Below are 144,179 nucleotides of genomic sequence, written 5' to 3'. Positions count from 1 at the left end.
GGTCACACACACACACACACACACACACACACACACACACACACACACACACACACACACACACACACACACACACACACACACACACACACACACACACACACACACACACACACTTTCAGTATTCTCACTTCTCTGTGCTCTGTCTAGCTAATTCCGGCGTCAGTTTGCTGTTGTTTGTACAACATCTGTAGTCTTGGAAGAGCCCGACGTCACAATACAACGTTGAACCACGACATCAGGCCATGACGTCATGCTGTGACGTCACACCCAACGTCACCCCAAGACGTCACGCCCGATATCACCACGACGTCACGCCATAATGTCACGCTATAACGTCACACCATGTTGTAACACAGCATAATTATTTTGCTGTTTCCTAGTGAGTAATTAAAAGTGGTTTCAGGTAATCTCTGGAAAAGTAGAGAGAGAGAGAAAAAGTACTGTAGGTTATTTGTAACCTAACTAGACGTACTGTTTGTCTAGGGAACAAAAGAAAAACGTTCGAAGCTGTAGTGATTACCGTCCAGTGCGCATATTAGGACTACAGAAAACAGTAGCCGTTCTGAAAGTGCCAAGGTCAAGCTTGCCTGTCCTAACATACAGATGGACAGTGTCAATCCGATCGATTTATCGGGAGTGACTACATCTGTTTTGTACGAAACATTTGGAATAAACTTACTGACAACAGCTGGGGGCCATATGATTTGTGGTCCAATTCCTGACCTAGTCAGGGTGGGACAGAAGCTAATGTAAATACGGTGGAAAGTGCTCCAGGTACCAGAATCACCACTGATCGCGTCCCACAACAAAAATTATCATTACTGGAGGAAATAAATGAATCCGTTGATAAACTGTGGAACTTAGATAGCATAGTTACTGATGTGAATAAATCAGGCCCACACGAGTCATATATGAAAATGGTCAGTATTGGGTTAGGTTACCATGGAAATTAAACCCACTACATTCAAATTCAAATTCAAATTCAAATTCAATTTCAAAGTTTATTCTCTATAAGGATTACAATGCTGAGTTTACAGAATTTGGTTATTGTGTGGTTTACATGTAGTAACATACTAATTACATAGGGGGCCACTAGGACACCTAGCATGGCTAGGCATCTGGGCAGACTTAGATTAATTCTTAACTTTAAAATATTACAAATTATAAGGTAAGTTGTTATTATGGCTAAGTGACTAAATACTAGTTTGTGAGTTTAGCAATGTGAATGCTTTTGTTTTGGCACAGTACATAGTTTCAGTATTGGAGTATCACAGGCCATGCGATGACTGCTAGTCATAAGACTAGCAGTCATCGCATGGCTTTCGGACAAATGAATGTACAGGTATGTTCAGGAAGAATCCAGAGCTCCTGTGTATGATAAAATCATACAAGAACAGTTGGACAACAATTTCATTGAGGAAGTAGTCGAAGACAAGTCTGAAAAAGAAGTTTATTATCTCATAAGAACGAAGGAGTGACTTCAAGGTGAAGATGCTGTGGTCTGTAGGTCGTCAACCAAGTGATTTACATTCACCTAAATTCTAAATTGGCTTTTGGCCTTAAATAAGGTTTCCATAGTGGGCGTGGTACAGACCTGAGAGGGCGTAGTACCGGATGGGCGTGGTACAGACCTGGGTGGGGGTGCTACAGACTTGAGTGGGGGTGTTACAGACCTGAGAGGGCGTGGTACAGACCTGAGAGGATGTGATACAGACCTAGGAGGGTGTGGTACAGACCTGGATGGGTTTGGTACAGACCTGGAAGGGCGTGGTACAGATCTGAGAGGATGTGATGCAGTCCTAGGAGGGCCTGGTACAGACCTGGGTGGGAGGGGTACAGACCTGGGTGGGTGTGGCACAGACCTGGAAGGGCGTGGTGTCAATATTGATTTCCTTTAATTGGGAAGTATTGCCTTGTGTTAGTGGCAACTCCACGTCAGACGTGATGTGTGTACTCACTTATGTGTGGTTGCAGGGGTCAAGTCTCAGCTCCTGGCCCCATTTCTTCGCTGGTCCCTTCTGAGTTTACTCTAGTTTCCAGAGTCTTATCGCTCCTCCTACTGAAGCTATGTATGGATCCTGCCCCTACCACTCAACAGTCTATTTTGTTCCACTTTCTGGGTGATCTAAGACTGAAAAAATAGTTCCTAAAATCTCAGCGTTTTCAATTTCCCTCTGTGCCCTTACATTCTAGTTTCCCGTCTCTCAAACAATCTGTCCCTGTTCTCCTTATCAGTTTCTCAGTAGGACAGAATCACTCACAGTCAGGAATAAGCTTTTTCTCAAAGTGAGGAATTCTTAGGAAGGAAGAAAGAGCTGGACAGACGCCTGGAATCAGTACCTGACTAGCCAGGCTGTGGTTCGTACGTCGATTTACGTCCTGCCAGCAGTAATAGCCTGGCTGATAAGCCCCTGATCCACCGCGAGGCCTGGTCATGGACCGGGCCACGGGGACGTTGACCCCCGGAAGATCCTCCGGACAGCTGAGCGGCACCGGGCCACCTCCACCCCTAGACTCCATTCCAGGACTATCACCCACAGCTCTCCAAATCCTAGGATCAACGTACCTCTGCTCTCATTTCTTCTCCCTATCACCCAAGACCAACCCAGCTCCATTTTCCACCACCTTTGTAATTTATTTACTTCTCGCTTACATAGAATTATTTAGTGTTTCTCACTGGTATTTTTTTTTTTTTTTTTATTATCACACCGGCCGATTCCCACCAAGGCAGGGTGGCCCGAAAAAGAAAAACTTTCACCATCATTCACTCCATCACTGTCTTGCCAGAAGGGTGCTTTACACTACAGTTTTTAAACTGCAACATTAACACCCCTCCTTCAGAGTGCAGGCACTGTACTTCCCATCTCCAGGACTCAAGTCCGGCCTGCCGGTTTCCCTGAATCCCTTCATAAATGTTACTTTGCTCACACTCCAACAGCACGTCAAGTATTAAAAACCATTTGTCTCCATTCACTCCTATCAAACACGCTCACGCATGCCTGCTGGAAGTCCAAGCCCCTCGCACACAAAACCTCCTTTACCCCCTCCCTCCAACCCTTCCTAGGCCGACCCCTACCCCGCCTTCCTTCCACTACAGACTGATACACTCTTGAAGTCATTCTGTTTCGCTCCATTCTCTCTACATGTCCGAACCACCTCAACAACCCTTCCTCAGCCCTCTGGACAACAGTTTTGGTAATCCCGCACCTCCTCCTAACTTCCAAACTACGAATTCTCTGCATTATATTCACACCACACATTGCCCTCAGACATGACATCTCCACTGCCTCCAGCCTTCTCCTCGCTGCAACATTCATCACCCACGCTTCACACCCATATAAGAGCGTTGGTAAAACTATACTCTCATACATTCCCCTCTTTGCCTCCAAGGACAAAGTTCTTTGTCTCCACAGACTCCTAAGTGCACCACTCACTCTTTTTCCCTCATCAATTCTATGATTCACCTCATCTTTCATAGACCCATCCGCTGACACGTCCACTCCCAAATATCTGAATACGTTCACCTCCTCCATACTCTCTCCCTCCAATCTGATATTCAATCTTTCATCACCTAATCTTTTTGTTATCCTCATAACCTTACTCTTTCCTGTATTCACCTTTAATTTTCTTCTTTTGCACACCCTACCAAATTCATCCACCAATCTCTGCAACTTCTCTTCAGAATCTCCCAAGAGCACAGTGTCATCAGCAAAGAGCAGCTGTGACAACTCCCACTTTGTGTGTGATTCTTTATCTTTTAACTCCACGCCTCTTGCCAAGACCCTCGCATTTACTTCTCTTACAACCCCATCTATAAATATATTAAACAACCACGGTGACATCACACATCCTTGTCTAAGGCCTACTTTTACTGGGAAAAAATTTCCCTCTTTCCTACATACTCTAACTTGAGCCTCACTATCCTCGTAAAAACTCTTCACTGCTTTCAGTAACCTACCTCCTACACCATACACTTGCAACATCTGCCACATTGCCCCCCTATCCACCCTGTCATACGCCTTTTCCAAATCCATAAATGCCACAAAGACCTCTTTAGCCTTATCTAAATACTGTTCACTTATATGTTTCACTGTAAACACCTGGTCCACACACCCCCTACCTTTCCTAAAGCCTCCTTGTTCATCTGCTATCCTATTCTCCGTCTTACTCTTAATTCTTTCAATTATAACTCTACCATACACTTTACCAGGTACACTCAACAGACTTATCCCCCTATAATTTTTGCACTCTCTTTTATCCCCTTTGCCTTTATACAAAGGAACTATGCATGCTCTCTGCCAATCCCTAGGTACCTTACCCTCTTCCATACATTTATTAAATAATTGCACCAACCACTCCAAAACTATATCCCCACCTGCTTTTAACATTTCTATCTTTATCCCATCAATCCCGGCTGCCTTACCCCCTTTCATTTTACCTACTGCCTCACGAACTTCCCCCACACTCACAACTGGCTCTTCCTCACTCCTACAAGATGTTATTCCTCCTTGCCCTATACACGAAATCACAGCTTCCCTATCTTCATCAACATTTAACAATTCCTCAAAATATTCCTTCCATCTTCCCAATACCTCTAACTCTCCATTTAATAACTCTCCTCTCCTATTTTTAACTGACAAATCCATTTGTTCTCTAGGCTTTCTTAACTTGTTAATCTCACTCCAAAACTTTTTCTTATTTTCAACAAAATTTGTTGATAACATCTCACCCACTCTCTCATTTGCTCTCTTTTTACATTGCTTCACCACTCTCTTAACTTCTCTCTTTTTCTCCATATACTCTTCCCTCCTTGCATCACTTCTACTTTGTAAAAACTTCTCATATGCTAACTTTTTCTCCCTTACTACTCTCTTTACATCATCATTCCACCAATCGCTCCTCTTCCCTCCTGCACCCACTTTCCTGTAACCACAAACTTCTGCTGAACACTCTAACACTACATTTTTAAACCTACCCCATACTTCTTCGACCCCATTGCCTATGCTCTCATTAGCCCATCTATCCTCCAATAGCTGTTTATATCTTACCCTAACTGCCTCCTCTTTTAGTTTATAAACCTTCACCTCTCTCTTCCCTGATGTTTCTATTCTCCTTGTATCCCATCTACCTTTTACTCTCAGTGTAGCTACAACTAGAAAGTGATCTGATATATCTGTGGCCCCTCTATAAACATGTACATCCTGAAGTCTACTCAACAGTCTTTTATCTACCAATACATAATCCAACAAACTACTGTCATTTCGCCCTACATCATATCGTGTATACTTATTTATCCTCTTTTTCTTAAAATATGTATTACCTATAACTAAACCCCTTTCTATACAAAGTTCAATCAAAGGGCTCCCATTATCATTTACACCTGGCACCCCAAACTTACCTACCACACCCTCTCTAAAAGTTTCTCCTACTTTAGCATTCAAGTCCCCTACCACAATTACTCTCTCACTTGGTTCAAAGGCTCCTATACATTCACTTAACATCTCCCAAAATCTCTCTCTCTCCTCTGCATTCCTCTCTTCTCCAGGTGCATACACGCTTATTATGACCCACTTCTCGCATCCAACCTTTACTTTAATCCACATAATTCTTGAATTTACACATTCATATTCTCTTTTCTCCTTCCATAACTGATCATTTAACATTACTGCTACCCCTTCCTTTGCTCTAACTCTCTCAGATACTCCAGATTTAATCCCATTTATTTCCCCCCACTGAAACTCTCCTACCCCCTTCAGCTTTGTTTCGCTTAGGGCCAGGACATCCAACTTCTTTTCATTCATAACATCAGCAATCATCTGTTTCTTGTCATCCGCACTACATCCACGCACATTTAAGCAACCCAGTTTTATAAAGTTTTTCTTCTTCTCTTTTTTAGTAATTGTATACAGGAGAAGGGGTTACTAGCCCATTGCTCCCGGCATTTTAGTCGCCTCATACGACACGCATGGCTTACGGAGGAAAGATTCTTTTCCACTTCCCCATGGACAATAGAAGAAATAAAAAAGAACAAGAGCTATTTAGAAAAAGGAGAGAAACCTAGATGTATGTATATATATATATGCATGTGCGTGTCTGTGAAGTGTGACCAAAGTGTAAGTAGGAGTAGCAAGATATCCCTGTTATCTTAGCGTGTTTATGAGACAGAAAAAGAAACCAGCAATCCTACCATCATGCAAAACAGTTACAGGTTTTTGTTTCACAGTCATCTGGCAGGACGGTAGTACTTCCCTGGGTGGTTGCTGTCTACCAACCTACTACCTACGATAAATATTTTCCAGTGCATTATACAGTGTGTTTCAAAAGGATGGACCCAATTTGAAACTGCTTTTACGGGGTGTTCCAAAGAGATTGACCCAATTTAAAACTGCTTTTACGGGGTGTTCCAAAGAGATTGACCCAATTTAAAACTGCTTTTAAATTGGGTCATTCTCTTTGGAGCACCCCGTATTTATTTTTTGTCAGAAATTTGTTGTATAAAGTGTTTTTAACTCTCCTCTTTCGAGGTACAAAAAAATTCTCATACCAGCATATTAATGTCTATAGAGAAAATTTCCCGATGAGTTGACAATCTGAATAAAGATTTTATTAAACTGAAAAAGCAATTTACTCTCTAAGAGTCAGTTCCTCTCGCAAAACCACGAGTTTTAAGCACTCAGTACATTACCCTCAATACCACAGTACTCCTGTGGACGTTCCAGCTCTGCCTCAGAACTCTGTCTCCTCCTCCACCTGCGAATTACAGCAGGTGGTGGCAACAGATAATTAATTATTAAGGTAATTAGTGCAACTAACCCTTTTCTCAAATTTTCCTTTAGCACGGGTCAGCTTGTAGGTTTATTACTTCTTTTCCATTCCAGATCCTGACTGGATCCGCTTATTCTCCCAAACTGAGGAAGGTATACCGTATTTTCCGGCATATAAGGCGCACTTTTTTCCCCACAAAAGTCTTGGAAAATCAACCTGCGCCTTATATGCTCAAGGTCAGGGTTAAGGGTAGGGTTTGGGTTACGCTTTAGCAGTTGTTTACTAACGCTACGTTACAACTGCTCGGGAACATCATCGTGCTAGCAGGTACCCGACACTCGTGCGCCTTATATGCGGGAATTTGCGGTATGTGCCACTCATCTACTTGTCAACCCACTATCACTCACCTATCACCTAGAAACACCAAACCAGTACCTACCTAGATATAACAGGAAACCAAGAACCTTGTACTCACCTAATTGTGGTTGCAGGGGTTGAGTCACAGCTCGACAGTTTGGGGAACCCGATGACAGCCATAACCCAGCCATCATTCACCCCTCACCCACTTAAAGAAATCCACCCAGTGCCCAATGCAAGGCTTGACCATGCCTTACCTGGCCGCATAGAAACCTGTGCTAGTCAAGACTGTGAGAAGCATCCTTAGGCTTCATCCCCCGTTCCCTTACCTCTAGGCATAAGATTCCAGTTATTAATCCAGACATTTACCACTGCTGAGTGTTCACTTCTGGATCCAACTTAAAGAGAGACGTGTCACCTGGCCGTGCCTCACACGACTGTACTTTATTTGTCACCAGGCCGTGCCTCACCCGGCCGTGTTTCACTTGTCACCCGGCCGAGCTTCACGTGTCACCAGGCCGTGCTCCACCCGGCCGTGCTTCACTTGTCACCAGGCCGTGCCTCACCCGGCCGTGTTTCACTTGTCACCCGGCCGAGCTTCACGTGTCACCAGGCCGTGCTCCACCCGGCCGTGCTTCACTTGTCACCAGGCCGTGCCTCACCCGGCCGTGTTTCACTTGTCACCTGGCCGTGCTTCACTTGTCACCAGGCCGTGCCCCACCCGGCCGTGCTTCACTTGTCATCAGGCCGTGTCCCACCCGGCCGTGCTTCACTTGCCACCAGGCCGTGCCTCACCCGGTCGTACTTCAGGATCTAGGGGCTTCTCGGGAAAACGTACTTGTGTGATACTATAAAAAATATGTATCGTCCCAACAATTGTACCCCATCCAGGATTATGACCTAACATGATGCCTTCCCCATCCCGTGATCACCCCAATGACCACCTCGCTTAACCACCCTCCTGTTCCATTAACCCACCCATCCTCTAGCCGCCAATCACTACTCACTGATCTGCTGCAAAGTATTGGTTGGCTGTTGACCTCCTGGAAAAGAGGAATGGTTGCTATGGCCCCTGCCACTCTCTGTTCTTCCTCACAAGGGAGGGTAGGCTGGTAGAGTAAGATTTCCCAGGTATCATCGGCCTCCCATAGTGGATGTTGCCAACTTTTGTGGAATTAATGCACCAAGTGTTCAGGCTGCCTTAAGTCTGCAGGTCCAGGGATTCAGTATGTGATAGTGTGATGCGTAGTTCTTTTCATTCAACTGTGGGGAAAAGGTGGTTGATACGTGGATCAGGGGCGGAAAATGCAACTTGGTGACTGTTGAGCCATTCTCCAATACCAGTGTCATCCAATCCCAAGTGGTTTAGCTTAATTAGTTAATTAGCGAGGGTAGGCCAGTGAGAAGCTGGTGACCCATATCATGCAAGAGGAAAACAGCAGTCATCTAAAGAACACGGTATTTGTAGTTGCACTGTGCCCAGTGGCCTGGTGGCTAAAAGCTCTCGCTTCACACGGTGAGGTGTCCGGGTTCGATTTCCGGCGAGGGTAGAAACACTGGGCGTGTTTTCTTACACCGGTTGTCTATGTTCACCCATCAGTAAAAAGGGTACCTGGGTGTTAGTGGACTGGTGTGGATCGCATCCTGGGACAAAACTGACCTAATTTGTCCGAAATGCTCAGCAGGTGAAATTGCCGACCTAGAAAATGTACAGAGAACTTTCACGGCGCGCATAACGGAGATAAAACACCTCAATTACTGGGAGCGCTTGAGGTTTCTAAACCTGTATTCCCTGGAACGCAGGAGGGAGAGATACATGATTATATACACCTGGAAAATCCTAGAGGGACTAGTACCGAACTTGCACACGAAAATCACTCACTACGAAAGCAAAAGACTTGGCAGACGATGCACCATCCCCCCAATGAAAAGCAGGGGTGTCACTAGCACGTTAAGAGACCATACAATAAGTGTCAGGGGCCCGAGACTGTTCAACTGCCTCCCAGCACACATAAGGGGGATTACCAACAGACCCCTGGCAGTCTTCAAGCTGGCACTGGACAAGCACCTAAAGTCAGTTCCTGATCAGCCGGGCTGTGGCTCGTACGTTGGTTTGCGTGCAGCCAGCAGCAACAGCCTGGTTGATCAGGCGCTGATCCACCAGGAGGCCTGGTCACAGACCGGGCCGCGGGGGCGTTGACCCCCGGAACTCTTTCCAGGTAAACTCCAGGTAAATAACAAGGGACTTTCTACACAGCAGTATGTCACTGATATCAGCTATGGTCTGTATACCTTGTTGAAATAAAGATTTTATTTATTACTATTGAAATGAAACTGGTGGCAAGGAAGGGTTGTTCCATGAGGCTGTTGCTGTCTTATGCTGAAACTCACTCTGTACTGAGCTGAAAAAAAACTGTAAAGTCTTATGCCTTTATTTGTTAAATAAAGCAGTGAAAAGCCTGTTTAAGAGTTAGGCAAAGAAAAGTCTACTTGTTAAACATGTTATCGATTAACATCTCAAAGGAACTCTTCGTTTTTTCAAATAATGAAGGAAATATGATTGCGGCCAGCAGTAACAGCCTGGTTGATCTAACCCTGATCCACGAGGTTTGGTCTCAGACTAATCCGCGGGGGCGTTGACCCGCGAAACCCTCTCCAGGTAAGCTCCAGGTAAAGCATAATACGTATTTACATATATTGTTTCTAGACATATTTTTTTTTTTTTTTTGGTCAAGATTTTTATATAATTTTCCAAGTCATTTCCAGTGATTGGTACTCACTTTCCAGTGATTGGTACTCACTTTCCAGTGATTGGTACTCACTTTCCAGTGATTGGTACTCACTTTCCAGTGATTGGTACTCACTTTCCAGTGATTGGTACTCACTTTCCAGTGATTGGTACTCACATTCCAGTGATTGGTACTCACTTTCCAGTGATTGGTACTCACTTTCCAGTGATTGGTACTCACTTTCCAGTGATTGGTACTCACTTTCCAGTGATTGGTACTCACTTTCCAGTGATTGGTACTCACTTTCCAGTGATTGGTACTCACTTTCCAGTGATTGGTACTCACTTTCCAGTGATTGGTACTCACTTTCCAGTGATTGGTACTCACTTTCCAGTGATTGGTACTCACTTTCCAGTGATTGGTACTCACTTTCCAGTGATTGGTACTCACTTTCCAGTGATTGGTACTCACTTTCCAGTGATTGGTACTCACTTTCCAGTGATTGGTACTCACTTTCCAGTGATTGGTACTCACTTTCCAGTGATTGGTACTCACTTTCCAGTGATTGGTACTCACTTTCCAGTGATTGGTACTCACTTTCCAGTGATTGGTACTCACTTTCCAGTGATTGGTACTCACTTTCCAGTGATTGGTACTCATTTTCCAGTGATTGGTACTCACTTTCCAGTGATTGGTACTCACTTTCCAGTGATTGGTACTCACTTTCCAGTGATTGGTACTCACTTTCCAGTGATTGGTACTCACTTTCCAGTGATTGGTACTCACTTTCCAGTGATTGGTACTCACTTTCCAGTGATCGGTACTCACTTTCCAGTGATTGGTACTCACTTTCCAGTGATTGGTACTCACTTTCCAGTGATTGGTACTCACTTTCCAGTGATTGGTATTCACTTTCCAGTGATTGGTACTCACTTTCCAGTGATTGGTACTCACTTTCCAGTGATTCGTACTCACTTTCCAGTGATTGGTACTCACTTTCCAGTGATTGGTACTCACTTTCCAGTGATTGGTACTCACTTTCCAGTGATTGGTACTCACTTTCCAGTGATTGGTACTCACTTTCCAGTGATTGGTCCTCACTTTCCAGTGATTGGTACTCACTTTCCAGTGATTGGTACTCACTTTCCAGTGATTGGTACTCACTTTCCAGTGATCGGTACTCACTTTCCAGTGATTGGTACTAACTTTCCAGTGATTGGTACTCAATTTTCAGTGATTGGTACTCACTTTCCAGTGATTGGCACTCACTTTCCAGTGATTGGTACTCACTTTCCAGTGATTGGTACTCACTTTCCAGTGATTGGTACTCACTTTCCAGTGATTGGTACTCACTTTCCAGTGATTGGTACTCACTTTCCAGTGATTGGTACTCACTTTCCAGTGATTGGTACTCACTTTCCAGTGATTGGTACTCACTTTCCAGTGATTGGTACTCACTTTCCAGTGATTGGTACTCACTTTCCAGTGATTGGTACTCACTTTCCAGTGATTGGTACTCACTTTCCAGTGATTGGTACTCACTTTCCAGTGATTGGTACTCACTTTCCAGTGATTGGTACTCACTTTCCAGTGATTGGTACTCACTTTCCAGTGAGTGAAACTCACTTTCCAGTGATTAGTACTCACTTTCCAGTGAGTGAAACTCACTTTCCAGTGATTAGTACTCACTTTCCAGTGATTAGTACTCACTTTCCGGTGAGTGAAACTCACTTTCCAATGAGTGGTACACACTTTCCAGTGACTGGTACTCACTTTCCAGTGAGTGAAACTCACTTTCCAGTGAGTGATACTCACTTTTAAGATGGTAGATTCGTTCTCCCTTGCTCATATTGCGTGTTATAGCATTAATTTTTTCAACCGGGGAGAGTCATCCACTCCACCGAGTTTGTTCATTCCTCCAGTAAGAAAGAACCGATCCCTTGTGTTCTGGTGATTCGATTCCTGCTCCAGGAAGATCTTATTCTTACTGTGAAGCCACCAGCACCCATCAGTGACTCTGTAATGAGCCAAGAATTACTGTATTGAACAGCCGAGTTGGGTACTCCAAGCAGAAGAGTTTACCAGTTAGTAATTCCACAGTCACTAGTGAACGTAGCTCTACAGCATCGTGAACTATGCACCAGGTGTTGCACACCCTGGTATAGATCGTTCTGTGAAACAAGCCAGAATGAAATACTTTTGGCCACATATGGCAACTGACATTTCAGAGTATGTTAAGAAATGTAGTGTTTGTATGTAACATAAAGGAAATGTCAATGGTCCTAATCCAATCCAAGTGTACCCAACCACTAGCGAACCGTGGGAAAGAGTTGCCCTTGATTTATTAACCAATTTTAAATGTTCCCTCCAAGGCAACAAACATCTGTGTGTTGTGGTAGACCATTTCACCAGATATTGTGAGTTAGTTCCTATTGCAGATAAGACTGCCGAGACAGTAGCTAAAGCGTTTAAAGAACGCATTATCTGCAGGCATACCACCCCTAAGTCCTTAGTAACAGATAATGGAGGTGAATTCTGTAATGAGATTCTTGAAAATTTGTGTACTTTATACAAGATCTCTAAATCCACCATTGTTCCTCATCATCCTTGCCAGCAATGGGTTAGCTGAACGAACCAATAAGAAAGTACTTGATGTCTTGAGAGCCACTATCAACCCCAATAGTGAAACTTGGGATGAAGTTATACCAGATGTTCAATGTGCCATAAATTCTGCTTACAATGCTTCCATAGGTGATACTCCACATTATGCATTGTATGGTGTAGACAAGCGTTTACCCTATGAGTTGTTATATTCCACTCCGAAACCTAATTACAACACTGATGATTTCGTAGCAACTCGTACAAGCATGGCTCAGAGTGTTTTTAGAAGAATCCGTGAAACACTTCATAAATCAACAGCAGAATTTACTAGAGTAACTAATAGCCGTGCTAAGCCATCAAAAGAAAAGTAGGTTCAAGAGTAATGCTGACAAATTTCAACAAAACATCCGAAATGCCTAAGCTCTATCAAAAGTTTGTTGGCCCTTATCGAGTTGTAGAACATATCTCTGGCAATAAGTATAAGGTTAGAGAAATTAGTACTGGTAAGTACAAAGAATCGCATTTAGATCATATGAAATTAGTATGCGATGTTGATGATATTGCTACCCAGACTAATGTGACAGATGCTGAAAATCCTCTTGACTCTGTAACCTCTACCTCAAATACTCAGTCAGATATTCAACCTGAATGTCGTTACTCCTTGCGTAATCGACAAGTAATGAGAAATCCACAAGTATCTTTTATAGATACTCGTTCAGATCTCCCTCAGTCAAGGCATGTCTTAGCCATTACAGAGGAATTCGATCCTCCCAGAGATGATAACCATTCTGCATATGTAAACCTCATCCTCGCAGAATTGGGTTTAAATGTACATAGTCTGTATAACTAGATGTCCGAGATGAAGGAAATTGTCAACTGTTTGTTATTAACTGATTAGTTTTTCAGAATTTTTTTTTTTTCGTGTTCACGTTCCCTCCGTATTCTGAGAATTTGACAGTAATGAGCTGAGTGCGCACCAGATGCCTTTGCTGTTAATTTCACCTTGTATATATATATATTTATTCTTCCTCAGAATCAGTAGAGTGCATGAATACAGATCAATCGATCAATTCCATCCCATATTGTACAATGATTTGTTCTTATAAGTCGTAATGCATTACATTGAAACTCATTACTTTAAAAGTGATTACGTGAACACCCATTACGTAAAACTCATTATGTTAATATCCATTATGATACCATCCATTAGTTCTAAGTTATATATGAATTTGTTATTGTATAGAATCAGCCCAGAACCACCTGCCTGCTCAGCCTATAGGATAGTAGTGTATGTCGAGACGACATACATAACATGACCGAACTGTCAGCATAGTTGCTGATCCCCTTATATGTGTTGTATAGTGTATCATAGTACCATCCATGTGCTTTATATAGAAGATCCCTTTTAGTCCGAGTGACTGTTTGTGTGATGTCACGGGATGCGCATGTGTACATTCATACCTCTGCCTCCCCCTCAGTCGGCAGATAGACATCCAGGCATTGACATGGCAGGCTGGGCTCCATCTCTCATCACAGTCTGACAATATATATCGTTACCATCCAACTAGTGTGTCTACCTTCAACCCTCAAATCTCCTTTTAAGAACCCCTACGACAGTACTAACTTTCCAGTGAGTGAAACTCACTTTCCAGTGATTAGTACTCACTTTCTAGTGAGTGAAACTCACTTTCCAGTGATTAGTACTCACTTTCCAGTGATTAGTACTCACTTTCTAGTGAGTGAAACTCACTTTCCAGTGACTGGTACTCACTTTCCAGTGAGTTAAACTCGCTTTCCAGTGAGTGGTACTCACTTTCCAGTGAGTGAAACTCACTTTCCAGTGATTAGTACTCACTTTCCAGTGAGTGAAACTCACTTTCCAGTGATTAGTACTCACTTTCCCGTGACTGGTACTCACTTTCCAGTGAGTGAAACTCATTTTCCAGTGATTGGTACTAACTTTCCAGTGATTATTACTCACTTTCCAGTGAGTGAAACTCACTTTCCAGTGATTAGTACTCACTTTCCAGTGAGTGAAACTCATTTTTCAGTGAGTGGTACTCACTTTCCAGTGACTGGTACTCACTTTCCAGTGAGTGAAACTCACTTTCCAGTGAGTGGTACTCACTTTCCAATGATTGGTACTCACTTTCCAGTGATTGCTACTCACTTTCCAGTGATTGCTACTCACTTTCCAGTGATTGGTACTCACTTTCCAGTGAGTGGAACTCACTTTCCAGTGATTGCTATTCACTTTCCAGTGAGTGGAACTCACTTTCCAGTGATTGCTATTCACTTTCCAGTGATTGGTACTCACTTTCCAGTGAGTGGAACTCACTTTCCAGTGATTGGTACTCACTTTCCAGTGATTGGTACTCACTTACCAGTGAGTTACTACTCACTTTCCAGTGAGTGGTACTCACTTTCCAGTGACTGCTACTCACTTTCCAGTGACTGCTACTCACTTTCCAGTGAGTGGAACTCACTTTCCAGTGTTTGGTACTCACTTCCCAGTTAGTGGAACACACTTTCCAGTGAGTGGTACTCACTTTCCAGTGTTTGGTACTCACTTCCCAGTTAGTGGAACACACTTTCCAGTGAGTGGTACTCACTTTCCAGTGATTGGTACTCACTTTCCAGTGATTGGTACTCACTTTCCAGTGATTGGTACTCACTTTCCAGTGAGTGGTACTCACTTTCCAGTGAGTGGTACTCACTTTCTTCCATTTCTTATTTATCTTATATTTATCTTTCCTAGTTTTTAATGTGTGTAGATTTTAGATTTGTAATTTTTAATATGGGTACAACTAAAGGGTTCAAGATACTGAAATATATTGATATTTTATGTGTACTGATAATGCTTTAAGATACAATTTTGTTCGGATTTTTATAATAAACGGTTTAGAAAACCGACAAGTTGAAGAATGAGATACTTATGCAACATTTGGGAATTTTCCCAGATGTTGTACATGTGTCTCATTCTTCAATCTGTTTTTTTAACCCGGAGGGGTACCCACCTAGGGGTGTTAGGAAATACTTTTTTAGCCTTAGAGTGGTCAGGAAATGGAATGACCTACACAGAAAATAGAGGAAGAATCCCTACATAGCTTGGGTACGATAGGATTCTTGGAGCAGGGAGAGTGGATCTAGTAACGACCAACGAAGGGATGGGGCCAGAAGCTGTGACTCGACCCCAGCAACCACAAATAGGTGGGTTCTAGTTCTCTCTCTCTCTCTCTCTCCCTTCCACGACACTGGAAACGTGAACGTGGTAATGGCCAGTATTTTAGTTTTATCTTAAATGAGGTACTTAAACATGTTGGGGGCAGTATAGTAGCTGTGTCTTGGTGGTGAGGCTGGCTGGCTGGCAGAGTTTAAGAGGCACGTAAGTTACCTCGTCTTCTAGTAACATGTTCATTTTTTCCACTATAATCTACCTTGTTCATAATTACTATCACATTCACTTTGTTTCGTAAGGTGAAGTCTAAGATCTTTCCTTAATTTATGGTATAACTTAACAAATCTTTGATGACAATTGTGTTGTAGAGGTGTGAGTTGTGCTGAGTTGTGCTGAGTTGTGCTGAGTTGTGCTCACACCTCTACAACACAATTGTCCTCAAAGATTTGTTAAGTTACACCTTGAATTAAGGAAAGATCCTGGACTTCACCTTACGAAACAGACAAAACAAAAGCGATAGTAATTATGAATAAGGTAGATTATAGTGGGAAAATGAACATGTTATTCGATGACAGTGGGTATTTACGTGCCTCCTAATGGTGAGCAAAGTATGGAGTAGCAACCTTCACCACACATTTCATCCTACACCAGTACAGGAATACGTTGCATAGTGCGGTTAACTGGTTCCAAAAAAGTTCTGTGCTATGCAGAAAGTTCCGTGCTATGCAAAAAGTTCCGTGCTATGCAAAACCGCACTATTTAAACCATGCGTTCCAAACAGTCAATTACGTTACAGTATTTATGAAAAAATAATTATTCATCATTTGTTTACTACAAACACATCAGAAATAATAATTAATATGCACTAAAATAGTATTCTTTTATTGTTTATAAATGAACAAGAGTTGCTTTTGCTTGAATTATCATCTGACTTAATGGAATTTTGCTGTGATATCAATCTTCCGTCAACATTATCAAAAGACATTCCATATGCAGAGCTTGTGTGTCTAACGATCACTTTTGTCATATAGGATGCTGTACCTATGCCATGTTAGGTTAGGTAAGGTTAAGTTAGGTTAAGTTAGGTTAGGTTAGGTTAGGTTAGGTTAGGTTAGGTTAGGTTAGGTTAGGTTAGGTTAGGTTAAGTTAGGTTAGGTTAGGTAAGGTTAAATTAGGTTAGGTTAGGTTAGGTTAGGTTAGGTTAGGTTAGTCAGGAAACAGGACAAGTGCTTCCTAACGCTGGTCTTAATCATGGAAGACCCGCACCTGGGGCTTTTTGGTCATCTGACCGAGGCCTTCCGCTGGTTTACCTGTCCACCCCTACAAAAATTAATGTTATAATTATAACGACAATGATCCATGGTTTATCAATTCCTCTTTCCTCTTAATTATCATTCGTACTGACGACTCGTTCACGCCTTTCTCACTATTTTTACATACGATGCCCTTTCATGACTACAATTTCATTTTTTTTCTAATTTTAGTAAGTTAATTGTTCTTATTCTAGTGTTAGAAAGCATATGAAGCGAGAACTTTGCCAGCTATGCCACAGGGCCCGTCAGTAAGCTATCCAGATAGATTTAGATTTTCCCACCTTAGTGGCTAGTTTGTACACCCCATATCCATCCTGTGGACGGTAGCGCAAGAGCATATGGGTACACAAAAGGCCTAGGAACTAGGCCCCAAAAGGGTTAACAGGCGTACATATGGGCTATCCAGATAGCCTGACAGTAAACTGCAATTACAACTACACTACGTTAATTTATATACAAAAATACCCATATCCTGGACGCTGACCCTGGCGGCCCTAAAGTGGCACTTTCATCTAAGAGGACGCTGACCCTGGCGGCCCTAAAGTGGTACTTTCATCTAAGAGGACGCTGACCCTGGCGGCCCTAAAGTGGTACTTTCATCTAAGAGGACGCTGACCCTGGCGGCCCTAAAGTGGCACTTTCATCTAAGAGGACGCTGACCCTGGCGGCCCTAAAGTGGTACTTTCATCTAAGAGAACGCTGACCCTGGCGGCCCTAAAGTGGTACTTTCATCTAAGAGGACGCTGACCCTGGCGGCCCTAAAGTGGTACTTTCATCTAAGAGAACGCTGACCCTGGCGGCCCTAAAGTGGTACTTTCATCTAAGAGGACGCTGACCCTGGCGGCCCTAAAGTGGTACTTTCATCTAAGAGGACGCTGACCCTGGCGGCCCTAAAGTGGTACTTTCATCTAAGAGGACGCTGACCCTGGCGGCCCTAAAGTGGTACTTTCATCTAAGAGGACGCTGACCCTGGCGGCCCTAAAGTGGCACTTTCATCTAAGAGGACGCTGACCCTGGCGGCCCTAAAGTGGTACTTTCATCTAAGAGAACGCTGACCCTGGCGGCCCTAAAGTGGTACTTTCATCTAAGAGGACGCTGACCCTGGCGGCCCTAAAGTGGTACTTTCATCTAAGAGAACGCTGACCCTGGCGGCCCTAAAGTGGTACTTTCATCTAAGAGGACGCTGACCCTGGCGGCCCTAAAGTGGTACTTTCATCTAAGAGGACGCTGACCCTGGCGGCCCTAAAGTGGTACTTTCATCTAAGAGGACGCTGACCCTGGCGGCCCTAAAGTGGTACTTTCATCTAAGAGGACGCTGACCCTGGCGGCCCTAAAGTGGTACTTTCATCTAAGAGGACGCTGACCCTGGCGGCCCTAAAGTGGTACTTTCATCTAAGAGGACGCTGACCCTGGCGGCCCTAAAGTGGTACTTTCATCTAAGAGGACGCTGACCCTGGCGGCCCTAAAGTGGTACTTTCATCTAAGAGGACGCTGACCCTGGCGGCCCTAAAGTGGTACTTTCATCTAAGAGGACGCTGACCCTGGCGGCCCTAAAGTAGCACTTTCATCTAAGAGGACGCTGACCCTGGCGGCCCTAAAGTAGCACTTTCATCTAAGAGGACGCTGACCCTGGCGGCCCTAAAGTGGCACTTTCATCTAAGAGGACGCTGACCCTGGCGGCCCTAAAGTGGCACTTTCATCTAAGAGGACGCTGACCCTGGCGGCCCTAAAGTGGCACTTTCATCTAAGAGGACGCTGACCCTGGCGGCCCTAAAGTAGCACTTTCATCTAAGAGGACGCTGACCCTGGCGGCCCTAAAGTAGCACTTTCATCTAAGAGGACGCTGACCCTGGCGGCCCTAAAGTGGCACTTTCATCTAAGAGGACGCTGACCCTGGCGGCCCTAAAGTGGCACTTTCATCTAAGAGGACGCTGACCCTGGCGGCCCTAAAGTAGCACTTTCATCTAAGAGGACGCTGACCCTGGCGGCCCTAAAGTGGCACTTTCATCTAAGAGGACGCTGACCCTGGCGGCCCTAAAGTGGCACTTTCATCTAAGAGGACGCTGACCCTGGCGGCCCTAAAGTGGCACTTTCATCTAAGAGGACGCTGACCCTGGCGGCCCTAAAGTGGCACTTTCATCTAAGAGGACGCTGACCCTGGCGGCCCTAAAGTGGCACTTTCATCTAAGAGGACGCTGACCCTGGCGGCCCTAAAGTGGCACTTTCATCTAAGAGGACGCTGACCCTGGCGGCCCTAAAGTGGCACTTTCATCTAAGAGGACGCTGACCCTGGCGGCCCTAAAGTGGCACTTTCATCTAAGAGGACGCTGACCCTGGCGGCCCTAAAGTGACACTTTCATCTAAGAGGACGCTGACCCTGGCGGCCCTAAAGTGGCACTTTCATCTAAGAGGACGCTGACCCTGGCGGCCCTAAAGTGGCACTTTCATCTAAGAGGACGCTGACCCTGGCGGCCCTAAAGTGGCACTTTCATCTAAGAGGACGCTGACCCTGGCGGCCCTAAAGTGGCACTTTCATCTAAGAGGACGCTGACCCTGGCGGCCCTAAAGTGGCACTTTCATCTAAGAGGACGCTGACCCTGGCGGCCCTAAAGTGGTACTTTCATCTAAGAGGACGCTGACCCTGGCGGCCCTAAAGTGGCACTTTCATCTAAGAGGACGCTGACCCTGGCGGCCCTAAAGTGGTACTTTCATCTAAGAGGACGCTGACCCTGGCGGCCCTAAAGTGGCACTTTCATCTAAGAGGACGCTGACCCTGGCGGCCCTAAAGTGGCACTTTCATCTAAGAGGACGCTGACCCTGGCGGCCCTAAAGTGGTACTTTCATCTAAGAGGACGCTGACCCTGGCGGCCCTAAAGTGGTACTTTCATCTAAGAGGACGCTGACCCTGGCGGCCCTAAAGTGGCACTTTCATCTAAGAGGACGCTGACCCTGGCGGCCCTAAAGTGGTACTTTCATCTAAGAGGACGCTGACCCTGGCGGCCCTAAAGTGGTACTTTCATCTAAGAGGACGCTGACCCTGGCGGCCCTAAAGTGGTACTTTCATCTAAGAGGACGCTGACCCTGGCGGCCCTAAAGTGGTACTTTCATCTAAGAGGACGCTGACCCTGGCGGCCCTAAAGTGGCACTTTCATCTAAGAGGACGCTGACCCTGGCGGCCCTAAAGTGGCACTTTCATCTAAGAGGACGCTGACCCTGGCGGCCCTAAAGTGACACTTTCATCTAAGAGGACGCTGACCCTGGCGGCCCTAAAGTGGCACTTTCATCTAAGAGGACGCTGACCCTGGCGGCCCTAAAGTGGCACTTTCATCTAAGAGGACGCTGACCCTGGCGGCCCTAAAGTGGCACTTTCATCTAAGAGGACGCTGACCCTGGCGGCCCTAAAGTGGTACTTTCATCTAAGAGGACGCTGACCCTGGCGGCCCTAAAGTGGCACTTTCATCTAAGAGGACGCTGACCCTGGCGGCCCTAAAGTGGCACTTTCATCTAAGAGGACGCTGACCCTGGCGGCCCTAAAGTGGCACTTTCATCTAAGAGGACGCTGACCCTGGCGGCCCTAAAGTGGCACTTTCATCTAAGAGGACGCTGACCCTGGCGGCCCTAAAGTGGCACTTTCATCTAAGAGGACGCTGACCCTGGCGGCCCTAAAGTGGCACTTTCATCTAAGAGGACGCTGACCCTGGCGGCCCTAAAGTGGCACTTTCATCTAAGAGGACGCTGACCCTGGCGGCCCTAAAGTGGCACTTTCATCTAAGAGGACGCTGACCCTGGCGGCCCTAAAGTGGCACTTTGATCTAAGAGGACGCTGACCCTGGCGGCCCTAAAGTGGTACTTTCATCTAAGAGGACGCTGACCCTGGCGGCCCTAAAGTGGTACTTTCATCTAAGAGGACGCTGACCCTGGCGGCCCTGTGGTACTTTCATCTAAGGCGCTGCCCTGGCGGCCCTAAAGTGGTACTTTCATCTAAGAGGACGCTGACCCTGGCGGCCCTAAAGTGGCACTTTCATCTAAGAGGACGCTGACCCTGGCGGCCCTAAAGTGGTACTTTCATCTAAGAGGACGCTGACCCTGGCGGCCCTAAAGTGGCACTTTCATCTAAGAGGACGCTGACCCTGGCGGCCCTAAAGTGGTACTTTCATCTAAGAGGACGCTGACCCTGGCGGCCCTAAAGTGGTACTTTCATCTAAGAGGACGCTGACCCTGGCGGCCCTAAAGTGGTACTTTCATCTAAGAGGACGCTGACCCTGGCGGCCCTAAAGTGGTACTTTCATCTAAGAGGACGCTGACCCTGGCGGCCCTAAAGTGGCACTTTCATCTAAGAGGACGCTGACCCTGGCGGCCCTAAAGTGGTACTTTCATCTAAGAGGACGCTGACCCTGGCGGCCCTAAAGTGGCACTTTCATCTAAGAGGACGCTGACCCTGGCGGCCCTAAAGTGGTACTTTCATCTAAGAGGACGCTGACCCTGGCGGCCCTAAAGTGGCACTTTCATCTAAGAGGACGCTGACCCTGGCGGCCCTAAAGTGGCACTTTCATCTAAGAGGACGCTGACCCTGGCGGCCCTAAAGTGGCACTTTCATCTAAGAGGACGCTGACCCTGGCGGCCCTAAAGTGGCACTTTCATCTAAGAGGACGCTGACCCTGGCGGCCCTAAAGTGGTACTTTCATCTAAGAGGACGCTGACCCTGGCGGCCCTAAAGTGGTACTTTCATCTAAGAGGACGCTGACCCTGGCGGCCCTAAAGTGGCACTTTCATCTAAGAGGACGCTGACCCTGGCGGCCCTAAAGTGGCACTTTCATCTAAGAGGACGCTGACCCTGGCGGCCCTAAAGTGGTACTTTCATCTAAGAGGACGCTGACCCTGGCGGCCCTAAAGTGGCACTTTCATCTAAGAGGACGCTGACCCTGGCGGCCCTAAAGTGGCACTTTCATCTAAGAGGACGCTGACCCTGGCGGCCCTAAAGTGGCACTTTCATCTAAGAGGACGCTGACCCTGGCGGCCCTAAAGTGGCACTTTCATCTAAGAGGACGCTGACCCTGGCGGCCCTAAAGTGGTACTTTCATCTAAGAGGACGCTGACCCTGGCGGCCCTAAAGTGGCACTTTCATCTAAGAGGACGCTGACCCTGGCGGCCCTAAAGTGGTACTTTCATCTAAGAGGACGCTGACCCTGGCGGCCCTAAAGTGGTACTTTCATCTAAGAGGACGCTGACCCTGGCGGCCCTAAAGTGGCACTTTCATCTAAGAGGACGCTGACCCTGGCGGCCCTAAAGTGGCACTTTCATCTAAGAGGACGCTGACCCTGGCGGCCCTAAAGTGGTACTTTCATCTAAGAGGACGCTGACCCTGGCGGCCCTAAAGTGGCACTTTCATCTAAGAGGACGCTGACCCTGGCGGCCCTAAAGTGGTACTTTCATCTAAGAGGACGCTGACCCTGGCGGCCCTAAAGTGGCACTTTCATCTAAGAGGACGCTGACCCTGGCGGCCCTAAAGTGGCACTTTCATCTAAGAGGACGCTGACCCTGGCGGCCCTAAAGTGGCACTTTCATCTAAGAGGACGCTGACCCTGGCGGCCCTAAAGTGGCACTTTCATCTAAGAGGACGCTGACCCTGGCGGCCCTAAAGTGGCACTTTCATCTAAGAGGACGCTGACCCTGGCGGCCCTAAAGTGGCACTTTCATCTAAGAGGACGCTGACCCTGGCGGCCCTAAAGTAGCACTTTCATCTAAGAGGACGCTGACCCTGGCGGCCCTAAAGTGGCACTTTCATCTAAGAGGACGCTGACCCTGGCGGCCCTAAAGTAGCACTTTCATCTAAGGGGACGCTGACCCTGGCGGCCCTAAAGTGGAGGACACTTTCATCTAAGAGGACGCTGACCCTGGCGGCCCTAAAGTGGCACTTTCATCTAAGAGGACGCTGACCCTGGCGGCCCTAAAGTGACACTTTCATCTAAGAGGACGCTGACCCTGGCGGCCCTAAAGTGGCACTTTCATCTAAGAGGACGCTGACCCTGGCGGCCCTAAAGTGGTACTTTCATCTAAGAGGACGCTGACCCTGGCGGCCCTAAAGTGGAGGACGCTGACTTTCATCTAAGAGGACGCTGACCCTGGCGGCCCTAAAGTGGTACTTTCATCTAAGAGGACGCTGACCCTGGCGGCCATAAAGTGGTACTTTCATCTAAGAGGACGCTGACCCTGGCGGCCATAAAGTGGTACTTTCATCTAAGAGGACGCTGACCCTGGCGGCCCTAAAGTGGTACTTTCATCTAAGAGGACGCTGACCCTGGCGGCCATAAAGTGGTACTTTCATCTAAGAGGACGCTGACCCTGGCGGCCCTAAAGTGGCACTTTCATCTAAGAGGACGCTGACCCTGGCGGCCCTAAAGTGGCACTTTCATCTAAGAGGACGCTGACCCTGGCGGCCCTAAAGTGGCACTTTCATCTAAGAGGACGCTGACCCTGGCGGCCCTAAAGTGGCACTTTCATCTAAGAGGACGCTGACCCTGGCGGCCCTAAAGTGGCACTTTCATCTAAGAGGACGCTGACCCTGGCGGCCCTAAAGTGGTACTTTCATCTAAGAGGACGCTGACCCTGGCGGCCCTAAAGTGGCACTTTCATCTAAGAGGACGCTGACCCTGGCGGCCCTAAAGTGGCACTTTCATCTAAGAGGACGCTGACCCTGGCGGCCCTAAAGTGGCACTTTCATCTAAGAGGACGCTGACCCTGGCGGCCCTAAAGTGGTACTTTCATCTAAGAGGACGCTGACCCTGGCGGCCCTAAAGTGGCACTTTCATCTAAGAGGACGCTGACCCTGGCGGCCCTAAAGTGGCACTTTCATCTAAGAGGACGCTGACCCTGGCGGCCCTAAAGTGGCACTTTCATCTAAGAGGACGCTGACCCTGGCGGCCCTAAAGTGGCACTTTCATCTAAGAGGACGCTGACCCTGGCGGCCCTAAAGTGGCACTTTCATCTAAGAGGACGCTGACCCTGGCGGCCCTAAAGTGGCACTTTCATCTAAGAGGACGCTGACCCTGGCGGCCCTAAAGTGGCACTTTCATCTAAGAGGACGCTGACCCTGGCGGCCCTAAAGTGGTACTTTCATCTAAGAGGACGCTGACCCTGGCGGCCATAAAGTGGTACTTTCATCTAAGAGGACGCTGACCCTGGCGGCCATAAAGTGGCACTTTCATCTAAGAGGACGCTGACCCTGGCGGCCCTAAAGTGGCACTTTCATCTAAGAGGACGCTGACCCTGGCGGCCCTAAAGTGGTACTTTCATCTAAGAGGACGCTGACCCTGGCGGCCCTAAAGTGGTACTTTCATCTAAGAGGACGCTGACCCTGGCGGCCCTAAAGTGGTACTTTCATCTAAGAGGACGCTGACCCTGGCGGCCCTAAAGTGGTACTTTCATCTAAGAGGACGCTGACCCTGGCGGCCCTAAAGTGGTACTTTCATCTAAGAGGACGCTGACCCTGGCGGCCCTAAAGTGGTACTTTCATCTAAGAGGACGCTGACCCTGGCGGCCCTAAAGTGGTACTTTCATCTAAGAGGACGCTGACCCTGGCGGCCCTAAAGTGGTACTTTCATCTAAGAGGACGCTGACCCTGGCGGCCCTAAAGTGGCACTTTCATCTAAGAGGACGCTGACCCTGGCGGCCCTAAAGTGGCACTTTCATCTAAGAGGACGCTGACCCTGGCGGCCCTAAAGTGGCACTTTCATCTAAGAGGACGCTGACCCTGGCGGCCCTAAAGTGGCACTTTCATCTAAGAGGACGCTGACCCTGGCGGCCCTAAAGTGGCACTTTCATCTAAGAGGACGCTGACCCTGGCGGCCCTAAAGTGGCACTTTCATCTAAGAGGACGCTGACCCTGGCGGCCCTAAAGTGGTACTTTCATCTAAGAGGACGCTGACCCTGGCGGCCCTAAAGTGGCACTTTCATCTAAGAGGACGCTGACCCTGGCGGCCATAAAGTGGCACTTTCATCTAAGAGGACGCTGACCCTGGCGGCCCTAAAGTGGTACTTTCATCTAAGAGGACGCTGACCCTGGCGGCCCTAAAGTGGCACTTTCATCTAAGAGGACGCTGACCCTGGCGGCCCTAAAGTGGTACTTTCATCTAAGAGGACGCTGACCCTGGCGGCCCTAAAGTGGCATCTAAGAGGACGCTGACACTGGCGGCCATAAAGTGGCACTTTCATCTAAGAGGACGCTGACCCTGGCGGCCCTAAAGTGGTACTTTCATCTAAGAGGACGCTGACCCTGGCGGCCCTAAAGTGGTACTTTCATCTAAGAGGACGCTGACCCTGGCGGCCCTAAAGTGGCACTTTCATCTAAGAGGACGCTGACCCTGGCGGCCCTAAAGTAGCACTTTCATCTAAGAGGACGCTGACCCTGGCGGCCCTAAAGTGGCACTTTCATCTAAGAGGACGCTGACCCTGGCGGCCCTAAAGTGGCACTTTCATCTAAGAGGACGCTGACCCTGGCGGCCCTAAAGTGACACTTTCATCTAAGAGGACGCTGACCCTGGCGGCCCTAAAGTGGTACTTTCATCTAAGAGGACGCTGACCCTGGCGGCCCTAAAGTGGCACTTTCATCTAAGAGGACGCTGACCCTGGCGGCCCTAAAGTGGCACTTTCATCTAAGAGGACGCTGACCCTGGCGGCCCTAAAGTGGCACTTTCATCTAAGAGGACGCTGACCCTGGCGGCCCTAAAGTGGCACTTTCATCTAAGAGGACGCTGACCCTGGCGGCCCTAAAGTGGCACTTTCATCTAAGAGGACGCTGACCCTGGCGGCCCTAAAGTGGCACTTTCATCTAAGAGGACGCTGACCCTGGCGGCCCTAAAGTGGCACTTTCATCTAAGAGGACGCTGACCCTGGCGGCCCTAAAGTGGCACTTTCATCTAAGAGGACGCTGACCCTGGCGGCCCTAAAGTGGCACTTTCATCTAAGAGGACGCTGACCCTGGCGGCCCTAAAGTGGCACTTTCATCTAAGAGGACGCTGACCCTGGCGGCCCTAAAGTGGCACTTTCATCTAAGAGGACGCTGACCCTGGCGGCCCTAAAGTGGCACTTTCATCTAAGAGGACGCTGACCCTGGCGGCCATAAAGTGGCACTTTCATCTAAGAGGACGCTGACCCTGGCGGCCCTAAAGTGGCACTTTCATCTAAGAGGACGCTGACCCTGGCGGCCCTAAAGTGGCACTTTCATCTAAGAGGACGCTGACCCTGGCGGCCCTAAAGTGGCACTTTCATCTAAGAGGACGCTGACCCTGGCGGCCCTAAAGTGACACTTTCATCTAAGAGGACGCTGACCCTGGCGGCCCTAAAGTGACACTTTCATCTAAGAGGACGCTGACCCTGGCGGCCCTAAAGTGACACTTTCATCTAAGAGGACGCTGACCCTGGCGGCCCTAAAGTGGCACTTTCATCTAAGAGGACGCTGACCCTGGCGGCCATAAAGTGGCACTTTCATCTAAGAGGGCGCTGACCCTGGCGGCCCTAAAGTGACACTTTCATCTAAGAGGGCGCTGACCCTGGCGGCCCTAAAGTGACACTTTCATCTAAGAGGGCGCTGACCCTGGCGGCCCTAAAGTGACACTTTCATCTAAGAGGGCGCTGACCCTGGCGGCCCTAAAGTGACACTTTCATCAAAGAGGGCGCAGACCCTGGCGGCCCTAAAGTGACACTTTCATCTAAGAGGGCGCTGACCCTGGCGGCCCTAAAGTGACACTTTCATCTAAGAGGGCGCTGACCCTGGCGGCCCTAAAGTGACACTTTCATCTAAGAGGGCGCTGACCCTGGCGGCCCTAAAGTGACACTTTCATCTCAGAGGGCGCTGACCCTGGCGGCCCTAAAGTGACACTTTCATCTAAGAGGGCGCTGACCCTGGCGGCCCTAAAGTGACACTTTCATCTAAGAGGGCGCTGACCCTGGCGGCCCTAAAGTGACACTTTCATCTAAGAGGGCGCTGACCCTGGCGGCCCTAAAGTGACACTTTCATCTAAGAGGACGCTGACCCTGGCGGCCCTAAAGTGGCACTGAGTGGCACTAAGAGGTTGACTGAGAGACACTCGTCCAGCATTTGGGAATCTTTATTTATGGGTCCAAAATTAAGCGAATTATTATAATTATTATTATAATCATGGGGAACTCTAAACCCTTAGGATTATATAGCACACTTGGGGAGGGGGGGGGGATTGGAAGGTTTTCAGGCTCAGGTCAGGGAACTGGAGCACAGATCCAATTCCCTAGATCAAGAGCCCCTCACCAGCATCAAGGAACATTCCTTGAGGCGAAAATTTTATCATGTATTTATAGAAATAAAGATTATTATTATTATTATTATTATTATTATTATTATTATTATTATTATTATTATTATTATTATTATTATTATTATTATTATTATTATTATTATTATTATATTATTATTATTATTATTATTATTATTATTATTATTATTATTATTATTATTATTATTATTATTATTATTATTATTATTATTATTATTATTATTATTATTATTATTATTATTATTATTATTATTATTATTATTATTATTATTATTATTATTATTATTATTATTATTATTATTATTATTATTATTATTATTATTATTATTATTATTATCATTATTATTATTATTATTATTATTATTATTATTATTATTATTATTATTATTATTATTATTATTATTATTATTATTATTATTATTATTATTATTATTATTATCATTATTATTATTATTATTATTATTATTATTATTATTATTATTATTATTATTATTATTATTATTATTATTATTATTATGATTATTATTATTAAAATCATTATTATGTCCTAGAGTGTTTTAGGATATTGGTCTCTCTGGGATAATAAGAAAATGCGTCTTCAGCATGGCATCAAACCTGATATTTCTAAATGAAAATTTTGATTTAGTTTTAGAATGTACATGACCTAGTTTACCATTTTCATTAGAGAAATTAGAATAATGTTCATGAGACAACTTGTGAATACCGATTTGCTTCATATTTTCATTGATAATATTTAATTATATTAGAAACTTATGCCACACTCTACACTATTCCTTTCGTATGTACTGAGGTACAGAGAGCTGGGATATTTTTCTTGGATTTTTCAGGGACCGAAATACTGGGTTGTGATGGTGATGTTAGTGGTGACAGCAGTGGCCCTTGTAGTAGTGGTGGTGATAAGTGGTCGTACCAGTAGTGGTGGTGATAAGTGGTCGTACCAGTAGTGGTGGTGATAAGTGGTCGTACCAGTAGTGGTGGTGATAGCAGTGGTCGTAGCAGTAGTGATGGTGATAAGTGGTCGTACGTAGCAGTAGTGATGGTGATAAGTGGTCGTACCAGTAGTGGTGGTGATAGCAGTGGTCGTAGCAGTAGTGATTGTGATAAGTGGTCGTCGCAGTAGTGGTGGTGATAGCAGTGGTCGTAGCAGTAGTGGTGGCGATAAGTGGTCGTCGCAGTAGTGGTGGTGATAGCAGTGGTCGTAGCAGTAGTGATGGTGATAAGTGGTCGTACCAGTAGTGGTGGTGATAGCAGTGGTCGTAGCAGTAGTGGTGGTGACAGCAGTGGTTATTACATACCTAAGAACATAAGGACATAAGAAAGAAGGAACACAGCAACAGACCTACTGGCCCATGCGAGGCAGCTCCAATTCTCGTACCGGCTTAAGCCAATTCCTTGACCTAATGAGGTCAGACACGTCACTTAAGGGAGGAGCACTGAGTCCGACCTAGTAGCACAAGCTAGACAGATCCAACTCACACCCACCCACACCCACTCACGTATTTATCAACAATAAATTACCAACTCAATAACGTAAAGAAAAATATCTATAAAGATTTATTGAAATTCAGTATAATATAACACAATCTGTGGCAGCAATAATTAATAATATATGTTTACTTAATAACCCAAATTCCATTACTCTAATATTTATAGACTGTCAGGTCAGTCAATTTCACTGTTGGAAACTAAGTTTGAGTTCCTGGTAAAAGTAATGTGAAGGACCTGGGAGTGATAATGTCAGAGGATCTCACCTTCAAAGGCCACAACAATGTATCTACCGCATCTGCTAGAAAAATAATAGGATGGATAATGAGAACCTTCAAAACTAGGGACGCCAAGCCCATGATGATTCTTTTCAAATCGCTTGTTCTCTCTAGGCTGGAATACTGCTGTACACTAACGGCCCCCTTCATGGCAGGTGAAATTGCTAACCTGGAGAGTGTATGAAGAACTTTCACGGCACACTTAAGTACGATAAAGCACCTAAATTACTTGGAACAGTTGAAGTCCCTTGATTTGTATTCCCTGGAACGCAGGCGAGGGAGATACTTGACAATATACGCTTGGAAAGTCCTAAAGAGATTAGGTCCAAACTTGCACACGAAAATCACTCCCTACGAAAGCAAAAGGCTCGGCAGGAGATGCAACATTTCCTCAATGAAAAGCAGGGGCGCCACGAGTACACTGAGAGACAACACAATAAGTGTCAAGGGCCCAAGACTGTTTAACAGCCTCCCAGCATACATAAGAGGGATTACCAATAGACCCCTGGTTGTCTTCAAGAAGGCACTGGACAGGTACCTAGTTAGTGCCTGACCAGCCAGGCTGTAGTTCATACGTCAGTTTGTGTGCGGCCAGCAGTAAGAGCCTGGTTGATGAGACCCTGATCCACCACGACGCCTGGTCTCAGACCGGGCCGTGGGGGGCGCACACCCCCGAAACCCACTAGCACGATAAGAGACTTGCTAGTGCTGACACTGGCCTCCACAGCAGGAGAGACCAGGTGTATAATTAGCAAGACTTGTCTTATTCTCCATCCCAAACTCCAAGATCAGTTCGTTTTACAAATTCTGTGATATTTTCCTTGTTTTTGCGAAGAGTATTCTCCACGAATGCATCATAATGATTGTTTAACCAGACTCTTTGTGAAGAACTCATGTTCATTTTTCTGGGAAAAAATAACGAAGTGATGGTTACGATATTGCCAACGTTGTCGTTATTGATAAAACTAATTTAGTTATATATTAAGCAATTTATAAATAAGATTCAAATCTTTATTAAAACTCTGTATATGTAGATTGTCACTACATATATGTGCGTTATAAGGTCCCTGTTAACTGAGGGTAGGAATGCAATATCTCACAAACTAGAGCCAATTTGTAAAACCTTCAGCCATAGGATGGGTTTGGGGCGCATAATAATACTATTATTAACATTTTCCAAATTAGCAACACTAAAATAACCTTTAAACCTACAATTATCTTTGGCAACGATTTTTTTTCTTGTAAGCTAGTGAATTGTTATCCACATCCCTATTTAATTATTTTTCCCGTTATTAGTTTTTTCTGTTATTTTTTTTTCTTTTTATGAATTAAAAAGAGTATAAATGACCCACTTTCTCAAAAGTCTTCATTGTGGGTGTCCAAATTACCTCCGACGATGCTGCAGATTTTCTGGAGTTATACAGATTTCGGGCAAATCTGATCTCGAATGCCGTCTACGATAAATAGGATTTTGGTTCTTTGGCTTCAGCACAGGATGATCAACAATAACACCTGTTACGGTAGGTGCATTATCAAGAATGCACTGGACAGGCACCGGGCTGTGCTTCGTACGTCAGCTTGCGTGCGGCCAGCAGTAACAGCCTGGTTGATCAGACCCTGATCCACCATGAGGCCTGGTCTCAGACCGGGCCGCGGGGGGCGTTGACCTCCCAAAACCCTCTCCAGGTAAATTCCAGGTATCGTGGAGTCAGTGTTAGTACATCAAATGTAATAGTTGTTGGTACAACGGAAAAGTAGACAGGAACACAGAGATGAGGAAGAAAAAGGCACAGGTAAGAGACACCTGTCGACCTTCTAGCAACAGGTCAATGACCTGTTAAGCCGGTAGAGGCTACCGCAACACAACCCACGTGTGTAGATGTCAGGATCGTAAGTTGTTTCTGTTATGGTGAGAATTGTAAAAGATGTGCTGGGTATGTGAGAGGTGTGCTGGGTATGTGAGAGGTGTGCTGGGTATGTGAGAGGTGTGCTGGGTATGTGAGAGGTGTGCTGGGTATGTGAGAGGTGTGCTGGGTATGTGAGAGGTGTGCTGGGTATGTGAGAGATGTGCTGGGCATGTGAGAGGTGTGCTGGGGATGTGAGAGGTGTGCTGGGTATGTGAGAAGTGTGCTGGGGATGTGAGAGGTGTGCTGGGTATGGTGTGCTGGGTATGTGAGAGGTGTGCTGGGGATGTGAGAGGTGTGCTCTGTATGGTGTGCTGGGTATGTGAGAGGTGTGCTGGGGATGTGAGAGATGTGCTGGGTAAGTGAGAGGTGTGCTGGGGATGTGAGAGGTGTGCTGGGTATGGTGTGCTGGGTATGTGAGAGGTGTGCTGGGGATGTGAGAGGTGTGCTGGGTATGGTGTGCTGGGTATGTGAGAGGTGTGCTGGGGATGTAACAGACGTGCCAGGAACGTGACAGGTGTGACTGTTATGATGAGAATGCTACGTACTACTTGGGAAGAGATGGATATGCAGGTGCTGAGGGAGTGACGGGTAATGATGCCAGGGTAGATGTGTGTGGAGGGGGAGGGTGACGTGAGGTGTTGATCAGTGAGAGATGTGCAGCCCTTGCTGCTCGCTTTCCACCTCAATGGACCTTCTGCAGCCAATTCCCGTATGGTCACTGCCCCGTCCCAGACAACATAACGATCTAGCCCTTGTTTGTCGGTCCGTCACTCCCTTGCGACAACTTTCACTTTTCCACCTACCACCTCCTCCCCCACGCCCACGCCCACGCCTGCCTGCCTCACATAATAACCAAAACAAACTAGATCGTTCAAGTCCACTAACGGAAGGAAGAACAGGAGCTAGGTAACGGGCAGCCACCTGTTGAGTTGGAGGAAGGTTGGCGGAACCTGCCATTACAATTTCTTCTTCTGTTGATGGGAAAGATGAGCAAATATGTTCGCTACTGTCCCTGTAACATGGATATATGTATATATGTATATATATATATATATATATATATATATATATATATATATATATATATATATATATATATATATATATATATATATATATATATATATATATATATACATATATATAAATGACTGATGCTCCTGGTAGTTTGGATCTCACTGCATTTATCACTTGTTGACTAACTAGGACCTTGATCATTTCTAACATACAGAGGCTGAAAGACTATATATAGGAGGAGAGTGAGGTGTGAGTGATGCATGGTGACCTGAAGAATGACATGTTGGGATGAGGACGGGTAGACGATGTGATCATGTGACTCCTGTGTTGTTAGGTTGGTGGTGCTTTGCCTGCTTGAGTATCATGTATCCTAATGTTTTAGAAATTTTGTGGTTTCCAGTGTTACGTTCTATAGTGTCGGTGACGGCGATTAGCGAAGCTTCTAGACACCGTCGGGGTCTGAGGTCTGGTTCGGTGAGAACGAGTTGTGTCTCATCCCAGTTCATCAAATGCCCGGTGGAGTCTCTGTGGAGGACACAGGCGTACCTTAAGTCGTCTCTGTTACTTGCACTTCGATGCCCATTCAAGCGGACTCTGCCTGTTTCGCCTACATATTTCTTGGGACAGAATCCACAGGGGATAGTGTAGACGCCTGCTGTGGAAGTTAAAGGTGTGGGGCTGCGTTTCGTAGTGAGGTCTTTGATAGATGTGTTTATGGTGGAAACATTTATGTTACTCTTAGCAAGTACCCGGCGAGTATCCGTGGCAACATCACCACATGGATGCACTATGAACTGCTTAGAGGGCTGTTCCATGGGCAGTTTGTTGAGGATAGCTTGTGCCTTGAGTTTCCAGTGTCGGATGACGAAAGATAGAAACTGAAGACATGTAAAGGTTTGTGTTATGTAAATACATTCTTCTTCAAGAAAACAAGGGCTGGAGATGCAAAGAGCTCTCAAGAAGAAGCCATTGAGAACTCCTCTTTCAGTGCGGGTGTCTTGGTTTGAATAGAAGTGTATAAGATCATCCCTGTTGGTAGGTTTTCTATACACTTTGAAGAGAAGTTTGTCACTGTCGGGAGAGCTGCACAGGAGGACATCGAGGAAAGGAAGTTTGCCATCTTTTTCGAGTTCAAGTGTAAACTTTATTGATGGTTCGGCTGCACTGATCTTGTTGAGGAGAGCCTGGATATTGAGACGTCTCGGATAGAAAGCCAACATATCATCTAAGAACCAACCTATTGGGGACTCCGAGATTCAAGGAATTATCACTGCTGCAGCAAGACCGGTCATTCCCAAAGATACATCCAAGCACTCAGGGACTTGGCTTACAACGATGATATCATCATTACTGCAACATATGGGAATCTTTATTGAGGAAACGTTTCGCCACACAGTGGCTTCATCAGTCCAATACAAAGTAGAAAGGTGTAAGGAGAGGAGGAGTTTGAGGTAATCAGTCCCTCAGGCTGAGGGACTGATTACCTCAAACTCGTCCTCGCATGCTATTACATTACTTTTTAGCAAGTCACTAGAAACTAGCACTTTCCCGACACTACTCAAGACAGCAAGGGTTACACCAATATATAAAGGTGGTGACCCTACAGATTTAAACAACTATAGGCCAATATCAAACTTACCATTGCTATCCAAAATCTTCGAGAAACTCGTACACAAGAGACTATATTCATTTATAACGGCACAAAACATACTCAACCCCTGCCAATTTGGTTTCAGGAAAAATAAAAGCACTAATGATGCAATTGTAAAAATGCTAGATCTACTTTACACAGCATTGGAAAATAAGGAATATCCGCTAGGAATTTTTATTGACCTAAGAAAAGCGTTTGACACAGTTGACCACGGCATCCTACTCCACAAACTTGACCATTATGGTATAAGAGGCCATGCGCTTGCATATTTCAAATCCTACCTTACTAATAGGTATCATTATGTCACCATTAAAGACACAGCCTCATCAACACGGCCACATGATACTGGAGTTCCGCAGGGAAGAGTCCTTGGTCCCCTGCTCTTCCTCATTTACATCAATGATCTTCCAAACGTATCCCAACACCTGAAATCCATTCTCTTTGCTGACGACACGACTTATGTCATCTCCCACCCTATTCTTGCCACCCTCAACACCATTGTTAACGAGGAGCTGATCAAAATATCGACCTGGATGACAGCCAATAAACTTACACTTAACACTATCAAAACCTACTATATTATGTTTGGTAGCAGAGCAGGTGTTGCGCAACCTAATATTAAGATCGACAACACTCCAATTGCCAGACATAATGAGGGCAAATTCTTAGGCCTATGCCTCGACAACAACCTGAATTTCAGCACCCATATCCAACACATAACAAAAAAAGTATCCAAAATGGTTGGAATCCTCTCCAAGATACGATACTACGTGCCGCAAACTGCCCTTCTCACACTATATCATTCACTCATTTATCCATACCATACCTATGCTATTCGTGCTTGAGGATCAACTGCAGCAACACACCTAAAGCCAATAATAACTCAACAAAAAGCCTCAGTAAGAATAACCACTAAATCCCATCCCTGGCAACACCCCCCCCACTCTTCATACATCTAAACTTACTCCCTGTTCAGAACACCCACACTTACTACTGTGCAATCTACATCTACAGGACCTTAAATTCCAATATTAACCTTGACCTAAAGCGCTTTCTTGATAGTTGTGACAGGACCCACAGGCATAACACCAGACACAAACATCTCTATGACATTCCCCGTGTTCGACTAAACCTTTACAAAAACTCTTTGTATGTCAAAGGGCCTAAAATCTGGAACACCCTACCTGAAAGCTCTAGAACTGCAGACACATTCATCACTTTCAAAACTACAGTTAGACAACATCTTATCTCCCAGATACACCCCGACAACTAACTACATGTAAACCACCTGGTGGTTCACACATACACTCACTCACCCATTGACTATAATCACAGAAATACGAATCTTAATCATAAAATAATGAATCCTAACTAGTCATAAGTTTGCCTGTGATGCTCCAATATAGACACTATGTATTGTGCCAAAACAAAAGCATTCACATTGCTAAACTCACAAACTATAATGTAGTCACTTAGCCTTAACACCAACTTACTCCATAATCTGTATTAATTTAGAGTTAAGAATTAATCTAAGTCTGCCCGAAATACCTAGCCATGCTAGGTGTCCTAGTGGCCCCCTCTGTGATTAGTATTTTATAACATGTAAACCACACAATATCCAAATCCTGTAAACCCCACATTGTAACCTTTATAGAGCATAAACTTGATTGATTGATATATACCCTCTGTGTCCACGTACTGTTTGTAACGGCTTGGCAAAGCTCCTGGAGAGCGAAACGTTGCCACAGTAATATGTCACATTAGTTGCACTTGTGTCCTTTTACCTAACATATTGTCGGTAATTCTACCAACATTATTACAGTTTCAGTTTTTTCTATCCATCTGGAGGAGTAAACACCTGTGTTGAGGAAACTTTGTAGGGCTTCTGTGTGTGGGTCTGTATGAACTTACCTGAGTATATTGACCTTATAATATCTTTATTTTACTACAAGTACATGTACAGGGTACACAGTCCTAGCTGATAACAATGACATACTACTATATAGAAAGTCCCTTGTTATGCTCCGCATTTCGGGCAAATTAGGTCAGTGTCCCAGGATGCGACCCACACCAGTCGACTAACACCCAGGTACCCATTTTACTGATGGGGAACATAGACAACAGGTGGAAAGAAACACGTCCAATGTTTCTACTCTCGCTGGGAATCGAACCCAGGCCCTCGCCGTGTGAAGCGAGAGCGTTAACCACCAGGCCACCAGAGCCCCTTAATGAGAACATTTCTTTCAGTGACACGATCCCTGATGCTTGGGATATAATATCTTTATTTCTACATGTAAAAGGTATACAGACCATAGCTGACATCAGTGACATATTACTATATAGAAAGCCGCTTGTCATGCTGAGCATTTCCCGCAAATTAGGTCAGTTTTGTCCCAGGATGCGACCCACACCAGTGTGCTAATACCCAGATACACATTATTACTGACGGGGAACACAAACAACCGGTGTAAGGAAACACGCTCAATGTTTCTACCATCGCTGGGAATCGAACCCAGACCCTAACGGTGTGAAGCGAGAGTTTTAGCCATCAGGCCACGGGGCTTTCTGCACGTATGCCTAAATGTCATTCACCATTGTAAAAACATTGTATCATGATGAAATAAAAAATCTTTCAGTGTTTAATCTTCTTTAATATTCAGAATTTTGACAGTACGAGAGCACTCGAGGAAAAATTACACTGCTCAACCATTTTTGTTGTTAAATGAGATTAATTAATTCTTATGTATTTTCATGTCCTGAATCCAAATATCACCTTGAAAAATGCTTATTGGTTATTGATTTAAAAATATGAGACATGTAATATTTGATTATTTTATTAGTTTAATTAGTTTAATATGTTTATTATGCACCCCATACCCATCCTGTGGGCGGTAGTCAAAAGATTACAGAGGTACATAATGGGTCCAGGGACTGGACTCAAAAGTTTTGATAGCTGAACAAGGTTGAACATTAAAATGGTATAAAAAATCATCGACACCATGCCTAACCCTTCTAGGGTAGGGTAGGTGCCTGAGCCCGAGCCTTTAGCTCATAAGACTGTCATTCCCATTTGCCCCCTTGGGGCGGGGATGGCAGACCAGAGAGGCCTAGCTTGTGGCTAGGCCTGGGGACAGTTGGTCCCAAAGATGAGGAGGTACTTGTGCCTCCTCCCATGGGAGACTTAGGTCTCAGACACTCCCTAAAGTGGGAGCCAAGGCCGGGCCACCACTTGGACAAGGCCCGGGCCGGGAGAATACCGGCTAATCTTTAACTAACTAACTGGTATAAAATACCGACAGGTTGTTAGGTAAGACACATATGCAACAGTTAGGTATCTTTATACCTAACTGTTGCATATGTGTCTTACCTAACAGCTGAACAAGGTACAAAGGTAATGAACTCCAGGTAGATCTGGTCACAATCATTGCAAGTTACAAAGGTATTTACAGATTACAGAGGTACATAATGGGTCCAGGGACTGGACTCAAAAGTTTTGATAGCTGAGATACAAAGGTAATGAACTCACAAGTTTTAAAGGTAATGAATCATGTAAATAAATAAGTAAATTTACTTACGTTTATACATGGTTACAATCATGAACAAATTATAGAGTAATGAGCAATTCACACGTCCACACCCGGTCACAACTATAATGAGTTATTGGTGCAAATATTAATTTGTTGGGTCACAGACACACACATGAGCCCCAGTTTTATGTGTAGTGGTGACAGGAAAATTTTCTTTGGTTCAATGAGACGTGGATGTTGAACATTTTTCATCCCAGGCTCCAATGATTGACGAGGTGGCCAGTCTCTCCTAATGTAGTGGGAACCTCTTGCACGGCTGTCCCGTTCACAAAGAAAGCAGCAGTAAACAAACCATGCCACGGGCGGGGATAGAACCGGCGATTAGAGAGTCTCAAAACTCCAGATCGTCGCAATACTTGGTGTATCCGCCCTGCAAGACCATCACAAGAGCAACAACCTTCAGAGTCACCACAGAGTTATGTTTCTTTCATATGCGGTGCATAGCCCACAGGAACTGATGGTTTAATATTGTCATTATGCAGCAAGACAACTTTCAGAGTCGTTTTTGATGAATCTATGACCAGCTTCCAGTGACTGGGTTCGTAGTCGATGCCAAGTGCATCCATCAGACCATTAATATTGTTGCAGCCACTAACTCACCTTCCATTATGAAGAAATCCTTGTACTGCTGCTGACGGTCACGAAATTTTGAAATCTTCACATAAGTTTAAAAAGTATTTGGCAAAGAAAATCACCTACATTTTACCTCAAAATATAAACTTGCACAGCACAACCACCTTCTATGACTGCTGGAACAATAATGAAGGTCAGTGAAACTGAATGTGGTAAGAAACACTGCCGCAAACCTATTGTATATTGAAAAGTAGAGTTAACAAACAATTTTAACCATGATTTTCATTATCAGTGACCTAAAATTAGTTGGAAATTGTTCCTCTGGTCTCGGAAGGTTTTTGGTTGTTGACCAGTGTTATCACAGGATGATCCCCGTTGCATCGTGAACTGTTTTTGGTCCTAATGTGCCAAGGATTCCAGGGGATATAAGTCACTTTGGCTGACCATTTTTTTTTTTTTTTGGGGGGGGGGGTTACCATGGGGTAATTAACACTAAATATCCATATTTATATTCATATAGTTTATTTGGACATGATACATAGTTGTACAAGGAATTGTAGTAGTTGGGTGTACATGCCAAAAGCCCCTTGTATGCAGAGCATTATGGGGAGGCTTAAAATTAACTTAAAATTAACAAGCAATGAAAGGTTCAGTGGTAGAGATTACCGTAAACAATTTACAATATGAAGTACAATTGAGTATTTGAAACAATGAAATTTTAACATTTCGATATTTAAGCATTATAGTTGTACAAATTTGTCTCATTACAATGTATAACAAACAAGATGATCAATTTACTGTATGTTGTCTTGAAGTTTTAAGATTTAAGTAATTGGGAGAATTATTGGTAATGTTAAATATTGAGTGTTGATTATTTAGTCCTGGGCGAGTAAGTGGTTTTTTAGAAGAGTCTTAATTAAATTGATTCTCAGGCCTGGTTACTTTAGTATGTTCTGGTAATGAATTCCAGATTTTGGGGCCCTTTATGTACATATAGAGTTTTTACACAGTGTGATATGGACAGAGGGTACATCAAAAAGAGATCTGTGTCTTGTGTTATGGTCGTGTGTCCTGTTAAGGTTGGTGAGGAGAAGTTTGAGTGGAGGGTTTATGTTTGCGTGTATTGTTCTATGTATGTAAGAGTAAGACGGAGAATAGGATAGCAGATGAACAAGGAGGCTTTAGGAAAGGTAGGGGGTGTGTGGACCAGGTGTTTACAGTGAAACATATAAGTGAACAGTATTTAGATAAGGCTAAAGAGGTCTTTGTGGCATTTATGGATTTGGAAAAGGCATATGACAGGGTGGATAGGGGGGCAATGTGGCAGATGTTGCAAGTGTATGGTGTAGGAGGTAGGTTACTGAAAGCAGTGAAGAGTTTTTACGAGGATAGTGAGGCTCAAGTTAGAGTATGTAGGAAAGAGGGAAATTTTTTCCCAGTAAAAGTAGGCCTTAGACAAGGATGTGTGATGTCACCGTGGTTGTTTAATATATTTATAGATGGGGTTGTAAGAGAAGTAAATGCGAGGGTCTTGGCAAGAGGCGTGGAGTTAAAAGATAAAGAATCACACACAAAGTGGGAGTTGTCACAGCTGCTCTTTGCTGATGACACTGTGCTCTTGGGAGATTCTGAAGAGAAGTTGCAGAGATTGGTGGATGAATTTGGTAGGGTGTGCAAAAGAAGAAAATTAAAGGTGAATACAGGAAAGAGTAAGGTTATGAGGATAACAAAAAGATTAGGTGATGAAAGATTGAATATCAGATTGGAGGGAGAGAGTATGGAGGAGGTGAACGTATTCAGATATTTGGGAGTGGACGTGTCAGCGGATGGGTCTATGAAAGATGAGGTGAATCATAGAATTGATGAGGGAAAAAGAGTGAGTGGTGCACTTAGGAGTCTGTGGAGACAAAGAACTTTGTCCTTGGAGGCAAAGAGGGGAATGTATGAGAGTATAGTTTTACCAACGCTCTTATATGGGTGTGAAGCGTGGGTGATGAATGTTGCAGCGAGGAGAAGGCTGGAGGCAGTGGAGATGTCATGTCTGAGGGCAATGTGTGGTGTGAATATAATGCAGAGAATTCGTAGTTTGGAAGTTAGGAGGAGGTGCGGGATTACCAAAACTGTTGTCCAGAGGGCTGAGGAAGGGTTGTTGAGGTGGTTCGGACATGTAGAGAGAATGGAGCGAAACAGAATGACTTCAAGAGTGTATCAGTCTGTAGTGGAAGGAAGGCGGGGTAGGGGTCGGCCTAGGAAAGGTTGGAGGGAGGGGGTAAAGGAGGTTTTGTGTGCGAGGGCCTTGGACTTCCAGGAGGCATGCGTGAGCGTGTTTGATAGGAGTGAATGGAGACAAATGGTTTTTAATACTTGACGTGCTGTTGGAGTGTGAGCAAAGTAACATTTATGAAGGGATTCAGGGAAACCGGCAGGCCGGACTTGAGTCCTGGAGATGGGAAGTACAGTGCCTGCACTCTGAAGGAGGGGTGTTTATGTTGCAGTTTAAAAACTGTAGTGTAAAGCACCCTTCTGGCAAGACAGTGATGGAGTGAATGATGGTGAAAGTTTTTCTTTTTCGGGCCACCCTGCCTTGGTGGGAATCGGCCAGTGTGATAATAAAAAAAAAAAAATGTAGTAGGCACGTGAATAAGTGTGGATGTTCTTTATGGTGAGCAGATTTAGACTTTTGAATAGAGGTGGAGTATGCTGTCGGGAGTAGGAATTTGTTATCATTCTGATTGCAGCCTTTTGCTTTAGGTGATTTGATGTTGTTGATCCCCATGCACAAATTCCATATGTGAGATAAGTGTAGATGAGTGAATGATACAGTGCAAGGAGAGATGATTGTGGAACATAGTACCGTATCTTTGATAGTATGCCTACTGTCTTAGAGATTTTCTTGGAAATTTGTTGTATATGTGTCTGGAATTTGAGGCTACTGTCTAGGTGGATTCCTAGGAATTTTCCCTCTGTGAGTCTTGTGATGGGTGATCCATTTAGTGTTATGTTAAGTGGAACATTTGCAGCTCTGGTTCCAAACTGAATGAAATAGGTTTTGTCAGTATTTAGGGTAAGTTTATTCGTCATCATCCAGGTAGATATTTTCTGCAATTCAGCACTGACATTGTTGGCGAGTATGGCTGAGTTTGGGTGTGAGAAGACGAATGTAGTGTCATCTGCAAATAATATGGGTTTGAGTAGCTGTGATGCATTCGGTAGGTCATTGATGTAGATGAGAAGGAGGAGTGGTCCTAGGACACTTCCCTGTGGGACTCCTACTGTGATTGGTTGTGTGGAAGAGTTTGTACCATTTGTGTACACATATTGGCTTCTGTTACTAAGGTATGACTTTAGGTAGTTGAGGGAGCTTTACGTAAGCCAATGAAAATTCCCAGTGGGACTTCTTTCTTCTCGAGAGCGGTATATATTAGTTCTAGCATGTGTATAATAGCATCAATTGTGTTTTTATTATTCCTGAATCCAAACTGACAGGGGTTTAGTATGTTGTTTGAGATGAGGTAGGAATAGATCCGTCTATGAATTAATTTTTCAAAGATTTTGGAGAGTAGTGGTAAGTTAAAAATTGGTCTATAGTTATTTAAGTCGGCTTGATCATCTCCTTTGTGGATCGGGGTAACCCTCGGTATTTTGAGAACTGCTAGGAAGGTGGAGGATTCAATGGATTTGTTAAAGAATGTTTCAATAACTGGTGACAGTATTTGTGAAGCTTTTTTGTACATAAAAGTAGGCAAGTTGTTTATGTCTCCTGCCTTGTTTTTAAGGGTGTTGATGATGAGCGAGACCTTTGTTGGGTTGGTTGGAGCTAGGAATAGTGATTGTGGGTAGGTGCCTGTGAGGTAGTCTGATGGACGGGTGTTTGAGCTTGGGATTTTGCTTGCTAGATTCTTTCCCATGGTGGAGAAGATAACATTGAGTCTGTTTGCTGTTTCAGTTGGTGGGAGAAGGAGTTCGTCTGACTTTCTTAATTTGATTGCTTTGTTTTTGGATATCCTTTTAGTTCCTAGAATTTCAGATAGGGTTTTCCAGGTCTTTTTTTTTTTTCTTATAACATCTTTGATGTTTTGTAATCTGTTTTCATAATACAATTTTTTTAGACCTTCTTATCAGGCTGGTAAGGGCTGACGAGTAACATTTAGACTGTTCTCTAGTTATTTGACCCATTCTATACTGTTTTTCATATTTGTGCTTTGTGTTAATGGATTTGAGGATGGTGGGTGTTAACCAGGGACTATTTAGTCTCTTTGCTGTGATCTGTTTAGTTTTTAGGGCAATACTTGTTACAGAGGTAGTGGGTTCTTTTTATAAAATTATTAATACATTCATTAGTGTCTGTATATGTTTCAAGCTCATTATGCCAGTCGACATTATTCATAGCTGCTATAAAGTTATTTATAGCTGTTTCATTATGCAGTCTGAAGATAACTTTACTAGTGTCTTGGGGCAGTCTACCTAGGTTGGTTATGAGAAAGGTAGGTTAGTGGTCTGTGGTGTTGTCTGTGATTATGCCTGATTTTAAAGGGGATATGGTGTTAGTCCAGATGTGGTCCAATAAAGAGATACTATTCTGGGAGATTCTTGTAGGTTTTGATATTGTTGGTAGCAACAAGCAGTTGCTCATAGTGTTTGTGAATTCAGTTACTTATGGGTCGTGGTCATGTAGTAGATTTATGTTGAAATCTCCTGTTAGTAGTAGGTGGTCTTTGTTCATATGTGCGTCAGTTATCAAATTCCCTAATTTTTCACTAAAGTGGCAAATGTTTGACTGTGGTACTCTGCCTCCGGATGCAACATCCCAGCAATTCCAGGAACAGCTGTTAAAAATTGACCACTGTCTGGAAAACCTTCCAGCTCCTGCACCCAACATCTTGCTCCTGGGGGATTTCAACTTAAGGCACCTAAAATGGAGGAATATAGCAAATAATATTGTTGCAGTAATAACACCAGGAGGCAGCTCTGATGAAAACTCACACTCACGCGAGCTTTTAAATCTCTGCACAAAATTCAATTTAAACCAGCAAATAATAGAGCCTACTAGACTGGAGAATACACTAGACCTCATCTTCACTAACAATGATGATCTGATAAGAAATATCACCATATCAAAAACAATATACTCAGATCACAACATAATTGAGGTTCAGTCATGTATGCGCGGAGCCCCAGACCGACATAATGAGATTAGTCACGAGGGAGCATTCACCAAATTCAACTTCAATAACAAAAACATAAAGTGGGACCAAGTAAACCAAGTCCTAACCGATATAAGCTGGGAAGATATACTAAGCAACACAGACCCCAACTTATGCCTAGAACAGATTAACTCGGTAGCACTCGATGTATGCACAAGGCTTATTCCTCTAAGAAAAAGGAGGAGTAGATGTAAAACTGAAAGAGACAGGCGCTCCCTTTACAGGCGACGGAAAAGAATAACAGAGCGGCTAAAAGAGGTCAATATATCTGAAATGCGTAGGGAGACACTGGTCAGAGAAATAGCAAGCATCGAACTTAAGCTAAAAGAATCCTTTAGGAGTCAGGAATCGCGGGAAGAACTAAAAGCCATAAATGAAATCGAAAGAAACCCAAAGTATTTCTTCTCCTATGCCAAATCAAAATCGAGAACAACGTCCAGTATTGGGCCCCTACTTAAACAAGATGGGTCCTACACAGATGACAACAAGGAAATGAGTGAGCTACTCAAGTCCCAATATGACTCAGTTTTTAGCAAGCCGCTAACCAGACTGAGAGTCGAAGATCAAAATGAATTTTTTATGAGAGAGCCACAAAATTTGATTAACACAAGCCTATCCGATGTTATCCTGACGCCAAATGACTTCGAACAGGCGATAAATGACATGCCCATGCACTCTGCCCCAGGGCCAGACTCATGGAACTCTGTGTTCATCAAGAACTGCAAGAAGCCCCTATCACGAGCCTTTTCCATCCTATGGAGAGGGAGCATGGACACGGGGGTCGTCCCACAGTTACTAAAAACAACAGACATAGCCCCACTCCACAAAGGGGGCAGTAAAGCAACAGCAAAGAACTACAGACCAATAGCACTAACATCCCATATCATAAAAATCTTTGAAAGGGTCCTAAGAAGCAAGATCACCACGCATCTAGAAACCCATCAGTTACACAACCCAGGGCAACATGGGTTTAGAACAGGTCGCTCCTGTCTGTCTCAACTATTGGACCACTACGACAAGGTCCTAAATGCACTAGAAGACAAAAAGAATGCAGATGTAATATATACAGACTTTGCAAAAGCCTTCGACAAGTGTGACCATGGCGTAATAGCGCACAAAATGCGTGCTAAAGGAATAACAGGAAAAGTCGGTCGATGGATCTATAATTTCCTCACTAACAGAACACAGAGAGTAGTCGTCAACAGAGTAAAGTCCGAGGCAGCTACGGTGAAAAGCTCTGTTCCACAAGGCACAGTACTAGCTCCCATCTTGTTCCTCATCCTCATATCCGACATAGACAAGGATGTCAGCCACAGCACCGTGTCTTCCTTTGCAGATGACACCCGAATCTGCATGACAGTGTCTTCCATTGCAGACACTGCAAAGCTCCAGGCAGACATCAACCAAATCTTTCAGTGGGCTGCAGAAAACAATATGAAGTTCAACGATGAGAAATTTCAATTACTCAGATATGGTAAACATGAGGAAATTAAATCTTCATCAGAGTACAAAACAAATTCTGGCCACAAAATAGAGCGAAACACCAACGTCAAAGACCTGGGAGTGATCATGTCGGAGGATCTCACCTTCAAGGACCATAACATTGTATCAATCGCATCTGCTAGAAAAATGACAGGATGGATAATGAGAACCTTCAAAACTAGGGAGGCCAAGCCCATGATGACACTCTTCAGGTCACTTGTTCTATCTAGGCTGGAATATTGCTGCACACTAACAGCACCTTTCAAGGCAGGTGAAATTGCCGACCTAGAAAATGTACAGAGAACTTTCACGGCGCGCATAACGGAGATAAAACACCTCAATTATTGGGAGCGCTTGAGGTTCCTAAACCTGTATTCCCTGGAACGCAGGAGGGAGAGATACATGATTATATACACCTGGAAAATCCTAGAGGGACTAGTACCGAACTTGCACACGAAAATCACCCACTACGAAAGCAAAAGACTTGGCAGACGATGCACCATCCCCCCAATGAAAAGCAGGGGTGCCACTAGCACGTTAAGAGACCATACAATAAGTGTCAGGGGCCCGAGACTGTTCAACTGCCTCCCAGCACACATAAGGGGGATTACCAACAGACCCCTGGCAGTCTTCAAGCTGGCACTGGACAAGCACCTAAAGTCAGTTCCGGATCAGCCGGGCTGTGGCTCGTATGTTGGTTTGCGTGCAGCCAGCAGCAACAGCCTGGTTGATCAGGCTCTGATCCACCAGGAGGCCTGGTCTCAGACCGGGCCGCGGGGGCGTTGACCCCCGGAACTCTCTCCAGGTAAACTCCAGGTAATATGCTTATGACTGTGAGGAGTTTTTGCAGGTCTTTTGATTTAAATTTAGCTATAATATATTCAGCATGCTCATCCCTTGTGCAAGAACTGATACATTCAAGTAGATTTGAGTAGTTATAGCTGTTCCACCCCCTTGTTGGTCTGTCCTAGAGTTGTGTATGGCTGTGTATCCAGAATGGCATAGACATCTGTAGTACCAGGCTTTAGCCAAGTTTGTGAGTGTGATGATTGACATACTGGAATTAAAGGAATTAAGTAATGCTGTGAGGTCATCATAATGTTTGCTCAAGGATCTGACATTGTAATTAAAGATAGTTATGTTATTGTTAGCTCTGAGTAATGTCTTAGCTTCGTCTGCTGTATAATAATTACAGTTGCTGTTTGATTCGTGTTAAGTCATTTAATAAAAGGTTAAAATCTGGATCAGTGTTTGTAATCATAAGAATGAGAGTGACTCTACAACTAGGTTTTTGAATAAGTATTGTGTTGAACTCAATAAAGGACCCCAGTGGAAATAAGTCACTATGTCTGACTTTTTTGGGTTATCCCAGGTTCTCTACACATATGCTGCTATGTATGATAATTCTATGTAACTGTGTTTGTGTATACCTGAATAAACTTACTTACTTACTTAACTAATTTATCTTACTAGCTAATGGGTTGTTAATTGATAATTGTGTTTATGTGTACCTGTACCTAAATAAACTTAATGTATTAGGATTAGTCTGCCCGAAATGCCCCGGGATCACAGTAGCTGTCTTTGTATCTAAGTTAACATAATATGTTTATTATGTACCCATACCCATCCTGTGGGTGGTAGTCAAAAGATTACAGAGGTACATAATGGGTCCAGGGACTGTACCTCAACATTACAGAGGTACATAATGGGTCCAGGAACTGTACCTCAACATTACAGAGGTACATAATGGGTCCAGGAACTGTACCTCAACATTACAGAGGTACATAATGGGTCCAGGAACTGTACCTCAACATTACAGAGGTACATAATGGGTCCAGGGACTGTACCTCAACATTACAGAGGTACATAATGGGTCCAGGGACTGTACCTCAACATTACAGAGGTACATAATGGGTCCAGGGACTGTACCTCAACATTACAGAGGTACATAATGGGTCCAGGAACTGTACCTCAACATTACAGAGGTACATAATGGGTCCAGGGACTGTACCTCAACATTACAGAGGTACATAATGGGTCCAGGGACTGTACCTCAACATTACAGAGGTACATAATGGGTCCAGGGACTGTACCTCAACATTACAGAGGTACATAATGGGTCCAGGGACTGGACTCCAAAGTTTTGATAACTTAACAAGTTACAACGGTAATGAACAAATCAAAAATGTAATTACACACTGTTACCATTGAAAAGAAATAAATCTTTGTCTTTGACATTAGAAGAGAGAGGCAGGAGAGAGGCAGGAGAGAGGCAGGAGAGAGGCAGGAGAGAGGCAGGAGAGAGGCAGGAGAGAGGCAGGAGAGAGGCAGGAGAGAGGCAGGAGAGAGGCAGGAGAGAGGCAGGAGAGAGGCAGGAGAGAGGCAGGAGAGAGGCAGGAGAGAGGCAGGAGAGAGGCAGGAGTGAGGCAGGAGAGAGGCAGGAGAGAGGCAGGAGAGAGGCAGGAGAGAGGCAGGAGAGAGGCAGGAGAGAGGCAGGAGAGAGGCAGGAGAGAGGCAGGAGAGAGGCAGGAGAGAGGCAGGAGAGAGGCAGGAGAGAGGCAGGAGAGAGGCAGGAGAGAGGCAGGAGAGAGGCAGGAGAGAGGCAGGAGAGAGGCAGGAGAGAGGCAGGAGTGAGGCAGGAGAGAGGCAGGAGTGAGGCAGGAGAGAGGCAGGAGAGAGGCAGGAGAGAGGCAGGAGAGAGGCAGGAGAGAGGCAGGAGAGAGGCAGGAGAGAGGCAGGAGAGAGGCAGGAGTGAGGCAGGAGAGAGGCAGGAGAGAGGCAGGAGAGAGGCAGGAGTGAGGCAGGAGAGAGGCAGGAGAGAGGCAGGAGAGAGGCAGGAGAGAGGCAGGAGAGAGGCAGGAGAGAGGCAGGAGAGAGGCAGGAGAGAGGCAGGAGAGAGGCAGGAGAGAGGCAGGAGAGAGGCAGGAGAGAGGCAGGAGAGAGGCAGGAGAGAGGCAGGAGAGAGGCAGGAGAGAGGCAGGAGAGAGGCAGGAGAGAGGCAGGAGAGAGGCAGGAGAGAGGCAGGAGAGAGGCAGGAGAGAGGCAGGAGAGAGGCAGGAGAGAGGCAGGAGTGAGACAGGAGAGAGGCAGAAGAGAGGCAGGAGAGAGGCAGGAGAGAGGCAGGAGAGAGGCAGGAGTGAGGCAGGAGAGAGGCAGGAGAGAGGCAGGAGAGAGGCAGGAGAGAGGCAGGAGAGAGGCAGGAGAGAGGCAAGAGAGAGCAGGAGAGAGGCAGGACAGAGCCAGGAGAGAGGCAGGAGAGAGGCAGGAGAGAGGCAGGAGAGAGGCAGGAGAGAGGCAGGAGAGAGGCAGAAGAGAGGCAGGAGAGAGGCAGGAGAGAGGCAGGAGAGAGGCAGGAGTGAGGCAGGAGAGAGGAGAGAGGCAGGAGAGAGGCAGGAGAGAGGCAGGAGTGAGGCAGGAGAGAGGCAGGAGAGAGGCAGGAGAGAGGCAGGAGAGAGGCAGGAGAGAGGCAGGAGAGAGGCAGGAGAGAGGCAGGAGAGAGGCAGGAGAGAGGCAGGAGAGAAGCAGGAGAGAGGCAGGAGAGAGGCAGGAGAGAGGCAGGAGAGAGGCAGGAGAGAGGCAGGAGTGAGGCAGGAGAGAGGCAGGAGAGAGGCAGGAGAGAGGCAGGAGAGAGGCAGGAGTGAGGCAGGAGAGAGGCAGGAGAGAGGCAGGAGTGAGGCAGGAGAGAGGCAGGAGAGAGGCAGGAGAGAGGCAGGATTGAGGCAGGAGAGAGGCAGGAGAGAGGCAGGAGAGAGGCAGGAGTGAGGCAGGAGAGAGGCAGGAGAAAGGCAGGAGAGAGGCAGGAGTGAGGCAGGAGAGAGGCAGGAGAGAGGCAGGAGAGAGGCAGGAGAGAGGCAGGAGTGAGGCAGGAGTGAGGCAGGAGAGAGGCAGGAGAGAGGCAGGAGTGAGGCAGGAGAGAGGCAGGAGAGAGGCAGGAGTGAGGCAGGAGAGAGGCAGGAGAGAGGCAGGAGAGAGGCAGGAGTGAGGCAGGAGAGAGGCAGGAGAGAGGCAGGAGAGAGGCAGGAGAGAGGCAGGAGTGAGGAAGGAGTGAGGCAGGAGAGAGGCAGGAGAGAGGCAGGAGTGAGGCAGGAGAGAGGCAGGAGAGAGGCAGGAGAGAGGCAGGAGAGAGGCAGGAGTGAGGCAGGAGAGAGGCAAGAGAGAGGCAGGAAAGAAGCAGGAGAGAGGCAGGAGTGAGGCAGGAGAGAGGCAGGAGAGAAGCAGGAGTGAGGCAGGAGAGAGGCAGGAGTGAGGCAGAAGTGAGGCAGGAGTGAGGCAGAAGTGAGGCAGGAGTCAGGCAGGAGAGAGGCAAGAGTGAGGCAGAAGTGAGGCAGGAGTGAGGCAGAAGTGAGGCAGGAGTCAGGTAGGAAAGAGGCAGGAGTGAGGCAGCAGTGAGAGGCAGGAGTGAGGCAGCAGTGAGAGGCAGGAGTGAGGCAGCAGTGAGAGGCAGGAGTGAGGCAGCAGTGAGAGGCAGGAGTGAGGCAGCAGTGAGAGGCAGGAGTGAGGCAGCAGTGAGAGGCAGGAGTGAGGCAGGAGAGAGGCAGGAGAGAGGCAGGAGAGAGGCAGGAGAGAGGCAGGAGAGAGGCAGGAGAGAGGCAGGAGTGAGGCAGGAGAGAGGCAGGAGTGAGGTAGGAGTGAGGCAGGAGTGAGGCAGGAGTGAGGCATGAGTGAGGCAGGAGTGAGGCAGGAGTGAGGCAGGAGAGAGGCAGGAGAGAGACAGGAGAGAGGCAGGAGAGAGGCAGGAGTGAGGCAGGAGTGAGGCAGGAGTGAGGCAGGAGAGAGGCAGTATTGAGGCAGTAGTAAGGCAGTATTGAAGCAGTTTACCTGGAGTTTACCTGGAGAGAGTTTCGGGGGTCAACGCCCCCGCGGCCCGGTCTGTGACCAGGCCTCCTGGTGGATCAGCGCCTGATCAACCAGGCTGTTGCTGCTGGCTGCACGCAAACCAACGTACGAGCCACAGCCCGGCTGATCAGGAACTGACTTTAGGTGCTTGTCCAGTGCCAGCTTGAAGACTGCCAGGGGTCTGTTGGTAATCCCCCTTATGTGTGCTGGGAGGCAGTTGAACAGTCTCGGGCCCCTGACACTTATTGTATGGTCTCTTAACGTGCTAGTGACACCCCTGCTTTTCATTGGGGGGATGGTGCATCGTCTGCCAAGTCTTTTGCTTTCGTAGTGAGTGATTTTCGTGTGCAAGTTCGGTACTAGTCCCTCTAGGATTTTCCAGGTGTATATAATCATGTATCTCTCCCTCCTGCGTTCCAGGGAATACAGGTTCAGGAACCTCAAGCGCTCCCAGTAATTGAGGTGTTTTAACTCCGTTATGCGCGCCGTGAAGGTTCTCCGTACATTTTCTAGGTCGGCAATTTCACCTGCCTTGAAAGGTGCTGTTAGTGTGCAGCAATATTCCAGCCTAGATAAAACAAGTGACCTGAAGAATGTCATCATGGGCTTGGCCTCCCTAGTTTTGAAGGTTCTCATTATACATCCTGTCATTTTTCTAGCAGATGCGATTGATACAATGTTATGGTCCTTGAAGGTGAGATCCTCCGACATGATCACTCCCAGGTCTTTGACGTTGGTGTTTCGCTCTATTTTGTGGCCAGAATTTGTTTTGTGCTCTGATGAAGATTTAATTTCCTCGTGTTTACCATATCTGAGTAATTGAAATTTCTCATCGTTGAACTTCATATTGTTTTCTGCAGCCCACTGAAAGATTTGGTTGATGTCCGCCTGGAGCCTTGCAGTGTCTGCAATGGAAGACACTGTCATGCAGATTCGGGTGTCATCTGCAAAGGAAGACACGGTTCTGTGGCTGACATCCTTGTCTATGTCAGATATGAGGATGAGGAACAAGATGGGAGCGAGTACTGTGCCTTGTGGAACAGAGCTTTTCACCGTAGCTGCCTCGGACTTTACTCTGTTGACGACTACTCTCTGTGTTCTGTTAGTGAGGAAATTATAGATCCATCGACCGACTTTTCCTGTTATTCCTTTAGCACGCATTTTGTGCGCTATTATGCCATGGTCACACTTGTCGAAGGCTTTTGCAAAGTCTGTATATATTACATCTGCATTCTTTTTATCTTCAAGTGCATTTAGGACCTTGTCGTAGTGATCCAATAGTTGAGACAGACAGGAGCGACCTGTTCTAAACCCATGTTGTCCCTGGGTTGTGTAACTGATGGGTTTCTAGATGGGTGGTGATCTTGCTTCTTAGGACCCTTTCAAAGATTTTTATGATATGGGATGTTAGTGCTATCGGTCTGTAGTTCTTTGCTATTGCTTTACTGCCCCCTTTGTGAAGTGGGGCTATGTCTGTTGTTTTTAGTAACTGTGGGACGACCCCCGTGTCCATGCTCCCTCTCCATAGGATGGAAAAGGCTCGTGATAGGGGCTTCTTGCAGTTCTTGATGAACACGGAGTTCCATGAGTCTGGCCCTGGGGCAGAGTGCATGGGCATGTCATTTATCGCCTGTTCGAAGTCATTTGGCGTCAGGATAACATCGGATAGGCTTGTGTTAACCAAATTTTGTGGCTCTCTCATAAAAAATTAATTTTGATCTTCGACTCTCAGTCTGGTTAGTGGCTTGCTAAAAAACTGAGTCATATTGGGACTTGAGTAGCTCACTCATTTCATTGCTGTCATCTGTGTAGGACCCATCTTGTTTAAGTAGGGGCCCAATACTGGACGTTGTTCTCGACTTTGATTTGGCATAGGAGAAGAAATACTTTGGGTTTCTTTCGATTTCATTTATGGCTTTTAGTTCTTCCCGCGATTCCTGACTCCTATGAGATTCCTTTAGCTTAAGTTCGATGCTTGCTATTTCTCTGACCAGTGTCTCCCTACGCATTTCAGATATATTGACCTCTTTTAGCCGCTCTGTTATTCTTTTCCGTCGCCTGTAAAGGGAGCGCCTGTCTCTTTCTATTTTACATCTACTCCTCCTTTTTCTTAGAGGAATAAGCCTTGTGCATACATCGAGTGCCACCAAGTTAATCTGTTCTAGGCATAAGTTGGGGTCTGTGTTGCTTAGTATATCTTCCCAGCTTATATCGGTTAGAACTTGGTTTACTTGATCCCACTTTATGTTTTTGTTATTGAAGTTGAATTTGGTGAATGCTCCCTCGTGACTAATCTCATTATGTCGGTCTGGGGCTCCACGCATACATGTCTGAACCTCAATTATGTTGTGATCTGAGTATATTGTTTTTGATATGGTGACATTTCTTATCAGATCATCATTGTTAGTGAAGATGAGGTCTAGTGTATCCTCCAGTCTAGTAGGCTCTATTATTTGCTGGTTTAAATTGAATTTTGTGCAGAGATTTAAAAGCTCGTGTGAGTGTGAGTTTTCATCAGAGCTGCCTCCTGGTGTTATTACTGCAACAATATTATTTGCTATATTCCTCCATTTTAGGTGCCTTAAGTTGAAATCCCCCAGGAGCAAGATGTTGGGTGCAGGAGCTGGAAGATTTTCCAGACAGTGGTCAATTTTTAACAGCTGTTCCTGAAATTGCTGGGATGTTGCATCCGGAGGCTTGTAGACTACCACAATGACTAGGTTTTGGTTCTTGACCTTTACTGCTAAAACTTCCACTATATCATTTGAGGCATTTAGCAGTTCTGTGCAAACCAGTGACTCTGCAATGTACAGGCCAACCCCCCCTCCCTTTTGCCTGTTCACTCTGTCACATCTGTATAGGTTGTAGCCTGGGATCCATATTTCGTTGTCCAAGTGATCCTTTACGTGGGTCTCAGTGAAAGCCACGAACATTGCCTTTGCCTCTGCAAGCAGTCCACGGATGAAAGGTATTTTGTTGTTTGTTGCTGGCTTTAGACCCCTGTATATTTGCAAAGAAGAATGTCATCGGATTGGTGGTATTGTTGGTACTGGGGGGGGATTTTTTTTTCCGGCATTAGTATCTGTATCTGTTGGTCTGGAGTGGAGGCCATCGACTGTTTACCTGGAGTTTACCTGGAGAGAGTTCCGGGGGTCAACGCCCCCGCGGCCCGGTCTGTGACCAGGCCTCATGGTGGATCAGAGCCTGATCAACCAGGCTGTTGCTGCTGGCTGCACGCAAACCAACGTACGAGCCACAGCCCGGCTGATCCGGAACTGACTTTAGGTGCTTGTCCAGTGCCAGCTTGAAGACTGCCAGGGGTCTGTTGGTAATCCCCCTTATGTGTGCTGGGAGGCAGTTGAACAGTCTCGGGCCCCTGACACTTATTGTATGGTCTCTTAACGTGCTAGTGACACCCCTGCTTTTCATTGGGGGGATGGTGCATCGTCTGCCAAGTCTTTTGCTTTCGTAGTGAGTGATTTTCGTGTGCAAGTTCGGTACTAGTCCCTCTAGGATTTTCCAGGTGTATATAATCATGTATCTCTCCCTCCTGCGTTCCAGGGAATACAGGTTTAGGAACCTCAAGTGCTCCCAATAATTGAGGTGTTTTATCTCCGTTATGCGTGCCGTGAAAGTTCTCTGTACATTTTCTAGGTCGGCAATTTCACCTGCCTTGAAAGGTGCTGTTAGTGTGCAGCAATATTCCAGCCTAGATAGAACAAGTGACCTGAAGAGTGTCATCATGGGCTTGGCCTCCCTAGTTTTGAAGGTTCTCATTATCCATCCTGTCATTTTTCTAGTAGATGCGATTGATACAATGTTATGGTCCTTGAAGGTGAGATCCTCCACTCCAGGAATGACTGGATTTGGTGTACGATTTCTGCCATTTCCTGCCAGTTTTTTTCCTTCCTGGCACTAAAAAACCTCTCCCTCTTGAGTGGCTGTGGTTACCCAGGTTTTCCCATGGCCTGGATGTTTTGTATCTTTTTGTCCCCTTTAGATGGTGTGCCTGGCAATTTAAGTTATAGCACAGTCTTTCCTGTACTGAAGAGGTACACATTTCAGGGTGAAAAAGCTTACAGGAAGGGAGTTTGCATTTTCCTGTTGTCATATGGGCACGGCATTTTCTAGGGTGGTCATAGTTGCACGTCCCATCTGTTTTTCCAGATTTCCCATGCCTGCAGATACCAAGTGCATAGTATGTGCACAGGCTTGGTTTCCGTTTGCCTTGGGTTTCTGTGATTGTATTCCCTGTTGGTGCATGTTTGCCTGTCTTATTCCTATCCTCCCTAGCACCAACAATGGAGCTCCCACCAGTTGTTTTTGGTAATATATCCTCACTATTGCTAGTGGAGTCCTCTTGTTTGCTATTTCCTGTGGTATTTCTAGTTTGCAATATTGGTTTTATCTTATCTTTGACTACACATGTTTCCCCACTACGGCTCCTGTCTCCCATGAGGTCATTTATATGCATTCCTTCCTGCGTATAATTCCCGACTACCTGGACAAAATCTCCAGCTTCACCATTACTGTCTCCCAGGACAGCACCTCCAGCTTCACCATTACTATCTCCCAGGACAGCACCTCCAGCTTCACCATTACTGTCTACCAGGACAGCACTATCAGCCCCACATTTACTGACTACCAGGACATCACCTCCAGCCTTACAGTTTCTGACTACAGTAGAGAGGCAGTAGTAGTGCAGTATTCAAATTCAAATTCAAATTCAAAGTTTATTCTCTATAAGGATTACAATGCTGAGTTTACAGAATTTGGTTATTGTGTGGTTTACATGTAGTAAAATAATGATTACAGAGTGTACCACTAGAACACCTAGCATGGCTAGGCATTTCGGGCAGACTTAGTTTAATTCTTAATTTTAATATATTAAATATTTAAATATTGAGGCAGTAGTAAGACAGTAGAGAGGCAGTAGTAAGACAGTAGAGAGGCAGTAGTAAGACAGTAGAGAGGCAGTAGTAAGACAGCAGAGAGGCAGTAGTAAGACAGTAGAGAGGCAGTAGTAAGACAGTAGTAAGACAGTAGTAACGCAGTAGAGAGGCAGTAGTAAGACAGTAGAGAGGCAGTAGTAAGACAGTAGAGAGGCAGTAGTAAGACAGTAGAGAGGCAGTAGTAAGACAGTAGAGAGGCAGTAGTAAGGCAGTAGAGAGGCAGTAGTAAGTCAGTAGAGAGGTAGTAGTAAGGCAGTATTGAGGCAGTAGTAAGTAGAGAGGCAGTAGTAAGACAGTAGAGAGGCAGTAGTAAGACAGTAGTAACGCAGTAGTAAGACAGTAGAGAGGCAGTAGTAAGACAGAAGTAAGACAGTAGTAACGCAGTAGTAACGTAGTAGAGAGGCAGTAGTAAGACAGTAGTAAGACAATAGTAACGCAGTAGTAACGTAGCAGAGAGGCAGTAAGTAAGTAAGTAAGTAAGTAAGTAAGTAAGTTTATTCAGGTATACACAAATACAGTTACATAGAATTATCATACATAGCAGCATATGTGTAGAGAACCTAGGATAACCCAAAAAAGTCAGACACAGTGACTTATTTCCATTGGGGTCCTTTAGTAGAGAGGCGGTAGTAGAGAGGCAGTAGTAAGACAGTATTAAGACAATAGTAACACAGTAGTAACGTAGTAGAGAGGCAGTAGTAGAGAGGCAGTAGTAAGACAGTAGTAAGACAATAGTAAGACAGTAGTAATGCAGTAGTAATATAGTAGAGAGGCAGTAGTAAGAGAGTAGTAAGAGAGTAGTAATGCAGTAGTAACATAGAGAGGCAGTAGTAAGACAGTATTAAGAGAGTAGTAACGCAGTAGTAGCAAAGAGAGGCAGTAGTGATCAGAGCCTGATCAACCAGGCGGTTACTGCTGGCTGCACGCAAACCAACGTACGAGCCACAGCCCGGCTGATCAAGAACCGACTTTAGGTGCTTGTCCAGTGCCAGCTTGAAGACTGCCAGGGGTCTGTTGGTAATCCCCCTTATGTATGCTGGGAGGCAGTTGAACAGTCTCGGGCCCCTGACACTTATTGTATGGTCTCTTAACGTGCTAGTGACACCCCTGCTTTTCATTGGGGGGATGTTGCATCGTCTGCCAAGTCTTTTGCTTTCGTAGTGAGTGATTTTCGTGTGCAAGTTCGGTACTAGACCCTCTAGGATTTTCCAGATGTATATAGGTGAAGATAGTAGTAAGACAGTAGTAAGACAGTAGTAAGAGAGTAGTAATGCAGTAGTAACATAGTAGAGAGGCAGTAGTAAGACAGTAGTAACGCAGTAGTAACATAGCAGAGAGGCAGTAGTAATACAGTAGTAAGAGAGTAGTAACGCAGTAGTAACGTAGTAGAGAGGCAGTAGTAGAGAGGCAGTAGTAAGACAGTAAGACAATAGTAACGCAGTAGTAACGTAGTAGAGAGGCAGTAGTAGAGAGGCAGTAGTAAGACAGTAGTAAGACAGTAGTAACGCAGTAGTAACATAGTAGAGAGGCGGTAGTAAGACGGTAGTAACGCAGCAGTAACATAGAGAGGCAGTAGTAAGACAGTTGTAAGACAGTAGTAAGACAGTAGTAATAGAGTAGTAACGCAGCAGTAACATAATAGAGAGACAGTAGTAAGAGAGTAGCAACGCAGTAGTAACATAGTAGAGTCAGTAGTAAGACAGTAGTAAGAGAGTAGTAACGCAGTAGTAACATAGTAGAGAGACAGTAGTGAGACAGTAGTAAGAGAGCAGTAACGCAGTAGTAACATAGTAGAAAGTCAGTAGTAAGACAGTAGTAAGAGAGTAGTAAGACAGTAGTAATACAGTAATAAGACAGTAGTAAGAGTAGTAACGCAGTAGTAACATAGTAGAGAGACAGTAGTAAGAGAGTAGCAACGCAGTAGTAACATAGTAGAGAGACAGTAGTAAGACAATAGCAAGAGTAGTAACGCAGTAGTAACATAGTAGAGAGACAGTAGTAAGAGAGTAGCAATGCAGTAGTAACATAGTAGAGAGACAGTAGTAAGACAGTAGTAGGAGAGTAGCAACGCAGTAGTAACATAGTAGTAAGACAGTAGTAAGACAGTAGTAAGACAGTAGTAACGCAGTAGTAACATAGTAGTAAGACAGTAGTAAGACAGTAGTAAGACAGTAGTAACGCAGTAGTAACATAGTAGTAAGACAGTTTACCTGGAGTTTACCTGGAGAGAGTTCCGGGGGTCAACGCCCCCGCGGCCCGGTCTGTGACCAGGCCTCCTGGTGGATCAGAGCCTGATCAACCAGGCTGTTGCTGCTGGCTGCACGCAAACCAACGTACAAGCCACAGCCCGGCTGGTCAAGAACCGACTTTAGGTGCTTGTCCAGTGCCAGCTTGAAGACTGCCAGGGGTCTGTTGGCAATCCCCCTTATGTATGCTGGGAGGCAGTTGAACAGTCTCAGGCCCCTGACACTTATTGTATGGTCTCTTAACGTGCTAGTGACACCCCTGCTTTTCATTGGGGGGATGTTGCATCGTCTGCCAAGTCTTTTGCTTTCGTAGTGAGTGATTTTCGTGTGGAAGTTCGGTACTAGTCCCTCTAGGATTTTCCAGGTGTATATAATCATGTATCTCTCCCGCCTGCGTTCCAGGGAATACAGGTTTAGGAACCTCAAGTGCTCCCAGTAATTGAGGTGTTTTATCTCCGTTATGCACGCTGTGAAGGTTCTCTGTACATTTTCTAGGTCAGCAATTTCACCTGCCTTGAAAGGTGCTGTTAGTGAGCAGCAATATTCCAGCCTAGATAGAACATGTGACCTGAAGAGTGTCATCATGGGCTTGGCCTCCCTAGTTTTGAAGGTTCTCATTATCCATCCTGTCATTTTTCTAGCAGATGCGATTGATACAATGTTATGGTCCTTGAAGGTGAGATCCTCCGACATGATCACTCCCAGGTCTTTGACGTTGGTGTTTCGCTCTATTTTGTGGCCAGAATTTGTTTTGTACTCTGATGAAGATTTAATTTCCTCGTGTTTACCATATCGGAGTAATTGAAATTTCTCATCGTTGAACTTCATATTGTTTTCTGCAGCCCACTGAAAGATTTGGTTGATGTCCGCCTGGAGCCTTGCAGTGTCTGCAATGGAAGACACTGTCATGCAGATTCGGGTGTCATCTGCAAAGGAAGACACGGTGCTGTGGCTGACATCCTTGTCTGTGTCAGATATGAGGATGAGGAACAAGATGGGAGCGAGTACTGTGCCTTGTGGAACAGAGGTTTTCACCGTAGCTACCTCGGACTTTACTCTGTTGACTACTACTCTCTGTGTTCTGTTAGTGAGGAAATTATAGATCCATCGACCGACTTTTCCTGTTATTCCTTTAGCACGCATTTTGTGCGCTATTACGCCATTTTCACACTTGTCAAAGAACATAAGAACATAAGAACGAAGGAACACTGCAGAAGGCCTACTGGCCCATGCGAGGCAGGTCCAAGTCTCCTACCGGCTTAAGCCAATGCACCCAACCTAGTCAGGTCAGGTCACATTGACTTAAGGGAGGAACACGGCAACCGACCTGTTAGCACAAGCTATCAGGTCTAACTCACACCCACCCACATCTACTCATGTATTTATCCAACCTATTTTTAAAGCTACACAACGTTCTGGCCTCTATAACGGTACTTGGGAGTTTGTTCCACTCATCCACAACTCTAAAGTCTGTATATATTACATCTGCATTCTTTTTATCTTCTAGTGCATTCAGGACCTTGTCGTAGTGATCCAATAGTTGAGACAGACAGGAGCGACCTGTTCTAAACCCATGTTGCCCTGGGTTGTGTAACTGATGGGTTTCTAGATGAGTAGTAACGCAGTAGTAACATAGTAGAGAGGCAGTAGTAAGACAGTAGTAACGCAGTAGTAACATAACAGAGAGGCAGTAGTAATACAGTAGTAAGAGAGTAGTAACGCAATAGTAACAGTAGAGAGTCAGTAGTAAGACAGTAGTAAGAGAGTAGCAACGCAGTAGTAACATAGTAGACAGTAGTAAGAGAATAGCAACGCAGTAGTAACATAGCAGTAAGACAGTTATTCCTTTAGCACGCATTTTGTGCGCTATTACGCCATTTTCACACTTGTCAAAGGCTTTTGTAAAGTCTGTATAGGAATTTTTATTGACCTAAGAAAAGCTTTTGACACAGTAAACCACCAAATCCTACTCCACAAACTTGACCACTACGGTATAAGAGGCCATGCGCTTGCTTATTTCAAATCTTACATTAATAATAGGTATCAGTACGTCACCATTAAAGACACAGCATCAGCAACACGGCCACTTGATACTGGAGTTCCGCAGAGAAGTGTCCTTGGTCCCCTGCTCTTCCTCATATACATCAATGACCTTCCAAACGTATCCCAACACCTGAAACCCATTCTCTTTGCTGATGACACGACTTATGTCATCTCTCACCCTAATCTTGCCACCCTCAACACCATTGTGAATGAGGAGCTGATTAAAATATCGACTTGGATGACAGCCAATAAACTTACGCTTAACACTGACAAAACTTACTATATTATGTTTGGTAGCAGAGCAGGAGATGCACAAATTAACATTAAGATTGACAACACTCTAATTACCAGAAATAATGGGGGAAAATTCCTAGGCTTATACCTTGACAACAACCTGAATTTCAGCACCCATATCCAGCATATAGCCAAAAAAGTATCCAAAACGGTTGGGATCCTCTCCAAGATACGATACTACGTGCCGCAAAATGCCCTTCTCACACTATACCACTCACTTATTTATCCATACCTCACCTATGCTATTTGTGCTTGGGGATCAACTGCAGCAACACACCTAAAGCCAATAATAACCCAACAAAAAGCTGCAGTAAGAATAATCACTAAATCCCATCCCTGGCAGCACACCCCCCCCACTCTTCAAAGATCTAAACTTACTCCCAGTTCAGTACATCCACACTTACTACTGTGCAATCTATATCTACAGGGCCTTAAACTCTAATATCAACCTTGACCTAAAACGCTTTCTTGATAGTTGTGACAGAACCCACAGGCATAACACCAGACACAAACATCTCTACGACATTCCCCGTGTCCGACTAAACCTTTACAAAAATTCAATGTATGTCAAAGGCCCTAAAATCTGGAATACCCTACCTGAGAACTCTAGAACTGCAGACACATTCATCACCTTCAAAACTACCATTAGAAAACATCTTATCTCCCTGATACACCCCGTCAACTAACTACACGAATACCACCTGGTGGTTCACACTTACACTCGCTCACTCATTTGACCATAAACAGAAATATTAATCTCAGTCTTAAAATAATGAATCCTGTGATACTCCAATACTGAAACTATATACTGTGCCAAAACAAAAGCATTCACATTGCTAAACTCATAAACTAGTATTTAGTCACTTAGCCATAAGACCAACTTACCTCATAATTTGTAATATTTTACAATTAAGAATAAAACTAAGTATGCCCGAAATGCCTAGCCATGCTAAGCGTTCTAGTGGTACACTCTGTAATCACAATTTTACTACATGTAAACCAAACAATAACCTAATTTCTGTAAACTCAGCATTGTAATCCCTATAGAGAATAAACTTTGAAGAGAGTAGCAACGCAGTAGTAACATAGAGAGTCAGTAGTAAGACAGTAGTAACATAGAGAGTCAGTAGTAAGACAGTAGTAACATAGAGAGTCAGTAGTAAGACAGTAGTAACACAGTAGAGAGTCAGTAGTAAGACAGTAGTAACACAGTAGAGAGTCAGTAGTAAGACAGTAATAAGACAGTAGTAACACAGTAGAGTCAGTAGTAATAAAAACATCACAAGTGGTAACCATTAACAATCCCCACAACAACAACTTTATCTTGTATGATCTACTCAACTTCCACCACAACTACAACAACGTATGTCTTACATCTTCATTAATACCACGTAAATTAAACACCCTAATATATGCACCGATGAAATAAGTAATTATAACATGATTAATTAATTCCTTAGGCACCAAAAGGTACCTAACGAGAGTAACGACAATAATGAGAATGATTTTTTTAGTTTTTCTTAGCTACCATACATATGTAATTATAAATAACTCATTTTTACCTTATTCCTAGTATTATCTCCTTCATTGTATAATAATAAGGTATTAAAAAGCCCCCAATGGAAATTATTCACTGATTTTTTTGTGCTATCCCAGGTTGTTTATATATATGCTGCTATGTATGATTATGTATGATAATCTATGTATGATAATCTATGTATGATAATCTATGTAACTATTTGTGTATACCTGAATAAACTTAATTACCTTATATGTAATTCATATTACAGTAGTGAACTACTTCACTGTTGTAGTTATATGCACTGTATAATCCTCCGGGTTTAGCGCTTCCCCCTAATAATAATAATATAATATGTAGTTATATGTAAGTCACTGAAACAATTCATGTATTGTGTAGTTCTATACATGTATGTATGTATTATGTTTATGTGTATGTATGTGTATGTATTATGTATATATGTGATGTATGTATTATGTATATATGTGATGTATGTATTATGTATATATGTGATGTATGTATTATGTATATATGTAATGTATATACTATGTATATATGTATGTATTCTGCATATACATACATATGTATTATACCTATGTGTATTTGTTACTACAAGTACATGTACAAGGTATACAAGCCAAGTTGACGTCAATGACATACTACTATATACCAGTCCACTAACACCCAGGATGCGACCCACACCAGTCCACTAACACCCAGGATGCGACCCACACCAGTCCACTAACACCCAGGATGCGACCCACACCAGTCCACTAACACCCAGGATGCGACCCACACCAGTCCACTAACACCCAGGATGCGACCCACACCAGTCCACTAACACCCAGGATGCGACCCACACCAGTCCACTAACACCCAGGATGCGACCCACACCAGTCCACTAACACCCAGGGTGTGACCAACACCAGTCCACTAACACCCAGGATGCCACCTACACCAGTCCACTAACACCCAGGATGCAACCCACACCAGTCCACTAACACCCAGGATGCGACCCACACCAGTCCACTAACACCCAGGGTGTGACCCACACCAGTCCACTAACACCCAGGATGCCACCCACACCAGTCCACTAACACCCAGGATGCGACCCACACCAGTCCACTAACAGTCCACTAACACCCAGGGTGGGACCCACACCAGTCCACTAACACCCAGGATGCCACCCACACCAGTCCACGAACACCCAGGGTGTGACCCACACCAGTCCACTAACACCCAGGATGCGACCCACACCAGTCCACTAACACCCAGGGTGTGACCCACACCAGTCCACTAACACCCAGGGTGTGACCCACACCAGTCCACTAACACCCAGGATGCCACCCACACCAGTCCACTAACACCCAGGATGCGACCCACACCAGTCCACTAACACCCAGGATGCCACCCACACCAGTCCACTAACACTCAGGATGCGACCCACACCAGTCCACTAACACCCAGGATGCCACCCACACCAGTCCACTAACTCCCAGGATGCCACCCACACCAGTCCACTAACACCCAGGATGTGACCCACACCAGCCCACTAACACCCACGATGCGACCCACACCAGTCCACTAACACCCAGGGTGTGACCCACACCAGTCCACTAATACCCAGGATGCCACCCACACCAGTCCACTAACTCCCAGGATGCCACCCACACCAGTCCACTAACACCCAGGATGTGACCCACACCAGCCCACTAACACCCACGATGCAACCCACACCAGTCCACTAACACCCAGGATGTGACCCACACCAGTCCACTAACACCCAGGATGTCACCCACACCAGTCCACTAATACCCAGGATGCCACCCACACCAGTCCACTAACACCCAGGATGCGACCCACACCAGTCCACTAACACCCAGGATGCGACCCACACCAGTCCACTAACACCCAGGGTGTGACCCACACCAGTCCACTAATACCCAGGATGCCACCCACACCAGTCCACTAACACCCAGGATGCCACCCACACCAGTCCACTAACACCCAGGATGTGACCCACACCAGTCCACTAACACCCAGGATGCAACCCACACCAGTCCACTAACACCCAGGATGCGACCCACACCAGTCCACTAACACCCAGGATGTGACCCACACCAGTCCACTAACACCCAGGATGCCACCCACACCAGTCCACTAACATCCAGGGTGTGACCAGCACCAGTCCACTAATACCCAGGATGCCACCCACACCAGTCCACTAACACCCAGGATGCGACCCACACCAGTCCACTAACACCCAGGATGCGACCCACACCAGTCTACTAACACCCAGGGTGTGACCCACACCAGTCCACTAACACCCAGGATGCCACCCACACCAGTCCACTAACAACCAGGATGCGACCCACACCAAATCATCATGCACTCCGATACACGCACTCCACTTTCGTACTTTGCAATTATCTCTTTCTTCATTTCAATAGTCATTAGCACCTTTTTTCTCGAAGGGTTGGCACTAGAAGCTTTCTTGGGGCCCATGGTTACTTACTTTGCAGAAACAAGCACCAAACACAGTGATAATATGGAAAATATGGAATGTACGGAATGTATCCTTAGATGTGCGCACACTGGCTGGCTTGTAAACACTGGCACCACGGGGCAGTTCAGGAAACACGTGGACATGTCTCGTATGAATCGTATCGAATGTCGGGTTTTCCATTGAATGTCAAGGTGAAATTTTTGCGTTAAAATGCATCGAATGTCGGATTTATTGAATGTCGATGCCATCGACATTCGATAAATATATATATATATATTTTTTTCAACAAGTCGGCTGTCTCCCACCGAGGCAGGGTGACCCAAAAATAAAGAAAATCCTCCAAAAGAAAATACTTTCATCATCATTCAACACTTTCACCTCACTCACACATAATCACTGTTTTTGCAGAAAAATTATATACGTTTAAAAATACACAATATATCCCTCCAAACTGCCAATATCCCAAACCCCTCCTTTAGAGTGCAGGCAATGTACTTCCCATTTCTAGGACTCAAGTCCGGTTATATAAAATAACCGGTTTCCCTGAATCCCTTCACTAAATATTATCCTTCTCACCCTCCAACAGCTCGTCAGGTCCCAAATACCATTTGTCTCCATTCACTCCTATCTAACATGCTCATGCATGCTTGCTGGAAATCCAAAACCCTCACCCAGAAACCTCCTTTACCCCCTCCCTCTAACCTTTTTGAGGACGACCCCTACCCCGCCTTCCTTCCCCTACAGATTTATACGGTCTCCATGTCATTCTACTCTCTAAATGACCAAACCACCTCAACAACCCCTCTTCAGCCCTCTGACTAATACTTTTATTAACTCCACACCTCCTAATTTCCACACTCCGAATTTTCTGCATAATATTTACACCACACATTGCTCTTAGACAGGACATCTCCACTGCCTCCAACTGCCTCCTGGCTGCAGCATTTACAACCCAAGCCTCACACCCATATAAGATTGTTGGTACCACTATACTTTCATACTTTCTCTTCTTTGCCTCCATAGATAACATTTTTTGCCTCCACATATACCTCAATGCACCACTCACCTCTTTTCCTTCATCAATTCTATGATTAACCTCATCCTTCATAAATCCATCTGCTGACACGTCAACTCCCAAATACGTATCTGAAAACATTCACTTCTTCCATACTCATCCTCCCCAATTTGATATCCAATTTTTCTTTGTCTAAATCATTTGATACTCTCATCACCTTACTCTTTTCTATGTTCACTTTCAACTTTCTACCTTTACACACATTCCCAAATTTGTCCACTAACCTTTGCAGTTTTTCTTTAGAATCTCCCATAAGCACAGTAAAGTAACTGTGTCACTTCCCATTTTATATATATAATATGTCGTGTTGAATAGGTAAAATTGGTCAATTAGCAAGAACTCGTGTAAAATTAAGTCCTTTCTAAAATTTTCTTCTATTCAACTTCAATAACAAAAACATAAAGTGGGACCAAGTAAACCAAGTCCTAACCGATATAAGCTGGAAAGATATACTAAGCAACACAGACCCCAACGTATGCCTAGAACAAATTAACTTGGTGGCACTCGATGTATGCACAAGGCTTATTCCTCTAAGAAAAAGGAGGAGTAGATGTAAAATAGAAAGAGACAGGCGCTCCCTTTACAGGCGACGGAAAAGAATAACAGAGCGGCTAAAAGAGGTCAATATATCTGAAATGCATAGGGAGACACTGGTCAGAGAAATAGCAAGCATCGAACTCAAGCTAAAGGAATCTTATTGGAGTCAGGAATCGCGGGAAGAACTAAAAGCCATAAATGAAATCGAAAGAAACCCAAAGTATTTCTTCTCCTATGCCAAATCAAAGTCGAGAACAACATCCAGTATTGGGCCCCTACTTAAACAAGATGGGTCCTACACAGATGACAGCAAAGAAATGAGTGAGCTACTCAAGTCCCAATATGACTCAGTTTTTAGCAAGCCGCTAACCAGACTGAGAGTCGAAGATCAAAACGAATTTTTTATGAGAGAGCCACAAAATTTGGTTAACACAAGCCTATCCGATGTTATCCTGACGCCAAATGACTTCGAACAGGCGATAAATGACATGCCCATGCACTCTGCCCCAGGGCCAGACTCATGGAACTCCGTGTTCATCAAGAACTGCAAGAAGCCCCTATCACGAGCCTTTTCCATCCTATGGAGAGGGAGCATGGACACGGGGGTCGTCCCACAGTTACTAAAAACAACAGACATAGCCCCACTCCACAAAGGGGGCAGTAAAGCAACAGCAAAGAACTACAGACCAATAGCACTAACATCCCATATCATAAAAATCTTTGAAAGGGTCCTAAGAAGCAAGATCACCACCCATCTAGAAACCCATCAGTTACACAACCCAGGGCAACATGGGTTTAGAACAGGTCGCTCCTGTCTGTCTCAACTATTGGATCACTATGACAAGGTCCTAAATGCACTAGAAGATAAAAAGAATGCTGATGTAATATATACAGACTTTGCAAAAGCCTTCGACAAGTGTGACCATGGCGTAATAGCGCACAAAATGCGTGCTAAGCGCACAAAATGCGTGCTAAAGGGATAACAGGAAAAGTCTGTCGATGGATCTATAATTTCCTCACTAACAGAACACAGAGAGTAGTCGTCAACAGAGTAAAGTCCGAGGCAGCTACGGTGAAAAGCTCTGTTCCACAAGGTACAGTACTCGCTCCCATCTTGTTCCTCATCCTCATATCCGACATAGACAAGGATGTCAGCCACAGCACCGTGTCTTCCTTTGCAGATGACACCCGAATCTGCATGACAGTGTCTTCCATTGCAGACACTGCAAGGCTCCAGGCGGACATCAACCGAATCATTCAGTGGGCTGCAGAAAACAATATGAAGTTCAACGATGAGAAATTTCAATTACTCAGATATGGTAAACACGAGGAAATTAAATCTTCATCAGAGTACAAAATAAATTCTGGCCACAAAATAGAGCGAAACACCAACGTCAAAGACCTGGGAGTGATCATGTCAGAGGATCTCACCTTCAAGGACCATAACATTGTATCAATCGCATCTGCTAGAAAAATGACAGGATGGATAATGAGAACCTTCAAAACTAGGGAGGCCAAGTCTATGATGACACTCTTCAGGTCACTTGTTCTATCTAGGCTGGAATATTGCTGCACACTAACAGCACCTTTCAAGGCAGGTGAAATTGCTGACCTAGAAAATGTACAGAGAACCTTCACGGCGCACATAACGGAGATAAAACACCTCAATTACTGGGAGCGCTTGAGGTTCCTGAACCTGTATTCCCTGGAACGCAGGCGGGAGAGATACATGATTATATACACCTGGAAAATCCTAGAGAGACTAGTACCGAACTTGCACACGAAAATCACTCACTACGAAAGCAAAAGACTTGGCAGACGATGCAACATCCCCCCAATGAAAAGCAGGGGTGTCACTAGCACGTTAAGAGACCATACAATAAGTGTCAGGGGCCCGAGACTGTTCAACTGCCTCCCAGCATACATAAGGGGGATTACCAACAGACCCCTGGCAGTCTTCAAGCTGGCACTGGACAAGCACCTAAAGTCGGTTCCTGACCAGCCGGGCTGTGGCTCGTACGTTGGTTTGCGTGCAGCCAGCAGCAACAGCCTGGTTGATCAGGCTCTGATCCACCAGGAGGCCTGGTCACAGACCGGGCCGCGGGGGCGTTGACCCCCGGAACTCTCTCCAGGTAAACTCCAGGTCCAGGTAATACGTTTAAAGATATATTTTTTCATTTATGTTAATGTAAAAATTAATAATTTTGTACCAAAAGTTCCTTAGAAAACTTACCTAACCTTATTATAACAAGCGCTGTTTAAGTTAGCCTAATCCAACTAAATATATTTTAGATATGTTTACAATAATAATAAAGAAACAAAACGAAATATATTTTTTTTGTTAGATTCAGAACGATTTTTGCAAAATTATTGCATACATAAATTTTTGCTTGCTTTATTCAGGAAGAACATTCTATTTAAGCCAAAATTGCAAGTTTTACCTGTTCGGCACGACATACATATATATTCAACTGATTTTTTCATTTTTCTGTTCATGTATAAAATTTATTTTGCATATTTGAATTAGCCACTTTATTTTCATTTAGTAGGTTGGTAGACAGCAACCACCCAGGGAAGTACTACCGTCCTGCCAGATGACTGTGAAACAAAAACCTGTAACTGTTTTGCATGATGGTAGGATTGCTGGTTTCTTTTTCTGTCTCATAAACACGCTAAGATAACAGGGATATCTTGCTACTCCTACTTACACTTTGGTCACACTTCACAGACACGCACATGCATATATATATATACATACATCTAGGTTTTTCTCCTTTTTCTAAATAGCTCTTGTTCTTTTTTATTTCTTCTATTGTCCGTGGGGAAGTGGAAAAGAATCTTTCCTCCGTAAGCCATGCGTGTCGTATGAGGCGACTAAAATGCCGGGAGCAATGGGCTAGTAACCCCTTCTCCTGTATACAATTACTAAAAAAGAGAAGAAGAAAAACTTTATAAAACTGGGTTGCTTAAATGTGCGTGGATGCAGTGCGGATGACAAGAAACAGATGATTGCTGATGTTATGAATGAAAAGAAGTTGGATGTCCTGGCCCTAAGCGAAACAAAGCTGAAGGGGGTAGGAGAGTTTCAGTGGGGGGAAATAAATGGGATTAAATCTGGAGTATCTGAGAGAGTTAGAGCAAAGGAAGGGGTAGCAGTAATGTTAAATGATCAGTTATGGAAGGAGAAAAGAGAATATGAATGTGTAAATTCAAGAATTATGTGGATTAAAGTAAAGGTTGGATGCGAGAAGTGGGTCATAATAAGCGTGTATGCACCTGGAGAAGAGAGGAATGCAGAGGAGAGAGAGAGATTTTGGGAGATGTTAAGTGAATGTATAGGAGCCTTTGAACCAAGTGAGAGAGTAATTGTGGTAGGGGACTTGAATGCTAAAGTAGGAGAAACTTTTAGAGAGGGTGTGGTAGGTAAGTTTGGGGTGCCAGGTGTAAATGATAATGGGAGCCCTTTGATTGAACTTTGTATAGAAAGGGGTTTAGTTATAGGTAATACATATTTTAAGAAAAAGAGGATAAATAAGTATACACGATATGATGTAGGGCGAAATGACAGTAGTTTGTTGGATTATGTATTGGTAGATAAAAGACTGTTGAGTAGACTTCAGGATGTACATGTTTATAGAGGGGCCACAGATATATCAGATCACTTTCTAGTTGTAGCTACACTGAGAGTAAAAGGTAGATGGGATACAAGGAGAATAGAAGCATCAGGGAAGAGAGAGGTGAAGGTTTATAAACTAAAAGAGGAGGCAGTTAGGGTAAGATATAAACAGCTATTGGAGGATAGATGGGCTAATGAGAGCATAGGCAATGGGGTCGAAGAGGTATGGGGTAGGTTTAAAAATGTAGTGTTAGAGTGTTCAGCAGAAGTTTGTGGTTACAGGAAAGTGGGTGCAGGAGGGAAGAGGAGCGATTGGTGGAATGATGATGTAAAGAGAGTAGTAAGGGAGAAAAAGTTAGCATATGAGAAGTTTTTACAAAGTAGAAGTGATGCAAGGAGGGAAGAGTATATGGAGAAAAAGAGAGAAGTTAAGAGAGTGGTGAAGCAATGTAAAAAGAGAGCAAATGAGAGAGTGGGTGAGATGTTATCAACAAATTTTGTTGAAAATAAGAAAAAGTTTTGGAGTGAGATTAACAAGTTAAGAAAGCCTAGAGAACAAATGGATTTGTCAGTTAAAAATAGGAGAGGAGAGTTATTAAATGGAGAGTTAGAGGTATTGGGAAGATGGAAGGAATATTTTGAGGAATTGTTAAATGTTGATGAAGATAGGGAAGCTGTGATTTCGTGTATAGGGCAAGGAGGAATAACATCTTGTAGGAGTGAGGAAGAGCCAGTTGTGAGTGTGGGGGAAGTTCGTGAGGCAGTAGGTAAAATGAAAGGGGGTAAGGCAGCCGGGATTGATGGGATAAAGATAGAAATGTTAAAAGCAGGTGGGGATATAGTTTTGGAGTGGTTGGTGCAATTATTTAATAAATGTATGGAAGAGGGTAAGGTACCTAGGGATTGGCAGAGAGCATGCATAGTTCCTTTGTATAAAGGCAAAGGGGATAAAAGAGAGTGCAAAAATTATAGGGGGATAAGTCTGTTGAGTGTACCTGGTAAAGTGTATGGTAGAGTTATAATTGAAAGAATTAAGAGTAAGACGGAGAATAGGATAGCAGATGAACAAGGAGGCTTTAGGAAAGGTAGGGGGTGTGTGGACCAGGTGTTTACAGTGAAACATATAAGTGAACAGTATTTAGATAAGGCTAAAGAGGTCTTTGTGGCATTTATGGATTTGGAAAAGGCGTATGACAGGGTGGATAGGGGGGCAATGTGGCAGATGTTGCGAGTGTATGGTGTAGGAGGTAGGTTACTGAAAGCAGTGAAGAGTTTTTACGAGGATAGTGAGGCTCAAGTTAGAGTATGTAGGAAAGAGGGAAATTTTTTCCCAGTAAAAGTAGGCCTTAGACAAGGATGTGTGATGTCACCGTGGTTGTTTAATATATTTATAGATGGGGTTGTAAGAGAAGTAAATGCGAGGGTCTTGGCAAGAGGCGTGGAGTTAAAAGATAAAGAATCACACACAAAGTGGGAGTTGTCACAGCTGCTCTTTGCTGATGACACTGTGCTCTTGGGAGATTCTGAAGAGAAGTTGCAGAGATTGGTGGATGAATTTGGTAGGGTGTGCAAAAGAAGAAAATTAAAGGTGAATACAGGAAAGAGTAAGGTTATGAGGATAACAAAAAGATTAGGTGATGAAAGATTGAATATCAGATTGGAGGGAGAGAGTATGGAGGAGGTGAACGTATTCAGATATTTGGGAGTGGACGTGTCAGCGGATGGGTCTATGAAAGATGAGGTGAATCATAGAATTGATGAGGGAAAAAGAGTGAGTGGTGCACTTAGGAGTCTGTGGAGACAAAGAACTTTGTCCTTGGAGGCAAAGAGGGGAATGTATGAGAGTATAGTTTTACCAACGCTCTTATATGGGTGTGAAGCGTGGGTGATGAATGTTGCAGCGAGGAGAAGGCTGGAGGCAGTGGAGATGTCATGTCTGAGAGCAATGTGTGGTGTGAATATAATGCAGAGAATTCGTAGTTTGGAAGTTAGGAGGAGGTGCGGGATTACCAAAACTGTTGTCCAGAGGGCTGAGGAAGGGTTGTTGAGGTGGTTCGGACATGTAGAGAGAATGGAGCGAAACAGAATGACTTCAAGAGTATATCAGTCTGTAGTGGAAGGAAGGCGGGGTAGGGGTCGGCCTAGGAAGGGTTGGAGGGAGGGGGTAAAGGAGGTTTTGTGTGCGAGGGGCTTGGACTTCCAGCAGGCATGCGTGAGCGTGTTTGATAGGAGTGAATGGAGACAAATGGTTTTTAGTACTTGACGTGCTGTTGGAGTGTGAGCAAAGTAACATTTATGAAGGGATTCAGGGAAACCGGCAGGCCGGACTTGAGTCCTGGAGATGGGAAGTACAGTGCCTGCACTCTGAAGGAGGGGTGTTAATGTTGCAGTTTAAAAACTGTAGTGTAAAGCACCCTTCTGGCAAGACAGTGATGGGGTGAATGATGGTGAAAGTTTTTCTTTTTCGGGCCACCCTGCCTTGGTGGGAATCGGCCGGTGTGATAATAAAAAAAAAAAATAAAATTTTCATTGTATTTTATACTGTAAATCATTTTCATCCATTTGTTGTTTTTGTTGACAATAATCATTACTGATTTTTTACTCTATCTTAAACCCTTGATGGGATTATCTTAGGTAATTGACACACATTTTATTATTCAAGATAACGGTTATCATATAAAAATTGGATAATTGTATCTAAATAAACTTACAAGCTAGTATATTTTAAATTCTATGTTCACAATTTAATTTTAAAAATAATTTTTTTTTTTCAAGTCAATAGTACACAAAGCATTTGTGTCCACCTGGTCTAGTAAGATAAGATAGAATTTGTTTGGATTTTTAACCCGGGGGGTTAGCTAGGATGATCCAAGAAAGCCAGTGTGTCATCGAGGACTGTTTGTCTTATTTCCATTGAGGTCCTTCGATCTTGTCTCCCAGGATGCGACCCACAACAGTCGACTACCACCCAGGTACCTACTTAACTGCTAGGTGAGCAGATGTTATACCAGATGTTTTACTAGGCCACACTATGCTAGAGTAAAAATCCTAAGGTAAGCCTTAGGAAAATGATTTTCTTAGGATTGTTAATTCTGCATCTTTCCTGAGAGGCAAATTCAGTGCCTTCAGCCTGTCTTCATAGGTTTCTGATACATGGGATCAACTTCATCATTTGTCTCTGTATGTTTTCCAGAGCATTTATGTCTGTTTCATATGGTGAACACTGAGCAACATAGTAATCTAAATGATAACCTAACCAAGTGTAACCTCGCCGAACCTAACCTAACTGAGCTTGGCCAAATGTAGACTATGACGCTTATATAGTAGTGGCATTTTTCAGGTTAAGTTACACAACCAAATCAAATGTTACCTAACCTAAACTCACCAAACCTAACCCAACCGTAATGTAACATAATCTATTTTCATTAGCATCCCACAATGACAATTTGCACAAGAAATACTTGCTTATTCCATGAAGCACATAGATTTAATGTATTATAAACTGTAAACTAATGTCCAGGCTCACTAGAGTTGTAGTCAAGTAACAAATTCTCGGGCAGCATCGAGGCAAGAACTAAAATTAGCTTTAAATATAGGTCAGATGGGTACATGTGTGGCATGGGTGAGCATGAGCTGGACCTGCCTAGTATGAACCAATAGGCTCACTGTAGAGTTCGTTCATTCCTATGTGTACAGGAAGGCCCCACTTATACGGCGGGTTAGGTTCCAGGCTACCGCCGTAAAGCGGAAACCGCCGTAAAGTGGAACACCCTTTTTTTCCACTTAAAAATGCATACAAACACTAGATAACAAGTTTACACTAACATATATTAAGTTAGCAATAGAACCAGGCATCAAAAAACAATAAAAAAGTACAATACACACATAGTGCACTCATTACTTACCTTAAAATATTTATAGTCTTAATCTAGGGTGAGACAAGTAGTATTTATTGTAAGAAATCAAGTGTGGTATGTATTGTAATAAGCCAGGCTACCTTACCAGGCCACCCCACCCACACATAGTTATGTAAACAAACCAGGCTCCCACATCTTATATTTATGTTTATTTATTCTATTGTGGGGTGTATTTATCATCTTTTTATGTTATGTATCGTGTTTATTATATAATTTTGAAAAAAATATCATGGCTGGATTAATGAAAATGTGTATATTACCGTAATATACGACATTTAATGAGACTCAGTATTGTTATTATCACCACTTGTGCAAGTCGTCTGCTCACATCTCACATTTGTTTATTTATTCTACTGTGGGGTGTATTTATCTTATTTATATGTTATGCATCGTGTTTATTATATAATTTTGAAAAAAATATCATGGATGGATTAATGAAAATGTGTATATTACCGTAATATACGACATTTAATGAGACTCGGTGACTATTGTTATTATGGCGTCACTTGTGGAAGTCGTCTGCTCACATCTCACATTTATGTTTATTTATTCTACTGTGGGGTGTATTTATCTTATTTATATGTTATGCATCGTGTTTATTATATAATTTTGAAAAAAATATCATGGATGGATTAATGAAAATGTGTATATTACCGTAATATACGACATTTAATGAGACTCGGTGAGTATTGTTATTATGGCGTCACTTGTGGAAGTCGTCTGCTCACATCTCACATTTATGTTTATTTATTCTACTGTGGGGTGTATTTATCTTATTTATATGTTATGCATCGTGTTTATTATATAATTTTGAAAAAAATATCATGGATGGATTAATGAAAATGTGTATATTAACGTAATATACGACATTTAAATGACTCGATGTATGTAAGTTTATTTAGGTACAGGTATACATAAGTATAATTATCAGAGTATATATAAAATATGAAATAACTTTTAAAAACATTTGAAATTTTGGAGTTTCCAGACAAAATGGAGAGACTTAGTGCTTACTGAGCTCATGGAGAATGTAAACAAACAGGGTGGGGCACGGTGACCGTATTAGAAAGTCAGGTGGGGGGAGCCGTATAGTGAGTTTTGGTCATAATTTGAAATGTCCGTATTAGCGGAACGCCGTAAAGTGAAACGCCGTAAAGCGGGGCCTTCCTGTATTAGCTTTAGCCAGAAGCTTAAAAGTGTTATTTCCTTAGCTTAAATAACTTTCCTTTTATACTAGTGAGAGAGAGAGACAGACAGAGAGAGAGAGAGGATTAAAGAACCCCAATGGAAAGCAGACAGACAATGGAAATAGTCTTGGAAGATACACCTACTTATCGGGTTATCCTGCCTTAAGGGGGGATATAATTGAAATGATGTCACTTCTTGATTAAGATTTGGCTGTATATCCCTTGCAGTGCAGTTTGTAAGATGTCAGTGACATGAAATGCTTAGTGTGTGGACAAAGAAAGTGCTGAACTCACTTTTACTCATTAGTTTGACTTCACAAAACCAACATATCCTTAATGCATCCAGAAACTTTTGTATTGAAGAGTGATATACAAAACAATTTCTCCAAACTTTTTCATCTGTTATATATATTCTACCAGAACTTTGATACACAGCTTTATTACAGTGCCATTTACTGGAATATACAGGTACAATGTCAATTTTCCAGACACTGATGGCCCGGAACCATACAAATTTACGAGCAGGAACTTGAAATTCCTGCTGCAGTGTATTTACCATCAACTGTACGTCACTTATCCAACCTCAAGACCATGGAATACTGCACTCTCTAAAGGCAGAAACATCAGTAATCCGGAAAGGCTTTGGAACCAAAGGTCCGGAAAATCGATGTTGTACCTGTATCTTAGTGCACAAAAGTCCAACCATTTAGAATCACCTCTAAGCAAACCCTAAAGGAAATGGTAAATCACTACTACAACATGTACTATTAAGTTGGTTGCATCGTTATCAGCTGATTGTCCTGATACAATTGCTGACAAAACATGAGGAATCTGTTAGCTTCATATTGCACCTGCATAATATGTATCTAGTAGAATCCTATACTTGCAAAATAATTGTCCAGCTGGTTCTTGAAGGACCATTGTTTTCATGCGTGCCACTTTAACGAGTAGTCTAGCCCTGTCTGCTATAAAAGAACCCAAAATCTTGAACTCCCTACCTGCTATCTCCAGAGTCTCCCTTATGTGCCAGCTGCTTCAGAGCTAATCTATAAAAATACCTCCTTTTCCTTATGTGATTCTAGTAACAGTTAATAATGCTGAACAATTCTTTCAACTTTAAATATGTATAAAACTATGTACAGTAGACCCCCAGTTTGCGATATTAATCTGTTCCTGAGAGCTCATCGTAAACCAAAATTATCGAAAAGCGAATCAATTTTCCCCATAAGAAATAATGGAAATCAAATTAATCCGTGCAAGACACCCATGAAATATTAAGTTTAATGCACACAAACTGAAGAAGACATGCACAGTTTGTAGTACTCTACTAACAATAGAATACATGACACTTACCTTTAATGAAGATCTGGTGATGATTGATGGGATGGGAGGAGGGGAGAGTGTCGAACTTATTGTTTAGAAGGGAATCCCCTTCCATTAGGACTTGAGGTAGCAAGTCCTTTCCTGGGGTTACTTCCCTTCTTTTAATGCCACTAGGACCAGCTTGAGAGCCACTGGACTTCTGTCACACAACATATCTGTCCATAGAGGCCTGCACCTCTCGTTCCTTTATGACTTTCCTAAAGTGGTTCACAACATTGTCATTGTACAGGTTGCCAACACGGCTTGCAGTAGCTGTGTGAGGGTGATTTTCATCAAAAAGGGTTTGCACTTCAAGCCACTTTGCACACATTTCCTTAATCTTTGAAGTAGGCAACTTCTTCAATTTCTCTATCCCCTCCTCCGAAGCAGTTTCCTCAGGTCTGGCCTCTTGCTGTTGAAGATGATCTAGCAGCTCATCAGTGGTTAGTTTGTCATTGTCCTTCTCCACCAACTCTTCCACATCCTCCCCACTAACCTCCAACCCCAAGGACTTCCCCAATGCCACAATGGATTCCTCAACTGGCATAGGATTCCCAGGGTTAGCCTCAAACCCTTCAAAATCCCTTTTGTCTACACATTCTGGCCACAGTTTTTTCCAAGCAGAGTTCAAGGTCCTCTTAGTCACTCCCTCCCAAGCCTTACCTATAATGTTTACACAATTGAGGATATTAAAGTGATCCTTCCAAAACTCTTTTAGAGTCAATCGAGTGTCTGTGGTCACTTCAAGGCACTTTTGAAACATAGCTTTTGTGTACAGTTTCTTGAAGTTGGTGTTAGGTGGCAAAAACTCGACCTTAATGAAGCTCATGTCCCCAGAAAGTCGCTCTGCCAAGTCTGTAGGATGACCAGGGGCATTGTCTAATACCAGGAGGCACTTAAGGTCTAATTTCTTTTCAATTAGGTAATTTTTCACATTGGGGGCAAATACATGGTGTAACCAGTCATAGAAAAAATCCGTAGTGACCCATGCCTTACTGTTTGCCCTCCACAGCACACACAAATTAGCCTTGAGGACATTGTTTTGCCTGAATGCTCTGGGAGTTTCTGAGTGATTCACCAATAAAGGCTTCACTTTGTGCATTGGCACACATCAGAAGAGTAAGCCTGTCTTTCATAGGCTTATGTCCTGGGAGTGCCATTTCCTCCTGAGTAATGTAGGTCCTGCTTGGCAATTTCTTCCAAAACAGGCCTGTTTCGTCACAATTAAACACTTGTTCAGGTTTCAAGTCTTCACTGTCTATGTAATCCTTGAATTCCTTCACATATTTTTCGGCTGCTTTTTGGTCCGAACTGGCAGCCTCACCATGCCTAATCAGACTATGTATGCCACTACAATTTTTAAATCTTTCAAACCAACCTTTGCTGGCCTTAAATTCACTCACATCACCACTAGTTGCAGGCAATTTCTTTACCAAATCGTCATGCAACTGCCAGCCTTTTCACAAATGATCGCTTGAGAGATGCTATCTCCTGCTATCTGTTTTTCATTTTTCCACACCAATAACAGTCTCTCAACATCTTCTAACACTTGCGGTCGCTGTTTCATAATCACAGTTGCACCTTTTGAAACAACAGCTTCCTTGATTGCCGTTTTCCTGGTCACTATAGTAGCGATGGTTGATTGGGGTTTTGTATACAACCTGGCCAGCTCCGACACACGCACTCCACTTTCGTACTTTGCAGTTATCTCTTTCTTCATTTCAATAGTCATTAGCACCCTTTTTCTCGAAGGGTTGGCACTAGAAGCTTTCTTGGGGCCCATGGTGACTTATTTTGCAGAAACAAGCACCAAAAACACTGTGATAATATGAATGTACTGAATGAATCCTTAGATGCGAGCACACTGGCTGGCTTGTAAACACTGGCACACACGGGGCAGTTCAGGCCACACGTGGACACGTCTCGGATGAATCGCGTATGGCGGATTTTTTAACAGGAACCAAGGCAAAATATTTGTATTAAAATGTATTGAATACCGGATTTATTGGATACCGATGCCATCGCAAACTGGGAGTCCACTGTATTCTTGTTCTCATATATACTTACATTTGCAATCTAACTTTAAAATGATAGTCTGTCTGCTTATTTGTGTTTTGTTTGTCATTAAGTAATGCCATTGTAAAACACATGCCTACTCTACCTTTCCCTAATTCATCAACTATCATTTTCTTTTTATTTAGTTGTGTTATTTTACAGATGAAATTTATTTTTAAAAATTAGAATACGAAACTGTTTCTGTGAATAATCGCTGCTGCAAGAATTTCATTTCTTGAATTGAATGTCATCTAATGTTAAAAATTCTACCTATAAACTGTTTGAATGTAACCCCAATAATTTTTCTTATAATTATTTACAATGATATATTCAGTCTACTATTCTCGAAGCATCGAATATTCGATGCTTCGAGAATTCGGGTTCTCAAATTTAATGTTGTTTAATGTAAAAAAAATGTACTTATACATTTACTAGAGTGTAACTCAAATATTTTTTTTTAATCATGTACAATGATATATTTAATCTACTTGCATATACATTCATCAAATACTTTTTTTATATTTATTATCACACTGGCCGATTCCCACCAAGGCAGGGTGGCCCGAAAAAGAAAAACTTTCACCATCATTCACTCCATCACTGTCTTGCCAGAAGGGTGCTTTACACTACAGTTTTTAAACTGCAACATTAACACCCCTCCTTCAGAGTGCAGGCACTGTACTTCCCATCTCCAGGACTCAAGTCCGGCCTGCCAGTTTCCCTGAATCCCTTCATAAATGTTACTTTGCTCACACTCCAACAGCACATCAAGTATTAAAAACCATTTGTCTCCATTCACTCCTATCAAACACGCTCACGCATGCCTGCTGGAAGTCCAAGCCCCTCGCACACAAAACCTCCTTTACCCCCTCCCTCCAACCTTTCCTAGGCCGACCCCTACCCCGCCTTCCTTTCACTACAGACTGATACACTCTTGAAGTCACTCTGTTTCGCTCCATTCTCTCTACATGTCCGAACCACCTCAACAACCCTTCCTCAGCCCTCTGGACAACAGTTTTGGTAATCCCGCACCTCCTCCTAACTTCCAAACTACGAATTCTCTGCATTATATTCACACCACACATTGCCCTCAGACATGACATCTCCACTGCCTTCAGCCTTCTCCTCGCTGCAACATTCATCACCCATGCTTCACACCCATATAAGAGCGTTGGTAAAACTATACTCTCATACATTCCCCTCTTTGCCTCCAAGGACAAAGTTCTTTGTCTCCACAGACTCCTAAGTGCACCACTCACCCTTTTCCCCTCATCAGTTCTATGATTCACCTCATCTTTCATAGACCCATCCGCTGACACGTCCACTCCCAAGTATCTGAATACATTCACCTCCTCCATACTCTCTCCCTCCAATCTGATATCCAATCTTTCATCACCTAATCTTTTTGTTATCCTCATAACCTTACTCTTTCCTGTATTCACTTTTAATTTTCTTCTTTTGCACACCCTACCAAATTCATCCACCAATCTCTGCAACTTCTCTTCAGAATCTCCCAAGAGCACCATGTCATCAGCAAAAAGCAACTGTGACAACTCCCACTTTATGTGTGATTCTTTATCTTTTAACTCCACACCTCTTGCCAAGACCCTCGCATTTACTTCTCTTACAACCCCATCTATAAATATATTAAACAACCACGGTGACATCACACATCCTTGTCTAAGGCCTACTTTTACTGGGAAATAATTTCCCTCTTTCCTACATACTCTAACTTGAGCCTCACTATCCTCATAAAAACTCTTCACTGCTTTCAGTAACCTACCTCCTACTCCATACACCTGTAACATCTGCCACATTGCCCCCCTATCCACCCTGTCATACGCCTTTTCCAAATCCATAAATGCCACAAAGACCTCTTTAGCCTTATCTAAATACTGTTCACTTATATGTTTCACTGTAAACACCTGGTCCACACACCCCCTATTTTTCCTAAAGCCTCCTTGTTCATCTGCTATCCTATTCTCCGTCTTACTCTTAATTCTTTCAATAATAACTCTACCATACACTTTACCAGGTATACTCAACAGACTTATCCCCCTATAATTTTTGCACTCTTCTTGTCCCCTTTGTCTTTATACAAAGGAACTATGCATGCTCTCTGCCAATCCCTAGGTACCTTACCCTCTTCCATACATTTATTAAATAATTGCACCAACCACTCCAAAACTATATCCCCACCTGCTTTTAACATTTCTATCTTTATCCCATCAATCCCGGCTGCCTTACCCCCTTTCATTTTACCTACTGCCTCACGAACTTCCTCCACACTCACAACTGGCTCTTCCTCACTCCTACAAGATGTTATTCCTCCTTGCCCTATACACGAAATCACAGCTTCCCTATCTTCATCAACATTTAACAATTCCTCAAAATATTCCCTCCATCTTCCCAATACCTCTAACTCTCCATTTAATAACTCTCCTCTCCTATTTTTAACTGACAAATCCATTTGTTCTCTAGGCTTCCTTAATACTTGTCTTTATAATTTTAATGACCTTAAATGCAAATACATATGTAATGTTAGCTATTGCTTTACTGCCCTCTTTATAGAGTGGGGCTATGTCTGTTGTTTTTAGCAACTGTGGGATAACCTCTGTGTCCATGCTCCCTCTCCATAGAATGTTAAAAGCACATGATAGGGGCTTAGTACTAGCAGTACACATGTGCACCACAACCAGGCTGATCAAGAGCTTGAGGAACTTATGAAATTCCCTCTTAAAGACAGCTATTGCCCTTGTAAGCTTAAGTTAGGCTTAAGGTTGCCCAAAATGCTCTGCATATCCATAAGCTTTTTACACTGGAATTAGTCTTTCTAAGATTTTCCAAGTGTATATTATCATGTATCTTTTTCACGTGTGTTCCTGTACCCCTTGGAATGCAAGTGAGAAAGATCTATTTGTGTAGTATACAAACTGTAATTTACATATAATAAAGTATTGCTAAGCACAAAGAAAGCCACTAGCATGCATGAGCATTTCAGGCAGACTAATCCTAATGCTTACACACTACTGTACTTAAAACTAGACATAGGTTATGGAGTGGTAAATTTTAATTATGCATTATTGCAAAAAAAGATAGAAAAATTATTATAATTACAAAAATTTATAGTTGAGAGGTAGCAAAAAATATTACACTTAGTACAATATACAATAGTACAATTTTAAGTGCATGTTAGTACTTTATACTTATTTAGTCATTTCAAACTAGTTCTATGATTTCAGGCTAGGAAAGATTATAAGAGATGGTTAAGAAACGGAAGTAGTTGGACAAGTTGGTTTTGTATGATATAACAGTGTTGGTATAGTTACATTAGGGAGGTGAGGCACATAAGAACATAAGAAGAACATAAGAACGAAGGAACACTGCAGAAGGCCTACTGGCCCATGCGAGGCAGGTCCAAGTCTCCTACCAGCTTAAGCCAATGCACCCAACCTAGTCAGGTCAGGTCACATTGACTTAAGGGAGGAACACGGCAACCGACCTGTTAGCACAAGCTATCAGGTCTAACTCACACCCACCCACATCTATTCATGTATTTATCCAACCTATTTTTAAAGCTACACAACGTTCTGGCCTCTATAACGGTACTTGGGAGTTTGTTCCACTCATCCACAACTCTACTACCAAACCAGTACTTTCCTATATCCTTCCTGAATCTGAATTTTTCCAACTTAAAACCATTGCTGCGAGTCCTGTCTAGGCTAGATATTTTCAGCACACTATTTACATCCCCTTTATTTATTCCTGTCTTCCATTTATACACCTCAATCATATCCCCCCTAATTCTACGTCTTTCTAGAGAGTGCAGTTTCAGGGCCCTTAGTCTATCTTCATAGGGAAGGTTTCTGATACATGGGATCATCTTTGTCATCCTCCTTTGTACATTTTCCAGAGAATTTATATCCATTCTGTAATACGGTGACCAAAACTGTGCAGCATAATCTAAATGAGGCCTAACCAAGGATGTATAGAGTTGAAGAACAACCTGAGGACTCCTATTATTTATGCTTCTTGATATGAAGCCAAGGATTCTATTAGCTTTATTGCGAACACTTATGCACTGTTGTCTTGGTTTCAGATTACTGCTAACCAGAACTCCTAAATCTTTTTCGCAATCCGTAATATTAAGATCTACATTATTTAGTTTATATGTGGCATGGTTATTGTCCTGTCCAACATTTAGAACTTTGCATTTGTCTATATTAAACTGCATCTGCCACTTCTCCGACCACTGCATCAGTCTATTCAAATCTTCCTGGAGTGCTCGAATGTCCTCGTCAGAATGAATTCGACGGCCTATTTTGGTGTCATCGGCAAACTTGCCGATGTCGCTCTTTATGCCCTCATCTATGTCGTTTATGTAGATTGTGAACAGCAGGGGGCCCAACACTGACCCCTGTGGAACACCGCTCGTGACGCTTCCCCACTCTGATTTCTCCCCATTTATGCAAACTCTCTGCTGCCTATTTGTCAACCATGCCTCTATCCAGGAAAAAATTTCTCCTCCTATTCCATGTGCTTTAATTTTCCTCAATAGTCTCTGATGTGGGACCCTGTCAAAAGCCTTACTGAAGTCCATATACACAATATCATATTCATTACCATGATCTACCTCCTCAAATACCTTAGTGAAAAAAGTTAATAAATTCGTAAGGCAGGAACGCCCCTTTGTAAAACCATGCTGAGATTCGTTGATTAATTTATGCTTTTCAAGATGGCTACGAACTGCCTCGGCAATTATTGTTTCCATAAATTTTCCCACTATGGAGGTTAGGCTTATTGGTCTATAGTTCGAAGCTAAGGACCTGTCACCTGTTTTGAAAATAGGTATCACATTTGCCATTTTCCACTTATCTGGCACCATGCCAGTTTGTAGTGATATGTTGAAAAGATTAGCCAAAGGTGTGCTAAGCTCCTCTTTACATTCCTTTAGAACCCTTGCATACAGTTCATCAGGGCCTGGGGATTTGTTAGGTTTTAATTTATCTATTTGCCTAAGGACCATGTCACTTGTGACCCTAATAGTGCACAGTTTATTATCGTCCTGTTCTACATAATTTATCATTACTGGAATATCGCTGGTATCCTCCTGTGTAAAAACTGAGAGGAAGTATGTGTTAAAAATTCTACACATTTCCTTATCACTGTCAGTGAGCTGACCCGAGGAACTTTTGAGTGGGCCTATCTTGTCCCTGATCTTACTTCTGTATACCTGAAAGAATCCTTTTGGGTTAGTCTTCGATTCTTTTGCAACTTTAACCTCATAATCTCTTTTTGCTTTTCTAATTCCCTTTTTTATTTCTCTCTTTAACTGAATATATCGATTTCTTAATTGCCCCTCTCCTCTTTTGATTTGCCTATATATGCCTCTCTTTTGACCAATCAGATATTTTAATCTATTGTTCATCCATTTAGGATCATTTTTGTTTGATCTGATTTCCCTATTTGGAACATAATTTGACTGAGCAGCTAGAACTATGCCCTGGAAAGCATCATATCGGCAACCATCACCACCTACCTGACCCTTAGTCAGGTCATTCCAGTTCAGCCCACCTAAGTAATTTTTCAGTCCTATGAAATCAGCCAAGCGAAAGTCAGGGACGGAGACTTGATTGCCATTATTAGGGGAATTCCATGATATATTAAAACTGAGTGATTTGTGATCACTCTCCCCAAGCTCATCATTAACCTCAAGATTATTAATTAGTGTTTCCCTACTGGCAAGAACCAAGTCAAGGAGGTTATTTCCCCTAGTTGGCTCTGTCACAAACTGTTTTAAAAAACAATCCTGGATCGTATCAAGAAAGTCACCCGACTCTAAATTTCCTGTCAAATTGCTCCAGTCAATCTGTCTATAGTTGAAATCTCCCATTAGCACAACATTTTCGTATGTAGATGCCTTACGAATTTCGTCCCATAGAAGTTTACTGCACTCCCTATCAAGATTTGGGGCCCTGTAAATCACACCCAAAATTAGTTTTTCTCGGCCCTCGAGAAGCTGTAACCAAACAGATTCAGTGGCTGACGCTTCTAATTTAATATCTTGTCTAACACAACAATTTAAATTGTCTCTGACATACATCGCTACTCCACCACCTTTCCTGTTGACCCTGTCAGTGTGGAATAATTTATAGCCTTGTATGTGACATTCAGAGGGCATCTCTCTATCTTTCAGATTGAGCCAGGTCTCTGTTATAGCAATAATATCTATGTTTCCTGCACTTGCAATTAATCTTAGCTCATCTATCTTATTTCTAACACTCCTGCTATTAGTATAGTAAACCTTAAGGGAGCTAGTCCCTTGCTGCCCTCTGCTGTCCCCCTTTGTTTGCTGACCTGTTCTATTGTCTTTATTTATAACTTCATGCTGAATGCCTTTTATACATTTACTGTTTCCAACCCTAGTGTTGCAACCTGCTTGTTCCCCACACACACCCATACCTCTATCTTCCATCAGTTTAAAATCATAGGCATTTCACCAATGGCCTTCTCAATCGAGTCTGCAAGTGCTACCACCCCTGACCCAGAGAGATGTACCCCATCCCTTGCATACATATCATGTTTGCCATAAAAGTTGTTCCAGTTGTCAATGAATGGGATTGCAAGTTCCTTGCAGTATCTGTCTAGCCAGCAATTTACACCAATTGCCCTAGACAACCATTCATTTCCTACTCCCCTTCTAGGCAAGATGCTACATATGATTGGGATCCCTCCCTTAGACTTAATGAAATCTATAGCTGACCTGTACTTATCTAGCAGCTCTTCTCTCCTACCCTTCCCAATATCATTTCCACCAGCACTGAGACAGATAATGGGCTTGTTCCCATTACCTGACATGATATTATCCAGCCTGTTGACAATGTCCCCAACACCAGCTCCAGGGAAGCACACTCTATCTCTCATCTTCTTATTCCTATTACAAAAAGCACGGTCAATATATCTTACCTGAGAGTCACCAACCACAAGAATGCGCTTACCTTCATTAGCAGGGGCAGTAGTACCCTTACCTTCACTGGCCACTGAAGTACATTCATCCTGGAGAACAGAGAAGCGATTTCCTACCTTCAGATCTTCACCCTTAACTTTCCTTATTCTGATGCGCCTCCCATTACTGTGAACAACTCGCCACTTGTAGCAGGTGCTGGGCTGCACCTCACTGCTGGTAGCCGTTGCTACCTCCCCAACTACAGCCTCCTTACAGCGAGAGACAGACTGCACCTCACTGCTAGAAGTCTCATTCCCCACAACTCCAGCCACCTCACACTCTCTCCCAGACCCATTGAGGTGGACCTTCAGCCTCCTAATCTCCTCCTGGAGAAGCAAGACCTGGAGAAGCAAGACATAATAATATACACTTTGAAAATCTTAGAATGATTAGTCCCTACAAAGGAAAAAGGACTCAACAGGCAGTGAACTGTACTATCAATAAAAAGCAGGGGTGCCATGAATACACTAAGAGTCAACTCTTTAAGATAAGCTACTTTATTTCAGCATGATACAAGTTTGTTCAGAGGTGAATGACATTTAGGTGTGAATGACATTTAGGTGAATGACATTTAGGTTTGTTCAGAGGTGATTTTTTTTTTTCAACAAGTAGGCCATCTCCCACTGAGGCAGGGTGACCCAAAAAGAAAGAAAATCCCCAAAAAGAAAATATTTTCATCATCATTCAACACTTTCACCTCACTCACACATAATCACTGTTTTTGCAGAGGTGCTCAGAATACAACAGTTTAGAAGCATATACATATGAAGATACACAACATATCCCTCCAAACTGCTAATATCCCAAGCCCCTCCTTTAGAGTGCAGGCATTGTACTTCCCATTTCCAGGACTCAAGTCCAGCTATATAAATATAACCGGTTTCCCTGAATCCCTTCACTAAATATTACCCTGCTCACACTCCAACAGATCGTCAGGTCCCAAATACCATTCGTCTCCATTCACTCCTATCGAACACACTCATGCACGCCTGCTGGAAGTTCTAGGTAGTAGGTTGGTAGACAGCAACCGCCCAGGGAGGTACTACTGTCCTGCCAAGTGAGTGTAAAACGAAAGCCTGTAATTGTTTTACATGATGGTAGGATTGCTGGTGTCTTTTTTTGTGTATCATGAGCATACAAGATTTCAGGTACGTCTTGCTACTTCTACTTACACTTAGGTCACACTACACATACATGTACAAGCATATATACACACTCCCCTCTGGGTTTTCTGCTATTTTCTTTCTAGTTCTTGTTCTTGTTTATTTCCTCTTATCTCCATGGGGAAGTGGAACAGAATTCTTCCTCCGTAAGCCATGCGTGTTGTAAGAGGTGACTAAAATGCCAGGAGCAAGGGGCTAGTAACCCCTTCTCCTGTATAAATTACTAAATTTGAAAAGAGAAACTTTTTTTTCTTTTTGGGCCACCCTGCCTTGGTGGGATACGGCCAGTTTGTTGAAAGAAGTCTCTTATGTGCATGTAAGTATAAATTTAGGTGTTACAGTGAATGTAAGAGAATTAAATATCCTATTAGTTCATGCTATATGGCTTTTATCAAGTTTAATTGATAAATTGGGTCACTTTCTCTCTCGGTGTGGGTGTTACTTTTGTTCCAGGGTATTTTATTTTGTGTTCCAGGATTGTGATCTTGTCTAGGTAGTGTGCGTTGATGGTTTTCACCTCTTGCATTTCCCTGGTTAGCATATCAATTTTTTCACCCTGGATCTTGATGAATTTGGCTATCTCTGGGTCTTATATCCTCAAATAAACAAATCCTTGGGGTGGTGGCCATGTTTACCGATTTTTGGTTGGTGTTGTGGGGGCAGTAATGGGAAGTGGGGGATGCCTCCTCCTGGCTGGGAGGAGAAGGTGCTGTACTTGTAGTAATATCCCCCTCACCTGTGTTGTTGAATCCTGGGTTGGTTTATGGATCTTCCTTTGTTACTCTGGCCATTGGCAGTGGCTTCAGATGTTTTGTTGTATATGGATAGTGGGTGGATGTTGGGAAGTTTCACTTCATCGGGCATCAGGGTAGATGGTGCGGTGACAACAAGCAGTCATGATGTTCATTGGTGGTAAGTTCCAGCTGCTTAGGCATGGAAAGAATGAAGAACTCAAAAGGAACTCTGTGTACAAAACTCGAGAGGATCACCTAATAAAATGAAAGGAACACATGAAAGATTTTGGAATAATTATGTAAGCTAACCTTTCTTTCAAAGAACACAATAAGACCAAGGTCACGACAGCCAGGAGGATGACTGGGTAGATAATGAGAACTTTCAAGACATGGGAATTAATGCCAGTAGTGACACTTGTCAAATCACTTGTTCCCTCTTATTTGGAATGTTGCTCAGTGTTGGCAGCCCCATTCAGGGCAGGAGAAATATCAGAGCTAGAACAGATACAGAGATTGTTTATGTCCCACACGGAGCCAATAAAGCATGTTTATGTCCCACACAGAGCCAATAATGCATTTAAATTACTGGGTATGCCTTGAAGTCTTAACTATGTACTCACTGGAGTGGGGGAGAGAGAGAGATATGATAATATATACCTGGAAAGCACTTGAGGGCCTGGTCCCAAATCTGCACACTGCCATAGCTACATACTGGAGTGAGAGATATGAGAGGAAGTGCAAAGAAATGCAGTGAAAAGCAGGGGTGTGGTGGGCACAATAAGAGAACACTGTATTAACATTTGTGGCCCCAGATTATTCAACATCTTGCCAGAAGATATCAGAAACACTGCTGGAACAAGTGTAGAAGTCTTCAAGGGGAAACTGGGCAAGTATCTTCACCAGGTGCCAGATCAACCAGACTGTAATGAACATGTGGGTCAGTGGGCCACCAGCAGCAACAGCCTGGTTGACCAGGCAAGTTCCAGATTAGCCTGGCCTATGGCTGGGCTCTAGGAGTAGAACAACTCTTGGAACTCATCAAAGGTATATCAAAGATAAAGGTATTTCTTCTTTATGCTTCATGAATCAAGTGGATGTGAAATGTAATGGTCGATTTAGGAAAAATTACGTGTCAAAACAGAAATCCACCTGATATAAGAAAATAGAAAGTTTGTGCTTTCTGTATTACAGATTTATAGGTCTGGCTGTTGCTGGAGGTATTCCTGATGAATGAATTGTATGCAGTTTTGGCCCAAATTTGACTGCTGCAGAGTATTTATGCTTGTTTCTTGGTTGCCACAAGGATGTTTTCCTGGTTTCATAGTTGCAATCAATGAGCATAATTTGGGTTGGTTGCCAAACCATTATTTTGGGCAGACTACAAAATTGAACCATGTAGATGTTCTTCATGAAATGGTGGCAAATAAACTAAGATTATTATCAACTGATATGTCTTGAACAGTAAATGAATGGTTAAAAACAGTGTCAGTTATCAGCAGTTTGTGTGCTGAAGTGTATAACAACAAGCCTTTTCTTCTTGTTGCAGATTGGAGGAAGGAATATTGCTGCAAGAATTGATATAAAGGAAGCAATGAATGCCTCAGCTGGCACCAATAAGAATAACAGTAAGGCACCAATATTGCAAATTAATCTACTTCAGAGGGAATATGTAAACCCTTCTGTTGACTACACCAAGAATTATAGTCACTTTTCTGGGGCTCGTTTCATTATAGAATGTGGCATCAAACTAAAAGCAAGTGTGTTAACTATAGCTACAGCTGCAACATATTACCATAAGTTCTACACAGTTGCAACTCTGGAGGATTATGATCCATATCTCATTGGTTCCACATGCATCTATTTAGCCTCAAAGGTAGAAGACGATGACATTAAAATAAGAGACATAATTAATGTCGGAATCAGTTGCGTACGCCGTGGAGAGCCTCCCCTCTCCCTGGATCCTTACTTCACCATGCGGGACTCCCTCATCCAAGCAGAACTACTTTTAATGCGCGTTTTAGGCTTCAAGATGAAAGTTGATCTCCCACATCAGTACCTACTTCATTACATGCTCTCCTTGAAAGAGTGGCTGGGGGAAGAAACATTTGAAACAATACCCATAGTCCAGCTGGCTTGGAATATAATACAAGATATTTATCATTCTCCAATAGTGCTAAAGTATTCACCTCAGTTGTTTTCAGCAGCTATTCTAAACATTGTGATGCAAGTACATGGAGTAGTGGTACCAGGAGATGAGGAGATTAATGATCGCTCCTGGTTCACAGTCCTCCACCCAGACTGTACGACTGCAAATGTTTGGAACCTGACTAGCAAGATTCTTGCCATATATCAAGAAGAAGAAGACCTGGCATTGCATACATAATCATAGCTGAAGTATTCTCATTTTGAAAATTATGTTTTATATTATTTGCTCAAAAATAAATAAATGTATTATGGAAAATGATATAGCTTGTATTACAATGGTTATGGCAAATTAACTCAAGATTGTCATTGTATCAAAATTAATATTCAAATATATTATTTAATCATAATGATGATTATTATTCTGTTTATGTGGAAGTGTTAAACCCATAGGATTCATACAGCACCTGGGGAATGGAAAGAATTAGGTTTGATTCAAGGTGAGGACAGACAGGTCCAGGTCCTTGGGTTAAAGAGCCACTCACCAGCATCACAAATTTGCCCTGGTTTGGTTTATCTTAATGAACATTTATGAATGTGTATGTCTAGCTGTTTGAAAATAAAGAATAAAAGGGCACAATACTGTGACTGGAACAGTACACAAGTAAGCCGCACCTGCACCTAAGCATCCTCATAAGTTTCATTCTCCTGTGTGCAGGTTATTTGTGTATTTCTGGAACTATTTTGTGTACACCTGCCTTATGTCAACATTTTGTCAGTAGTGAATGTACAAAGCATATAAAACTGTACTGTATATGACAGTTGCCATTCTAAGGTATTGAAGTCTGGGTGCAAGATATGTAACACCCTAAAGGGAAGTCAAGAACATTTTGATGAAAACTTTGCAACATTTAAGATCATGGCTTTTAAGATTTTATAAACATATGCTTTTTCTTCCTGTTTTCCTGAACCATTGTAGCAGATAATTAGATCTTGTGGAGTTGTGCTTTTGAAGAAGCATATAACACTATTACTATGTACAATATGTACATTTTCATCATAAACTATATACTTCAAAAATTCTGAATGTTTTAAGCATTGTAACAGTACTGTTATTTTCATATAGTCGGACTTGAGTCCTGGAAATGGGAAATACAATGCCTGCACTTTAAAGGAGGGGTTTGGAATATTGGCAGTTTGGAGGGATATGTTGTGTATCTTTATGTGTGTATGCTTCTAGACTGTTGTATTCTGAGCACCTCTGCAAAAACAGTGATAATGTGCGAGTGTGGTGAAAGTGTTGAATGATGATGAAAGTATTTTCTTTTTGGGGATTTTCTTTCTTTTTTTTGGGTCACCCTGCCTCGGTGGGAGACGGCCGACTTGTTGAAAAAAAAAAAAAAAAAAAAAACAGTACTGTTGTGCTACATTCTTCAATTTACTGAAGGACGAGGCTAGTTCAGTTATATTCCATGTTTGGAAAGATTGTTTCATGCTGCTTGTATGGTATTGTGTTCATAAGGTGTTCAGTGGGTCCCTGATTTACAGTGTTCTGCACTTATCATATTGGCACTTAAGAACAAGTTACTTAATTGCAAATGTTCTTCTGCGGCATGAATATTTTAAATGTTCTGATTTTTCTTTGTAAAATGTATTTATACTTTATCTTTTTTGCATGTAGAGAGAGCTGATGTTAATAAAGAACTAAGGATTTAACTTTTATGATTTATTGCTTATACAGCATATTAGGTTCCAGGCTACTGCTGTAAAGTGAAATTTACTGTAAAGTGAAACTTAGCCGTTTTTCACTTTCAAATGCATATAAAAGCCTGATATCATGTTTACATTATCATATACATATTAAGTGAGCAATAGAGCTAGACCTAAAAAATGCATATACAGTACACCTATTATTACCTCAAAATATTTTAATTTTTAGCTTATAGTGACTGGTGAATATATTTATTGTAGGAAGTCTTGAATAAATGAAGAATGGGTATAATTGAAAACCACTGCATTGGCAAAATGCTGTAAAGTGGAGCTCCACCTGTATACATGTAGAAAGAGCTCACATTTGTTTAGCTGAGTTGGATTAAGAACTGTAGATTTAATATTTGTGATTTTCTTAACCCTCTCACTGTTAGAAGCCCTGAAATTAAAAGTGGTGACAGTATCTGGAATTTACAAAAAAATGTTTTTTTTAGAGAATATTTTCCTAAAGGTAATGAGTCCAAAAAAAAAAAAAAGATGGAAAATATATGGAATTACACAAGCACAAAGTTGGCAGTCTGGGCACAATTTACACATCAACAATTTTGCTCAATTTGACTAAATTCTTAGCTCTTTTGCTAGTACAGTGGTCCCCCGGTTCGCGAAGTCATCGGTAACCGATAAATCCGGTATCCGAAGCGTTATATCGCAAAAAATTTGCCTCGGTTCCCATTACAAAACATGGTACGCGATACGATTCGTATGAGATGTGTCCACATGTGGCCTGAACTGCCCCGTGTGTACCAGTGTTTACAAGCCAGCCAGTGTGCGTGCATCTAAGGATACATTCGGTACATTCCATATTATCCATATTATCACTGTTTCTGGTGCTTGTTTCTGCAAAATAAGTCACCATGGGCCCCAAGAAAGCTTCTAGTGCCAACCCTTCGAGACCAAGGGTGCTAATAACTATTGAAATGAAGAAAGAGATAATTGCAAAGTATGAAAGTGGAGTGTGTGTGTCGGACCTGGCCAAGTTGTATAGTAAATCCCAATCAACCATCTCTACTATAGTGAGCAGGAAAACAGCAACCAAGGAAGCTGTTCTTGCAAAGGGTGCAACTGTGATTACAAAACAGCGATCACAAGTGTTAGAAAATGTTGAGAGACTGTTACTGGTGTGGATAAATGAAAAACAGATAGCAATCATTTGCGAAAAGGCTAGGCAGTTGCATGAGAATTTAATTAGAAAAATGCCTGCAACTAGTGGTGATGTGAGTGAATTTAAGGCCAGCAAAGGTTGGTTTGAAAGATTTAAGAATCGTAGTGGCATACATAGTGTGATTAGGCATGGTGAGGTTGGTCCTAGTGGCATTAAAAGAAGAAGGGAAGTAACCCTGGAAAAGGATTTGCTACCTCAAGTCCTAATAGAGAGGGATTCCCCTTCTAAACATTAAAAACTTCGACACCCTCCCCTCCTCCCATCCCATCAATCATCACCAGATCTTCATTAAAGGTAAGTGTCAATTATTCTATTGTGATTATTCTATTGTTATTATTGTTATTGTAAGTATTCTATTGCATTAAACTTAATATTTCATGTTGTAAAATTTTTTTTTTCATACTTTTGGGTGTCTTGCACGGATTAATTTGATTTCCATTATTTCTTATGGGGAAAATTGATTTGCTTTCCGATAATTTTGCTTTACGATGAGCTCTCAGGAACGGATTAATAACGTGAACTGGGGGTCCACTGTATGCCTTCTGTTTTATTGATTGAGCACAAGAAACTGCCCATTCAACTTTCAGGACTACCCTATACAATGCACAAAAGCCAGTAATTTGGCCAGTTTTACACAAATTTTAAAAAGTTCCTATTTAAAAACAGTCCAAGATAACCATTGTAGGCATTCCAGCCACAGAGTTTATCTTGGATATTCCCTCTGTTCATTAATCACATCCTCAGGCCTCTCCTATATTACACCTGCTTTCTATTTTTAATTCATCATCACAAAAGATGAAGTGGGTACAGGTGGAAAGAGGAGTGTTTGGTGGAATGATGAAGTAAAGAGTGTGATAAAGGAGAAAAAGGTAGCTTATGAGAGGTTTTTACAAAGCAAAAGTGTTATAGGAAGAGCAGGTATATGGAGAGTAAAGAAAGATGAAGAGAGTGGTGAGAGAGTGCAAAAGGAGAGCAGATGATAGCGTGGGAGAGGCACTGTCAAGAAATTTTAATGAAAATAAGAAAAAATTTTGGAGTGAGTTAAACAAATTAAGAAAGCCTAGGGAACAAATGGAGTTGTCAGTTTAAAACAGAGTAGAGGAGTTAGTAGATGGGGAGATGGAGATTTTGGGGAGTGAAGAAGAGCAGGATGTGAGTGTGGGGGAGGTGTGTGAGGCATTACATAGAATGTAAGGGGGTAAAGCAGCTGGAACTGACGGGATATAGTGTTAGAGTGGTTGGTATTTTTGTTTAATAAATGCATGAAAGAGGGGAAGGTACCCAGGGATTGACAGAGAGCATGTATAGTCCCTTTATATAAAGGGAAGGAGGACAAAAGAGATTGTAAAAATTATAGAGGAATTAGTTTACTGAGTATACCAGGAAAAGTGTACGGTAGGGTTATTATTGAAAGAATTAGAGGTAAGACAGAATGTAGAATTGCGGATGAGCAAGGAGGTTTTAGAGTGGGTAGGGGATGTGTAGATCAAGTGTTTACATTGAAGAATATATGTGAACAGTATTTAAATACAGGTAGGGAAGTTTTTATTTCATTTATGGATTTAGAAAAGGCATATGATAGAGTGGATAGGAGAGCAATGTGGCAGATGTTGCAAGTACAGTATATGGAGTAGATGGTAAGTTACTAAATGCTGTAAAGAGTTTTTATGAGGATAGTGAGGCTCAGGTTAGGGTGTGTAGAAGAGAGGGAGACTACTACTCGGTAAAGGTAGGTCTTAGACAGGGATGTGTAATGTCATCATGGTTGTTTAATATGTTTATAGATGGGGTTGTAAAAGAAGTAAATGCTAGGGTGTTCGGGAGAGGGGCGAGATGAAATTATGGGGAATCAAATTCAAAATAGGAGTTTACACAGTTACTTTTTGCTGATGATAGTAAGGTGATGAGGGTATCAAATGATTTAGATAAAGAAAAATTGGATATCAAATTCAAGAGGAGGAGTATGGAAGAAGTGAATGTTTTCAGATACATGTATTTGGGAGTTGACGTGTCAACAGATGGATTTATGAAGGATGAGGTTAATCATTCTATAGAATTGATGAAGGAAAAAAAGGTGAGTAGTGCACTGAGGTACATGTGGAGACAAAAAAAAAGTTATCTATGGAGGCAAAGAAGGGAATGTATGAAAGTATAGTGGTACCAACACTCTTATATGGGTGTGAAGCTTGGGTTATAAATGCTGCAGTGAGGAGACGGTTGGAGGCAGTGGAGATGCCCTGTCTAAGGGCAATGTGTGGTGTAAATATTATGCAGAAAATTTGGAGTGTGGAAATTAGGAGAAGGTGTGGAGTTAACCCTTTCAGGGTCCGTCCCGTAGATCTACGGCTTTACGTTCAGGGTCCAAACCGTAGATCTACGCCATGAGCTCAGCTCACTCTGATAAACTGTGAGTGGTACATTTGGGCCTAGATATGAGAGAATACATCTATGTGGTATGTGTGCACCACATAAAACAGATCCTGCAGCACACTGTGTATAATGAGAGAAAAAAAATGAAATCATGATTTTTCGATTAAAACAGCAACTTTGCAGTGTTTTTTCGTATGTTTTTTATAGTTGTATTTGCGATTTCTTGGTCTCATTTGATAGAATGGAAGACATATTACAGAAATAGAGATGATTTTGATTGGTTTTAGCACTGGAAATGGCTTGAAACTGAGCTCAAAGTAGCAGAAATGTTAAATTTTTGCCGATATTCAAGAGTAAACAAACGACCTCACACGTCTAATACACATCAGCTGGTGGGTCTAATATACATTCACAAATATGGTGATGATATTTATACAATTATTACAGTATTGCATAACAGTAAATTTTCTATTTTTTGGTGTGAATAAAAATTCATTATGTGAATAAAAAATCAAAATGGAATTTATTTGTAAAGCCTCAAAACATAACTAATAAACAGAGGAAATGTTAGTTTAGTACCAGGAATCCCTACATTGTTCATTCTGGACCCTATTTTGAAATTGTGTTAAATTGGCCAAATTAACAATTTGCGATCACTTTATTTTGTAGTTGAAACAGTTGACTTGGCGATTTCTTGTGCTCAATCGATAGAATAGAAGTAATACTAGTGAAATAGCTAAGAATTTGGTTGACTGGAATAATGTAATTGGCCTAAAATGGGAGTCAAAGTCGGCAAAATCGCCGATTCGTAAATATCGCTGACACATCAAAATTCGCGAGAGCATAATTTCGTCAATTTTCCACCAAATTTCGTACTTTTTGTTTTATTACCTTCACAAAAAGATTCTCTACGATTTCATAAGAAAAAATAACAATTTTTTTTTTTGAAAATTCTTGGACACTGGTGCGTGACTCCAGATTTGGGCCTTGGACCCTGAAAGGGTTAATAAAAGTATTAGAGGGCTGAAGTGGGGTTGATGAGGTGGTTTGGTCATTTAGAGAGAATGGATCAAAGTAGAATGATGATAAATTAGACACATGTGCAACTCTTGGGTATCTTTATTGAGGAAACGTTTCGCCACACAGTGGCTTCATCAGTCCATACGTAGGAGAAACTTGAAGAATAGGAGGAGAATGAGGTAATCAGTCCCTCAACCTTGAGTCGATGTGTTCAGTCCATCAATCTTGAATAGAATACGGCATACGAGCGGAGAAGCAGCTTATAAACCGTATGGCAGGAGAGGTGCAGCAGTCAAAGGTGGTGTCACATTTGTTCAATGTGGAAGTAGGTCTTGCCCAAGAATTAGGCAAGCGAAGATACCCAAGAGTTGCACATGTGTCTAATTTATCAACATGTCGGTTCTCTGAACCATTCATCTACAAACCTGTCAGACACTGCAACTTCTTGGGATCTTAATACTTAGGAATACTTCGCTTGCCTAATTCTTGGGCACGACCTACTTCCACATTGAACAAATGTGACACCACCTTTGACTGCTGCACCTCTCCTGCCATACGGTTTATAAGCTGCTTCTCCGCTCATATGCCGTATTCTATTCAAGATTGATGGACTGAACACATTGACTCAAGGTTGAGGGACTGATTACCTCATTCTCCTCCTATTCTTCAAGTTTCTCCTACGTATGGACTGATGAAGCCACTGTGTGGCGAAACGTTTCCTCAATAAAGATACCCAAGAGTTGCACATGTGTCTAATTTATCAACATGTCGGTTCTCTGAACCATTCATCTAAAAAGTAGAATGACATGGAGAGCATATAAATCTGTAGGGGAAGGAAGATGGGGTAGGGGTTGTCCTCGAAAAGGTTGGAGGGAGGGGGGTTAAAGGTTTTGTGGGCGAGGGGCTTCGACTTCCAGCAAGCGTGCATGAGTGTGTTAGATAGGAGTGAATGGAGACAAATGGTATTTGGGACCTGACGAGCTGTTGGAGTGTGAGCAGGGTAATATTTAGTGAAGGGATTCAGGGAAACTGGTTATTTTTATATAGCTGGACTTGAGTCCTGGAAATGGGAAGTACAATGCCTGCACTTTAAAGGAGGTCCTGTTTGGCCTTTTTTTCCTCTTCAGGCGTGTTTCGTCACAGTTAAACACCTGTTGGGGTTTTAATTTTTCGGCCTCTATGTACCCCTTTAAAGTCCTGCACATATTTTTCAGCTGCTTTTTTGTCAGAGCTGGCATCCTCACCATGCCTTATCATACCATACCATCATCACACCATACCATCATCACAACCACTACCACCCTTTTCCACCACCACTACCACCCTTTTCCACCACCACTACCACCCTCTACCACCATTGCTACCACCCTCTACCACCACCCTCTACTACCCTCTACCACCATCACTACCACTGCCACTCTCTACCACCATCACAGTTGCTACCATCCTCTACCACCATCACTACCACCCTCTACCACCATCACTTCCACCCTCTTAACACCATCACTACCACCCTCTACCACCATCACAGTCACTACCACCCTCTACCACCACCACTACAACCCTCTACCACCACCACCACTACAACCCTCTACCACCACCACCACTACAACCCTTTACCACCATCACTACCACTACCACCACCACAAACTTTTTCTTAAATTAAATGTGTGTTTCACATTCTTTACCATAGGGCTGGCACTAGAAGCTTTTTGGGGGCCCATGGTGGCTTATTTAGCAGTTACAAGCACCAAAAAATGGAATAATACAAAATATATTGCATATACGTGTGGAATTGTCATCACTGGCTTTGTAAACAGTGGCACACTGGCTGGTACATGGAGTGAGTGGCCGGGCCAGCTCAGGGCGCCATGCCGACACGTTTGAGACAAAAGCTCTTAACCAAATTTTTTGGTGTTAGCCGAGCCAATTTTTTTTACGGTATAGCGAGGTGTTAGCCAAATTTGGCATTAGCCCATGCAGGCGTATCAAATGATTTAGATAAAGAATAATTGGATATCAAATTGGAGAGGAGGGGTATGGAAGAAGTGAATGTTTTCAGATATTTGGGAGTTGACGTGTCAGCGGATGGATTTATGAAGAATGAGGTTAACTATAGAATTGGTGAAGGAAAAAAGGTGAGTGGTGCATTGAGGTATATGTGGAGACAAAGAACATTATCTATGGAGGCAAAGAAGGGAATGTATGAGAGTATAGTAGTACGAACACTCTTATATGGGTGTGAAGCTTGGGTTGTAAATGCTGCAGTGAGGAGGTTATTGGAGGTGGTGAAGATGCCCTGTCTAAGGGCAATGTGTGGTGTAAATATTGTGCAGAGAATTCTGAGTGTGGAAATTAGGAGAAGGCATGGAGTTAATAAAAGTATTAGTCAGAGGGCTGAAGAGGAGTTGTTGAGGTGGTTTGGTCATTTAGAGAGAATGGATCAAAGTAGAATGACATTGAGAATGTATAAATCTGTAGGGGCAGGAAGGCGGGGTAGGGGTCATCTTCAAAAAGGTTGGAGGGAGGGGGTAAAGGAAGTTTTGTGGGCGAGGGGCTTGGACTTCCAGCAAGCATGTGTGAGCGTGTTAAATAGGAGTGAATGGAGACGAATGGTATTTGGGACCTGACGAGCTGTTGAAGTGTGAGCAGGGTAATATTTAGCGAAAGGATTCAGAGAAACCGGTTATTTTTATATAGCCGGACTTGAGTACTGGAAATGGGAAGTACAATGCCTGCACTTTAAAGGAGGGGTTTGGGATATTGGCAGTTTGGAGGGATATGTTGTGTGTCTTTATCTGTATGTTTCTAAACTGTTGTGTTCTGGGCACCTCTGCAAAAACAGTGATTATGTTTAAGTGAGGTAAAAGTGTTGAATGATGAAAGTATTTTCTTTTTTGGGATTTTCTTTATTTTTGGGTCACCCTGCCTTGGTGGGAGATGGCAAACTTGTTGAATATATATATATATATATATATATATATATATATATATATATATTTCAATTTCATTCTTTCAACACACCGGCCGTATCCCACCGAGGCGGGGTGGCCCAAAAGGAAAAACGAAAGTTTCTCCTTTTACATTTAGTAATATATACAGGAGAAGAGGTTACTAGCTCCTTGCTCCCGGCATTTTAGTCGCCTCTTACAACACGCATGGCTTACGGAGGAAGAATTCTGTTCCACTTCCCCATGGAGGTAAGAAGAAATAAACAAGAACAAGAACTAGAAAGAAAATAGAAGAAAACCCAAAGGGGTGTGTATATATATGCTTGTACATGTATGTGTAGTGTGACCTAAGTGTAAGTAGAAGTAGCAAGACATACCTGAAATCTTGCATGTGTATGAGACAGATAAAAAAAGACACCAGCAATCTTACCATCATGTAAAACAATTACAGGCTTCAGTTTTACACTCACTTGGCAGGACGGTAGTACCTCCCTGGGCGGTTGCTGTCTACCAACCTACTACCTAGTATATATATATATATATATATATATATATATGCAATAAGATCACAGTAAACAGGTGATTTCAAAATATGCAAAACAACCACTCTGAAAGAATAGAGAAATTCCAAGCGCTTTCGTGACTACTCACATTATCAAGGAACTATGAAAGTGAAGCATCCAAGGAAGCTATATAAGGGGTCGGCCAGCACCTCACTATCAGATCCCACAACGGTTAAACACGTGACGCGCGGCGAGCCAACTTGGACAGGTCCTTTGCAAAACTCACCCCCAAGCTATTTATTTGTCCAGTGTATTATTAAATTCTACCCAAATTCTATTAATTATAAATGGATCTAATTTATATAAACCAAAGGAAATATTCATATTATTGTCAAAACTGCTTTTTATGAAACAAGATTCAATTATATTCCTGTCGACCATGGACTTGCTTGATACTACTTTCTCAACTTTTTGAAAATCAATTGGATGGTTAAAATCTCTTACATGAATAAATAGAGCATTGGAATCTTGTCCAGTTCTAATGCTATATTTATGTTGTTTTAATCTTAGTTCGAGATTTTTACCAGTTTGACCGTAATAAACTTTATCGCAAATTTTACAAGGAATCTTATAGACACATCCATCAGTATTTTGGGGGGAATTCTTAATCAAAAGTTTTTTTACTGTATCAAGATTTTTGAATACAACTTTAATATTAAAAGTCTTAAGAAGAGAAGGCATATCAACCAAGTTTTCATGGTAAGGGAGAACCAACATATTTTTAGTTGAATAAGGCTGGTTGCCCTTTTTTGGATTATAAAAAGTGTTCCTAGCAACTTTAAAAGATTTATCAATTACATTTCTTGGGTATTTTAAATCATTACCTATTTCATAAATTTTGGATATTTCCTCATCTATGAACTCAGGACTACAAATTCGTAAAGCTCTCAAAAACATTGATGAGAAAACAGACAGTTTGACTCTATCTTGATGCGAGGAATAATAGTGGACATAGGAACAGTTATTTGTAGGTTTTCTGTAAATTTTAAATTTGAATTCATTATTACCCTTAATAATTAAAACATCTAGAAAAGGCAATGAGTTATTTTCTTCAAACTCAACAGTAAAGTTTATAGAATGGGCTAAGCTATTTAATTTTCCAAGAAAATGTTGTATATCTACATTTTTGGGCATAAGACACAAAATATCATCAACATATCTGAACCATTTAGCTCTATTAGGGAGGATTGTGTTAAGCAACCTTGTTTCAAAAAATTCCATGTATAGGTTACTAAGAACAGGTGAAAGAGGATTTCCCATTGCCATACCAAACTTCTGAGTGTAAAACTTATCATTAAATACAAATTTTGCATCAACAATGCAAAGTTTAATAAGTTTAATGATAGTAGGAACTGGCAATGGTAAATCATAGTTAACGAGTTCTTCAGATAAGAAACTTAATAAATCATCAACAGGAACTTTCGTAAACAAGGAAGTAACATCAAAACTAACCATGTTAAAATCATTTAAGTCAGTCAAGGAGTTTAATTTATCAACCAAGTCTATGTTGTTTTTAACATTAAAGTTAGAAATTTTGCCAACAATAGGGCTCAAAATATCGACAAGCCATTTGGATAATTTATATGAAACTGACCCTATGGAGCTAATAATTGGTCTGACTGGATTCCCTGGTTTGTGTGTTTTTATTAGTCCATACATGTAAGGTAAAGATGGATTAGTGGAAGTAAATTGTTTGACTAATTCATCTTTGCCTTTCAGTAGAAGTTTTATTGTTTTATTGAAATTGCTGTTAACGGTTTCTAGGGGATTTTTCCTAAGTTTAGAATAGGTTTCAGTATCATCTAAGAGATTATTCATTTTTTCTTGGTAATCATTTTCTTTCATAATTACTATTGCATTTATTTTGTCTGCTTTAGTAAGGCGCAAATTTTTATTGTTATAAAGTGTATCATAAGACTTAAAGAATCTTTGAGGGCAATTGGGAATGTTTGGTTTTAACATAGAGCTGTATACCATTCCTTTACTAATATTAATTTCATCAGAGGATAAATCAGAAAATTTTAATATTAAAGTTGTATTCAAAAATCTTGATACAGTAAAAAAACTTTTGATTAAGAATTCCCCCCAAAATACTGATGGATGTGTCTATAAGATTCCTTGTAAAATTTGCGATAAAGTTTATTACGGTCAAACTGGTAAAAATCTCGAACTAAGATTAAAACAACATAAATATAGCATTAGAACTGGACAAGATTCCAATGCTCTATTTATTCATGTAAGAGATTTTAACCATCCAATTGATTTTCAAAAAGTTGAGAAAGTAGTATCAAGCAAGTCCATGGTCGACAGGAATATAATTGAATCTTGTTTCATAAAAAGCAGTTTTGACAATAATATGAATATTTCCTTTGGTTTATATAAATTAGATCCATTTATAATTAATAGAATTTGGGTAGAATTTAATAATACACTGGACAAATAAATAGCTTGGGGGTGAGTTTTGCAAAGGACCTGTCCAAGTTGGCTCGCCGCGCGTCACGTGTTTAACCGTTGTGGGATCTGATAGTGAGGTGCTGGCCGACCCCTTATATAGCTTCCTTGGATGCTTCACTTTCATAGTTCCTTGATAATGTGAGTAGTCACGAAAGCGCTTGGAATTTCTCTATTCTTTCAGAGTGGTTGTTTTGCATATATATATATATATATATATATATATATATATATATATATATATATATATATATATATATATATATATATATATATATATATATATATATATTTATATTTATATTGGCAGTTTGGAGGGATATGTTGTGTATCTTTATACGTATATGCTTCTAAACTGTTGTATTCTGAGCACCTCTGCAAAAGCAGTGATAATGTGTGAGTGTGGTGAAAATGTTGAATGATGATGAAAGTATTTTCTTTTTGGGGATTTTCTTTCTTTTTTGGGTCACCCTGCCTCGGTGGGAGACGACCAACTTGTTGAAAAAAAAAAAAAAAAATATATATATATATATATATATATATATATATATATATATATATATATATATATATATATGTATATAGTATATACTATATATACAGTGGACCCCTGCATAACGTTGGCATCGCATAGTGTTAAATCCGCATAGCGATACATTTTATTGCTAAAATTTTGCCTCGCATAGTGCTAAAAAATTCGCTCAACGCGATTCGTCCAAGACACGTCCATGCGGCCTGAGCCAGCCTCACTTGTTCTGCCAGTGGCATTGTTTACAAGCCTTCCTCCGCGGTAACATTCAAGCATACAATCAGAACATTTCGTATTATTACAGCCTTTTTATAGTGATTTCACCTGAAAAATAAGTGACCATGGGCCCCAAGAAAGCTTCTAGTGCCAACCCTACGGGAATAAGGGTGAGAATTACTATGGAGATGAAGAAAGAGATCATTGCTAAGTATGAAAGTGGAGTGCGTGTCTCCGAGCTGGCCAGGATATATAGTAAACCCCAATCAACCATCGCTACTATAGTGATCAGGAAAATGGCAATCAAGGAAGCTGTTCTTGCCAAAGGTTTAACTGTGCTTTCGAAACAGAGATCGCAAGTGATAGAAGATGTTGAGAGACTGTTGTTGGTGTGGATAAACGAAAAACAGATAGCATCTCTCAAGTGATCATAAGTGAAAAGGCTAGGAAGTTGCACGAGGATTTAATTAGAAAAATGCCTGCAACTAGTGGTGATGCAAGTGAATTTAAGGCCAGCAAAGGTTGGTTTGAGAGATTTAAGAGGCGTAGTGTCATACATAGTGTGATAAGGCATGGTAAGGCTGCCTGTTCGGACCAAAAAGCAGCTGAAAAATACGTGCATGAATTCAAGGAGTACATAGACAGTGAAGGACTGAAACCTGAACAAGTGTTTAATTGTGATGAAACAGGCCTGTTTTGGAAGAAAATGCCAAGCAGGACCTACATTACTCAGGAGGAAAAGGAACTCCCAGGACATAAGCCTATGAAAGACAGGCTTACTCTTCTCATGTGTGCCAATGCTAGTGGTGATTGCAAAGTGAAGCCTTTATTAGTGTATCACTCTGAAACTCCCAGAGCATTCAGGCAAAAGAATATCCTCAAGGCTAATTTGTGTGTGCTGTGGAGGGCAAACAATAAGGCATGGGTCACTAGGGACTTTTTCTATGACTGGTTACACCAAGCATTTGCTCCCACTGTGAAAAATTACCTAACTGAAAAGAAATTAGACCTTAGGTGCCTCCTGGTGTTAGACAATGCCCCTGGTCATCCTACAGACTTGGCAGAGCGACTTTGTTGGGACATGAGCTTCATTAAGGTGAAGTTTTTGCCTCCTAATACCACTCCTCTCCTGCAGCCCATGGACCAGCAGGTTATTGCAAACTTCAAAAAACTGTACACAAAAGCTCTGTTTGAAAGGTGCTCTGTAGTGACCTCAGAAACTCAATTGACTAAGAGAGTTTTGGAGAGAGCACTATAATATCCTCAATTGTGTAAACCTTACAGGTAAGGCTTGGGAGGGAGTGACTAAGAGGACCTTGAACTCTGCTTGGAAGAAACTGTGGCCAGAATGTGTAGACCAAAGGTATTTTGAAGGATTTGAGGCTAACCCTGAGAATCCTATGCCAGTTGAGGAATCAATTGTGGCATTGGGGAAGTCCTTGGGGTTGGAGGTTAGTGGGGAGGATGTGGAAGAGTTGGTGGAGGAGGACAATGAAGAACTAACCACTGATGAGCTGCTAGATCAACTTCAACAGCAAGAGGCCACACCTGAGGAAATTGCTTCGGAGGAGGGGAGAGAGAAATTGAAGAAGTTGCCTACTTCAAAGATTAAGGAAATGTGTGCAAAGTGGCTTGAAGTACAAACCTTCATGGATGAAAATCACCCTCAGACAGCTATTGCAAGCCGTGCTGATGACTATTACACTGACACTGTTGTGAATCACTTTAGGAAAGTCATAAAGGAACGAGAGGTACAGGCCACTATGGACAGATATGTTGTGCGACAGAAGTCCAGTGACTCTGAAGCTGGTCCTAGTGGCATTAAAAGAAGAAGGGAAGCAACCCCGGGAAAGGACTTGACACCTCAAGTCCTAATGGAAGGGGATTCCCCTTCTAAACACTAAAACCATCCAGTCTCCCCTCCTCCCATCCCATCAATCATCACCACATCTTCAATAAAGGTAAGTGTCATGTAACTGTGCATGTTTTCTTAAGTTTGTGTGTATTAAAATTAATATTTCATGTGGTAAAAAAAATTTTTTTTCATACTTTTGGGTGTCTTGCACGGATTAATTTGATTTCCATTATTTCTTATGGGGAAAATTAATTCGCATAACGATAATTTCGCATAACATTGAGCTCTTAGGAATGGATTAATAGCGTTATGCGGGGATCCACTGTATATATATTCATATATTCATACAGTGGACCACCGGATTAAGTTGTCATCGGAATAAGTAATACTGTATTCGGTATGAGTACATTTTTACTTCAAAATATTGACTCGGTGAACGTCACTGAACTTGGTATAAGTCATTTGTCCTGAACGTGTCCTCACGGACTGAGCCACCCGGCACTCCATCTACAGCCAGTGTGTCATTGTTTACCAGCCAGTGAGGACAGTCCCACGCATTCATGCGATACATTTCGTATTCCATTCTTTTTAGTGCTTGTAACTGCTAAATAAGCCACCATGAGCCCAAAGAAAACTTCTAATTCCAGCCCTTTGGTAAAGAATGTAAGAAAAACTATAGAATTCAAGAAAAAGTTTGTAGAAAGATACAAAAGTGGTGGTGGTGGTAGAGGGTGGTAGTTGATGGTGGTAGAGGGTGGTAGTGATGGTGGTAGAGGGTGGTAGTGATGGTGGTAGAGGGTGGTAGTGATGGTGGTAGAGGGTGGTAGTGATGGTGGTAGTGGCTGTGATGGTAATATAGGGTGGTAGTATGGGCCAACAAGTCTGCTGCAGTATTCCTGGTTTCTTATGTGCAAACATTATGGATGAACATCACCCTGACACAGCTGTTGCAGGCCATGCTGGCAACATCTACAATGACAGTGTTGTGTCCCATTTTAGGGAAATCTTAAAGAGAGACAAAAAGCAGAGCTCTTTGGAGAGATATTTTGTGTGACAGGGGTCCAGTGACTCTCAAGCTGGTTCCAGTGGCATTAAAAAACAAAGAAGGAAAGTAACCCAGGAAAAGGACTTGGTACCTAAAGTCTTTATGGAAGGGGATTCCCCTTCCAAACAATAGTACACTTCCATCCTCCTCTCATCTCATCACTCATCAATAAGTCTTCAATAAAGATAAGTGTCATTTTAGTAATGTTTTACTCTGCATGTCTCATTGTTTTCTAAGTAGGAAAATGTATATTTCATGTTCTACGGCTTTGAGTTGAGGGTTCAAACCGTAGATCTACGCCATGAGCTCAGCTCACTCTGATGAGCTGTGAGTGGTAAATTTGGGCCTAGATATGAGAGAATACATCTGTGTGGTATGTGTGCACCACATAAAACACAGTGCATAATGAGAGAAAAAACTAAGACCGTAATTTTTTATTAAAACAGCGACTTTGCAGTGTTTTTCGTATGTTTTTTATGGTTGTATTTGCAATTTCTTGGTCTCATTTGATAGAATGGAAGATATATCACAGAAGTAGAGATGATTTTGATTCGTTTTATTACTGGAAATGGCTAAAAACTGAGCTCAAAGTAGTGGAAATGTTAAATTTTTGCCGATGTTCTGGAGGCCCTCCAGCTGGCAGAGGCCCCTGGGCTGCAGCCCCTACAGCTCATGCCTTAATCCAGCCCTGATTCACTTGTTAAACTTTCATTTTGTGAAAATAAATGATTTGCATATTCAGGATTAATAGGATCATCACCTGATCCTGATTTATGTTGTACAGTTTGACCTCTAAATTCCTTAACACCTCATAAATCCTTAATTTGCAAAAGTACAAAATTATTTTTTTTTATTAACACATCGGCCATTTCCCACCAAGGCAGGGTGGCCCGAAAAAGAAAAACTTTCATCATTCATCATTCACTCCATCACTGTCTTGCCAGAGGCGTGCTTACACTGCAGTTATAAAACTGCAACATTGACATAAAATTTTTTCCATAAAATACATTTTGTTTCAGATTGGAGCTCTCTTTTATGATTATGACACCATTTCAGTTAAATGTCCTATCAGGAAATGAGAGAGTTTGAAGTGAAAGACCTGCATAGTACATTTTGAGTAAAATCCTATTTGTTTTAAATTTTGGGACGTGTAGTAAGTCAAAAAGTACTTGGCACTGCAAAGATCTTGTAAAGTAGCATCTTGCTACTTGTCAAGTATCAAGTTGCCCTTTACCACTAACATTAGATAAGAATGTGCCACACCCAAATTTACAAGGCTCGTGAATTTTGGGGTTCAATTACTGCATTTTATCAGCCATGAGGTGAGTTTTTTTTAAAATAAATATTCCCAGAGAAATGCCCCTCTCCCAGTCTTACAAGAGCAAAAGACAGAAAATTATGACATGACCAAAATATTGAATAATTTACTGAAGAGATATTACTTATGTTATTGCTGGGTTGAAGGGTTGCAGTGGTTAGGGGTTGCGACCAGTTGGTGGTTGAGTGACTTAAGCCAAATGATATTCATGTATATATACGAGTATCTCTGCAATATTGTAAATTTACAGTGAAGAATTATTAATAAACTAAAAATGTAATCCGTATTTTAATTGCAACAAAAAACTTTAATTATAACACATCCAGTGTAAAACTCCCAACTCCTGCCTCAAACATCTTACTACTGGGAGATTTCAACTTGAGACACCTAAAATGGAGGAGTATAGCAAACAGTATTTTAGCAGACGTCACCCCAGGAGGCAGCTCAGACCGAAACGTCGTTGTAAGTTCCTCTTCTGTGTGCAGGTTATTTGTGTTTTTGTTCCAGTCACGGTATTGTGCCTGTTTTTGTTATTTGTTATGAAATCTCTGCACCAAATTCACCTTAAACCAGCAAATATTAGAGCCTAGAAGATGAGAAAATGTGCTGGACCTCATCTTCACTAACAACGATGATCTGATACGTAATATAACCGTATCAAAGACAGTATACTCAGATCACACCATAATAGAGGTACAGACATGTATGCACAGGGTTCCTGACCAGCAAAATATGATCAGTCATGAAGGGCTCTTCACAAAATTCAATTTTAATAGCAAAACATACAATGGGATCAGTTAACAATGTCCTAAATGAAACAAGCTGGGAAGATATCCTAAACAACACGGATCCGAACATTTGCCTAGAAAAAATGAATTCTGTGGTTCTTGAGATCTGCTCTAGACACATTCCATTAAGAAAAAGAAAGAGAAGATATAAACTAGAAAGAGAGAGATGCTCCCTATACAGACAACAGCGAAGCGGAACAGAGCTGCTAATATGTCTGAAATACAACGGGAGGCACTGGTCAGTGAAATTGCAAATATTGAACTCTAGCTCAAGGAATCTTACAGGAGACAAGAATCACGGGAAGAACTAAAAGCCATAAAGGAAGTTGAAAAAAAAAAAACTTCTTCTCTTATGCCAAATCTAAGGGAAAAACAACATCCAGTATTGGGCCCCTGCTTAGGCAGGATGGGACATACACAGATGACAGCCAAGAAATGAGTGAGATATGTATTAAAGTTCTATTATGACTCAGTGTTCAGCGAGTCCTGGAGGGATTGATACCAAACCTGCATGCAAAAATCATTCCCTATGAAAGCAAAAGATTTGGCAGGAGATGCAACATTCCCCCTATGAAAAGCAGGGGTGCCACGGGTACATTGAGAGACAACACAATAAGTGTCTGGGGCCCAAGACTGTTCAACTGCATTCCAGCATACATAATGGGGATTACCAATAGACCACTGGCTGTCTTCAAGAAGGCACTGGACAGGCACCTAAAGTCAGTACCTGACCAACCGGGCTGTGGTTCATATGTCAGTTTGCGTGTGGCCAGCAGTAACAGTCTGGTTGATCAGACCCTGATTCACCATGAGGCCTGGTCTCAGACAGAGCTGCGGGGGCATTGACCCCCAAAACCCTCTTCAGGTAAACTCCAGGTAAACACTGGGTGTCTCCTACCAATGTAGAGTGACTCTGTAAAAAAAGACAAACACTTTCACCATCACTTGCCAGAGGCTTTGCTGATACTGCAGTTCAGATGCCCCTCCAAGATGCAAATATCTCCACCCCTCCCTCACAGTGTAGGCACCTCCAGGATTCAAGTCCGACTGACCAGTTTCCCTTCATCTCTTCATAAATGTTACCTTGCTCACACTCCATCCGCATGTTACTTCATGAAAACCACGTGCTTCCACCAATATCAAATATACTCACACACACCTGTTGGATGTTCAAGCCCCACACATACAAAACCTTCTTTACCCCTTCCTTCCAATCTTTTCTAGGGTGACCCCAACCTCACCTTCCCTCCACCACAGATTTATACACCCTCCAGGTCATCTTCTCTAAATACGTATTCAAACAATCTCAACAGCCCCTCCTTAGCCCCCTGGTAATCCTGAACCTCCTACTAATCCCTAGGCTACAAATTCCCTATGTAAATGTTACCTTGTTTTCACACCACACATTACCCTCATACAAAATATCACTTTCCAGCCTTCTCCTCACTGCAGCATTTGCACCCAATGTTTCACACCCATATATGAGTGTTGGTACCACTATACTCTTATACATTTTCCCTCTGCTTCCATGGATAACATTCTTTGTCTTTACAGATGCCTTAATACACCACCCACCTTTTTCTTATTATTTCTGTGGTTCACTTCATCTTTCATAGACCTGTCTGCCAGCAATTCCACTCCCAAATCTGAACACATTCACTTCTTCCATACTCTATCCTTCCAGTCTGATATCCAATCCTTCATTACCTACATTTTTGTTACCCTCATCACCTTGCTCTTTCCTGTACAGTAGGACCCCCACATATATGGTGGTTTAGGTTCTTGAATCCCACCGAAAGGCAAAAATCACCAAAAACTAGAACATAGCCTTTTTTCATTTTCCAATTCATATGAAAGCCTCAGTAACTGGGGTGGCTATTGGATACTAGTGAGGTTAAATACTAGGATAAAGACTGAATGAGTTATAAGAAGGGCAATGTTCCACTGTAGGGTAGGTTGTAGCAGTGCCTGCTCAGTAATATAACCTTTGCAGTACTGCACCAGTTAGGAGTAACACTTAAGTCATATACCACTGCTAGCTTAGGGTTGGCCCAGGGATCTAGTACAGCCTAAGTCTTAAGCCAGAGTCACCAATATATTAATTGTCTGCATGTACCATTCACCTTTTGCATGTGACTGTTGAGTAGAAGGCTCCTAGGGATCAATCAGTTTGAGAAGTCACTGGGTCAACTCTAGCTAAGAACAGCCTCCACTCCCAACGTAAGTCTGTTCCATTTTGTGCATGAGGATGTGGGATCCTGCTTGTCCTTTGTCCCATTAGTACTAGCAGAGGGGAAATAAACAATGGAGACTTGTGAGGGCAGAATTGTTAATTTTACATCAGCCATGTCACCGGTGATTGCCTCAGAGTCAAACACCTGACAGGTCTCCATAAATTCTGCATATTAGACATAGCTGTTGTACTGATAATCTTACATAGTATTACCTCTGTCTTTATTTCTTTTGTCCATTTCTGCCAGAACACTTCTCAGTGAACTTAGGCTGCATCAAATTGTTTAGTACTGAAAGTGAATTAACTAGTACCTCACTCTCACAAGACGGATTTTTTTTATTCTTTTTATTTTATGAATTAACCTGTATCTGTTTCTAAGTTCCTATTAATATCATGTACTAGACCCTTAAATATTTAAAAATAAAATTATAAATTTTAACTACAGTACGGGCTATGTTTTTCCCAAAAGGCTGTGCATGCTAAGGGGCTACAGATTATTGTATAATTTATATAGAAATTTTGAAATAAAGATTTGTATTTGTATTGCAAAGCTGAGGCATAGGATTTTGAGTCAGAAACGCTTATATGTCTTCCCAGTCTGTGGTCCCAATGCGGTCTTCCAGCTGATTATGATGTGAATATGATACATTGCTTCTCTCTCTCTTTCCACCTGAAATGCAACTACTTTTGAGGGGCAAAAATGGATTTCTGCATCACGATCATTTGGCTTGCAGAGCCTTGCCTATAGCTGAATGAGCAGTGAGACTAGCTGTTTAAGGCTTCAAGGTGATACATTAACTTCAGTGTATAGATCAGAGGCACAGGAGGCTGACACTTAGTCAAATAGTGCAAGGTAGTTCTAACCAAAGTCAGAGAGATTTGTAATAGGTGTGAATGTGTGTCATTTGCATTCCTAATTGGCTATGGGGCACTGACATAGGCATGAGTTTTTCATTCTTCAAATCTAAAATTTTAGCATTGCTGCATATCTTCTGAACTTGTACACTTTCTGCTGAATCACTATAATGTTTTGGTAATTATCTGTACTTCCTCATATTACCATATTCTCTCTCTGAGTCTTTCTCTTTATCTTTGCATCTTATTCATACAAAATATACAGGAGGGCCCCATTTGTACAGGTCTAGGGTTTGCTGTCCCATATATTAAACAAATATTGCTGGTAAGTGGAAAAGAGCTGTGTTTTCAGTATTGAATGCATCTAAAATGCCTGATAACATGTAAAATAAATACACAGTACATACAATACTTATCTTACAATACAGAGCTGGTTGCCCTTCCCTTAACCCTTTCAGGGTTTTGGTCATACTAGTACAGCTTATGCGCCAGGGTTTTTGACGTACTAGTACGCCTAAATTCTAGCGCCCTCAAATCCAGTGAGAGAAAGCTGGTAGGCCTACATATGAAAGAATGGGTCTATGTGGTCAGTGTGCATGGTATAAAAAAAGTCCTGCAGCACACAGTGCATAATGAGAAAAAAAAAACTTTGACCGTGTTTTTGAATTAAAACAGCGACTTTGCACTGTATTTTCATATGGTATTTATTGTTGTATTCTAGTTTCTCTCGTCTCATTTTATAGAATGGAAGACATATTACAGAAATTGAGATGATTTTTGACTGGTTTTACAAGGAAAAGTACCTTGAAATTGAGCTCAAAGTAGCAGAAATGTTCGATTTTTACCAAAGTTCAAAAGTAAACAAATCATGCTCTGCGTCCAATACATGTCAACTGGCTAGTCTAATACTCTTTCACAAGTGTGCTGATATTATTTATACCATTTCTACACCAATGCAGTAGTCTGCATAACAGTAAATCTTCTATTTTTTTGTGAGAATAAAAATTCAAAGTGGAAAGCAAAAGAATGTAAGAGGGGCCTGGGGACGTGACTAATGAACAGAGGAAATGTTATTTTAGTGCCAGGAATGTCTTTCTTGTTTATTCTGGACCCTATTCGGAAATTGGCATCTTTTGAAATTTGTGTGAAATTGGCAAAATTCCTAAATTCTGACCACTGTATTGGATAGTTGAAATCGGTAAATGGGTGGTTTCTTGTACTCATTCGATAGAAAAAATGGAGTTCTAGCGAAATAGTTATGATTTTTGTCGACAAGTACACTGTAATTGGCCGAAAATAGGGCTCAAAGTGGGCAAAATCGCCAATGTGTAAACATAGTCGAGACCGCTAACTTTACGAGAGCATAATTCCGTAAGTTTTCCATCAAATTTCATACTTTTGGTGTCATTATGATCGTGAAAAGATTCTCTATCCTTTCATAAGAAGAAAATAATTTTTTTTTTGAAATTTGGCCGACCCTGAGAACAAGTCTCTGAGAGGGCCTGTCGACCCTGAAAGGGTTAAGTAACTGTTGTAAGAAAGCTGTGATAACTGGGAAAAACAGTAAAAGCACCAAATATTATGAACAATGGCCCAGTTGAAATCTAGCAAAAGCATGAAACCCTGAAAAGAGGGTATATGCAGGGGCCCTCCTGTATGTCATTTACTCATTCAGCATTACATTAAAATGATAAAAAAATAATGTTACTGGTTTCTACGTCTTTTTTTTTTTTTAATCACAGATCAGCAGTAAAGATGGGTTCCCTAGGTTGTCCACTTTGCTGCCAGCAAGACTTCGTTTCTGTGGTGGCCTTGCACGATCACCTCCTGTATTATACCTACCGTCCTCTTCAGTGTGCCATCTGTAGTGCTCGTGTTGGGGGTATCCAGGAGCTCACTCATCACCTTGAGAGACACATAGGAGACGGGATGCCCACCTCGCTACACACAAGCAGACTCAAGCCTGGAGTGCCAGTTTTAGACAAGTCCAAGCTAGAAGTGTTGACCCAAGATCAAGCAGAGACAAAAGGTGGGATTGCTGCTATTTATTTTCTAGGATCAAAGGATCTATAATGATGGTACAACAGTTTGTAATGTAAATATTATTTCTTGTTTTAACCCTTAACCCTTAAACTGTCCACACGTAGATCTACTTTCACATGCAGGGGGCTCCGAATGTAGATCAGTGTTTTATTTTTCATTCCTTTAAATTTGGTGCGATAAGCCTGAGTTGCCTAGACATGAAAGAATGGGTCTCTGCACTCAGTGTGCGCAGTATGAAAAAATCGGGGACCACTTAGTACCTTGTGGGAACACCAGTCTAATTGAGTGCCAGCTAGAGCAAATAGTGTGGCAGACACCAGTGATTCATTGATGTCATGTCATATTAACACTCACATTTTAAGAGGAAAGTAAAAATAGGTTAGATAAATACATGAGTGGGTGTGGGTGGGTGTGAGTTAGACCTGACTAGCTTGTGCTACTAGGTCAGATACCATGCTCCTTCCTTCAGCAGATGTGACCTGACTTGGTGGGTCATTGGTCTAAGTGGGGGAGGGGGGGGGGGTGACATGGACCTGCCTTGCATGAGCCAGTAGGCCTGCTGCAGTGTTCCTTCATTCTTATGTTCTAATATATTTGGCTGGCTGGCTGGCCGGCTTGCTTGCTTGCTTGCTTGCTTGCTTGCTTGCTTGCTTGCTTGCTTGCTTTGTCTGTATCTGTCTATCTCTGCCTCTCACATGTACTCATAAGTACAGTTATTATACATAATGTAAATTACCTAGGATAACCCAAAAATCCCAGGCCAAGTGCTATACAGTGTTTGTAGATATTAGACATAAATAAACATGACCACGCACAGAAAGACAGATAAGCTGAACTAGACAGACAGATAAGCAGAGCTAGGCAGACAGACAGATAGATGTACAAATAGACAGATAGACAGACTGACAGACAGACATACAGAGACATGTTTGTGTGCAAGAGTAAAAACAAATAAAGGCAAGGTTTCCCCCTCCAGCAGCACACATTCATCAAGCGTCACTTGTTATCTGACGCTTGTCATAACACCATTCTTGAAGGCGCACACAGAAGACAGAAAAACAGATAAGCTGAATTAGACAGACAGATAAGAAGAGCTAGGCAGACAGATAGACTGACAGACAGATATACAAAGACATGTTTGTGTGCAAGAGTAAAAACATATAAAGGCAAGGTTCTCTCCAGCAATGCACATTCATCAAGTGTCACTGTCTGTCACTTATCTGACACTTGTCATAACACCATTCTTCAAGGAGTTTCATACTCTAGCATGTCTAAAACATTGCTGGGACCTATAAATACTTTGTATATATTTCTAGACAATAGTCAGTGACCAAGGCAGGTGAAACTGTTCGCCTGTCAGTGTGATTGTTACTATTTGGGTACTATTTCAGTACATAATATTAGTATCAGAATAAAGATTGGCTATGAAATCACAAGAACTATTATAAATTGTAATTATCAGAACATAAAAATTATATAAATTAAAATAAAAAAGAGATAAAGGTAAATCGGCCACACTTCTGTAAGCAGCAGGACTGAAAGTTGCCGTCAGGTGAGCATTCAGAGCCAACTTCGTGGTCTTATATCTCGGTAAGTACTGGTCCTAAATTTTTATTTTTGGTCTTATACCACACAAAAAATGCCCTCTTTAATTTAAAAACAAAAAACGATTTTTTTATTTTTCAAAATATTCGGAGCACCACACAGGTGAATGTAGATCTATGTTTGGACAGTTTAAGGGTTAAACTGTCCAAACATAGATCTGCGTTCACGTGCGTAGCACTCCGAACATAGATCTATGGTTTTTTTTTACATGCTTTCAGCTGGTGAAAATAATGATCGGAGCACTACGCACGTAAACGTAGAACTACGTTTGGACAGTTTAAGGGTTAATGTGTTTATTGTATCTTTTGTTTTTACAAACATTTCAAAAAATTTATTTAGCTTTGAGAATGATGACTTCAGCTACCATCTCTTCTAAAAAGTATTAAAGACATGCACATATTTGTCAGAATGGAGGAATGTGTAGATTAAGATGTAATGAGCTCAGAGGGAACAAATAACATATTTGTACTAGTAGTGGACCTTTGCAGGTCCAGAGGCCAAATCTCGGAGTGACAGCCAGGGTCCAAGAATTTTCAAAAAAAAAAAAAATTCTTAAAGAATTAAAGATAATATTTTTCTAGAGGTAATAAAACAAAAAAAAAATTCAATCAGTACTTTCCAAGATATAGAGGTGTGAAGTTGACCCTCAGTGACTGGGTGGTGGTGACAGCAACAACTTCCGCAAAGTCGCATTTTTCATTTTACTTTTTTGTTACCTTTTTCTTCTGTTTTCAAATTTTTTTCCAGTAACGTTTATGGCCTGTGAGAGCACTATACAGTGGACCCCCGGTTATCGGGTGTAATCCATTCCCGATGGTCGGCCGATAACCGAAATGGCTGATAACCGAATTAATATTTCCCATAAGAATTAATGGAAATAAAATTAATTCATTCCAAACAAAAATATTCACAAAAAAATAATTTTTTTTTACAATTATGTAAGTATTACATACCTTTATGAAAGGCTAATGCTGGCTTCTGGAAGATAGGGAGGAGGAAAGAGGGAGGAGTTAGTGTTTGGAAGGGGAATCCCCCTCCATGAAGACTAGGTAGCAATGCCTTCTCTGGGGTTACTTCCCTTCTCTGTCTTTTAATGCCATTAGGACCAGCTTGAGGGTCACTGGACCCCTGTCTCACAAAACAACTGTCCAGAGTGCTCTGTTTCTGGCATCTCTTTAAGATTTCCCTGAAGTGGGACAGGGTTTTGTCACTAAACATGTTGCAGATATTAAAACATAAGAAAGAAGGAACACTGCAACAGGCCTACTGACCCATGCGGAGCAGGTCCATGTCCCCCCCCCAGATTAGACGAATGACCCCCCCACCCCCCCGGATTAGCCTAGAGACCCACCCAGTCTGGTCATCTTCACTCAAGGATGGACCACTGCACCAGATCCAGCAGCACAAGCTAGTCAGGTCCAACTCATACCCACCCACACCCACTCATGTATTTGTCTAACCTATTTTTAAAACTACACAACAATTTAGCCTGAATAACTGTACTCGGGAGTTTGTTCCACTCATCCACAACTCTCTTACCAAACCAGTGCTTTCCTATATCCTTCCTGAATCTGAATTTTTCCAACTTGAAACCATTGCTGCGAGTCCTGTCTTGGCTGGAAATTTTCAGCACGCTATTTACATCCCCTTTATTTATTCCTGTTTTCCATTCATATACCTCGATCATATCCCCCTTAATTCTACGCCTTTCGAGAGAGTGCAGATTCAGGGCCCTCAGTCTATCCTCATAGGGAAGATTTCTGATATATGGGATCATCTTTGTCATCCTCCTCTGTACGTTTTCCAGAGCATTTATATCCATTCTGTAATACGGTGACCAGAACTGAGCAGCATAGTCTAAATGAGGCCTAACCAAGGATATACAGTGGTCCCTCGCTTTTCGTAGTTCTCGGCAATCGTAAATTTCGCCAATCATAGGGGTATTTTCGTATAAACATGGACTCGCTTTTCATAGGTTGACTCGCGAATAGTAGTTCGTTCGGGACGCGTATGCACGGTGTGAGCCGGGGCGGCCTCCCTACCCAGCCAGTCTGGCATTGTTTACCAGTGAGTGAAGGTTCCCTCAAGTGCTCCTACGAAATACAGTGGACCCCCGGTTAACGATATTTTTTCACTCCGGAAGTATGTTCAGGTGCCAGTACTGACCGAATTTGTTCCCATAAGGAATATTGTGAAGTAGATTAGTCCATTTCAGACCCCCAAACATACACGTACAAACGCACTTACATAAATACACTTACATAATTGGTCGCATTCGGAGGTAATCGTTATGCGGGGGTCCACTGTATTTCGTAATATTCCACTCATTTTAGTGCTTGCAAGTACTAAATAAGCTACCATGGCTCCAAAGAAAGCTCCTAGTTCCAAGCCTGTGGTAAAGAAGGTGAGAAACATGTACAGTGACAAAGTCTTAGGCCATTTTAGGGAAGTGTTAAAGAGACTCCAGAAACAGAGCTCTCTCCACAGTTACTTTGCGAGACAGGACTAGAGTGACTCTCAAGGTGGTCCAAGTGGCATTAAGAAACAGAGAAGAGAAGCAACCCCAGAGAAGCAATTGGTACCTGAGGTGTTGCTGGAAGGGGATTTCCCTTCCAAACTGTAAACAATCCAATCTCTCTCCTCCTCCAGTCTCCCATACACTAAGAAGAATCTCCAATAAAGGTAAGTGTTACGCTGTTAATGTTTCATTCATCATTTCCCATTGTATTGTTTATGTACTACATGTATATTTCATGTAAAAAAAATTTTGTTTTAATACTTCTGGGTGTCAGGAACGGATTAATTGTATTTACATTATTTCTTATGGGGAAAATTGATTCGCAAATCGTAAATTTTGTTTATAGTAATGGCTCTAGGAACGGATTAATTACGAAAAACGAGGGACCACTGTATAGAGTTGAAGAACAACCTGAAGACTTCTATTATTTATACTTCTAGATATGAAGCCAAGAATTCTGTTAGCTTTATTGCGAACACTAATGCACTGTTGTCTTTGTTTTAGATTACTGCTAACCAGAACTCCTAAATCCTTTTTGCAATCAGTAGTATTAAGATCATTTAGTTTATATGTGGTATGGTTATTTAACTGTCCAACATTTAGAACTTTGCATTTGTCAATATTAAACTGCATCTGCCACTTCTCTGACCATTGCATCAGTCTATTCAAATCATCCTGGAGTGCTCTAGTGTCTTCATTAGAATGAATTGGATGGTCTATTTTGGTGTCATCAGCAAATTTGCTTATGTCGCTATTTATTCCCTCATCTATGTCATTTATGTAAAATGTGAACAACAACAACGGGCTCAACACTGACCCCTGAGGAACACCGCTTGTGACGTGCCCCCATTCTGATTTCTCCCCATTTATGCAAACTCTCTGTTGTCTATTTGTCAGCCATGCCTCTATCCAGGAAAAAATTTCTCCTCCTATTCCGTGTGCCTTAAGTTTCCTCAATAGCCTCTGGTGTGGAACTCTATCGAAAGCCTTACTGAAGTCCATATACACAATATCATATTCATTACCATGATCTACTTCCTCAAACACCTTAGTGAAAAAAGTTAGTAAATTCATAAGACAGGAATGCCCCTTTGTAAAACCGTGTTGAGATTCATTAATCAATCTGTGCCTGTCAAGATGGCTACGAATTGCTTCGGCAATTATTGATTCCATAAATTTTCCCACTATGGAGGTAAGGCTTATTGGTCTATAGTTCAAAGCCAAGGATCTGTCACCTGCCTTGTAAATAGGTATTACATTTGCTATCAGACCATCCTTTGCTGGCCCTAAATTCACAAACTGCAGCACTTGTTCTAGGCATTTTCTTTGCAAGATCCTCATGCAACTGCTTTGCCTTCTCACAAATGATCGACTCCATTACACTGTCTCCCACTAATTCTTTTTCCTTAATCCACAATAATAATAACTTTTCCATCTCTTCCATTATCGGTGTCCTTTGTTTAGTTAGAAAAGTTACTCCTTTTGCAACATTAGCGTCTTTGATTTGCTCTTTCTTTGCCAGGATGGATGTAATTGTTGATTTATTCTTGCTGTACATCCTGGCAAGTTCCACCACCTTCATACTACTCTCAACTTTTCTATCACTTCATGCTTAAATTCCATGGTGTTTCTCACTTTCTTTACTACAGGAACTTTACTAGGAACTTTCTTTGGAGCTATCTTTACTTATTTCACAGTTGCACTGCAAGAAAAACCACTAAAAACAATGGTAAACAAGCGAAATGTTTGGATGTATGAGCAGAAGCTTCTTCAGCCACCGAGAGAGAAAGCCAAACTGAAGTGCAAGCTGCCCCAGCCGGCAGATGGACGCGTCCAAAACAGCCGATAACCCAGCGAACGGCCAATAACCGAGCACTGAAAACCCCGCCGATAACTGAGTTGGCCAATAACCAAACCGGCTGATAACCGGGAGTCCACTGTATGTGAAGTCATACAATTTATTAATCCAATCAAATCGAATAAAATCAATGATTTGTAGTGCAGAAACAGGTCATATGGTCATTAGATGAGTTACTGTGCATTCAAGAGAATGGAGTACATGTATTTTATTAGGTAATGTAACTAAAAAAAACATAGTTTGATAGGGTCACAGGTTATACATTTATGAGATACAGTTATTCAGTATTTATTTATTTGTGGTTGAGTAAGTGTTTTTTGAGAAGAGTCTTGAATTGATAAACAGACAGTGTTTCTTTTATATTCACAGGTAATGAATTCCAGATTTTTGACCTTTTATGTGCATTGAATTTTTACATAGTGTGAGATGGACACAGGGAACATCAAAGAGTGATCTGTGCCTTGTGTTATGGTCATGTGTTCTGTTGAGTTTGGTAAGAAGTTTGAGGGGAGAGTTTATATCCGAGTTTAGTGTTCTATGTATGTATGTATGTTTTATACGGTGAGTAAGTTTAGAGTTTTAAATAATGGTGGAGTATGCTGCCTGGAGTGGGAATTTGTTATTCTGACTGCAGCCTTTTGTTGGGTAATTAATGGTCTGAGATGATTTATTGTTGTTGAGCCCCATGCATAAATTCCATAGGTGAGATAGGTGTAAATGAGTGAGTGATATAGGGCCAGGAGAGCTGATTTGGAACATAGCACCGTATCTTCGATAGTATGCCTACAGTCTTCGAGATTTTCTTGGAAATTTGTTGTACATGTGTTTGAAATTTGAGTCTATTATCAAGGTGGATTCCTAAGAATTTTCCCTCTGTGAGCCTGGTGATAGGTGATCCATTTATCATTGTTAAGAGGAACATCTGTAGTTCTGTTTCCAAACTGAATGGAGTAGGTTTTGTCAATATTGAGAGTAAGTTTGTTAATCATCATCCAGGTAGATATTTTCTGTAATTCGGTATTTACAGTATTGGCTAGTATGACTGGGCTTGGGTGAGAGAAGATGCATTTGGTAGGTCGTTTATGTAAATGAGAAAGAGAAGAGGGCCAAGGACACTTCCCTGTGGGACACTAACTGTAACTGGTTGTGTGGAAGAGTTTGCTCCATTTGTGTACACATATTGGCTTCTGTTGCTAAGGTATGACTTAGGTAGTTGAGGGAGTGCTCTCTTATACCATAGTGTGATAAATTTATGTGCAACAAATCATGGTCAACTGTGTCAAAAGCATTACGTAAATCAATGAAGATCCCCAATGGGACTTTTTTTTCTCAAGTGCAGTGTATATTTGTTCTAGCATGTGTATAATAGCATCATTCGTATTTTTATTAGGCCTGAACCCAAACTGACAGGGGTTGAGTATGTTGTGGGATATGAGGTAGGAATAGATTCGTTTATGAATTAATTTTTCAAAGATTTTAGAGAGAGGGGGGGTAAGTTGGATATTGGCCTATACAGTGGACCCCCGGTTTGCGATGGCATCGGTATCTGATAAATCCGGTATTCGATACATTTTAACGCAAAAATTTTGCCTCGGTTCCTGTTAAAAAACCCGCCATACACAATTCGTCCGAGACATGTCCACGTTTGGCCTGAACTGCCCCGTGTGTGCCAGTGTTTACAAGACAGCCAGTGTGCTCGCATCTAAGGATACATTCGGTACATTCCATATTATCAGTGTTTTTGGTGCTTGTTTCTGCAAAATAAGTTACCATGGGCCCCAAGAAAGCTTCTAGTGCCAACCCTGTGGTAAAAAGGGTGAGAATTAGTATGGAAATTAAGAAAAATTTTGAAGGGTTTGGGGCTAACCCTGAGAAGCCTATGCCAGTTGTGGAATCCATTGTGCCTACTTCAAAAATTAAGGAAATGTGTGCACAGTGGGTTGAACTGCAAACCTTTGTAGATGAAAATCACCCTAACACAGCTATTGCAAGCCGTGCTGGTGACTATTACAATGACAATGCTGTGGCCCATTTTAGACAAATCATAAAGGAACGGGAGGTACAGAGCTCTATGGACAGATTTGTTGTGCGACAGAGGTCCAGTGACTCTCAAGCTGGTCCTAGTGGCATTAAAAGAAGAAGGGAAGTAACTCTGGAAAAGGACTTGCTACCTCAAGTCCTAATGGAAGGGGATTCCCCTTCTAAACAATAAGTTCGACTCTCTCCCCTCCTCCCATCCCATCAATCATCACCAGATCTTCATTGAAGGTAAATGTCATGTATTCTATTGTTAGTAGAGTACTACAAACTGTGCATGTCTTCTTCAGTTTGTGTGCATTAAACTTAATATTTCATGTGGTAAAATTTTTTTTTTCATACTTTTGGGTTTCTTGCACGAATTAATTTGATTTTCATTATTTCTAATGGGGAAAATTGATTCGCTTTTCGATAATTTTGGTTTACAATGAGCTCTCAGGAACAGATTAATATCGCAAACCGGGGGTCCACTGTAGTTATTCAAGTCTGCTTGATCTCCTCCTTTATGTATTGGGGTGACCCTCACTATTTTGAGAACTGTGGGGAAGGTTGAGGATTCGATGGATTTGTTAGAGAGTGTTGCAATGATTGGTGACAATACTTGTGAGGCTTTTTTGTATATAAAGGGTGGTAAGGTATTTAAATCTCCTGCCTTGTTCTTTAGTGTGTTGATAATAAGGGAGACTTCTGTTGTGTTGGTCGGAGCTAGGAACAGTGTGTTCGGGTAGGTGCCAGTGAGGTAGTCATTAGGTGGGGTATTTGAGCTTGGGATTTTACCCGCAAGGTTTTTTCCTATGGTGGAGAAGAAAACACTGAGTCTCTTTGCTGTTTCAGTTAGTGGGAGTTGGGGTTCATCTGGTTTTGTTAGTTTGGTTGTTCTGTTTCCTGATATCTTTTTTGTTCCTAGAATTTCAGATAGGGTTTTCCAGGTCTTTTTTATATCACCTTTTAAGTTGGATAATCTGTTCTCATAATACAATTTTTTTGCCCTTCTTATCAGGCTGGTTAGGATTGATGAGTAATGTTGTGTTTGGTCTCTGGTTATGTGACCCATTCTGTACTGTTTTTCATATAGGTGCTTTATATTTATGGATTTGAGGATGCTGGGCATTAGCCAGGGACTGTTCAGTTTCTTAGCTGTGATCTGTTTAGTATTTTTAGGGCAGTGCTTGTTATAGAGGCATTGGGTCATTTTTAGAAAATTATTAATACGTTCGTCAGTATCTGTATAGATTTCTAGCTCAGTTTGCCAGTCGATGTTTGTCATTGCTGTTGTGAAGTTATTAATGGCTGCCTCATTATGAAGTCTGGGGGTAATTTACCTAGATTGGTTATGAGAAAGGTAGGGCAGTGGTCTGTGGTATTATCTGTGATTATGCCTGATTTTAAAGGGGAAATGGTGTTGGTCCAGATGTGGTCTAATAGGGAAACACTAGTCTTTGTAATTCTTGTAGGTTTTGTTACTGTTAGTAGCAACAAGCAGCTACTCATAGTGTTTGTGAATTCAGTTACATGTGGGTCCTGGTCTTGCAGGAGATTTATATTGAAGTCTCCTGTGAGTAGTAAGTGGTCTTTGTTCATGCATGCATTAGTTATCATACTTCCTAGGTTTTCACTAAAACAGCTAATATTTGACTGTGGTACTCTGTAGATGTTTATCACTGTGAAAGGTTTTTGTAGGTATTTGGATTTGAATTTAGCTATTATATATTCCCCATGTTCATCCCTTGTGCAAGTATTATTGTTACATTCTAGTTGGTCTGAGTAGTATGCAGCTGTGCCACCCCCTTGTTGATCTGGCCTACAGTTGTGTATGGCTGTGTAACCTGGAATGGCATAGACATCTGTAGTGTTTGGCATTAGCCAGGTTTCAGTGAGAGTAATGATGGACATACTGGCATGCAGGGAATTTAGTAATGCTATGAGGTCATCGTAATGTTTGCTTAAAGATCTGATATTGTAGTTAAAGATAGTTATGTTGTTGTTGGCTCTGAGAAGTGCCTTTGATTGTTCTGCTGTGTAGTAATTACAGTTACTGTTTGATTCATTTAAGTCATTCAATAAGAGGTTGGTATTAGGATCAATGCTTGTAATCATAAGATTTATAGTGAATCTATAATTAGACTTAAGTATAAGACAATGTAAATATTCTAAAGCTAAAAAAAATAGCACCTTAATTATTTTGACAAATGTGAATATATGAACTATGGTAGTTCTTTAAAGCTAAAATAAAGGAGAAAATATAAAAGGGACTAAAATAAGTAGTGGTAAACAAATAAAGTGGTAATCAAATAAAGGAGCTAGGGAAAGCATTACACTTTAGCACCTTTTATACCTACCTCACCTATGGTATTTGTGCCTGGGGATCAACCACAGCCAACCACCTTAACCCTTTGAGGGTTTCGGACGTACTAGTACGTCTTACGCGCAGGGGTTTTTGACGTACAAGTACGCATAAATTCTAGCGCCGTCAAATCTCGCAGGAAAAGGCTGGTAGGCCTCCATATGAAAGAATGGGTCTATGTGGTCAGTGTGCACAGTATAAAAAAATCCTGCAGCACACAGTGCATAATGAGAAAAAAAAACTTTCACCTTTTTTTTGGCATAAAACAGCGACTTTGCACTGTATTTTCGTATGGTATTTATTGTTGTATTCTAGTTTTCTTGGTCTCATTTTATAGAATGGAATGCATATCACAGAAATTGAGATGATTTTCACTGGTTTTACAATGAAAAGTACCTTGAAATTGAGCTCAAAGTAGCAGAAATGTTCGATTTTTACCAAAGTTCAAAAGTAAACAAATCATGCCAAGCATACAATACACGTCAACTGGTGAGTCTAACATTCTTTTGCAAGTGCGCCAATATGATTTATACCATTTTTTTACACTAATGCAGTAGTCTGCATAACAGTAAATCTTCTATTTTTCTGCGAAACAGAATGACTTCAAGAGTGTATCAGTCTGTAGTGGAAGGAAGGCGGGGTAGGGGTCGGCCTAGGAAGGGTTGGAGGGAGGGGGTAAAGGAGGTTTTGTGTGCGAGGGGCTTGGACTTCCAGCAGGCATGCGTGAGCGTGTTTGATAGGAGTGAATGGAGACAAATGGTTTTTAATACTTGACGTGCTGTTGGAGTGTGAGCAAAGTAACATTTATGAAGGGATTCAGGGAAACCGGCAGGCCGGACTTGAGTCCTGGAGATGGGAAGTACAGTGCCTGCACTCTGAAGGAGGGGTGTTAATGTTGCAGTTTAAAAACTGTAGTGTAAAGCACCCTTCTGGCAAGACAGTGATGGAGTGAATGATGGTGAAAGTTTTTCTTTTTCGGGCCACCCTGCCTTGGTGGGAATCGGCCGGTGTGATAATAATAAAAAAAAAAAATAAAAATTCAAAGTGGAAAGCAAAAGAATGTAAGAGGGGCCTTGAGATGTGACTAATGAACAGAAGAAATGTCATTTTAGTGCCAGGAATGTACAGTGGACCCCTGGTTAACGATTTTAATCCGTGCAAGAGGGGTAATTGTTATGCGAAATAATCGCTATGTGAATGAATTTTCCCCATAAGAAATAATGGAAATAAAATTAATCCGTGCAAGACACCCAAAAGTATGAAAAAAATTTTTTTTTACCATATGAAATGTTAATTTTAATACACACAAACTGAAAAAGGCATGCACACTTACATGACACTTACTTTTATTGATGATCTGGTGATGATTGATGGGATGGGAGGAGGGGAGAGAGAGTGTTAGTGTTTAGAAGGGGAATCCCCTTCCATTAAGACTTGAGGTGGCAAGTCCTTTTCTGGGGTTACTTCCCTTCTTCTTTTAATACCACTAGGACCAGCTTCAGAGTCACTGGACTTCTTTCTCACAACATATCTGTCCATAGTGGCCTGTACCTCTCGTTCCTTTATGACTTCCCTAAAGTGTTTCACAACATTGTCAGTGTAATAATCACCAGCACGGCTTGCAATAGCTGTGTGAGGGTGATTTTCATCCATGAAGGTTTGCACTTCAAGCCACTTTGCACAGATTTCCTTTATCTTTGTAGTAGGCAACTTCTTCAATTTCTCTCTCCCCTCCTCTGAACCAGTTTCCTCAGGTCTGGCCTCTTGCTGTTGAAGTTGATCTATCAGCTCATCAGTGGTTAGTTCTTCATTGTCCTCCTCCACCAACTCTTCCACATCCTCCCCACTAACCTCCAACCCCAAGGACTTTCCCAATGCCACAATGGATTCCTCAACTGGAATAATCCTCTCAGGGTTAGCCTCAAACCCTTCAAAATCCCTTTTGTCTACACATTCTGGCCACAGTTTCTTCCAAGCAGAGTTCAAGGTCTTCTTAGTCACTCCCTCCCAAGCCTTACCTATAAGGTTTACACAATTGAGGATATTAAAGTGCTCTCTCCAAAACTCTCTTAGAGTCAGTTGAGTTTCTGAGGTCACTACAAAGCACCTTTCAAACAGAGCTTTTGTGTACAGTTTCTTGAAGTTGGAAATGACCTGCTGGTCCATGGGCTGCAGGAGAGGAGTGGTATTAGGAGGCAAAAACTTCACCTTAATGAAGCTCATGTCCCCATAAAGTCGCTCTGCCACGTCTGTAGGATGACCAGGGGCATTGTCTAACACCAGGAGGCACTTAAGGTCTAATTTCTTTTCAGTTAGGTAATCTTTCACATTGGGGGCAAATGCATGGTGTAACCAGTTATAGAAAAGGTCCCTAGTGACCCATGCCTTACTGTTTGCCCTCCACAGCACACACAAATTATCCTTGAGGACATTCTTTTGCCTGAACGCTCTGGGAGTTTCAGAGTGATACACTAATAAAGGCTTAACTTTGCAATCACCACTAGCATTGGCACACATCAACAAAGTAAGCCTGTCTTTCATAGGCTTATGTCCTGGGAGTGCCTTTTCCTCCTGAGTAATGTAGGTCCTGCTTGGCATTTTCTTCCAGAACAGGCCTGTTTCATCACAATTAAACACTTGTTCAGGTTTCAGTCCTTCACTGTCTATGTACTCCTTGAATTCCTGCACATATTTTTCAGCCGCTTTGTGGTCTGAACTGGCAGCCTCACCATGCCTTATCACACTATGGATGCCACTACGCTTCTTAAATCTCTCAAACCAACCTTTGCTGGCCTTAAATTCACTCACATCATCACTAGTTGCAGGCATTTTTTTAATTAAATCCTCATGCAACTTCCTAGCCTTTTCACATATGATCGCTTGAGAGACGCTATCTCCTGCTAGCTGTTTTTCATTTATCCACACCAATAAGAGTCTCTCAACATCTTCCATCACTTGCGATCTTTGTTTCGAAAACACAGTTAAACCTTTGGCAAGAACAGCTTCCTTGATTGTCTTTCTGGTGCCCACAATAGTAGCGATGGTTGATTGGGGTTTCTTGTACAACTTGACTAGGTCGGCGATACGCACTCCACTTTCATACTTATCAGTGATCTCTTTCTTCATTTCAATGGGAATTCTCACCCTTATTGGTGTACGGTTGGCACTAGAAGCTTTCTTGGGGCCCATGGTCACTTATTTTCCAGAAACAGCACCGAAAACACTGTAATAATACGAAATATTCCGAGTGTATGCTTGGATGTTACCGCGGAGGCTGGCTGGTAAACAATGGGACGGGCGGCACATGTGAGGCTGGCTGAGGGCGCACATTGGACGCGTCTCGGACGAAAATCGGTGAGCGGGTTTTTAATCGGTGTGCGCGGCAAAATTTTTGCGATTAAAGTAAGCGGTATGCGGATTAATCGCTATGTGATGCCATCGTTATGTGGGGGTCCACTGTATTTCTTGTTTGTTCTGGACCCTATTCGGAAATTGGCATTTTTTGAAATTTGTTTGAAATTGGCAAAATTGCTAAATTCTGACCACTGTATTGGATAGTTGAAAATGGTAAATGGGTGGTTTCTTGCACTCATTCAATAGAAAAAATGTAGTTCTAGCGAAATATTCATGTTTTTTGTCGACTAGTACAGAGGAATTGGCCGAAAATGGGGCTCAAATTGGGCAAAATCGCCAATGCGTAAACATCGCCGAGACCGCTAACTTCGCAAGAGCATAATTCCGTAAGTTTTCCATCAAATCTCATAATTTTGGTGTCATTATGATCGGGAAAAGATTCTCTATCTTTTCATAAGAATTTTTTTTTTTTTTTTTTTTAAATTTGGCCGACCCTGAGAACGAGTTTCTGAGAGGGCCTGTCGACCCTCAAAGGGTTAAACCTTAAATAATCCAACTAAAAGCTGCTGTGCTGATGATTACCAACTCCTGTGCCAGACAGCACACCCTTACCCCTTTTCAAAAGCCTGAACCTGCTAAATATACAAGACATACACTCATTATTGTGCCTTCTGTATAAACAGAACATTAAACTCCATTATAAACCCTCGCTCAAACTTCTCCTTGATAGCTACAACAGAACGCACAGTCACAACACAAGGCACAAAGCACTCTTCAGTATCATGCAAGCCCATTTTCTTTGGTATACTGTAATTCATGCAGCCCCGTTTTCTTTGGTATATGTACGGTAAATATACGGTAATTAATTTAGTAAAAGTAAATTTACAAAATTATTGAATTATATTTTTCTTAATATTTAGCATTAAAATGCATAAAAAATTATATATATTACCATGAAAAAAGCAAAAAAAAAAAAAAATCCGCAAATTTGTGGGGATTTCGACGAACAATTATTAGTTAGGTTCTAAGGATAAATCTGCAAATTACTGAAGCCGTGAATTTCGAACTGTGAAATTGCAGTCCTAATGCCAAATTGTTTCTTTCAGCATTCAAGAATACAGCTTTATAGAAGAGCGTTAGTGTAGGAAGATGAATATGTTTTGTGTGTAAAAATTCTGCAGTCTTTAACTGTTGTATAAATGTAGAATATGGCAACCCATGCAAAGAATTATAAACAATTCTTCTTTTACAGGAAAACCAGCTACTAGAGACGAATCAGGGCCCAACATAAGCAAATTGCTAAGCAGTGATGAGCAGGTGGACAGTTTAAGAAGCCGTCCCATTAATGTAGAGCATACTGAACTTTTATTGAGAGCTTATTTTTGTCAAACTTGTGGAGCAAAGATTGTGGACAAAGATGCTTATTTTTGGCATATTAGAAAGCATAGTGTTATGCCAAGTAATAATGAATCTCAGATCTTGCCTGCCTCCCCAACTGTCCAGAGTGAAGTAGATGATCTTAGTTGCAACTTTCTCAGTGATGTTTCAACCCCAGGTAACATGACGACAGACACAGAGATCCCTTTTCTTAATGATTCTGAAGATCCTTCAGAATGTCTCTCTGACTTCATGGAGGAAAATGATACAGCAAATCAACTCCGGAAGCTGCGTGAGTGGCAGTTGGAAAAACTGGGAAAGACCTTTAAAAGGCATAAAATTTCATTTGTTAAGTCTCCAGGAATTTCTGAGCTGAGCCCACTTAGTGGAAAATTACCATACCATAGTTGTCCATTAACCCCTAACTCAGTAGGAAAAAGGCCACTTAGTCGAAATAATCTTTCTCCTTTTTCGAGTAGACAATCAAATAATACGCCTTCAGATTTTGTTGGAAGGAATAATTCTTGTAACCCTCCATCTTCAGTAAACACAGATCCTGGAGAGGTGGAAAAACCTGAGGCATGTATTCCTTCACCATCAGCAGACAAAGAGCTAATTAACACAGAGTCTCATTCTGTTGGTACACCTGATTCTTGTATAGTGTCTCTATCTGAAGATAGAGCATCAGACAACAATGATCAGTGTTCACCAGGAAACCTTGGCTCCTCCACTCCACTGGCACTTACAGCTGAAGATTCACTTAATACAGACTCACCATCAGAAAAGCAACCTAACTCTTCATTCCCACTGATGAAACCAAATAATAAACTCTTCCAAGACAGCCTCCAGCTGCTGTCTTCAGATTCTCTTAAATTTGAGCTTAACACAGCCTGTAGTGATGACACTGGTGCATCAGCTTGTTTTATAGCTGTTCCTTCTTCAGTTTCACAATTAGATTTAATTAAACTGGAAAACATCCCTAAGTCTATCCAGAGGTTATCACCTCTGGGTCAAAGTGCAGACAAATCATGTGCTTTTGATGATAAAGAGAGTACCTCTGATAATCCTGCAATACTGGACAATTTGGATGATAGGTATAATGTAGAGATCTCTCCACATCTTGAAAATATTGACCCACCATTATTCACTTCATCCTCATGGGTTCACTTAGACCAGCCAGCCCAAGAATGTAAACTTAACCTTTTTCCAGAGCCAGTTTCATGTTTACCATTGCCTGATAAAAGTCACAGGGCCAGTGTATCAGAGTCCTTGGAAGAAGATTCAAAATTAGGTGTGCTTATGCATCTTGAAAAATGTACAAATGTACAATTTCCATCACTTCACACACCTTCAGAATCATTTAGTCAAAGTGTAGTTTTAGAAAAAGCAAATACATGTAATTATAATGAAACCAAAAGCAATAATGTAAAATCTGTGCAAAGTAATTTAGAAGATTGCTCAAAATTAGATAAGTGTAACTCATATAGTGAACAAGTAATAATTAGTACAGATTTTAGAGATAGCAATACTTCTAATATCCTTTCTTGTAATAAAACACAAGAAGTAGGTAGTATTTCCGATGAAAATATTCACGGTGAAGAAATTCATGCAATAGAAAATATGCAATACATACAAAATAGTGCTAATGAAATTGTAGATAATAAAAACCCTTCTAATATTGATGTTGCTGATAACCTGCACACTGACTACCTACCTGTTGATGGTTCCAGGGGTGAGCATCCCCACAGCCTGGCCTTGGACCATGACCAGGTCAGTCATATGCCAGGTGGCAGTACAGCTGAAAGTACTACACCTCATGCTGGTGATACAATGCCTTACCTTCATAAAAAGTTCCATCATGACCAGGAAAGAAAGGTAGTTGGTCAGTGTGCTGATGTAAATCGTTATATTCACAACTTTCAGTCTCTCTTGGTAAGCAAGTTGAATGGTACTTTGAGTACAGATAATCCATTTGGATCCACGGGAATCAGTACAGAGCTGAGTGCAAATGAAAAGCAGGACAATGTTGCAATAAATCAAGCATATATAGTTCTGAAGCCACCTCAACAAAAGGAATATGTTTGTGAAGTTTGTAATATAAAATGCACAAGCTGTTCAAGTTTCCATGCACATTATAAAACACATGAGGTTGAAGGTCAGAAAAACTTTTCTTGCCACTTTTGTGGACAAAAGTTTTTCAAAAAAAGTTCTAAAGATCTACATGAAAGGAAACATACTGGCAGAAAGGTTCACCGTTGTGGACAGTGTTCAAAATTATTTATAAAATTGTTCTCTTACCTCCGACATCAGAGAGAGGTTCATGCTATTAAGAAAGCGTTCATTTGTACAGAATGCAGTAAAGCCTTCAGTACTGAAAGACGTTTAAAGGAACACTCTGAAGTGCATCAGAGTGAAAAAGTTCATGAATGCATACACTGCAGACATTCCTGTTACACTGCTAGTGGATTACGAACACACATATTGGAATGCCACAGTGGAACCCATAAGCGCTCCCATTTTTGTGAAGTTTGTGGCGAAACATTTGCTAAGCACTATGGACTGAAACGGCACCAGCAGCGTAAGCATGACAAGCAACAACTTTCATGTGAGATTTGCTCTAAAGTCTTTTCCTGTAAGGAAGCTCTTCTTCAGCATGCAAAATGCCATACAAACCTAAAAACATTAACATGCAATCATTGTGATAAAACTTTCACCACTTCATGGGCCCTCCAGAGACATTCCAAATCACACCAAGAAGCTACTCATCAATTCCACTGTAATAAATGTTCTTTAAATTTCACTAGAAAGGATTCCCTTATTTCTCACTTAAGGATTCATGCTCAAAAGAAAGTTTTTATCTGCCACTGTGGCAAACGATTTGTTAAAAGAAGTCAGCTAAAAGAACACGAAGATAAGCACAGTGAAGTTGCAAAATATTCTTGTGTTACATGTAAACATTCATTTAAATTCAAAGTTTCCTTGAGAAACCATAGTTGCAAAACCAAAACTTCAGTAAGTAATAGCTAATATAGGATTTTTTTATTTTATACGCTGTCTTATTAGTTTGAAGCCTGAAGGTTTTTTCTGTAATTTATTTGCATGGTAACTATTTTAAACTGCCACCTTCGACACCCTGACATGCTTATACTGTCTGCAGTCTTCTCTGATAGTCCCAAATTTAATGCAAATTCTCTCCATGATTTCTGTTTGACAGTAATCTGCTACACCACCTCTCTCTCACTCTGTCATTATCCTACTCAGTACTATATCCCATCTACTGTCTCCCTCACCTCTACTGTGTAGTGCTTGTTGACAGGTTCTCTGCTTCCAGTGATTATAATAGTAATCATCAGGATTTGTTTCACGATACTCCTGTTGTTTAAAATGCAGTACAGTATTAATTGTGAAAAAAATAACTGTACACTGTTCACATATTTATCCTACAATTGCCACATCTATAAACACATTGTAATAACAGATTTTACTTCTTTTATTAGAAATCACTTAGATTTAGATCTCAACTTTTCATTAACCTCAGATCTATTACATCCTAACTCAATAAATAACAAAAAAAGGCACAATACCGTGACTGGAACGATACACAAATAACCCGCACATAAAAGAGAGAAGCTTACGACGACGTTTCGGTCTGACTTGGACCATTGACAAAGTCACACTGTGTGTGACTTTGTCAATGGTCCAAGTCGGACCGAAACGTCGTCGTAAGCTTCTCTCTTTTATGTGCGGGTTATTTGTGTATCCTAACTCATTTTGTTAAGATACTTTTACTAGTGGTATTTCATTTAATTCCTCCATGGTTGGGCAGGTTTGTGGTAATCAGTAATATTTTTTATGGTAAAACTTTTGTAAATGATTCCGACAAGTTTCTGAGAGACATGTGAGCTTACAAGTTTCTGGGACTTTAATAATTTGTAACATACACAGAGTTGAGAACAACAGTATATTTAGTCCCCCCCCCAAGAAAAAAATAAGAGACAGAGAGAGAGAGAGAGATATATAAGAGTTGGGTGATGACCTGACGTACATTACATAGTAAGAGTGATGGCATCTGGTAGCTCGTGATGTCACGTGTAAGATGGATGGTGCTTAACTAGGTTGAGTATCAGGTGTGACAGTGTCTTCAATATGTTGTAGCTTCCAGCTTGTTTACCCATGGTATCAGTGACAGTAATTAATGAGCCTTCCAGAGATTTTCAGTATCTAAGGTTGGATTCTGTTATGACAAATTATGCTTCTGTCCAGTTCATCAAATGTCCCATAGGGCTCCTGCGTAAGACAGGTGTTGCTTAGGTCATCCCTGTTGCAGCTGTACTTTTGTTATCTCAGGAAGATATAATGATTTTTACCTGTCCCATCCACATATTACTTGATACAGTATCCAAAGGGGATGATATAGACTCCTGCTGTGGAAGTATGAGGTGTAGGACTGTGGTTCTTAGTGAGATCCGTTAAGGATCTCGCAAAGAAGCACCCGGTGGGTGTTCCTGGCAACTTTCCCACATAGAAGAGTTAAGAACTGCTTGGTGAAGGTGCTTGATGAAGAAAGAGAGGAACTGAAGATGTATGTTTCATAGGCACACTCTTTAAGGAAATTAGGGCAGGATGTGTAGGTATCTTAAATATGCAAGATTACAGGTACGTCTTGCTTCTTCTACTTACACTTAGGTCACACTACACATACATGTACAAGCATATACATGTATATACACACCCCTCTGGGTTTACTGCTATTTTCTTTCTAGTTCTTGTTCTTGTTTATATCCTCTTATCTCCATGGGGAAGTGGAACAGAATTCTTCCTCTGTAAGCCATGCGTGTTGTAAGAGGCGACTAAAATGCTGGAGGCAAGGGGCTAGTAACCCCTTCTCTTGTATAAATTACTAAATTTAAAAAGAGAAACTTTCGTTTTTCTTTTTGGGCCACCCTGCCTTGGTGGGATACAGTTGGTTTGTTGAAAAAAAAAGAAAATGTAGGTACTGTATCTCAAAAGAAACTAATTGGGATACTTCTTTTGGTGCAAGTGTCATCGTGTGAATAGAAGTGCATATTATTGTCCTCAAGTTTCTTATACACTTTGAAACTGATACTGGCACTAATTAGTCAGTAAGCAGTCATGAAAGAACAGGTAGAGGAGGAAGATGATTTTCCATAGGCAGAAATGTGTTTTTTATTCTTGAAATCTGTTTGTAGTTGGGCCCTGGTGGTTTACCTGGTACTGAACCAACAGCACACAAAATGTAGAAGAGGCAGGTATAGAATTGAGGTAGGAGTCTATAACATTCTGGACAAGAATATAGGAATTCTTATAGGAAGACAGATTTCTGCAGAACTGCTTAAAAAAATCATTAGTTCAAACAAGTTGCTGACAATCTTATTTGCAGACTCTGATCAAAGACACAAACCTGGTCATAGGGGTTGACTACATCCAGTAATGTCTGTACCATGAAATAGAAATCATAACATCAAAAAATATTGCTTTTCATAATAACTGAGCCCAGTAATGTGCTGATGCCACCAGACAGGCTCTAGAGGTCAGCATGACTCACGAATTCGTAATGACATGATTGCAAACAAACCACACCACGGGTGGGGATAGAACCCGTGATCAGAGTGTCTCAAAACTCCAGACCATCGCGTTAGCCACTGGACCAGCTAGCCATGATAAGATTCGAATCTTATCGTGGCTAGCTGGTCCAGTGGCTAATGCGACGGTCTGGAGTTTTGAGACTCTCTGATCGCCGGTTCTATCCCCGCCCGTGGTGTGGTTTTTTCTAGAGGTCAATCTGATGCTACCAAAGACAAGCTCTGGAGATCAAACTGATGAGAGTGAATGTCCTATAAAGTTGATGTAGCACAGTACCTCTACATAATTAACTTGGGTGGAGTACCTCTATTACTGCAGGACTCTGTCCCAAATAAGGTGGTGCTTTTACAGTACGTGTAGTATATAACAATAGTTGGCAGCCTGGAAGTTAGTGTAAACCTCTCTTGAATCCAGTGTAATATTCCCAAGCAGACACAAAAGACTGGGGGGGATCCTCTTAACATAATGTTGAAACACACACACTTTTTTGTTAGATTGTATTCCGCATAAATACAGTGGAACCTCAGTACTCAAACAGCTTCCTACTTGAACAAAGCTCGCCACTCGACCAAACAAACACGATCTGCCAGAACTTCGCTGTAAACTATTTCATGTTTCTTCACATTTTTTGGTGTTTTTTTTTTTTTGTATTATTTGTGTAAGTCACCATGGGGCCTATGAAGATTAGTGATAACAGCCAGCCAAAAAGAAAATTGGTTAGAAAATATTCAATACTCAAACAGATCGGCACCCGAACAGCCTTCTGGAATGAATTAAATTTGAGTACTGAAGTTCCACTGTATATAAATTCTAGGTAGAAATCCTTGGTGATGTTAGTTAAGCAGTGTCTTGAGCACATACCATGAGGGAATGTGCCAGGTCAAACAAATTTGCATGCAGGCATATCTTCAGAAGTTTTTACAATTCTTGTTGCAGGAATATGTTTTGTTCCAAGGTGAGAATGGGGCAAGGTTAGACTGCATGTCCTTGGATGGGGCAAGATGACCCAGAAATGCCTCAGCATGATAATGGCTTTCTTTGTACCAATCAAATTATTAAATGCATACACTCATTGTAACCTTAGCAAAGACATAAAATTTTTATTCTGATTTTTGATTTGAGATAATCCACAGTCCTAGGGATGACTTGGAAGAACATCCTCGATGCGTAAGCATCATGAGGAGGACGCAAATTATCTTACCAGAGGAGACTCCTTAACATTCCTGTGAGGAGCAGACAACTCTGGGTGACACCTAACTTATCTTTGATATACCTTTGAAGCGTTTCGAGTTTATCTACTCTCTGAGCCCAGCCATGGGCCAGGCTCGTCTGGTGCTTGCCTCTCACTCCAGTATGTTGTTATGGCAGTGTGCAGATTTGAGACCAAGCCCTTGAGTACCTTCCAGGTATATATTATCATATACCTCTCTCTCCTCTGCTCCAGTGAATATATGTTCAAGACTTGCAGGCATTCCCAGTAGTTTAGGTGCTTTGCAGTCATTAAAGCCACACTGAAGACCCACTCATTACTGAAGTAGATGAGGAAGAATGACAAGATTCCATTATAAGAAGAGCTGTGTGGACATCACTTGTGGATGTGTATTATGTGAAGGGTCATCAAACACGGGATAATGACTGAGGTAAGACAAACAAGATGTTATCTAAGAAGAAATCATATTTTTATTAATCATGCAGATGGTGCAGAAGACCATTGTGTGGAAGTCTTGTCCCAGTGCTGAAGAAAACAACCTTCGAGGGAGGTTCCTTGATACAGGTTAGGGGCTCTTGATACAAGGAATTGGATCTGCCCTTCCCTTCCTTGGAATGAACCTGATTGCTTCCCATTTCCCTCATATACCATATGACTATTATACATTTAGTGTTCCCCCTTAGATATAATGATGATGATGATAATGAAGAAGGCACAGATAAATAGCAAATACTCATGGGCAGGAGAATTTTGTGACTCATGCATATGTATATCCCAGTGAGAAGCATAATTGGAAGACTGTCCCAGGAGAGGCATGCAGTAATGAGAACCTTATGTTTAGATTTGTCAAATCGAATCAAAATCAAAACTGTTTCTTTGCTAAGGTTACAATGTGTGTTTACATTTCATAATTTGATTGGTACAAAGAAAGCCACTATCATGCCGAGGCATTTTGGGCAGACTTCACATAATACATGTACTTATAGACTATATAGACTTATAGAATAGACAGGTGAAGAGTGGTAGATTACAAATTCTCAATATTTTACTCTATTATTAATATGAGGCAGTACATTTTATGATACAAACATACACTGTTAAGTTTGTAGTTAAGTTTGTTTATTATAATATGAGGTATTACCATTAACCCTTAAACTGTCCAAACATAGATATGTATATGTTGACGTGCGGCAGGCTCCGAACATAGATCTACGTTTTTTACATGCTTTCAAATGGGGAAAATCAAGGTCGGAGCGCTACGCACGTGAACGTAGATCTACGCTTGGACAGTTTAAGGGTTAATGATACAAACATACATTTTTAAGTTTGTAATAATGGCTTAATAGTTTTAAGGGACAATAAAATATTTGAGAGAGTTGCTTTAAATTTGGTTAGAGTTTAGCATAGTGTGGGTATGGTTGTTGTTGAGATATGAGGTGATTTTTAAGTATAATCCTAATTGATTTGTGGGCAGGGGACCTTATGCTGTTTCGGGCAAAGAGTTCCAGGTCTTCAAATTCAAATTCAAAGTTTATTCTCTATAAGGATTACAATGCTGAGTTTACAGAATTTGGTTATTGTGTGGTTTACGTATAGTAAAATACTAATTACAGAGGGTGCCACTAGAACACTTAGCATGGCTAGGCATTTCGGGCAGACTTAGATTAATTCTTAACCCTAAATTATTACAAATTGTGGAGTAAGTTGACTAAATACTAAGTGACTAAATACTAAGTGACTAAATACTAGGCACAATAGTAAATGTGTACATTTTGTATATTAAGTTCAAGGTTTTGAAGAGTGGTGGGGTGTGTTGTCTGAAGCAGGAGTTTGTGATCACTACCCAACCTTTCTCATAACTAATCTGGGCAAACTACCACTAGACATTACTAAAGTAACCTTCAGGCTACATAACGAGACAGCAGTTAACAACTTTATAGCAGCTATGAATAACATCGATTGGCAAAATGAGCTTGAAACATATACAGATATGAATGAATGTATAAATAATTTTCTAAAAAAAGCCCAATGCCTCTACAACAAACATTGCCCCAGAAAAACTAAACAGATCACAGCAAAGAGACTGAATAATCTCTGGCTAACACCCACCAACCTCAAATCCATTAACACAAAGCACAAATATGAAAAACAGTATAGAATGGATCAAATAACTTGAGAACAGTCGAGAAATTACTCGTTAGCACTTACCAGCCTGATAAGGCCAAAAAAATTGTATTATGAAAATAGATTACATAACATCAAAGGTGATATGAAAAAAACCTGGAAAACTCTATCTGAAATTCTTGTAACTAAAAAGTTATCTAAAAACAAAGCAATCAAACTAACAAAATCAGATGAACCCCTACTCACTCCAACCGAAACAGCAAACATACTTAATGTTTTCTACTCCACCATAGGAAAAAATCTAGCAAACAAAATACCAAGCACAAATGCCCGTCCATCAGACTACCTCATAGGAACCTACCCAAATACGCTATTCCTAGCTCCAACCAACCCCACTGAAGTTATGCTCATCATAAACACCCTTAAAAACAAGGCAGGAGACATAAACAACTTGCCTGCTTTTATGTACAAAAAAGCTTCTCAAGTATTGTCACCAATTATTGCAACGCTCTTTAACAAATCCATTGAATCATCTACCTTCCCAACAATCCTCAAAATAGTGAGGGTCACTCTGATCCATAAAGGAGGTGACCAAGCTGACTTTAATAACTATAGACCAATATTTAACTTACCACTGCTTTCTAAAATCTTTGAAAAATTAATTCATAGATGGATCTATTCCTACCTCGTTTTACACAACATATTAAACCCTTGTCAGTTTGGATTCAGAAATAATAAAAGCACAAATGACACTATCATACACATGCTAGAACTAATATGTACCGCACATGAAAAGAAAGAAGTCCCGCTGGGCATTTTCATTGATTTACGTAAAGCTTTCAATACAGTCGACCATGAACTACTGTACTCCAAATTAATGCACTATGGTATCAGAGGCCACTCCCTTAACTACCTAAAGTCATACCTTAGTAATAGAACTCAATATGTGTATGCAAATGATGCAAACTCCTCCACCCAACCAATCACAGTAGGAGTCCCACAAGGAAGCGTCCTTGGACCACTCCTCTTTCTCATCTGCATCAATGATCTACCGAATGCATCACAGCCACTCAAACCCATATTATTTGCAGATGACACTAAATATGTATTTTCCCACCCAAACACAGTCATACTAGCAAACACAGTCAATGCTGAATTACGGAAAATATCTGCCTGGATGATGACTAACAAACTTACCTTGAACACTGATAAAACCTATTTCATTCAGTTTGGAAACAAAGCTGCAAATGATCCAATTAACATTACGCTAAATGGATCATCAGTCACAAGACACACAGGGAAAATTCCTAGGTATCCACCTTGACAGTAGCCTTAAGTTCTGGACACACACACAACAAATCACCAAGAAAATCTCCAAGACTGTAGGCATACTTTCAAAGATAAGGTACTACGTTCCACAATCAGCTCTCCTGGCACTGTACCATTCACTCATATACCCTTAACTTACATATGGAATTTGTGCATGGGGATCAACAACATCCAATCACCTAAAACCCCTAATAACCCAGCAAAAGGCAGCAGTAAGAATGATAACAAATTCCCACTCCCGCCAGCATACTCCACCAATTTTCAAGTCTGAATCTGCTTACCATTAAGAACATCCATACTTATTCATGTGCCTACTACATACACAGAACAATACACGCAAATATAAACCCCCAACTCAAACTTTTTCTCACTAACCTAAACAGGACACATGACCACAACACAAGACACAGATCTCTTTTTGATATACCTCGTGTCCATATCACACTGTGTAAAAACTCTATGCACATAAAGGGCCCCAAAATATGGAATTCATTACCAGAAGATATTAAAGTAACCCAGTCTGAAAATCAATTTAAGACTCTTCTCAAAAGCCACTTAATCACCCTAGACTAAATGCTAAATACTCAGCATACATTTACTCACCAATGTACTCCCACATCATAACTGAAACAATCACATTGAACCTTTTATCCATTGTTGACAGGAATATAATTGAATCATTGTTTTTCACAAAAGCATTTTAGAATATAAATACGTATATCTTTGTATAATACAAAATTTGATTCATTTATAATTAATATTCTAGTGTACAACTATGAAATAATTACTTTCCTACTGTACAACTATGATATACTATTTCTTAGTATTAAGTAGAATGTAAACCAATAATGTTAAGTTGGCCCATAATGCCAAGGCATAATAGAGGCTCTCTTTGCATTGCATCCCACTATTGTGTATACACAATCTCAATGTACCGTTTGCAAAGACATTAAATAAATAAATAAATAAATAAATAAATCATCTGCACCACCGCTTCTTGTCGGGTTATTAAAGGTGTAGGGTGATTAGCCATGGTTGATCCCCAAGCACAAATACCGTAAGTGAGGTAAGGGTATATTAGAGAGTGATATAAAGTAAGGAGCACCCTTTGGGATACATAGTATCGTATCTTGGAAAGGATACCTACTGTTTTGGAAACACTCTTAGTTATATGCTGTATGTGGGTCTGAAATTTAAGATTACAGTCAAGGTGGAGACCTAGAAATTTGCCCTCGGTGTGTTTTGTAATGGGTGAACCATTTATCAATATGTTTAGCTGGATATTTAATGCTCTGTTTCCAAAAGGTATGAAGTAGATTGTGTTTATATTGAGAGTAAGTTTATTGATCGTCATCCAGTTTGATATTTTATGTAGCTCGCTGTTTACACTGTTACTAAGTATAGCTGGGTTTGGGTGGGAGAAGATGTACATGGTGTCATCTGTGAATAGAGCTGGTTTAAGGAGTGATGATGCATTTGAGAGGTCATTGATGTAAATAAAAAAGAGTAAAGGCCCTAGGACACTTCCCTGTGGCACTTCAACAACTACAGACTGAGTATTGGAGGTCATGCCATTTGTGTATACATACTGGTGTCTACCATTCAGATAAGATTTTAGATATTTGAGAGACTAGGTGGATCTAAGGACATATGTAAAGTCAGGGGTGTATAAGTGTGTCCCAAGTTAAGGGAATAATCTCAGCGAGACACCCCTTAAGCCCGAGTATAATGTAGAGGAAGCCAGAGCTCAATCCTTGAGCTGAATTAGCTAAGTTAATATCACAGGAAAGAAACCCCCATGGATGAAGCTATTTAGTCATGCAAAAAGCTAAACAATGACCATCTGGTCAATTGTATTCCTTAGGAAAGCTCTTGTGGAATCCTAGCTGCAAGGGCCAGGGAGGTAAGAGAACAGCTCTTTCCAGATGAACATATTCAGACAAAATGGAGACATAACCACATTTAATTCAGCTGGGAGAGGTATGCAGATCTGATGCTGAGATAATTATGATGATGCCAGTCCAATTTGAGTTGCATGTCATATTGGAACAGGGAAGTGGCCTTTGAGAAGAAGCCTTATTTCTAAGATCAAGCAGGTGATATGACTAGTGGATGTGTTCATTGAAGGAATAAGTTCAGGTGTGTGCTAGACCCATTAGGTTTCAAAAGGTATAGGAAAAGAATCAGGGTCATCTTGTGCATGTGAAGAACCTTTTCAGGGGTCAAAACATATATGTCATCACTGGACAACAATCCAGAGAGGCAGACCTGACATAGGAGAGCTGTATCCTGTAGGAATGACATGGTTACTTTCCTGAAGGAATGGAAATGTGAAGAAGATATTAAAAACCACACACACATGCCCTTGGGGCTCTTGGAGTCAGGATCAGATGAAGGTGGAACCTGAGAACATGGGCACAAAGCTGAGATGTGCTGAGCCTGTGACTTCTGAAAGGCAGGTCTGGGTCTGTCTGGTGAGTAGCAGCTTAAACTAAGCTTGTATGATGAGGTGGGATAGGTCTCTACCATCTGAGGACTTGGATGCATATTGGGGAAAACTGCAACTGCTTGTGTGTTGCTGTATAACCCTGACAGGTTTAGTGCTTAGTTATGGTTATAGTAATAATAATTGTATGTTGCTGATGGTAATTGCTCAAGAAATACAAAATGAGAGTTGGGCACAAGAAACAAGGAAAAATGCTCAGTTGCATGGCAGCTCCACATCTAGGCATTCCATGGTCTTAGTCAGGCTATGGAAGATGGCAGAATGAAGACTCTGATTATATGAGCTGAAGAACAGAAGAAACGAGTTGTCCACTAGAAAAATGAGATGTCACTTAGCTTCAAGAGGAGGAAGAAGAACTTGCTGCAGAATGAGAGCATCTATTCCATGCTGGACAATAAGTTGAGGCATTGTAATTGGTCAGGGGTGAGATACTAGCAGAGAAAAATATCCTGGTTAAAAATCTAGAACAGAAAGTCCTAAAAGCCCAGAAAAGTCCATTTATGCTGCCCAGAAGTAAAGTTGATGGGTGCTGAATACTCCTACAGTGACTGAAAATGTTTAGGGATGTGCACCAGCCAAAAGATAAAGTATCCATTTAGAGGGCATTCATGGGAGAAGGAAACTTGACAGGTACTAAACCTTAAGGACTGCAAGTAGATAATGACATGTAATGATAAAAATAGTAGTTTCAAGACACATTAAGCTGGAAAAACATTTGTTGTATAACATTTCACTTACTATAGGACATTATCAAGTGCAAAGAAATAAGAGAATATGATGATGGTACACAATACTGACAAGCTGATAAGTAAGACTCATGTGCAACAGTTATCTTTACAGCCTCTCCTCATTTAGTGACGTACTCGTTTACCGACAACTCGGGCTTACAATGGGCTCTCTGACCAGTATGCATACCTATGCATACCAAATAAATGCATACCTAATAAATTTCCAAGACCGTAGGCATACTATCGAAGATACGGTACTATGTTCCACAGTCAGCCCTCCTGGCCCTATATCACTCACTTATTTACCCCTATCTCACCTATGGAATTTGTGCATGGGGCTCAACAACAATAAACCATCTCAGACCACTAATCACCCAACAAAAGGCTGCAGTCAGAATGATAACAAATTCCCACTACAGACAGCACACTCCACCAATATTCAAAACTCTTAACCTACTCACAATACAAAACATCCATACTTATTACTGCACCTACTACATACATAAAACACTTAACTCGGATATAAACCCTCCCCTCAAACGTCTCCTTACCAACCTCAACAGAACACATGACCATAACATAAGGCAGTTAGTTTAATATGTTTATTATGCACCCCATACCCATCCTAGGTACATAATTGGTCCAGGGACTGGACTCCAAAGTTTTGATAGCTGAGCAAGTTACAGAGGTAATGAACTCACAATTTACAAAGGTAATGAACTCACAATTTACAAAGGTAATGAACTCACAATTTACAAAGGTAATGAACTCCAGGTAAGTCTGGTCACAATCATGACAAGTTAACATAAGGCACAGATCACTCTTTGATGTTCCTTGTGTCCATCTCGCGCTATGCAACAACTCAATGCACATAAAAGGCCCTAAAATCTGGAATTCATTACCTGTGAATATAAAAGAAACACTGTCTGTTTATAAATTCAAGTCTCTTCTCAAAAATCACTTACCGACAACTAAATAAATACTGAATAATTGTATCTCATAAATTGTATCTCATATATGTATCTCATTATTGTATCTCATAAATGTTAACCTGTGACCCAATCAAACTTTGTTACTATTTAACTTCATTACCTAACAGAATACTCCATTCTACTGATTACACAGCAACACAGTAAATGACCATATACCTGTCTTTGTAATACTCATTTGTACTAAATTGTTATCTGTTTTACAATAATATTTGTACCACTGAATATATCATTGCTTAGTTAATCTTAAGTTAATTTTAAGCCTGTCCATAATGCTCTGCATACAAGGGGCTTTGGCATGCTGCACTTTAAAAATTGTATTCCTTGTACTTCTCTGTATCATGTATCTTGTATTTCTCTGTATCATGTTCAAATTAATTAGTAAATAAATAAATAAATAAATATATTAGAGCTGATTTCCTCTATTCTATTTATTACAATATACAGTACACTGCTGTATAAACATTTAAAAACATACCAGAAATGTTATAAATGGTGCAAAGATGACATAAAACAATATTAAAGATGGTTGACACAAACCCACTTATTATTATTATTATTATAATCAAGGGGGAAGCGCTAAACCCGGAGGATTATACAGCGCCTGGGGGGGGATGTGGAAGGCATTCAGGCTTAATTCGGGGAACTGGAGCACAGATCCAATTCCCTAAATCAAGAGCCCCTCACCAACATCAAGGAACCTTCCTTGAGGGGACACAAACCCACTACCATTATAGTATGCTCCTCACTTAGCAACGAATTCATTTACTGACGTGGTCTTAGGAATGGAACTCCATCGTTAAGTGAGGATAGGCTGTATTCTGAAACATTTCACCCACACAGTAGGCTACTTTTGCTGCTTCCTTTGTATTTGAAAAAGCTTATTTTGTAGGTGAAGCATTTCAAAAAGAAATTACTTAACTGTTGCACATGTGTCTTACTTATTAAAGAAACAAGCAAAAACCCTGTTTTGTAAAGCATACAAGCAGCCTAAGGTCAGGTCAGGTGATGGAGAGCTCAGGGAAGATAAAACTCAAGTGTTGCCAAGAAAAGGCAGGATGTGGATCTGGGCATTGGGTTAACAAGTTTTATATCATGTTGATCCTGGGCTTTGTATGATGAGTATGATTGTGTATACAGTCTCTGTTTTCTTCTTGTGAAAGATGAAAACAGAAAACTGTGAAGTACAAAGTCCATAACTAACAGGAACACTAATATTATTACCCCTTAAGGAAAATTCTTTTGTAGTGGTGAAGGGCTTTTCATCCAAGGAACTAGACCTGTCCTGCCTTTCCTTGGATCAAATTTGATTGCTTCTATTAATCAAATGCTGTATTGCCCCCCCTGTAGGTTAGTGTATTTCCCCTGTAGGTTAGTGTATTTCCCCTGTAGGTTAGTGTATTTCCCCTGTTGGTTAGTGTATTTCCCAGTGGGTTAGTGTATTCCCCCTGTGGGTTAGTGTATTTCCCCTGTGGGTTAGTGTATTTCCCCTGTTGGTTAGTGTATTTCCCATTGGGTTAGTGTATTCCCCCTGTGGGTTAGTGTATTCCCCCTGTGAGTTAGTGTATTTTCCCTGTGGGTTAGTGTATTCCCCCTGTGGGTTTATTTATTTATTTATTTATTTATTAACAATTTGAGCATACATACAGAGGTACAAAAAAATACAGATAAGAGCAGCATGCCAAAGCCACTTATACTATGCATAGCATTACGGGCTGGCTTAAAATTAACTAAGCAATGATGAAATCAGTGATAATACATTATTGTAAACAGATAACTATAAAGCACAAATGAGTATTACAAAGACAGGTCAAATGGTTGCATGCATTGTTGTACATTCAGTCGTATGGAGTATTCTGTTAGGTAGTGTATTTAAAAAAATAATAAAGTTAGATTGGGTTTTAGGTTTAACATTTATGTGATATAATTGTGAGAAACATTTAAGATATACAATTTATAAGGTTCAGTTATTCAGTATTTATTTGGTTTTGGGTGAGTAAGTGATCTTTGAGAAGAGACTTGAATTTATAAACAGGTAGTGTTTCTTTTATATTTACAGGTAATGAATTCCAGATTTTAGGGCCTTTTATGTGCATTGAGTTTTTGATTAGTGTGAGATGGACACGAGGAACATCAAAGAGTGATCTGTGCCTTGTGTTATGGTCATGTGTTCTGTTGAGGTTGGCAAGGAGATGTTTGAGGGGAGGGTTAATATCAGAGTTAAGTGTTCTATGTATGTAATAGGTGCAGTAATAAGTATGGATGTTTTGTATGGTGAGTAGGTTTAGTGTATTGAATATTGGTGGAGTGTGCTACCTGTAGTGAGAATTTGTTATCATTCTAACTGCAGCCTTTTGTTGGGTAATTAGTGGTCTGAGATGGTTAATTGTTGTTGAGCCCCATGCACAAATTCCATAGGTGAGATAGGGGTAAATAAGAGAGTGATATAGGGCCAGGAGGGCTGACTGTGGAACATAGTACCGTATCTTCGATAGTATGCCTACAGTCTTGGAAATTTTCTTAGAAATTTGTTGTATATGTGTATGAAATTTGAGTCTATTATCAAGGTGGATTCCTAAGAATTTTCCCTCTGTTAGCTTTGTGATAGGTGATCCGTTTATCATTATGTTAAGAGGGACATCTGTAGCTCTGTTACCAAACTGAATGAAGTAGGTTTTGTCAATGTTTAGTGTAAGTTTGTTAGTCCTCATCCAGGTAGATATTTTCTGTAATTCGGTATTTACAGTATTGGCTAGTATGACTGGGCTCGGGTGAGAGAAGACGTATGTAGTGTCATCTGCAAATAGTGTGGGTTTGAGTAATTGCGAAGCATTTGGAAGGTCATTTATGTATAGGAGAAAGAGAAGAGGGCCAAGGACACTTCCCTGTGGGACACCAACTGTAATTGGTTGCGCAGAAGAGTTTGCCCCATTTGCGTACACATATTGGCTTCTGTTGCTGAGGTATGACTTGAGGTAGTTGAGGGAGTGCCCTCTTATACCATAGTGTGACAATTTTACGTGGAGCAAGTCATGGTCAACTGTATCAAAAGCTTTACGTAAGTCAATGAAGATCCCCAGTGGGACTTCTTTTTTCTCTATTGCAGTGTATATATGTTCTAGCATGTGTATAATAGCATCATTAGTATTTTTATTAGGCCTGAATCCAAATTGGCAGGGGTTGAGTATGTTTTGGGAGATAAGGTAGGAGTAGATTCGTTTATGAATTAATTTTTCGAAGATTTTTGAGAGAGGGTGTAAGTTGGATATTGGCCTATAGTTATTCAACTCTGTTTGGTCTCCTCCTTTGTGGATCGGGGTGACCCTTGCTATTTTGAGTACTGTAGGGAAGGTGGAGGATTCAATGGATTTGTTAAAGAGTGTTGCAATGATTGGTGATAGCACTTGTGACACTTTTTTGTATATGAAGGGTGGTAAGGTATTTAAATCTCCTGCCTTGTTTTTTAGTGCGTTGATAATAAGGGAGACTTCGTATGGGTTAGTCGGAGCTAGGAACAGTGTGTTCGGGTAGTTGCCGGTGAGGTAGTCATTTGGTGGGGTATCTGAGCTTGGGATTTTATTGGCAAGGTTTTGTCCTATAGTGGAGAAGAAATCATTGAGTCTGTTTGCTGTTTCTGTTGGTGGGAGTTGGGGTTCATCTGATTTTGCTAATTTTATTTCGCTATTTCGTGATATCTTTTTTGTTCCCAGAATTTCTGATAGGATTTTCCAGGTCTTTTTTATATCACCTCGTAAGTTGGATAATCTGTTCTCATAATA

The 144,179-nt window shown here is 41.8% G+C and overlaps 1 protein-coding gene across 1 annotated transcript; it reads left to right on the top strand.

Moving 5' to 3' along the window:
* Positions 1-59,953: 59,953 nt before the first annotated feature.
* Positions 59,954-129,423, top strand: LOC138851284 (uncharacterized). The gene is made up of 3 exons (XM_070080251.1): positions 59,954-60,192; positions 110,517-110,803; positions 125,786-129,423. Exons 1-3 carry the CDS (start codon positions 60,158-60,160, stop codon positions 128,935-128,937), a joined length of 3,474 nt encoding a protein of 1,157 aa, XP_069936352.1. The 5' UTR covers positions 59,954-60,157; the 3' UTR covers positions 128,938-129,423.
* The last annotated feature ends 14,756 nt before the right edge of the window (positions 129,424-144,179 follow it).

This window comes from Cherax quadricarinatus, unplaced genomic scaffold (assembly GCF_038502225.1).
Source record: "Cherax quadricarinatus isolate ZL_2023a unplaced genomic scaffold, ASM3850222v1 Contig246, whole genome shotgun sequence".
NCBI classification, from domain to species: domain Eukaryota; kingdom Metazoa; phylum Arthropoda; class Malacostraca; order Decapoda; family Parastacidae; genus Cherax; species Cherax quadricarinatus.
Note: the sequence above shows the minus strand (reverse complement) of the source record. Positions and strands in the feature narration are given on the sequence as shown.

Coding starts and splice junctions, on each gene's coding strand:
- LOC138851284 (XM_070080251.1), top strand. CDS start 60,158: ATGATCTACTCAACTTCCACCACAACTACAACAAC. Junction 60,193..110,516: donor TCCACCACAACTACAACAAC/GTATGTCTTACA, acceptor TTTTAATCACAG/ATCAGCAGTAAAGATGGGTT. Junction 110,804..125,785: donor AGATCAAGCAGAGACAAAAG/GTGGGATTGCTG, acceptor CTTCTTTTACAG/GAAAACCAGCTACTAGAGAC.